Here is a 135,348-nt window from a genome sequence, read left to right on the forward strand (position 1 = left end):
CTGACTTTTGAGGAGCCATGCAGGATCACGTATCCCTCCATCCATGCACCTATCCTGTGACTGGGAGGATGGAATATGCTAACTGGCTAGTCTGGGTCATGGACTTACCCATGGCACACGCTGTTGATTAACTATTTACCCAGCAGTGTTTCCCAGCTGTCTTCTCCATTGCCTGAGTGTCTGAAAAAGCCAAACACACAGTTGCTCAGCTTCCCTTCTAGCTAGATGTGTCGATGTGATTGAGTTTGGCCAGTGAAGTGAAAAAAGGGGTTGATCTTCAGACTTCCAGGGAAGTTTTGAGAGTTTAGCAATGCTAAACTCTGGTATTGCTGCCTCGGCATGTATTTTATTTGGTCACATGAACTGTAGAGACCTTAAACTAACATTAGCTTCCTCATGCAAGTGCATACCCTAGGTAATAGACCACAGAGTCCTAGGTAAATGTCAATTTCTGATATGATTTTGCAGTTGTCTTTGTGGTTAAACAGTTTCTCCCATCTCCCAGAGCCTTGCCCCTGCACCCTCCCTCTTAGAAGGCCCCTGTGGAGCTCACCAAAACCCTGCTCTGTTTGGTCTGAATTGATTAAATCTGGCCTTAGCTTTGGATCCCCAAAGCACTTCACCCACAGACCGTCATAAATGCATGCGCCCAGCTCCTGCCTCTCTCTCTCTGCCTGACCCTTGCCTTGACTTCCCTGTATGATTCCTCAAGACATGCAGTACACTTCCTCTAGTACCTGTGAGTAACAAACCTCTCTATTTCAATTCTTTTGGGGTCTTATGTCAAATCCCAGCTCACCATCCAGCATCCTAGGGGTTTCTCCCCTGATTAAAAGGGAAACTAGTTTTCCTACACGTGTACTCTGTACCTACCCAATAGCTTCCTGCTCTGACACTCATGTGTGAGAATGAAAACACACTAGTCTGACGATGAGAAGGTGGAGACAATCTCAGAGATGCAGAACTAAGGTTGACATTGTTCAACCACTGCTCCAAACCAGAAACCTCCTACACCTATACAGTAAACATCTTTGTAGTTTAAAGTCCTTTATAATCGAGCAGTCCCTTACTGAGTAATATGGACTGAGACTGTAGAAGGGTGGTTCCCAAAGAAACTTCAGCTGTTATCAGAGGCAGGCAGGAGAGTAAATACTCAGCAGGTGAAAGGTGTCCCTTGCAGCTGGTTAGTCCCAGATCTAGGAACAAGTCTCAGGTTAGTCTGCCCTCAGAGTCCCCATGAAGTCAGAATTATTATATTCAATTTGCACATGAAGAAACTGAAGCTGAAGGAGATCAGGAGATTTTCTCATTGTCACTCAACTAGTTAGTGGCAAATCTGGTACTTCTACCCAGTTCCTTGGATGTTGTTGTTATTACTTCTTGCATGAAGTAGCACAAAGCAGGAAGAATAACTTACTACTTTGAAAGAGCATTAAACTCCCAAAGGATTTTGACAGGATGGAACAATGAGCCAAGTCTTAATAGAGTGTGAGAGAAAAAGACTTAGAAATATTAATTGACTGTAAAATCAACGTGAATCAATAGGGCAATGTGACAGCTAAAATAGTCAAGGTGAAGGACGGGTTAATTTTAAAAATAAAGCTGCCAGCTATTTCACTAGCAAAACATGGGTCTATTCAGAAATTGCCAAGAATCACAATCTGGAACAACCAAAAGATAGGGAAACCACAGGCAAGTCCAGAGAACAAGAGAGAGGAATGGCTCTTTTATACAGCAATGAGGGGAGTTAGGAGGGGCTGTTATGAACTAAGTATCCATTGGAGTAAACTGGAAGCTGGAAGTATAGTGGCTTTCCATTGGCCGAGCTGTGACTGTCTCTCATTGGCTGGGCTGTTGCCTGGGGAGGAAGAAATCCTCCTTCCTCCGGCTGGATTAGTAAAACAGGGTATAGACTTGTGAAGTCTATCTCTTCTTGTGGGATCTATAACTGATGAGTTTCCGGCTGTGAGCACGTCTTCCCCTGTCAGCCTTCTGACTCCATTCTAAAAGATGTTTCCATTTATTATTTTTCAGGTAGATGTTCAATTGTTATATTTTGTTTACCATATTAACTGTCTATAGCTGCATAACCAATTATCCTCAAAATGTAGCAGCTTAAAACAAATCTTTATTATCTTATAATTTCTGTGGGTCAGGAACTAAGGACTGGGTTGCTAGGTATTTCTGGCTCAGGGTCTCATGAAGTTGCAGCAAAACTTTGGCCAGGGCTGTGGTCATTTGAAGGCTTGAGGATCTGCTTCCAACATTGCTCACAAGACTGTTGGCAGAAGGCCTCAGTTTCTCACCACATGGGCCTCTTCATAGTGTTGGAGTCAATTCCACGTGAAAACCTGTTAAACCTCTAGGGCCTGCCTGGGCCTACTTAACCATAGTGACTCCATGTTGCCTAGGTAGACATTTTGTTGTTTAATAAATGCCTCAGCAGTTACTGATATCAGTTCCAGGTAACTGTCACTAAAACACACACCTAAAACAAGGCCAGACAGGTGGAAACATCCAATCAGCCAAAGCCACATATGTAGAGGTCCGCGGTTGTGCCCTATAAAACTAGCCTGTAAGACCAAGGGGTCGTCACCCTCTTCGGAGGAGACCCTGACCGGTCAGTCTGGTTCCTGATGCTTGGCATAGAATAAAGCTTTCATAACTTTCACTTTGTCTCAGCCTCGTTCCCCTGGCCAGTCAGTCTAACTTCTAATGCTTGGCATAGAATAAGGCTTTGCATAACTTTCACCCTGTCTCAGTCTCGTTCCCTTGATAACAGACCCAACAATAGGACTTTTGAGCTTTCTCATGACAGAAACTGGCTTTCCCTGAGTGAGAGAAAGAGCAACTGGGAAACTGTAGTGCCGTTTATGAGCTAGTCTCTGAAGTGGCATTCTGTCACTTCCGCTTATTTCCTATTGATCCAGCTAATACTCAAGAGGAGATTTGTACCTTTTGAAGACAGTGTCAAGGACTTTGTGGACATATTTAGACCACCCATCATTACCATTGGCAAGACCATACATGAAGCGTTTTACATGATTCTGGGCACCAAAACTTAAGATAAATATATAATTCTGTAGTTTTCTTATAGTACCTATCATGGTTGCAACATTTTTGTGTGAATATATAGCATTTATCTCTCCTCCTGGGTGGTAAGCTCCATTAGGACAGGGATGTAATTTGTTTTTCTCATCATCTTATTCTCAAGATCCAATTTACTGCTTGGCACAAGCAAGTGTGTAAGTAAATATTTGTTGAATGTTGAGAGAATTCACTGGACAAAGGTCCAGGAGACTTAATCTCCATGCCACATGAGAAATAGCTGGAGTAAGTTGAGACTTAGCCTGAGAAGAAAAGATGCACTGGGGAACATGAGAGCCTTCTTCAAACCTGCAAAATGGAAGGGGTTCATTATAGGCACCTCCAGGGAAGAAGTTGCCATTGACTGGTGGAAATTCCAATGTGGCAAATTTTACCTGACTATAAGGAACACCTTTGTAACAACTAGGAACATTTTATAATGGATATAGTGCTTAAGGGGGAGTAAATTGTTTGAGTTCCTGTTGAGAGATCACTTGTTGGGAATATTATGGAAATAATGAATACATTAGTTAGGATGTGGGATCAGATGACTTTTACGGAACTCTGAGATCATGTGATTCCACCATCTTAGATATATGCTATTTACCTTAGTTTACAATGTTAAAACAGGGGCGCCTGGGTGGCTCAGTGGGTTAAAGCCTCTGCCTTAGGCTCAGGTCATGATCTCAGGGTCCTGGAATCGAGCCCCGCATTGGGCTCTCTGCTCAGTAGGGAGCCTGCTTCCCTTCCTCTCTTTCTGCCTACTTGTGATCTCTGTCTGTCAAATGAATAAATAAAATCTTTTTTAAAAAATGTTAAAACAAACAGTTATCAGCCTGTCCCCTGTTGTAGGCCTTCGTTGCTTTGTTTATCCAGCATGTATTCGTATTTCTTTTTGAAAATATATCCTACCTTTGTTTTGAGGGACTGCTCCAACTGCCAACCTGGTGATTTTGGTGGGCACTGCTAATCAGAGTACTCTGCCTCTTCTCTCCAGCTAAAGTAGTCATGTGACCCTAACAGATCCATCAGTGTTCCCTGGGAGTTTTCTAATTGGAATTAAGGAAGCAAATTCTGTCATATCTGGTGTGGGGAGCATGTGAACCTGGGAGATGCTGGCAGAAGGTTTCCAGCTTCATGAATGAAGGGAACACAGAGAGAGAAAACAGATGTTGATAGAAATTGAGATGAACTTCAAGTTCCTGTGCCAAATGTTTTTGAGACTCCATGTTATCCCTGCTCTTTCCACGGCTTGGTTTCATGAGCCAATAGTCTCTATATTGCCCATAGAAGTTCAAATTGCACGTCTGTTACTTGTGATAAAAATCCTGACCTGCTGCCTCTCTTTTTCCTTGACTTTGGTATTTCTGTTATGGATACTTTCAGCTATCAAGCTGTAAAACCTCCAAGACTTCTTTCCCTTGCCTCTGCAAGTGCTGTCAGTACCGTGTCCTGCGAGTTCATACTTCACCTTGCCATGAACTAAATGTCTGAAAACACTGCTTTGAACAATTACTTGTCCCCAAACCTCCAGGGATATATACTTTAGTTAAATTCTGCTGAGACTGTGGAATGATAAAGTGAAAGTGTTCAAAGATGTCACCAAACTATTTTGCTGATTTTTTTCTCATATGTGGTTTCCTCTTCTTGAATGACCTTCTGCCTGCTGCCTGTAAGAATCTCACCCTTCGGGGCACCTGGGTGGCTCAGTGGGTTAAAGCCTCTGCCTCCGGCTCAGGTCATGATCCCAGGGTCCTGGGATCGAGCCCCATGTCAGGCCCTCTGCTCAGCAGGGAGCCTGCTTCCTCCTCTCTCTGCCTGCCTCTCTGCCTACTTGTGATCTCTGTCTGTCAAATAAATAAATAAAATCTTAAAAAAAAAAAAAAAGAATCTCACCCTTCCTTCCTTGTTGAGATTAAGTCCCACCTTCTTTATGAGGCTTTCCTGAGCATCCACCCACAAGTCAAAGTCTCCCCTCCCTTTGCAGTTGTGGAACGTTGTGGAACGTTGTTTCCTCCAGTCATTTGTCAATTATATACAAATCTTCTGGGGCACCTGGGTGGCTCAGTTGGTTAAGCATCTGCCTCAGGCTCAGGGCATGATCTTGAGGTCCTGGGATCAAGCCCTGTGTAGGCTCCCTGCTCAGCAGAGAGTCTCCTTGTCCCTCTCCCTCTGCCCCTCCCCCACTGTTCAAAGTCTCTCTCTCAAATGAACAAATAAAATCTTTTTAAAAAAATTATATTATTGTCTCTATTATTGTCTTTTGTCTTCATGCCCTATTTCTATTATTGTCTTTTGTTTTCATGCTCTATTTCTCTAATTACATTGAGAGCTTCAAACATGATGTGGTGTCTTATGTGTCCCCTGTACCACTCACAATTGTTCATACAGCACTAACTTGCTCACAATACGTTTATTCATTCATTTGGCAAATATTTCTTGCATATTTGCTAAGTGTCAGGAACTATTTTCAGCTCTGGGGATACAACTGTAAATAAAACAGATGGGAAAATTCTACCCTTGGCAAACTTATATTCTAGTAGAATAGAAATAAAATAAGTGAATATTATATTTAAAAATATAACTTTATTAAGCTATAATAAGTAATTGTTATAACATGCACATAAATATAATAAATAACTGAAGTATACTAAAGTATGTTAAATAGAGATAAGTGCTGTGGAGACAGAGCAGGGCTCAGGGTGGGTGTGGTGAGGAGTGATACAAGTACCCAGTAAATATGTACTGATTGATCTTCCCCCTCAGATATGTCTTTAAATTATTTTACTGACTTTGCAAGTTTATTTGATGAAGTTCAACCTCCTTTTCCATAGCACTTGTGGAATCAGTTCATTTTCACATATTTCCTCTATTCATTTAAAAATTATTTTTTTAGGGACACCTGGGTGGCTCAGTCTGTTAAACATCTGACTCTTGATTTCGGCTCGGGTCATAGTGTCAGGATTGTGAGATCAAGTCCCATATTGGGTTCTACACTCAGCTCGGAGTCTGCTTGAGATTCTCTCTCCCTCTCCCACCCCCTCTGCCCCACCCCACATGCTCTCTCTCTCTCTACATCTTTCTCTCAATAAATAAATTAAATTAAAATAGATAAATAAATAAAATATTTTTTAAAAACATTAAAAATTATTTTTTAAATCTATAATTAATCAGGTCATTGACATTTTATTAAATGTATCCTTAAAGATGCCCTCAAATCCCAAAGAACAAGGGTTGCAAACCCAAATGCTCCCAGGGCCTGGCTGGAGGGCAACTCGGGGTGGGAAGCCTTATTTTCTTGCCAGGCAGGATTCCAGGCCTCGTGTTGCCAGATTCTTCAAGTGAAACCAGAAGTCAGATGTTTTAATCTATCAACAAAACCTATTTTAAAATATATCACACAGGCCAAACCGGACAGCTCTTGTCTGAATCTGGTCTACAGGCTTCCTATCTGCAACTTTTGCCATAAAGAATTTGCCTATCTTCATCACTTCTACATTGCTCATTCCTGTTTTTTTGAGATACTTGCCTTAATCAAAAGATGAGATTTTATCAGTATTATTATGCATAAATCTGGCCTTAATCGCCTGTAGCTCATGTATGGACATACTGGCTCTAATAACCAAGCCAACTTGTGTTTTCTGTTAACTCGTTTCAAACCACTCCATCCAAGTTTCCTTTTCATGGAATTGAAGAGTCAGGAGGGAGATTGCCGGGTGGCGTTGGGGGTCGGGGTCAGGAGTGGGAGGGGCGTCTCTTTTGATACCTCACTCTTTGGTATCCTGATGGTCATGCAGGCAACACTGTCTGCAGCCCCCCTGCCCCCTGACCGTGGGTCTACCCTGAACTCATCTCTGGAACACTTGCAGCTCACAGGCAGTGATTTTGAGCTCACTCTTCTGAAGAATACAAAGTAAGTCCACTGTGAGTCAAAATCATAAAGACAAAAAATAGGATGGTGGTTTGCCAGGGCCTGGAGGAGCAAGGAGTGAGGCATGAGTGTGTAAGGAGGACAGGGTTTCGGTTTGGGGAAAAGGAAAAGTTCTAGAGCTGCATGGTAGTGATGGAGACACAGCAGCATGAATGTACAGAATGCCACAGAGCTGTCCACTCAAAAAAGGTTAAAAGGGTAAATTTTATGTTATGTGTGTTAGACCATAGTAAAAACAAATGGCTTTTATGGATCAACGGAATAGGCCCCTATCCATGTGATGCTAAAGTTGAGTAAGATTGGGACGCCTGGATGGCTCAGTTGGTTGAGTGGCTGCCTTCGGCTCAGGTCATGATCCCAGCGTCCTGAGATCGAGTCCCACATCGGGCTCCTTGCTCGGTGGGGAGCCTGCTTCTCCCTCTGTCTGCCTGCCACCCTGCCTGTGGTCTCTTGCTCTCTCTCTGACAAATAAATAAATAAAATCTTAAAAAAAAAAAGAAAGTTGAGTAATATTTAGTTTGATACTTTCTTATTTTTTTATGTTTTATTTTTTATGTTTTTTAATATTTGTTTTTATCTAAGGAAGTTTTGCCCTATTACAATGCCAGTACTCATAAAATAAAATAAATGAACACTCTCTTTCACATGCCCTGATGGTCTACAAATGATTGGCAAGCATTGAGATACTAGACCTGGGAAATGAGGCTGGTGGCAGTACCATGTTCCAGACACTTCCAAGCCAGGAAGACAAGAAAAGGGGAAGCATGGACTAGAGGAAGGAGGAAAGAAGAAAGAAGTGAAATGGCTAAGAATGGGCAATGCTAGGGGAATTAAGCCCAGACAGAGGAAGAAAGAGGCTTGTAAGAGTTATATTGGGTCAAGCTTGGGAGCAAAGGATGCAAAATAAAGGGACAGGACAAAGAAGCTGGACTTCTTATTAGAAAGACCAGACAAAGGACTGGGACTCACAGGAAGCAGGACAGCCTTGGAGAGATGCAAGTTGCAACCATGAAAACCAGACTACATAAAGTAAAGTGTGTCAGGCTGGACTTGTGAAGGAAGCCATGTAACTATAATTCTCTCCTGTGTACTTTAGGGTCAAGCCTCCCTTATTCTACAGGAAACTTGCTATGCACATGCTGGTAGAACATTATGAAAAGCTAGGGTACTAGAAAGATGTGTGGAGGCAAGGCAATAGGTTGAAATATCAATAGAATAAGACCCCTTAAAAGAATATACACCACAGGATATTATAGGGCTTATGTAAATGTAAGGTGTTTGTCAGGATTCTTGTAGGAAACAGATGGTAAACTAATCTGTCCTGTGGCTTAGCAGAATCAACAAGGGATTATCAATAGTTGAAAGCCACTACTACCCCTGGGCCTGAAGAGGCAAGGGAAGGAATGGTGTTAGTGGATACCAGGAGGAGATGGGCCGCTGGGCACCCTGTGGCCTTCAATAGAGGAGCGTACCCAGAGCCTGACAAAAAGGGAGCTGGGACAGGAAATACCTTGACTTCTCTCTCCTCTGATTTTCTTTCTTTCTTTTTCTATTTTTAAAATATTTTATTTATTTACTTATTTAGTTATTTATGATGACATTTCAGAAGCTACCACCACGATTCTTTTCCTTAGGTCTTTTTTCCACACTTGCATCTCCATTTCCCAGTGGCCACACTCTTACCCACCGGGAACCAGGATTTTCCTCCCTGTCCCCTCCAAATTTCCCCCTCCAAGAACCAGGAACAGTTCTTTTTCTTGGTCAAAACCTGGCAAGCAGGGCGCCTGGGTGGCTCAGTGGGTTAAGCCTCTGCCTTCGGCTCAGGTCATGATCCCAGGGTCCTGGGTTTGAGCCCCGCATCGGGCTCTCTGCTCAACGGGGAGCCTGCTTCCTCCTCTCTCTCTCTGCCTGCCCCTCTGCCTGCTTGTGATCTCTCTCTGTCAAATAAATAAATAAAATCTTTAAAAATAAAACAAAACAAAACAAACAAAACACGCAAGCATTTAATATCAAGTTTGGCCAGTAGGTGTCAGCATGTATCACAAAATCGGCGATTGTTAACCCATCTTTACATTTAAACTGACTCAAATTGTGTGAGACAAATTAGTTTCTTACTTTTTCAACGTTTAGAAAGCTGTAATTCCATTTTCTTTTTTGCTGGATATATGCACAGAGATTACATCTTAAACATTTTAAAATGTAGGGAAGAATTTGAGGATAGAAGCTGCCTCCTTGATGAAAAGATTAAGAAAATAGTTTTCGTATAAAATCATTCGGTCATTGATCCATAATGACTGTTTACTGCCACCTTACTTTGTATATTCAGCAAGAAAGAAGCCAAGAGCTGTAGGAAAGAATTCTGCATGTTATAGGAAACTGAAGTCCAAAATAATGTATTTTCGCCTACTGGTTCCCTTTTTGGTAGATGTTTGTCTTAATTTCGGTGTTTCCCCCACCTTAAACTTACATATTCTGCACAGCATACAAGCGTGCCCCCAACCCCGTTTTAAGAAAGTGGAGCATGTGGATGTACCAGACAGCTTAGTGTCATCTAACTGAAATCCACTGAGCACCTGTTTTCTGTTTCTTAGTGATCCCAAAGCTTCCTGGTCACACTCAGGTTTTAAAAAAGTCTAGCCTAGGGACGCCTGGGTGGGTCAGTCGGTTAAGCATCTGCCTTGGGCTCAGTCCTGATCCCTGGGTCCTAGGATCAAGCCTCACATCGGGCTCCTTGCTGAGCAGGGAGCCTGCTTCTCCCTCTCCCTCTGCCCCTTCCCCTGCTCCTTCTCTCTCTCTCTCAAATAAATAAATAAAATCTTAAAAAAAAAAATAAGTCTAGCATAGTCCAGTACAATGAGAAGCTTCAATTTCACATCCAACTCAATGTTCTTTCTTTCCTCCCCAGGGGGGATATGACTGAGCACACCCTCCCCCCACCACCGCACTGGGGAAGGAGACATGGTCTACTCCTACCCCTCCCCACCAGGATTGAAGAAGGTGGAGGAGGGATGAAAAAAACAAAAACCTTTGTAGGGAAAGCAGGATCTCTATACTGAATAGATGCTGAACATCTCATTAGCCAGAACTAAGCACATCTGGGTAGAGGGACAAGGGCGATGTAATCTTTATATTGAATGACGATGCACCCAAGGCAAGATGACCTCTTCTAACACAACCTTTTCTGACTACCATCCTCAGTCCCTTCAAGGCTGGGTCCCTCTCACCAGCAGCCAGCTGCCTACCCAGCGTACCCGTGAGAAGTCTTGAACTACTATTTTACATGGAGTCAGCTATCACAGAAAATGGAAATATCCTTGCTTAAAAAGACTTGACACTCTTCTAGGTAATCCTCCAACTCTGGGAATATTTCTGCTCTTGATTTAGGCTGTAAGAAATAATGACAAAATGGTAACAGAACCTGTTGAGTTCCTCTTTATCCTTTGGGTGTTCTTAACACCTATTTTCCTTAGCTTTAGGGGTTTTTCGACAATTCTAATACAACAATGAGAGTTCCATTCAATATCTCAGGACCCAAGGTTTTATATGTAAATATCAGATCTGGCAATAAAGAAAGACCAACTAAATGAGGCAAGCAAAGACTCTTTTATTGAGAGTTTGCTATACAGCCAGGGAGTCAGCCTCTGTCACTTTTATTCTGGCAGAGACCCAAAGGCAGGCAGAAGGGCAGGCTAGCTTTTCAGTGGGAAAGAAGGGAGGCTTAAGGTTTCTCTAATTGAAAGCTGTTAGCAAGAGGAAGCTGGAAGCCACCTAAACAAATGGAACATCCAATGTGATTGGTTAGGAATGCGTGTTTGAGTCTCTTTGATTGGTCCTTTTGGAAGTGTGGAGACAAATTAGGGAAACTGTTCATTATTATTATTATTATTTATAACTGTTTATTATTATTTATAGAAATTACTGTTTAGCTTCCTGGATTGTCACTAAAGATAGCAGTCTGGTTTCCTGTAAGTCTAACTTAGAGCAAGCAAGCTTCTTAGGCTGTTTATTGTAGAAATGGGGTTGGTTTCCTGGGCATGTTGCTATGGGTTCTGGGTCTGGGTTCCAGGTTGGGGTTTTTGTTTTGTTTTGTTTTGTTTTTTAAGTGGGCTTCATGCTGGCCTGGGCGTGGAGCCCAACTTGGGTCTTGAACTCACAACCCTGAGATCAAGACCTGAGATGAGATCTAGAGTCAGACGCTTAACTTACTGAGCCACCCAGGTGCCCCTCAAAGTTCTATTTTTATATACGGTCTGGCCATTGTTCACATATTCAGTCTCAGAAGCAAGCAATAAACTTGTCTTTATCAACTATGATAGTATCTCACATTTACATCATGTTTTATAAGTTACAAAGTACATTAATGTGTCTTTTTAAGACTAGTAAGTATAAAAATCCTGCAGGACTTTGTTATCTTATTGTAAAGCTGAGAAATAGACTCAGAAAAGTCAAAGGTCAAATGATTTCCCACTGTCACAAAACTGCTAAGGAGCCGAGGGGTGTGATGACCACGCATTCTGATTTTCCTAAGAAAATTTTGAAGTGGGAGAGTAAGATTCTTGTCTCACAGAGTCGAAGAATGATTCTTGTGGACAAAGGAGAGTGAGTAAAGCAATAGAGTTTTATGAAGCAAGGATACAGAAAAAGCTCTCAGAAGTGAGAGGAGGTCCCAACAGGGTTGCCAACATGGGCCTCCACTCACAGTCTTTTATTTAGAACTGACCTGGGAGCTTGTGGCCTTATCATTCTTGTGATGTCTTAGTTTGAGGAAGGGCCGGTGATCTCTCTTTAATGGCTTAATTCTTCTTTGGGGTCTGGTCATGTTATGCCCCAATAACGGGTCCGTGATTAAAGGAGCGAGACTGATACAAAGCGAAGGTCAAGCAAAGCTTTACTTCGCGCCAAGCATCAAGAATCTAACCGAACGTTCGGGGCCGCACCTCTTACAAGAGAGGGCGACCCTTCTCTGTTTCACAGTCTAGCTTTTAAGGGCAAAGGCCATGCGGTTGGGCCTGGCCACGCACAGGTGGCCAATGAGATTGTAACACACACAGGAAACTCCACAGTGATGCTAGGTGACCAATTGAATTATAATTTACCCTAGCAGACATTTGAACCAGCCTATTACACCTTGATTAGGATTGGCGCCAAAAGGGTTCCCAAAGGGCGGGGGCCCATGCTCCTTGGTAGCTAGGGAGACAGTATGCAACCCCCTACTGATCGGATGTCTCCACCTGGCCTGACCCATCTTTGTATCTGGGCATTGTTACCTGGAGCTGGTTTCCAGGACCCGCCTTTAAGTGAATCCCCTGGGGGAAGGGGAACAGGACAGTTCAAGGGCTTAACAACAAGGTTTTGTTTAACCTCAATGAAAGCCTCTTGACAAAATATAAACATAAAATAGGTCCTTACAGTCACAGTGTGACTGCCATTAAAAGACCCCACGGTCACATGCAGGGCAGGGTGGTCTGGTTTGTTCCCTTATCTCTGGTTTCACTGTGCCTCAGCGTTTCTGGGATTTCTGTGAGCCTGATCATGTAGGTCCCTACCTGTCTCCCTCCCCAGCCCCACCTTTCCCTTACTCAATGAGACCCTTCAGATGTGTATGGGTGGTCATACACTTGGAGGATGACTGCCAACATGTATCTGGAGGGGAGGAGGTGGATATAAAGGAATTTGTAAAGAATTTTTTTATATGTTAAAGTAGGCCTACAGGATCCTGGGGGTCAGGCTAAGATTGCCTTTTGCCCTTAGCAAAATGTCAATATCCAGGCAGTTGAGTCTTTAGGGGAATGTCATTCTGCCTGTTTCAAGGACTTACAGGTAGTAAGGAAATTTAATGATTTTTCTTCTTTGTTTCATCACATCAGTTTCTGTTCTTTTGTCCTAGTCTGCCATCCTGTTAAAATCCCTGTTACTGTGAAAAGTTCATTGGACAGTTAGGTGGTCAGGGCCGGAGTCCCCAACAAGAAAAGATGGCGTCAGGTCAACCACAATAAAACGGCACTAACATCCTGTTTTGCAGCCTAGACAGGACAACACTAGTGGTCTGCTTTGTGGCCTTTGCAGAAATGACTTCTGCAAAATGTCCTAAAATAAGGCAATTAACCACAGAGGATTTGTCACTATCACAGACAAGGGGCAGTTAAGACCTAAGCTCCCAGAGGTCAGCAAAAAAGACCATCAGCATGCTGACATTAACCTAATAGGTAGACAGAGATGTGACCAAAGCCCTGATTGGCACTACTCAGCACACCCTGATAGCTCAAGATGGTTCCACAAAAGTGCTGTAAAACCCCCTAAACTTAGAAACTCCAAGGCAACCCTCTCAGGCCCCCTGCCTCCCCAGGAGCCTTGTACTCTTGCTCAGTAAGCTTTGCCTTCCACTCTCCCTCCTGTCTACCTCTTCATTCTTTGAAGGGCGGGACCAAGAACTGTGGGCACTAAAGGCAGAGAAATCCTGCAACATTCCTATCAGACATGCCCTGGTTTGTACAATAAATCATCTAGTCATTTTATCCTACCCAGCTGCTTTGTTTACCCGGTTTTATTTGGCCCACTCCCCAGTCAGTATCCACCACCACCACCACCCCCGCCCACCTCCAGGCCTTTGCCAAGGTCTGCTGGCTCAGTGCACTCCAGTCCAGTGACTTCTTTAAGAGAAAGTTCTCCTTGAAATCTGTTCCATTGTTAACTGGTTGATGAGGGTCAGTCACAACAGGTTTCTGTTAAGTGATAATTAGCTAAATGAAACTAGAAATGTGAAAATAGGGCTTGACATTTAATAGCCTAATGTCCCTTCAGGAATCAGCAGTAACAGCTTCAATGTTTGTCATAAACACTACGGAGAGATGATATGCATTAGTGTCAATGTTTAACATCTCACCCAGGGCAATTTTTACCAAGCGAGGCCCCCGAACTATAAAAACTCACTGAATCCTCTAAAAAACAAAACAAACAAACAAACAAACAAAAAAACTGTGTAAATGAACCAGTTACAAACCCATTCAAAATTATTTCCCTTCAACAGTAGTTGGAGCAGAAAGTCAGTTATTTTCTGCAGTCAATTAATTCAGGCTTTCTGAATGTCTGATTGCCTTAAGCAACCCTACAGAGAGGCTTTTTGTTCTAGAACAAAAAGCTGTCTGCATAGTTTATGTTAATGAAAACCCGCAGGTGGTAAATGGCTGCTCCTCCGAATGAAGGCAAACGGCTACTTTGAGACTATTGAGATGCGATGGGGGACTAGATTTGAGAAAAAGGAAGCTGCTGCAAGAAATAAATTGGTCACTCCTGGTCCCTTTGTGAACCTTGGGATCTCGGGCTCAGCCACCCTCACAGCCCTCAGCCCACTCCCCCCACCCCCATTCTCCTCTCCGCTGTGATCCTTCAATTAATAAACTCCACTGGGAAGGAGGATCCTTTCAGCTGGTGTCAAACCACCCCCTCTCCCAAAACTTTCCATAAATCATTCAATGCAGGGATTCTTCACAGCAGGAAATGGACCTCTTGGAGCTCAGCTTTAATTTTACATTATTGTTAGAACTGCAAGAGACAATCTGATCCATGCTCCTAATTTCTGGCAAGGAAGATATTAAAGGTGGTAGGCCAGTTTTACTGGTGAGTCATCTGAGTCGCCTCGCGGGGAATAGAACCCCAGCCTCCCCAGGGCAGCCTCCATTCCCTGGCACCTTCTGTGCCACTAGCTTGAGGCTGAAAAAAGGCCATACCGAGCCTGCAGATAGCGTTATGTTCTGAAACGCCATTTGTATGTCACTTGTTTAGAACTTGGCACACATCTTCTCCTAGAAAACATACTTGTTTAAATGTTGACAAGGGGGGCACCTGGGTGGCTCCGTGGGTTAAGGCCTCTGCCTTCGGCTCAGGTCATGACCCCGGGGTCCTGGGATCAAGCCCCTCATCCAGCTCTCTGCTCAGCAGGGAGCCTGCTTCCTCCTCTTCTGCCTCTCTGCCTACTTGTGATCTCTGTCTATCAAATAAATAAATAAAAATCTTAAAAAATAATAATAAAAAAAAATAAATGTTGACAAGGTTCTCTGGCCAGTCTAAAACCCATTTTAAGCCCTATCACTGTTTCAATCTTTGAAACAGCCCAAGCTCCCCACCTCCCAAACTCAAGTGTTGGGCCTGATGTTTGTCCCTAAGGCTTTCTGAAAGCTAAGCCTTGAGTTTGTGGGGAACCCCATATGGGCCAGAGGGTAGGGAAGGAAAACAGGGCTGATGGAGGAGCAAGACTGGGGCATGTCTTGGAGGCTTGGGAGAAGACCAGTAGAGAAGTGGTCAGTTTGGGAGCTTTGACCACTGTGGTCAGGAGATGAGGAGAGTTGGAGTTTTCAGGGATGAGAACAGTCCAATAATGAGGCCATGGAAAGCCAGTGATGGGGGAGGAATGAAGGTTATTTTACAAGCTGTCCTTTCATAAAGTAGATCTTCTAATAAGTTATAAAATATCTATATGAAATTAGGGTACATTTGGGGGCATGGTTCTCTTGTATGACAAGAGAAATGAGAGTAAGTCCCAGCAAATACTCCCTTGGAGGGGTAAGTCCCTGGAGTGGTGCATCCTGGGAAAGCAGCCTCCTCACAAGACAGTTATGGATCCCCAGCATGGCCTGTTGTGGAAGTTCTGAGGCGACCGAGAAACTCAAGCGGCACTCGGAGAGCTGGGAGAACACAGCTTTATTATACCCGACGGAGTCAGCGGATCCTTCCCAAAGTCTGAGCACCCGGTCTTTGCTGGGACCATTATTTATAGGCAAACTAGGGCTTTTTCCTGGTTTCTCACAGCTGATTGGCTTGGGAGTCTCCCGGTAGTTCTTAAGGCTATGCGGAAGTGACTTGGTAAAGTGCCAAGTCATCCTTTGGGGGGAAGTGACTTGGTGGAGAAGTGCAAAGTCATCCTCAGTGGCTCCTCATCTCAGTGAGGTGGCCATTTTGGGCTTTCTGCCTCAGGCCCATGCCAGATCTCAGGCTTCCACCAAGCAGACTTGCCCTCAGGAGGTTCCTGGATATGTGAACTGAAAGTGCTAAGCCTCTGCCTTCTTGGGATCCCAAATGTGGAGCATCTTTGGCTAAGCTGGGCTCTGCCCCCAGGATTTCCCACAGTCTTGGTTGCAATCCAGAACGCATTGACATCATGACAGTAGGGGCCTGGCAGAGCATCTTGGACTTTGTAAGACCCATTTTCAGTGCTGATGCCCTCGGAAGCCATAGCCTGCTGGACTCACCAGACTTTGGTGGGTTTGAAAATGTAAATTTGGGGGCACCTGGGTGGCTCAGTGGGTTAAAGCCTCTGCCTTAGGCTCAGGTCATGATCCCAGGGTCCTGGAATCGAGCCCCGCATTGGGCTCTCTGCTCAGCGGGGAGCCTGCTTCCCTCTCTCTCTCTGCCTGCCTCTCTGCCTACTTGTGATCTCTCCCTGTCAAATAAATAAATAAAATCTTAAAAAGAAAGAAAATGTAAGTTTTATTATCATTCAAGAATAGTGAGACCAACAGGTCAGGAAACAATTGCCCATGAAAAGACAGTTACTCCTAGCTCCCAAGAGAAGGGAGGGTGCCACACCACAGTGAGGGATAGGGAGGCACAAGGGAACAACCAAGGTTGTTCAGTAGCAAAAGGAACTCAGGAAGAATGTGGGCAAATATGTTTATTGTAGTTTCTGTGGGAAGAAACAGGTGAGACGCTGTAAACAGGTTGAGGATTAGCTAGTTTGAATAATTTTGGTGGGCTCTGGGGTATAGGAGCTATCTCTAGTTGTCTGCTACCTGGCCCTGGGGTGATTAGGGTATGAGAACAGTGGCCTCAGAGAGAGGCTGATGGAGGAGGGGGTGGGGGTATGGGCTGTGTATTGGTTAGTTTGCACATGAAAGGAGAAATCTGAGAAAGTCTCCTATCTCTAGGCAAACCCTGGGAGAGAGTCTATCTATAGCTACCAAGGCCCCGAGTTGTCAAAGCACCAGAAATGAAGAAAATAAAAAGACATAATTAATGCAGTACTCCCTGATATAGCAGGAGTGTGGAAACTGGACTGATTTCCTCTTTGGCTGACGTGAGATGCCCCCTTCCTTACTCGATACTCACCCCCCATGGTTGTTGGACAATTCAGGGTAGGAGATACTGTGCTTCCTGCTAGTAAGGCAGATGGGGCCTCAAGCAAATAATTAGAAAACTGGCAGAGATGTGATCACGTTTGATCTCTGAATTTGTACAGTATTCCACAGTTATAATAACGAGGCTTCAGTTGATTAGGGTCTGTTGGGGAGAAGTTTTTCCCCCTCTATCCTTTGTGATATTTTGACTGGTCTAATGAACAACTTACAGGTTAACAGAAGAAAAATAAGTTTGGTTACATACATCTGTAGTGCCTATAAGACTATGAGACCCAAGGACAAGTCCAGCAATTGGGCTTTATATGCCATTTTGAACTAAGGAATGGGATAGGGGCCTGAGTCTTCACAGGGGAGGATAATTCATAGGACAAGAAGAACAGGTATTTGCTAATTAGATATTTGTCCTGCCATACAGATAGGCCATTCAGGTAAAAGTTATCTCTGCTAATAGTGTGGTTGCTCACTCTCTCTTTCTCTCTCTCTCTCTCTGAGCCAGGCCCCCTATCTAAATTCTTCTGGGCAGTTAAGGGAGAGGTAAAAGTCTTGTGGGGCGTCTGGGAGGCTCAGTAAGTTCAGTGTCCAGCTCTTGATTTCAGCTCAAGTCATGATCTCGGGGTCCTGGGATTGCTCTGTGTCTTCATCATTGTCATAGGGCTCCCCACTCAGCAGGGAATCTGCTTGTCTCTCTCTCCCTCTGCCACTCCCCCTACTTGCATGTGCTCATGCTTTCTCTCTTTCAAGTAAATAAATAAATCTTAAAAAAAAAAAAAAGAGTTTTTCTTGAGTCCGCTGGGTCTTTATTGTGTTCAGCTCAAAATAATCTACTTGTTCAAGGGACATATTTTGGGGTTACATATTCTGCTCCTCTTCAGCTCAAATATACAGAAAGAATTATAAAGCATTTCATTTCAAAACTTCTCTGCAACTTTTATTATTCTATGAAGATGAAAGAAAAAGGGAAATGGATGAATATTTAAATCAATTTAAAATGAATTAACCTGGGCAGACATATGGAATTTAGGATAATTCTTCAAATGCTGCAAACTTTCAGACAATTACATTTTGACGGGGATCAAACCCCTCAGTAAACATATGAAGGGTATCACGATAGGCTATCCTCAAATATGTCTCTGGTGTATTATTTTGTGTTAAAAGACCATTGAGAACCAGCAGGCACAAAAAGAGCTCTTTACCTCCCCCAACTACCTAAGAATAGAGTATAAATTTCTTCTTTTATAAAGGAAATTCACACTTATAAAGGAAATTTCCACGTAAAGATGTCTCCATATGAGGAAGAAAGCTACTCTCAGAGATAACATTTATGTTCCAAGAAGCTTTTATCAGTGTAACAGGACAACCCTTATTTGTCATAAATTTCTTCCCCTCCCCTTCCATAACCTGGCTGTCCTGACCAGAAGCCCTAGAACTCTTTTCCTTTGTCTGGCCTATCATGGTACATAAGTGTCAATCATCTGCTGCTTCCTTGAGCCATGTTTTTCTGAGTGTGTAATTAAAACTGTTTTTTCTCATGACTTTTATAATAGTTTGATTAATGGGCCCTAGACATTAAATCTAGGAGAGCAGAGGGGATAAGATTTTTCTCCTACATGTATGACCAAATACTGAGATATATTCTATCTCAGTACTGAGATATATTCTTATTCTATGCATGTTAGGCTATGAGATTATTCTTCAACCTAATTCTCATCTTCTTTCCTCAAAGAATTTCTGGGCAATGCCTCCTGAGATGCTGTCCGCAGTATCTGATTTATCATTGCATGAATGTCACATTATTGAGTGAATAGGGGTTAGGACAGAGGTTTCAAAAATGGAAAAGCTACAAGCCTTGTTCCCAAGGAGCTCGTGGACTAGGGATGAATGATTCTAAATGTCTTCTGGGTCATGGATCCCTGATCATCCCTGTAAAGGTCCATGGACTGCAGATTAAGAACTCTGGTTCATCAGGGAAGGCAGAAAGGTAAATTATACTAGAGAGTGTTTGATACCATAGAAGTCTGTATAACAATGGTTCTCAATCTTGGCTGCACGTAGAAACATCTAGAGCCCTTTTTAAAAACATCAGTGCCCTGGTCCTATACCCAAAGGCCATGATTTAGTTGGTCTGAGTTGCCACCTGGGTATCATGAGTATTAAAAAGGTAAATAAATGAAAAAAATATATTTTTAAAAGATTTTATTTATTTATTTGACAGAGAGATCACAAGTAGGCAGAGAGGCAGGCAGAGAGAGAGGGAAGCAGGCTCCCCACTGAGCAGAGAGCCCAACGCAGGGCTCCATCCCAGGACGCTGAGATGAGGACCTGAGCTGAAGGCAGAGGCTTAAACCACTGAACCACCCAGGCGCCCCAGTGAAAAAAAATCTTAAAAAAAAAAGAAAGAAAGAAAGTGCACCTGGTGGCTCAGTTGGTTAAGTGTCTGCCTTTGGCTCAGGTCGTGATCCCAGGGTTCTGGGATTGAGTCCCACTTCTGGGTCCCTGCTCAACAGGGAGTCTGCTTCTCCCTCTGCTCTTCCCAGCCACGTGTGTGCTCTTGTGCACGCTCTCTCTCTCTCTCTCAAAAATAAATAAATAAGTAAATCTTTTTAAAAAGAGTATTAAAAAGGCCCCTAGTCCCTGGGGGGATTCCAATTCCAAATACTGACAAGGTTCTGCAGAAGCATAGTGAGGGAGTGATTAGCTCTAGCTCTCCCCAGAGCTAAAGTAGCCCTCCTACCCATTCCCATTAGGACACAGAGACATGTAGCTGAATAGGCAAGAAGCAACACTCATCACAGGAAAACCCACCAAGAATCAAATGTGAAGGGAGAAACAAGGCTAGATCTTGGAGAACAGTTTGGGGCAGGTTGGGGAAGCAGTTCAGAACTTCATATCTGGATGGAGAGGGAGCATTAAAATGCTGTTTTCAGACAGCATTTGGGACATGCTCTTAGAATATGTTTGGTGATTGATGTTGTACCTGAGTTTTCATGTCCGAGAGAACACCAAGGAGCCGACACCGATGCAATCACATAAGGTTTTTTGTTTTGTTTTTTTTTTAAGATTTTATTTATTTATTTGACAGAGATCATGAGTAGGCAGAGAGGCAGGCAGAGAGAGAGGAGGAAGCAGGCTCCCTGCCGAGCAGAGAGCCCGATGCGGGGCTCGATCCCAGGACCCTGAGATTAGGACCTGAGCCGAAGGCAGAGGCTTTAACCCACTGAGCCACCCAGGCGCCCCTCACATGAGGGTTTATTTAACAAGCTTAAGCTTGGGCCCAAGTATAACCAACGCAGCGGAGTAAGTACTTGGACCCCGAGCTTAGTTAAGGCAGGGGTATTTATGGGTTCCTATTACTAAAGCAGGGTGGGAATTCCTGTTTACTAAAGCAGGGTGGGGCTTCTTAGAACTAAGGTAAAGTAGAGGAAAGTTCAGCCCTTGGGCACAGGGGTCTGAGATGGCTGCCAGAGCTAAGATGGCTGTACTTATGCTAAGGCTAAACCTGAGCTGGTATCACCTTAATTTTTCTTGGCCTCCACATTTCCCCCTCTCAGAGGAACCTAAGGAAGGACCCAGTCATGGGTCCAGGCTGGTCTGAACAACAAGGTCCGGTGGTTGGTATTGCTGTCTGAGTACCATGAGCTGAACTGTACTGATTCTGTCTTTGACAAAAGTAAGCGATGTTAGTGGGGTAAGTGAGAATTGCACAGTCTTAGCTTTAGGGGATTGTCCTTGTGGGGCTGACTTTTCCATTCTGGGACGAAGTCCTTGAGAACGGCGTGGCTGGCAAGACGTGGGTGTAGTGGACCCAAGGAGTAATCCCATCAACCTTGAGAGCGGGGGGGAGTGGTCAGGATCACGATGTAGGGTCCCTTCCATCGAGGCTCCAAGTTTTCCACTTGGCAACAGCGCATCCAAACCAGGTCCCTGGGTTGGTAAGGATGTGGTTCCAGCTCCGTCTCCGTCTCAGTGTGGGCAGTTAGGATCCCTGCGTGGGCTAGACAGACTGTAATGCCTGCAGTGACTGGAGCACAGACTGATCAGTCATCGTTAAGGAGGAGGGCCTGATACCCCGTCACTCCAGCGTTTGTCATCCACTGGTCTGGTGGAGTCCGGAGAAGGCCCTCGATAGCGTGAGTGGTGGTCAAGATGAGATTTTGAACCAAAGTCAATTTACTTGCATCCTTGACCAGGAAGGCTGTGGCAGCAATTATGTGGAGGCAAGGGGGAACCCAGCCACTACTGGATCTAGTTTCTTGCTAAGATAGGCTACTGGCCTTTGCCAAGGCCCCAGTCTGAGTCACAACTCCTTTGGCCACCCTTGTCTCTTTATCCACATAAGTGGGAGGGCTTGGTAACATCTGGGATGGCCAATGCTGGGGCACTCAGTAAGGCTGTTTGTAATTCCCTAAATGCTCCTTATATCTGGGGCTGATTGACTGCAAAAGCAAGATCGTCTAAATGAGCTATCGTGCAACTTCTCTGAAGTTTATCTCAAGTTGTCTAGCTTAGGCAAACAAACATTTAAAAATAATCAAATTTAGAATTTAACACCCATAAATGTGTGTTACTAAAACATAATTTTTCTCTCTAGAATAACCCTCATTTCCAGAGATAGTCAAATCAGGACTAATTTATTTGAAAAACAAGTCCAGTTTTAACAAACTTGGCCTAATTATTTACAGACGCTCAGCAAGAACAGTAAGTATGATCATACAGATCTTTTAGAATCTGCTTTGCTGGAACTTCTTATAAGGAATCTCTAGGTTGAACTTTTAGTAGCCTCTCCAGGCCAGAAGCCAAGCCACGTAGTTGCCATCAGACATGCCTGCAATACCTGTCGATTTGGGTGAATTCCTCTTCCTGAGGTCCTGCCCCTACCAGGAAGAGACATTCTTTACTCACCTGGTGAGGCTGCTGGGAACTCTGTAAGCAAGGTATCAGGCCAGCAGTTCCAAAGGGCTTTACGTCTCCAGGTTTTATAAAGTCAACCTTAGTTCCTTTAAGCTGTCCGGTCATATCTGAGTCTTTTCAAATATGACATTCCAGTTAAAGCCTTGGTAAAATAACCAGTGTTTCTAATGGTGTCCTGTTACAAGGAGAACAGATTCTTATTGAACTTATGCAAATGACTGATTGCCATGGAAGAAAGAAACTTGCTGAGACCTTTTGGTTTCAGAGGGTTCAGAGAGAAAAGTTGAATGCCTTGATTGGTTTACAAATGAATACTTTTACAGCTCTGTAAGTTATAGATAACTTAAAACAAAAGTTTCCCTAGTCTGGAAGAGCAAACATTACAGAACCAGTCATGTTTAAAATAAAACAAAACATTAAGAGACACAACATTACAATATTTTTAGTTCATTTAGTCCCATATTGCTAATTCTGGTTTATTCCGAATGCAGTTTTTACTTCTGGGAATTCTTACCCATTTCAGTTCCAGGATTTTAATGTATCAAAGACCTGTATTTGTCCTGAAAGTCTCCCATATGAATTTCCTTTAGGGCAGAATTCATCTTATAAAAGAATCAAAACAATTACAAATGACAAAAACTCAGAATAGATATGGTTAAATATCAAGTGATGACCCTTACCAAAACATTAAAACTTAAGGAAATGTATAGAACCTCTAGAGTAGTTACAGCATTTACCCAAATGTAACCCAAGGTTTATCATTGGTTTAGGAGTACTCCCTGAGTAACAGCATATCAAGGAAAAGCCATAATAAGTCACAGAGATCTCATTTACAATTTTGGGCGGGCAAAGAGAAAACCACTTACATTTTCTTAACAGCAGATCAATTAATCTAAGAAAACTTTGTCCTTTTGAACAGAGAGAATTTCAGTCTTATACCAATGTACCTTTAAAACCCATTCATTTCAATCTTAGTCCGTCCTGACCATCCTAAATTCCATTCCAAAGATTTCCCTTCACAAACCTTCTACAACTTTCCTTTGCATTCAAGTTTTGTCAAGTCATTTCCTTCCAAACAACTATCTCATAGGACAAAATTACCTTTTACCTTCAACAAAATGTACTCCCATTCCTTAAATCTTTCTTACATATCTTCTACTTTCCTACATACAGAGTTGCTTCCTTTATTTCCATCAGTCTTACAGTTAGCAGAATTTTGTACTCTTAGTAACACTTTTAGTTATTAACCTCTAGTCAGTTATTAATCAATTGTGAACGGTTATAACAGAATTCTTTAGATGCCAATTTATGAATCAGTTAAACACAAACCATGCTTACTAACAGATTTAAATACTCTTATTTTATTTGCTGTAAGAAGTCAAAAGCACAAATCTATGTTCAGTAATCAATGACTTAGCATTTTATCCTCTTTGGAAAAGACCTAGATGTCCAACAAATTTAATTCCATTTGACATCCAAGCAAAACTTTAAACTTTCAGGTTACCAAAGACTTTGAAAGCTATCTCAGCAATTACCCATTAAAACTTTGAGACAGACAATTAACCATCAGTTTAGTCATCTCTTTGTTAACAGACTTTAATACAAATAACACGAGCTTATTTGATCTTAAGTAAGCTTTGATTGAAGTTTCACATTTACTGCTGTTAACTCAAAAGACATGTTCATCCTAATTAACCCAACAAACGTAACTTAGTTCAAATACTGATTTATGTTCCACCTAGACCCACTCCACTTTGAATGTTTACCTGAGACACAGGTGGGAAGATCCCGAGTGGGGGTTGTTAGGTCCAAGGGGTGCTCTTCTTGCTCCTTGACAGTGAAGAACAGAACAAAGTGCCACCAGAGGGCAGAGAAAGGGTTCCCAGTTCTAGGGCTCATCAGCTCCAAGAGAGGAGCAGATGCCATGCTTTCCCGCCAGCAAGGGGGAGGGGCTAGGCAGTCCCAGTCCGGCCAGAGACGGCAAGGAACTTCCCCAAAACAAAGGTAGTTTCGGCAGCTACTTGGGAATATTCCTTAAAGTCTCTGTCTCAAGTTAGACTAACCCCAGCTGGCTCCAGTTATAGCCCTTAACACATGAAATGAGTGAGGGAGAAGCTCCACATCTATTAGGAGGAATGGAGAGATGAAAGTCAGAGTCCCCTTACTCTCTGCTTGCCTCATTTCTCCAAACACAACAACGCAACAGACAACAAAAAGACAGGACAAAGACAACCGCAGACCCAGCGGCCCTCCCGGGGCCATCCAGCATTAAAGGATGGCCATTCAGACATGCAGAAAGTCTGAAACTTTCCCTTTCGTACATCCGTGCTCAGGTTATGAGCTCTTTCCCTAACGTCCGAGAAGTGGTCAATCATCAGAGACAGAGGGGTCGTCTGCGTCTGTCCCATCATGTTCTCAGTCGACAACAAGACAAATACACTTACGACAATTAACAAGAATACACTCACAAAGACAAACAATCTGGCGCAGCTGTGAAGACAAAACTGGAAGGGAGTTAAGGGAGAATCCGGCCGTAATGGCAGCCGGCTCTCTTCACAGATGAGGACCTCATCCACCGACCGCAACAGCAGCCGAGCCTCCAGACACGGGCCCGACCACAACGATAGCCAAGCTTCCAGATGAGGACCTCGTCCTCCAGGCCTAACCGCAACAGCAGCTGAGCCTCCAGACGGGGGCAAAGGGACGTCTCCCAAGACCCCCCAGTCAACGGCCCCCTCTGGGTCGGAGTCCTGGGGTCTCTCAGATCTCGGTGGGACCTCCAAATGTTATACCTGAGTTTTCATGTTCGAGAGACCACCAAGGAGCCGACACCAATGCAATCACACGAGGGTTTATTTAACAAGCTTAAGCTTGGGCCCAGGTATACCCGACACAGCAGAGTAGGGACTTGGACCCCAAGCTTAGTTAAGGCAGGGGTATTTATGGGTTCCTGTTACTAAAGCAGGGTGGGGGTTTCTGGAACCAAAGCAGGGTGGGGCTTCCTGTTTATTAAAGCAGGTTGGGGGTCTCTGGAACTAAAGCAGGGTGGGGCTTCTTAGAACTAAAGTAAAGTAGGGGAAAGTTCAGCCCTTGGGCACAGGGGTCTGAGATGGCTGCCAGAGCTAAGATGGCTGTACTTATACTAAGGCTAAACCTGAGGTGAGATGGCCTTAATTTTTCTCAGCCTCCACATTGATAGTGGCTGAGTACCACTACATGTGCCTAAACCCTTCAAAAGCTTCTAGAAAAATGCTATCACTAACAGAAATTGTGTAGTAATAGCAAGTTTTAAGTTACTAAGAACATCCATCAGACATTTATCAGCACAGGAAACCCTGAAGACCAAGGCCTGGTAGGACCAGGCTGGAGGGAATTAACAGTGGGAATAATAATTCCATCAAAATATTTATTGAGGGCTCACTACACTTTACACATTATTTCACTTAATTTTCACAACCACCGATAGGAAGTACTTATGATGATCTCCTTTTAACAGATGGGGAAAGCACTCCTCTCAGGCCCCCTCCCTCTTCAGGAGCTTTGTACTATCGCTCAATAAACTTTACTATCACTCAATAAGTTTTGCTTTGCTGCCCAACAGAGTTCATCTTGTCTACCTCTTCATTCTTTGAAGTGGTGTGACCAAGAACCACTGGCACTGAAGGAATAGAAATCCTGTTGATAAGGAAAAAACTGTACTCTTAAGATGCTGACCAAACCAACAAGGGAATTCCATCCAGTTCCTTTCTCAAAGCCCTTCTGGGTTTTTCTTCCCTACCCCGTTTCCCACATGCGCCCAAAGTACCAAGTATGCGGAAGTAGAAGGGTATACATTGCCCTCCCTGCTTGTGCTCTGTGCTCAGACCTTTGGAGATCACTCTCCTCTGAGCCCACCAGTGTAAAATAAACCTCTGATCCTCCAGTCTCCGAGGGCTGCTTGGTTCTTCCATCAGGATCAGTCCAGGTTCTGTAACACTTAACAGTTATACTTTTACTCAGCTATTTCTACAAAAGCTTCCTGCAACTGTGTTTCATCTTCAGTGAGACTCATGGAAAGAACTCTTGAGTACAGGCTTCTGATAACCTTAAGATCCTAATACTGAACTAGGACACAGTTGGAAACACCGGTTATAATACCAAAGCTTTGGCTGCAACGTCATATTTGAGAGAGATATGCATAGACTCAGATATGTTTTAAGGAAATATGGTTGACTTTATGGAGTCAATAAAGGCCCTTGGAAATTTCAGTCTGTTACCCTGCTTACAGTTTCTAGTAGTCTTGTTATGTAACCTGGACTGGATCCCGGCAGAGGATCGGGAGTTTATTTAACATCACTGGGCTCAGAGGAGGTTGTTCTCCAAAGATCTGAGCCCTGAGCACAAACAGGGAGGGGAATTTATACCCTTCTACTTCCCCCTACTTGGTAATTCTGGCGCACGTGGGAAACGGGGTAGGAAAGAAGAACCCGGAAGGGCTTTAAGACAGGGACTGGCATTCCCTTGCTGGTCAGCCATCTTAAGATGGTCAGCCATCTTAAGAGTACAGTTTTTCCCTATCAGTCTTAGGAGAAATGTCTCTCATTTAACACCTGATTACTTGAACCATTGGCCTAAATTTGAGAACACACCTGCATCACTGCCTCCTGAAATGAGTTTAAATGAATTAACCTATTGCCAGGACTGAGAGACTGGTTCAACAAGAGGAAACTACATATCAACTCAACTTTCCATGTGGGAAGTTCCAAAGGAGGCAACTGTAGGGCCAAGGGCTGGTAGCTCCAAGGTGGGCCACCTAGAATGAAGACTATCTTGAGTTAAAAGCAATCAAAACCCAGCCGATTCAGGAAAAGCTCTTTACTCACCCTCAACTACTTAAATTTACATGGAAGGAAAGGAGAGCCGGTACTAGGAAGAAAGTTATTAACAGAGATTCCTCTTTATTTAACAAACTTATTTGCATAACAGAGCAACCTCTGTTTACCAAACACTCTCATCTTTCTGCTAATGGTCTTCCTCCCCTTGCTATCCCTAGACCCTACCCCTCTTCTTAGCTCAGGATGTCATATAAGCCTTATGTTGCCTGTCTTTGAAATTTCATGTCTGTGTGGATCCTTTGTAGGTAAATTTGATTTTCTACTGTTAATTGATCTCATGTAAATTTAATCCTTAGTTTGGCTAGAAGAATCTTGAATAGAGGAAAACTTCTTCCTCCCCAACAATGCTGTGAAACATATAAGCAGCAAATACCAAATTACCAAATTTCAAACCAGAATAGTAAACATGCTCTTCAATAAAAGAGTATAAAATCTACCACCAAAGGCATGGAAAAATTTAGTTCTCATTTTCTTTTTACTATTTATTTCCAAATCTATTTTTTTTAATGGAAAGGAATACAGAATGCAGATAATGTAAAACCCTAAATTATTTGACTGTTTAGTTTTCTAAGGCAATGGTCTCTAAAGTCTGCTGTGTGTCGACTACACAAGACAACCCACAGGGCTATCAGGTGAAACTATCACATGTCTATTTCTATTTTTACTTCATGTTTAAAAACGTCTGTGTACTACATAATGTACATTATATGTTACTATAGCAATACACTTATATATATGGAAGAAATGTTTGGAGAGTATTTTAAAGTCAGTTTACTCTGATTCAGTACATTTTGGTCGTATTTTGAGAATGCTGTGGGACAAACTTTCTTTTTCAAAAGAAATAAACTCAAACATACAACTAGATATAAAGTGTTAAATTATTGCATTTGAACTGGATACCTTTGCCATAGTCATCTCATATACCAAAAATTACCAGGGGCACCTGGCTAGCTCAGTTGGTGGAGCATGGGACTCTTGATCTCAGGGTCATAAGTTCAAGCCCCACATTTGGTGTGGAGCCTACTTTAAAAAAAAATATATCATGATAGAGTTCTATAAAAATGTTAAATTACTGTGTTTCCTAATTTTTGCAAATTGTGAAGATACTTATAGAGAATTTTAAAATGAAGTGAAAATAAAATAAAGGAAATTAAAAAAAAAAAGAAAACAGATGGGGAAATTGAGGCTCATACGTGTGAAAAACAAAATGCACTGGACCATTAAGGAGATAGTTTTATTCAGGCTATTGCACTAGGGAGAAGGTTCATTGACTAGGACTATCTCAGTGAAAGGGAAGGGGACTTGGGGTTTTATACAAGCAGGTAAACACAAGGGAATGAATCTAGGGGAGTTCTGGGAAGGGTGGTGGCAGGTTTTATCTTGGAATCTGGGAGGTCAGGGTCTTCCTTTGTGAGATTAGCTGTTCCTGGAATAGAAAAAAAAGGGTGAAGGGATTTTGAAGTACAAAAAGGTGGGGTACTTCTTAACTGTCAATGTGTTCTTGGGGCCCAAGTAAAATTCAGTATTGTCAAAAGGTTGAAACACATGTTCAAAGTCAATTAGCCAGTAAGTGGACCAGCTTGATTCAGACCCAGTCAAAATAATACAATCTGTTCTGGATTTGTGGCCAGAACATCAGTTTCTGCAAAAAGAGAGATTGAGTGCCCTTCAGCCAGGAAAAGCCAGGCCAGAGAAGACTCCAGTATGGTTCAGACCCAGTTATCCCACGAGCATGCATGGAATCAGAGTGGGTTCTAATTAAATAGCTGTAGGATCAGCCTTTGCAGAATCCAACAAACCAAGATCCAGGCTAAGAATCCCAGTGCGGCAACGTCCCAGGCTCCCTATAGGCAAGAACAACCAGGAACAGTCAAAGACACCAAGGTAGAAGCTGTCCCAGCAATCCTTCCACTTTTAATATCCCCTGGGCTTGCACAGACAGGTGGGCACATATGCAGGGAGTCAGAGAGAGACCTTTTCCACTTTCAATGGACTCTTCAGGTGATCCTAGCGGTTAACTTGGCAGAGCAACTAGCTGCTTCACATTAATTAGCCGTCATTCTCATGGACTCATTAAGCAAGTTCAAGGACCTTTATTGCTTTGTTGACTGAAGGGTAAAATCAGAATGAGTTTTTAACACTTGTGCAGTTTAATAATTAAAAGGCAGAGAGGTAGTTCTGTGCTTTCTAACTTGTGGAGCTTCATAAACTTTTCCTTAGGCTGCTAATGTGAATATCCTCTTTTATATTATTTATTTATTTATTTAAATATTTTATTTATTTATTTGAGAGAGAGAGAGAGACATTGAGATAATGAGCAGGAGGAGGGGCAGAGGGAGAAACAGATTCCCTGCAGAGCAGGGAGCCCTACATGGGACTCAATCCCAGGACCTTGGAATCATGATCTGAGCCAAAGGCAGATTCTTAAGGAAATGAGCCACCCAGGTGCCTGACTATCCTCTCATTTAATATATTGAGCACCCACAATGTGCTATCCACTGACATAGGCTATTAGTGAATAAAACAAATAAATATGCTTCCTCTTCTGAGGCTTACAAGCTAGTGAAGTAAAGAGATAATAAACATAGTAAATAAGTACATTATGGAGAATGAGAAAACATGACACTGCCTTTAGAAAAACAATAGAGCTAAACGTGAAGGGAACTTGGAAGTGCTTGGGTAGGGTTTGCATTTTAGATAGAGTGGTCAGTTGAGAAGTTGATATGTGGGTAAAGACCTAAAGGTGAGAGAATGAGCCTTGCAGATGTAAAAGGAAGACACTTTGGGCAGAGGTTGGTGCCAGTGCAAAGGCCCTGAGGTGACAGTGTGCCTGGTATGTTCAAGGAACAGCAAAAAGATCTGCCTGGAGCTGAAGAAGGAAAGCAGAACATGATAGAGAGGTTAGAGATATGATGGGGGCAGATGATATAGGCCTTAGGAGATTTTAGAAGGGCTTTTGCTTTTATTCTGAAGAAAATGGGAACCTGAACATTAGTTATCATCATATTACTTGCACTGTTGTTGTTCTTACTTGCCTACTCTTGGGGGAAGAGGCTTAGGTCCTTTTAGAATCACAGTGGATGCAGGACACCAACCAGAAAGAAGAATGCTAAAGTCTAGGTGTTAGTCCAGGGCATCAGTCAGAGAATTTGGGGTCAGAAACAAAGACATCAATGTGATACTGAAACTGAAGGGAAAAAACAAGAGGCCAGAATTGTAGGACTTGGTTCAACTAACTGCACCTCTGGGAAGCCTTCGCTGACTTGTCTCCCAGTGACAGCTGGGAACCCTTTCTTTGGTTTCCCATGGCCTCTAGGGCTTGTCCCATCATAGGATCAATCCATTGGATTGTATTTGTCTATCTGCCTGCCTGGGAATCTTCCCTCATAAACTGAGTTTTTAAGGTTAGGGATCCTGTCTTATTGATTATTTCTTTCCATAGTGTCAAATTCAGTTCTGTTATGGTAGCTATTCAGTGAATGATTCATCAATGAATGCTCATTGTCAATATTTGAATGCTCACTATGTGCTAGGTACCACCTATGCATTTTATATGCATTAACCCATTTCATTCTCCCAGTAATAGAAATAAAGGCTATTCCTATCCCATTCTACTGATAAGTCAATTGAGGTTCAGAGAAGTTAAGTAATTGTCCAAAGTTACTCAATAAGTGAAGAAGCCACAATTTCAACGTAGGCAATGGGTGTTCAGAGCTGTGCTATAAAGAGTTGTAATAAGATGGATGGGTGGATGGGTGGATGGATGGATGGATGGATGGATAGGACACGTCAGAACTATGATGCAAAGTTTGAATCCCAGAACTTAGCGAGGATGGAAGAGATACTAATATTAATAATATAATAGTGAACAGAAGCTCAGGAAGCTGTAATTATCTGTCTACAGTTGAAAGGAAAAAAGAGGAGGAACATGGAATGTAGAAAGGGCAAAAAAGGTAATAATCCACCTGGATTGCTACCAGATACACTAACATCCCTCACTTTGGACCCTTGGCTCTCTAGGAAGCTCACCCCCAGACTCTGAAAGTACCAGTCTTGATGGCCATCCCTGCTGAGATAGGAGACAAGGGCGGGAGGTTGTGCCCTGAATACTCAGAGGAGATGAGGGTTTTTTCCTTTCACTTTTTGCGTGTATGTGTGTGAGGTATAGTTTACGTACAGTGATATGCACCCATCTTAATGGTTACAGCTCAGTGGGTTTTGACAGATAAGGTGAAATTTTGAGTTGAGTCCTGGAAGAATGAACAGCAGGCTAAAGGTCAGGAGTACCTACCTGCAAAGTCAAGGAGAGCTAAAAGAGCATGAAGTCCCTTGGGGCAGCAATTTGCAAGAACAACATGCCTTTTGGGTATGACCAGTAGATAAGTGTGGAGGAAAGTCCACATATTTACAGTCAGAGATAGAAAACTAGTTTATAATGTGGAGTTTGGTTGCAGTTTGCGTGTAAAACCTTAACTCCCGATAGCAACACTTCTCTGTCTTTTGCTTTCTCTTTAGAGTTCTTTGATCCCTTCCATTTCCTCTTTACTTACGCACAGCACTATTCCATATCCAAACAGCCTCAGGTTTGCTGCTTACCTGTCACCAGTGCAGTCTACTGTGTTAACCCTTACGTATCATCCAATTTCTGACAGTATGGAGCTGTTTATTCTTGAGGTTGTAGATATGTACATCAGCTGTATACAGGATTGCTGTTCATAGGCTGTGGATAAGGACACCATTCAAGAGTTAGGAGAAGGGACAAACCATCTACAGTGTAAACACATCAGCCCCACATGGAGGAGACATCCCAAACACAGTGAGAACTGAGGAATCAATTGACTGTGATTCAGTTACTCAATACATGAGTGCTTTCTATCTGCCTGGCATGCTCCCCTTCCTTTCCATTTTGACTCAAATGACATCTTTTCTCCTTGATGTCTTTTCTGGCTATGCTATTTAAAAGCCCACTCCACCCCAGCCCCACCCATACACAGATGTCCTATGGACATTTCTCTACTTAGTTTTCTTCTTAGCACCCATCACAATCTACCAGAGTACTTATTTTACTTATTTATCTTATTTATTGTTTGTCTTCATCACTAAAACGCAAGTTCCAAGAAAGCAGATGTCTCTGTTTCCTGGTGTTTCTGCAGTAGGCAGGCACTTGTGGAATGAATGAATCACGCTAGCTTCTGCTAGGAACACAGACGCTCTGAACCAGAGGCACATTATCTGTGATAGGCATAGATATTCAGTGAATAACTCAAATAACATTAGAAGGAAATGGATGAAAAATGAATAGATGAAGGCAGAAAGTTCAAAATAACTAACAGAAGCTCAAATAGCCTACTTTAAGCTAGTCAATCATCTTATAAATTCGACAAACTTAACCAAATTCCCAAACATTTCTTTAAAAGGCACAGATAATGTACCTGCCTCCTTTTTAAAAGCAGGGCATAATTATAAATACTTAGACTTCAGAAGGGTAAAGGATTTACAGGTTCTATTTGCCTATTTTTAGAAAACTGTGCTCTTTGCAGATCTGAAGAAATGAACTTTTGTGGCATTCAAAACATAGGAGAATTAAACCCAGAGATGCAGATAACTAAAATTTTGAATATTATAATCTTACATATTGGGAAGTGGTGCACAGACTTCATTAACATGTGACAGCTTTTAACATTCTTCTTCCTGTTCTTTTATTCTCGACTGAACTCTGAATTCTTGGTGATTAATTGAATTTAATTCTTTTCCACCTAAATTTTGACAAATACTCCATTGGATATGCAGCTTGTGGCAAGTTTCATTTAGTGTTAAAATAAGTTTTTATTCATTAGAGAAGCTCAGTTGCATCTGTTTTTTTCAGAGATAAAATTTAAGTGAACTACATCCATCTGTCTAAAGGTTTTTTATACTAAAGGTTTTAAAATGAAAATGTAATGTTCATGAGTAATTATTACCTTTCAACTCTTGGATTTATGTTGGATATAGACTGACTTGCTGATTTTCCCTTAAATGTCAAATCAGAAAACCCTGTGCTACCACTGAAGAAAGACCCTGTGAATTCTCAACTTTTGTCTTTTTCTTCATTGACCTTGTCAGTGACTTTTGAAATGTAGTACAAGATTTGCAACAGAGTCCACAGGGATTCTGAGGAACAGTGCAGGCTATGGGCCCCTTCTAGCATTATAGCATTTATGCTTATGTTTCTGGTATGGATTAACAAATATTCACAACATTTATTTTTTATTTTTATTTTTTTAAAGATTTTATTTATTTATTTGACGGAAAGATCACAAGCAGGCAGAGAGAGAGAGGGGAGGAAGCAGGCTCCCTGCTGAGCAGGGAGCCCGATGCGGGGCTCCATCCCCATCCCGGGACCACGAGATCATGACCTGAGCCAAAGGCAGAGGCTTTAACCCACTGAGCCACCCAGGCACCCCTAATCACAACATTCAATGAAAAGAAAATGTAAGTTCAATCATTCATTCAACACCTATTTTATCCAGTATTTACTAAATGTTGGAATAATGTGAAGCAGGGATTGCAGCTGTGAACAAAACAGAGATAGACCTGGTCCCCATGGAATTTACATTCTAGTGAGGGCAAAGATAACAAACAGGAAAACAAGTAAATGAGCAACATAATTTTAAATATGAGTAGTACTCTAAAAAGAATAAAGCAGTGTGACGTGATGGAGGGCCAGAGCAGGGAGGGAGGGATTTTAGAATGGGTGCTTAGGAGTGGCCTCTCTGAAGAGGTGACTTGTGAACCAAGACTTGAATGACAAGAATAAAATTAGTCTAGAAAGATGTGCTGAGAAGATAACCGGTAACTCTTAGCATTCCATGGCTGGCAAACCACTGTCAGTTTTCCAATCTGGTTTTTATTCTTCCCCAACATGCACCTGCTGCTTTAGCCAAGTGTGTGCAGAGAGTGACAGCCCTCACCTCACCCCTCCACGGAGGTGACTTCTTTTTCATCAGACCCAGATCACCTTTCACAAACCCCATAGGTAGAGATGCCTCTTACCTATGAATCCTAGTGTTCCTTACGTGATAAAACAGAGATGGGGAGAGGAGAATTTTGTGGCACCGTTTGGCATCTGGGGAAACCATTCCCTCATCCCACCCACCATCATCCTGTGGGGAAGAGAATAAAGTTTTGTGTGATGAGGATTCTGCCAAAGGTATAAATATGAATGTGAGCTTTAAGAACTCAGTGTCCCGCCACTTGGGGCACCAGTCTGTGAACTCCCCGCAGATGAGCATTTGGAGCATTGACCCATTTGAGATCTGATCAAACGCCAAAGGAAGATTCCTCTTGCTTATTTCCAGGGGGGCATCTGGCAGCAGAAACTTGACACTGTGTGTTATATCTAGGAAGGGATGTTCCTGAACCTGCCACCCAGATTCTGATATCTAGGAGCATTCTAACAATAAGTGTCCCCCTGTCATGCTTCTCCTGCTTCTAAGATTTTTGAATTCTAGAATGCTCAAACCTGTCTAATCTGCCCACGTAAACACTGCCCACCATTCAAAGCCCTCTCTTCCCTAAGGCCCATTTTTTAGGCTTTTCTGAGGCCCTGCTGTGCTTAGCATATTACTCTCAGAGTCTCTGATTTAGTATATCAGTATTTTTAGAAAATAGTTCTTGGAGTACAGATCTATTACCTCATTGCTTAAGTTTATTCCTAAGTATTTTATTATTTTTGGTACAATTATAAATGGGATAGTTTTGTAAATTTCTCTTTCTGCTACTACATTGTTAGTGTACAGATATGCAACAGACTTCTGTGTATTAATTTCATATCCTGTGGTTTTACTGACTTCATGCTATCAGTTCTGGTAGCTTTTGGTAGAGTCTAGGGTTTTCAAAAAATAGTATCATGTCATCTGCAAATAGTGAACGTTTTACTTCTTCCTTACTAATGGGATGCCTTTTCTTTCTTTCTTTTTGTCTGACTGCTGTGGCTAGGACTTCTAATACTATGTTGAATAGATAAAATCGGTATCCTTATAAGCCACTTCTCCCAGAGATGATCAGCCTTATGCAAGAACTTACTTTCCATTTAAAGGAGATTTGAGGAAAGGGAAAGCAAGTAGACAAGTGGGAAAGAGATAGGGTTGATCCCCTCCTCTCTCCAGTTCTTTGGTGACCACAGAGAGAGGTGACCACAGAGAGAGACCTTCTCAATTTAGATGAAACTGGTCTTTCTAGTTCAATGTCACCATTCTCAGTGTAGACGGTTCTCAAACTCCAGGAGGCAGAGAATCACCTGGGTAGTTCGCTACAAATGAGGATTTCTAGGAATAAACCACAGAGATTCTTGTTCAGTTAATCAGGCGAGGCCTGGGAATCTGTATTTGTAACCAGCACCTCCAGGTCATTGAGATGTTGTTTACCTGTGGGCATTTTGAGAAACACTTTCATAATGGATAGTAGGGAACCATTGCCCACCTCTGACTTCTTCCTTGTGTGACAGGGCACTCTGTTTCAAGACAGGATCCTAACACTCTCATTCATTTAACACCTATTAACTTAAGCCGAATACCATACTAGGCATACAAGGGAGTAGAGCCATAAAAATATTTGGGACATACTTATACTAAAAAAATTATCCATTGTTTATCTGAAATTCGCATTTCACTGGGCAGAATTTTATTTGGCAATAAAATTGGCAGGGGTTAGGAACTGCTGTAGATTGGGACCCCTGGTAAGCAGACACTGAGATGGAGTTTAGTGTGCAGAACTTTTACTAGAAAGTGCCTTTGAGATCAACACACTCAGAAGGGGGAAAAGAAAGCTGTACTGGGTTGAGAAAGAAGGTGAACTGAGATGTAGGCCCAATGGCCTCAAACAAACCTACAGGCAACCAAAAGCATCCAAGTTGTCTCACATTGGGTTGAAATGGCTGGGACTTTCTACCCCTCCTTCCATCCATCATGGGGTGTAAGCTGTCCTAGGAAAGCTGTGGCCTTTGTTGCTGAAGCTGACCCTGAAGGAGCTGACAACTGAAGTTTCTTTGCTGACAACAGTCCTAGGAGCCAAAAAATCCTTCCCTGAAGGGTGACTTGGGATTCACCATCCCTGTGCTTGCTACAAACTCTGAGACCTAGCAATGATCCCAGTGGTTCCAGTCATTCAAATGTGGACATTAAAAATTAATGTGATCTTATTTTATACTTGAGAGATAGTAACACCTGGTTATAGTGGGTAAAAAAATTTTTTTTTGTTTGGCAAGAAGCCTCTGGCCTATTATTATATTATAGTCATATATTATCATTGGCTTTCTTGAGCTGGTTCATAGTATGACATAGTATGACTTTTAAACACCTACAGCCCAGAAATGGGTTTCTCAAAATTGAATGTGTGATTCATAGTGAAATCTTTCAAGGTTTAAGGAAGAGAACTGATGGAAAACTGGGATCAGTCGTTAATCATCGGGTAAAGAACCCCTCTAATTCCCATAACCCAAGTGAGGAGTAAAGCATGATCAGTTTATCCAACACTGTCTCAGGGTTACCTTGTGTCCCATTATCCATCCATCCATCCATCCATCCATCCATCCAACAAGTACTAATTGACTTTGTTCATAGAAGTAAGGGCTCTGATGCCTCACAGTGCAGAATGAAAAGCTCTTCTTGTTACTAAAGTGTTCAGGTTTTTAATTTTTTAAAAATATCTTCCAATGCCTCATTTGTTTTTTCCTTGAGATAGGCATCAAAGTCTCTTTTTCCTTTGCATAAATAATTTATTTTAAAAACACTGGTTCCTATAGCAACTTCAAAGGTTAACAGTGCATGTAGGCCACAGGAATCTTCAGAAAATTGTTTATGATAGAATCACCATGTCTTCCAGAAAAAGGAAGAAGAAAGAAAGAAAGAAAGAAAGAAAGAAAGAAAGAAAGAAAGAAAGCTGCTTAAAACATTTAAAAGCTGCTGAAAACTGTGAGCGAAACACACACATGGAATTTGCTGGTGGTGTAATGTGGGATTTTCTGCATTCTAGCAGCTTATTAGGAATGTAAGGGACAGAATTCCCTGAGATGGATAGGTACACACCATGCTAGGGGCTCTGGGGCTAGAGAAAAGGGATGGGCCCTAACAATAGTGACAATAGTATTTTTCTGCTGTAAAATTTCAAAGGGGCCTCTTGGAGTGCTGGAGTTCCTCATCTTTGTCAGATGTTAGGAAAATGCATAAGGTTTGGTACCATCTTTTTTATTTTATAGAGGAGGAATAAGAAGCTCAGAGAAAAATGATGCTTGGGAGATCAAAGGCCAAGAAGACTAGAAAGTAGGGGCGCCTGGGTGGCTCAGTGGGTTAAAGCCTCTGCCTTCGGCTCAGGTCATGATCTCAGGGTCCTGGGATCGAGCCCCGCAGGGCTCTCTGCTCAGCAGGGAGCTTGCTTCCTCCTCTCTCTCTGCCTGCCTCTCTGCCTGCTTGTGATCTCTGTCTGTCAAATAAATAAATAAAATATTAAAAAAAAAAAAAGACTAGAAAGTATAGAAAGAGGATAGGGTGGCTATGAAAATATACCACCTGTATTTTCTAATGTGAAGAGCAAAATTCCCTAGCTGGCCACAACCTCTGCCTTCCTAGATCTATTGCCTCCATTGTGTTGGGACCTGCTTCCCAGGGCTGCTCCCTCCAATGACTGAGCATGGCAGAGGGACTAAGGTGAGCCCATTCTATCAAGAGGACCCTGACTTTGGCTTGACTCCACATCAGCTTGCCCAAGACTCTTCCTTTCCAATCTTCATTCCTTTCCAGTTTTTAAAAGGAAGTAATTTATCTTCTCATTATTGAGTTAGAAGAATTCTTTATATATTCTGGATAAAATTCTTTGGTCCTATATATGTATGTGAATATTTTATCCCATCACATGACTTATCTATTTCTTTTTCAACGATGTATTTGAAAGAGCAGAAGTTTATAATTTTAATGAAGCCTGATTTATCAGTTTCCTTTTATATTTTGTGCTTTTTAGGCCCAATCTAAGAAATCTTTGCTTACCCCAGGGTCACAAATATTTTCTCCTATGTTTTCTTTTACAAGGTTTAGATTTTTAAATATTATATTTAGATTTATGATTCATCTTAAATTTTTATGCATGATATAAAGTAACAGTTGAGGTCTATTTTTTTCATACGGATTTTCAGTTGTTCTAGCTCCATTTATTGAAAAGACAATTCTTTCCCCATTGAATTACCTTGATACCTTTATAAAAAATCAATTAACCATATATGTGTGGGTCTATTTTAAGATCTTCTATTCTTCTCCACGTATCTATATGTCAAGTCTTATGCCAGTACCACTGTTTCTTTCCTTTTTTTGGAAGCAATTCCCCACCCCCAGTTTTATTTATTTATTTTTTTAAAGATCAACCTAAGTATACCTTTTTTTTTTGGTAAAGATTTTATTTATTTATTTGACAGAGAGAGCGATCACAAGTAGGCAGAGAGGCAGGCAGAGAGAGGGGGGGAAGCAGGCTCCCTGCTGAGCAGAGAGCCCAATGCGGGGCTCGATCCCAGGACCCTGAGATCATGATCTGAGCTGAAGGCAGAGGCTTTAACCCACTGAGCCAGCCAGGTGCTCCCCCCCGCCCCAGTTTTATTAAGAAATAATTGACATACATCACTGCATGAAGTTTAAGTATGCAGTATGATGGTTGATTTACATATATCATGAAATGATTACCACAGTAGGTTAGTTAACATCCATCATCTCATATAGATACAATAAAAAGAAAGGAAAAAGATTTCTTCCCCTGATGAGAACTCTTAGGTTCTACTTTCTTAACTGCTTTTCTACATATCATCTAGCAGTGCTGACTATAGCCATCGTGTTGTAGTGATATCTCTAGTACTTATTTATCTTATGACTGAAAGTTTGTATCTTTTGACAATCTTCCTTCAAACCCTCCTTTCCCTTTCCCTACCTCTGGCAACCACAAATCTGATCTCTTTTTCTATAAATTTGGTGGTTTTTTCAGATTCCAAATATAAGTGAGATCTTACAGTATTTATTTGTCTCTATCTGACTTATTTCACTTGGGGTAATGCTAAGTCCATCCATGTTGTCATAAATGATAGAATGTCCTCTTTTTTTAAAGCTACATAATATTCCATTGTATGGGCATATATACCACGACTTTATCCTATCATCCATCAGTGAACACTTAGGCTGTTTTCATGTCTTGTTTATCGTGAATAATGCTGGTATGAACATGGAGGTGCAGATATCTTTTCAAGTTAGTGTTTTTGTTTTCTTTGGATATATTCTGAGGAGTAAAATTGCTGGATCATATGGTAGTTCTCTCTCTCTCTCTCCATTATTATTATTATTATTATCATTATTAATTTTTGGAGGACCTCCGTACTGTTTTCCCAAACTGGCTGCACCAATTTACATTCCCATCAACAGTGCACAAGGGTTTCCTTTTCTTCACATCTATGCCAGCATGTGTTATCTCCTATCTTTTTGATGATGGCCATTCTAACAGATATGAGGTGATAGCCTATTGAATGCCACTCTTCTTGATTATGGCTCAAAATCAAGTATTGTAAGTCCTCCAGCTTTGTTCTTTTCTTTCAAAACTGTTTTGTCTTTTCTAGGTTTTTACATTTCTGTATGAGTTTTAAAAACAGCTTATGAAGTCCTACAGTAAAGTTTATGGAGATTTTGATTGGGATTGAGTCATATTTCAATTTGGGGAGAACTGATATCTTAACAATACTGAGTCTTGTGAAATAATAGGAAAAAAATATATATATATATATGTTTCTTTCCCTGGTTCCTGGCACAGAGGTCCTAAAGCCCTTGCAATTTCTTAAGTGTTGAGAGCACAAGTAGCATATTCTGCTATAACATTTAGTCTTTGATCTTGGTTTCTAACATAAATCCCCTAAATCTCTTGGGATTTCCTGGGTGGTAGAAATGGTTTTTTTTTGTTTTGTTTTGTTTTTTAAAGGTTTTATTTATTTATTTGAGGGAGAGCATTAGAGAGAGAGAAAGAGAGAGAGAGCATGAGCCAGAGGAGGAGCAGAGGGAGAGGGAGAAGCAGACTCCTAGCTGAGCATGGAGCCCAATGTGGCTTGATCCCAGAACTCCATGATCATAACCTGAGCTGAAGACAGACACTTAACTGCTTAACTGACCGAGCCACCCAAGTGCCCCAATAGGAATTTTTTTTGTGAGGTGACTCTTTGTGGGCTCCTGGATGGCTTCAGGATGCATGCTGGTCACCAGAAAGATGTAACCACAATTAGAATCTTTGAACTTTCAGCCCTGCCCACTATTCTTTGAGAAAGTGGGAGGAGCTAGAGATTAAATTAATGATCAATCATGTCTACACATTACAACCTCCATAAAAATCCCAAAAGTATAGGGTTTGGAGAGTTTCTGGGTTTGTGAACGCATCCATGTACTGAGAGGGTGGTACACTCCAACTCCACAGAGACAGGGGCTCCTACATGTGGGAAACTTCCAGACTTTGCCCCATGTATCTCTTTACCTGGGTGTTCCTCTGTGTCTTTGATCATATCTTTTGTTATATACTAAATATAGTAAGTGTTTCCCTTATATCTGTGACCTGTTCCAGCAAATTATCAGACCTGAGGAAGGAGTTACAGGAACCCTGACTTATAGCAGGTTGTTGGTCAGAAGTATAAGAGATAATCTGGTACTTAAATAGGCATCGGAAGTGGGGACAATCTTGTGGTACTGAGCTCTTAACTTGTGGATCTAATGCTAACTGCAGGTAGTACAGAACTGAGCTGAGCTATAGGACACTCAGCTGGTATTGGAGAGTTGGTGGGTGTAGGAACAGAGCCACACTTCTAATACCCAACACTGTCAGAAGAATTTAAGTATGAGAAGAAAGGAGAAACAAAGAGTTTTTCATAGACAAGTCTATAGTCCAGTCTGAGGAACACTGACATCTTAATAATGTTGAATCTTCTAGTACATGAACATGGTATATGGCTCCATTTTGGATTGTAGGTTTACTTATTTATTTATTTTAAAGATTTTATTTATTTATTTGACAGAGAAAGACACACAGAGAGAAGGAACACAAACAGGGGGAATGGGAGAGGGAGAAGCAGGCTTCCTGCCTCGCAGGGAGCCTGATGCAGGGCTGGATCCCAGCATCCTGGGATCATGACCTGAGCCAAAGGCAGATGCTTAATGACTGAGCCACCCAGGTGCCCCTGGATTGTAGGTTTAAATACACGTTTTATTCCAGTGTTTCATGTCTTCTTCAGGGGTTAGGATGATCTATATCCTTAATTTTTTGTCTTCCATTTCAACCACTTTCTCTCTGAATCTTTTTACTTCTTTCTTTATTTTATTTCATTTTCTTGTTTATCTTCCTGCCACTCCTCAATACTCTATTAAAACTTCATTTGAGCCTATTCTCCATTGGGTACTTGTAATGGAGCTTTCATTCCTAAGATGATTTTGTCTTTTCTTTCCTGACTTTGATCAATCTGTCTATCTATCTATCATCTATCACTTTGTCCATTTCTGTTCTTGGATTCTGAATTTCTGATTTAAGGTAATTTTTCATATTTTCAGGTGTTTATTTAAGAGTATTAATTCCATTTGGAATTTTGTGTTTTGTGGTTACTCTGTGGTTGATTTTTGGTAAAAATTTTCTTCAGCTGAGCTCTTTTTATCCTAACTGTTTTCTTCACCCTGGAGTAGCTTTGTGTGGATTTATGGGGCTTAATTTCTTGTCGTGGGATATAAAGTAATTTGCCATTGCTTGTTCAAGATCACCCTCTTCTGTCAATGTAGTGAAGTACAGTTCCTTTAAGGACTGGTATGATTTTTAAGCGTGGGGGTGGATGAGGTTTTTTTTTTTTTTTTTTTTTTTAATTCTTTTCATTATTTACCTATTCCAGTTTTAGAATATCCTATTGATTTTATTAATGTTACCTTATTTTTTCCTCTGAAGGTTTCAGACAGCTTCATTTCAAACTTCTTTTCAGATTCTTGTATCTCTGTCACCTCAGGATATAAATCTCTCTTTTGTGACTGCTTTTCATTGTGCTAAACGTGTTTTTAAACTTTTCCTGGAAATCTCATATTGTGTGGGAATTTTCTTCTATACCTGCCTTGTCTGTGAGGTAATTTCTTAGCTGCCTTAGCCTTGGTCTTATAGGTTGACCAGACTCAACCAATGTCATATATTTGTAGTTCAGCTCAGCACTCCCCATTTCTGGAGAGACAATTCTCTACAATTCACATGGTATAGACCAGAAGGGGACTCTGCTATGGACACTGGCCCTGGGCAAGTAGTGTGTTTCTGCAACAATTCTAGATGCATGGATGGAGCAATATCACCCACCATTCTTGGGTGGGAAGCCCAGCTCAGGTTCTTGTTACAGAAGGTGTATTCTGGCTTTTCCTAGGAGGTATTTAACCCCACTTCTGCCTGCCTGGCTCCAGTCCCATCTTCAGTTCCTGTGACTTAACACTTTCCTCATTGTTTATGTTTTACTCTCTGTTTTGAGCCACTGAGATTTTTCTCTTGTGTTTTGAGAGTAGTGTATAAATATATATCTTAATATATTATCTCATTCTTATGGATTTGGGGTACAGGAAAGAAGATTATGAGTATATTTACTTTGAGAACTTTATCCAGAGATTTTTATGCCTTTTAAAAAGTGATGATGACAATACGTATCAAAACAAACAAACAAACAAACAAAATCCTTTGATCCAGTAATTCTGCTTCTGGATATCTGACTTGAGGAGGTAATCCAAAAGGTAGGGGAAAGAAAGCAACATGGATAAAGATGTTCATAATTTTGGGGGGGTTATAAAAGTCTGGATATATTAAAAATATTTTTTGATGGGGCGCCTGGATGGCTCAGTGGGTTAAAGCCTCTGCCTTCAGCTCAGGTCATGATCTCAGGGTCCTGGGATTGAGCCTTGCATAGGGCTCTCTGCTCGGTGGGGAGCCTGCTTCCCCCTCTCTCTCTGCCTGCCTCTCTGCCTCCTTGTGATCTCTCTCTCTCTGTCAAATGAATAAATAAAATCTTTTAAAAATATATTTTTTGACAATAGGGAAATATTTTATAAATATACTCATTCAATGTAATATTGTTCAGGTACTAAAAATAATAATTTACAAAGAATGTGCATATAAAAATGCTTTTATAATGCACGAGAAAAAAATTGCCTTCAGACATTTTTCGCTGTTTTAAACAAGTGTGCTTTAAAAAAAAAGAAATCCCCCAAAAAAGCCCAAAAGACCAAAAAACAACAACAAAAAAAAAAAAAAGAAAGAAAAAAGAAAAGAAAGAAACCCAGGAAGATAGAAGAATGGAAAGAAACTACATCAAAATGATGAAAGTGGTTGTCTTTTGGTGATTTTTCCTTTTATTTTCTGTATTTCCAAAATTTTATGTTATACTTGTATATCATTTTTATAATAGAAAAAGACCTAAATAAGTATGTTGTCAAGAAGCTGAATCATAAAAGAATGAAATTTTAAATAGGAATGCTTTTGTGATTATAAAGAATGGATTGGCCACCTAACTGTTGATTACAAAACATGGTTCTGATGGCCACAAACAAGAGGAAGCTTTGTGGTGTGGGATTGTGGGTTGTGATCAGATCACTTTTCAGGAGCACCAGTTGGAGGTACAGAGTAAGAAGGCAGGGCTAGGAAGGGATGGCAGATGGCAAGAAGCTCTAGTTTGTAGGCAACTGGCCAGGATCCAGGATGAGCAACTAGGAGACTGCAGTAGGGGCAAGTTGGCAGAAGGCATAATGGGGAGCCAACATTTATTGAAGGGTTGCTGAGTTTGGGCCAGGTACTGTTTGGACCCTGAAGATAGAGACGAGCAAGACCAACACAATTCTTACCTTCATGAAACTTACAGTCTAGGGCAGGGATTGTCAAATTTTGCTTGTATAGTAAGCATTTTAGGTTTTATGGGGCCACGAAATCTCTGTCACAACTACTCAGCTCTGCTGCTGTAGCCCAAAAGCAACCACAGACAATAGTCAATGAACAGAGATGGCTGAGTTCCAATAAAACTTAATTTACAAAAACAGATGGTGGCTGAATTTGGACAATGGGTCATCATTTTGCCAACTCCGATCGAGGGGGAAGACAGGCAGTAAATGAATCAACATAAACACTAGATTGTGATCATTGTTAGGAAGGAATAAAAAGGGATGATGTGGTTATGAATTACTGTGGGCGGCCCACTTAATATTTTATCTTTCACTGAGTTGTGACATCCATACAGTAAAACACACAAATCCCCAAATAATACAGGATGCTTTTAGCACCTTAACCCAAATGATGTGTGAACCCATTTCTTTTCTTGTGTTTGGTTTTTTTCTGTAGTGGTGCTTGGTTAGGGCCAGAGCTAAGGAGGCATGAGTGAGAAAAATCCATCAGAGAACATCAGTACCACTGCTGAACCGTAGACATCGATCTGTTTTTATAAAACACTTCTTTGAAGTATTGCTGTTATGGAATTTATTGATATCTGCCACTTAATTGGTGGGCGCTTTAAGAGTTGTGCATTAATCATGGACAAAGACCTGAGAAAAGTTGGGGTGCCTGGGTGGCTCAGTGGGTTTAAGCCTCTGCCTTGGGTCATGATCCCAGGCCTGCATCAGGCTCTCTTCTCAGCAGGGAGCCTTCTTCCCCCTCTCTCTCTGCCTGCCTCTCTGCCTACTTCTGATGTCTGTCTGTCAAATAAATAAATAAAATCTTTAAAAAAAAAAAAAAAAGACCTGAGAAAAGTACCCGCAGGAAGCTCAGAGGTGGGGTCAACTGGTACAGGTATGGATCCCGCAGGAGCAACTGGCAGCTGCAAGAAAGCTTAGTGAGGTCAGTGTGAAGGCTCCAGGTGAGGCAGGAGGAGAGGTCGTCACACAGGTAGTCGCCAGGAAAAGACAGCCTGAGCTTGTAGGAATCAGAGAGGTTTGGTTTGATTGTGTGTGGCTTTGTTCTGATGGGATTGTTTGAAGACACTGAGTAGGGAATAGTTAGGGAAAGTTCTGTGATGGTGAGAGAGAGAGGAGCGAGCAGGAATGGAGTGTGTGTCAGGAATTAGAAAGGAATCATTCCGTGTTCAGATCCTCTCTCCTTCCCTCCCTTCCTTCTTTTTAGCCTTCCTTGCCTCTCTACTTTCTTTTTTAAACATACAGGGGATGAGAGAACAAGAAGACATTTAATTAGTGGGTTGCTACGGAACATAAACCTACTAAGACACTATTTGCTGCGTGCAAAATTAACGGGCATCCTGTATTTACATTTGGTGCTCGTGGGCATCCTGTACTTCCGGTGTTGGCTTTTCCACTTCAGCCTCGGGAAGGGAATCTCTGGGAAGACAGCTGCCACCAGGAGGCAGCCGGGTGCTGTGTGGACTCTAGATGCCCGCAGTCTCTGGGCTTCTGGGTAGCTCTGAGTGTGCACTCCTTTCTCCTCCAACCCTCCCCGTCCCCACCCCAACCCAACCACAACTTTCCACTGCTCACTCCTAATCTCGCTTTGTTAAAATAGCTAAACTCTAGAAACATTTAAAGCACTTTCTAAATGTAAAAGGAATCCATAATGTAACATGCATCCTGACTTCCTAGTTAATTGCAGTCACAAATTCTTTCTTCTTTTAAAAACCTGAATTTAGCTTAAAAGCTCCTGTCACTCACCATGTTGACCTGGGTGTCCCCTCCCCTCCCAGCCTTCCCTCATGCCCTCTAACTGCACTGGCTCTTTGCTCCCTCCTCTCCCCACCACTTCCTTCCTCGGCTTGTCACCATGGTTACATGGGGACCTGTTTCTGTGGTGCCCTCATCCATAGCTGGTTTCCGAGATAATTTCCCCAGTGAATTCCAGCTCCTCTCAGTTATCTCTGCCCTCATCTTCCTCCAATGAAGAAAAAAGTCTGGGAGAGAGAGAGGAAATCCCAGCTGCTCAGATATAAAAATTCTATCTGTAACCAGGAGATTTTCTTCTGTTTGTTTTCCTTTTTTAAGAAGGAAAAGCCACTCTTGTCCCCAGGCCTGTTACTCTGGTGTCACCCTAAATCCACATATAACATTTAATTAATTAAGTGCATTTGGACCTTGGGTCTGTAATAACACCCAGCAACTGCATTCTTCTTTAAATGCCTTCAATTATGGAAGTGGAAAGGTCCCTCCAGGACAGAAAAAGGCACTGAACCAAGATCACTGGCTGTCATGTGGGGGAGGCATCAATATAAGAAGGCATCAGCCTGGTCAGTCTGGGTCATAGCGAGAGCTTTTGGAGGACAGCCTCAAGCTGTGTAAAGAGATGGTAAAGCTAACGGTCCCTAGAAAAAGAAACTTTCCAAGAGCGATGGAGTGGAAATATCTCCAACAGTTTTCAAGCAGCAAAGATGATTCTAAAAAGCTTTAGGTGCAACAACATGGAAATGAAGATCAGAAATGAGAGAATTTTGATAAGTATTTTTGGCTTTTGATTTGCTTGGTTTTTGGTATGCTGAGATTCTGTGAGTTAGGTAATTTTCCACACTCCTTATGAGCTACAGGATAACCTACTCAAATTATGCAAATCATTGTTCAAAGGAAGAGGCAGAATTATGTTAGTGTCTTCCATAATTCTATTGGAACTATGATTCATAGGGTCTTCATTCTCAAAGAGGACTTGCACCAAATGAACACAGTCGAGCAACATTCCTTTTTTTCATGTCAGGAAAGGCTGTAACTCACAGAAACACTTCTTAGAATCCCCATGTCCTCGCCCACCCACTCCCCTTCCACAGCTGCTTCTGGGCCTCTCTCTTCTAAAACACATATTTGGACATCCTCCTTCAGTCTGATCTGTGAGTTTCTCTGTGTTATTCTCCTCCCAATTCTGCCTCACGAGAGACCCTAAAACAGGAGCCTGCTGGGAGGACCGTGAGAAAGGAAGAAACGGAAAAGAAAAAGGCAGAACCTTCTTTAGTTTCCAGGGCCAGGGGAAGGACTGGAAATACATTGACATCAACGTTTTTGCCTGGTTAGACTTACATTTTTTGATAACAAACCTAGCCACAATTTCCTTTAAGCATCTGAGCATCTGCCCCCACCCTCTGGGACAGTCATCTTATTAGCAGTAATTTTTAGTGGTATGCTGTCCTTGACCCTATCTCTGCATGTGGGTGTAAGGAGTCTTGCTAATTTTCAAGGGCAGTAAAATTGAGCTATACTCAGTCATCTCTGGCTTAACCGAAGAAAAACGGGGGAGGCAATGAAGCAGACCCTTTCTGAGCATATTGCCCATACCCACCACCCTCTGAGTGAGAACACTGACCTTCTGGAAAAGAAGATGGAAGGCAGGACATCTGTTGGGAAGATGAGAGCAAGGTGTTTATATTATCCCTCTTTAGAGTGGAGGCGGTGGACATTGGCGGCACAGACAATGTGATGGTAAATCTGTTGGGGCATATAGGGAAGCATGAGTGACTGTTTCAGGCTGAATTTAATGAATTGTTTCTATCTTGATGAAGACATTAGGAGTTTATGTTCTAGTCTTCAGCTTTGTGTGATCAAAATCGCTATTCTGACTGTCCCCTTGGGATGGCCAGGCTTTGGAAGATTAATCTTCCAGGAGGCTGGACTGTGGATTGATTTCAGGGAAGAATATCATCACTGGGAAGGAAATCTCTTTCCCCAAACTTCCGTTCCCACCTTAGCTGTACCCTTTTTAGGGACTACCCTTTGTGGTCCTGGTCTCCATAGGGTCACAGGGGCAACCTGCCTGAGTAGTCTGGTTCTGCTGCCCTCTGCTGGCCACAGTGGGCATATTCCTCTTGTTAACCACTGGGTCGTGTCCCTCTCCCCCAAGAGGCTGCAATTCTTATCCTCTAACACTTCTTCGGTGGCAATCCCTCTTATTATTAAGGAGATTCCAAACCCTCTCATAAAGGAGGCTGGCATGGAGCCAGCAGCTTCCACGTAGAGTTTATCTAACGTGCTGGGAGAATGATTCTGGCACCCATCTCAATGGATAATGGGTTATTTCTGGGAAGGGCCCTGAAATATGTCCAGGAAATGTCTGAGCTCATCAACTCCGCCCTGACTCATTCAGTCTGTTATCAGACGGTGATATCTCTTGACCTCATCCCTACATATTATGATAGTTTCTACTTGGGAGCCTCTAAAGAGGAAACACATAATAATAATTGTTATTGTTATGATTCATCCACTATAGCATCCTTGAAGCAGTAGCTGAGCATTGCAGAAATCTCAAATGTCAGCATCAAGTTGACCCTTTCAACTGAAATGTGAAGGGGAGAAGGTTGGAAAGATGCTGATAAAGGTGAAATTAAGTATCCTGAAGATAAGGGAGACTAGGTTGAGATAGCCCACTGTGCTGGGTCATCAGGGACCAGTAATACCTACCAAATTTTATTGTACATTGTAGACCTCCTCAGAGTCTTGCACTGGCCCCTCTGGGCCTTCCTAGCACACCAATGTAGGTTGGTAGTGCCGTGCTTGGGCTGTACTTCTAGGAGAATCCACCTACCATGTAACCTTTTTTCTTTGTCATGGAGGAGACTTTTAGCAGATGTGTGTATATATAAGTGGTCTGCACTTTGCCTCTATACCAGTGTAAATATTACAAATGTGGCCATCTGGCTCGGGTCATTGACAACGACACAGCATATTGGCCTCAGATTAGGAGGACAAGACAGTAAAATCTTCATCGAACTAACAGTGACATCTCCAAGGGCTTAGGCCCTTTTAATCTCTCTATTTTGGGGGAAACTTCCCTTGAAAGAAGTTATCAAAGTATGAAATTAAAATAATTTTTAAGGGTTGAGAACGTGGAGTGGATGGAATTGATTCAACTGGGTTCTGGGCCAGGCTATGGAGTAGGTCAATGAGCTAAAAGAGAAGGGTCATAGGCCCTGAGTGCCGGCAACATCGATGACGTGCTACAGTGCTCCTCTGAGGCAAGTTAGATCCCCAGAACCACATGCTCTACAGCAATTGCTGGGCAGCCTACACCAAGAAAGTTGACTACTAGAAGGCTTATGAGGATGGTTGCAAAGCGATTGACTTAAAGCCTGACTGGGGCAAGGGCTACTCACGAAAAGCAGCAACTTTTGAATTCTTACACTGATCTGAAGAAGCCAAGGGAACCTACAAAGAAGGTTTAAAACATGAAGCAAATAATGCTCAGTTCAAAGAGGGCTTACAGAATATGGAGGCCCAGTTGTGCAGAGAGGAATTTCATGAATCCTTTCAACATGTCCAGTCTGTACCAGAAGTCAGGGTGATCCCAGGACAAGGACGCTGCTCACTGATCCTACCTACCAGCAACTGATAGAGCAACTATGAAACAAGCCATCTGACCTGGGTGCCAATCTGTAAGATCCCGGATCATGACTACTCTCAGTGTCCTCCTGGGAGTCGATCTGGGCAGCACGGATGAGGAGGAAGGAGTTGCAACAGCCCCATCACCATCTCCTCCCAAAAAGGATACCCAGCCCGAGCCAGTGGAAGAAGATCCTGCACTGAAGAAGAAGCAGGCACTGAAAGAAAAAGAGTTGGGGAGTGAGGCCTACAAGACAGGACTTTGACACAGACTTGAAGCGCTGTGACAGAGCCAAGGACCTGGATCCCACCAGTATGACCCACACATGACCAGTCAAGCAACTGTGTACTTCGAGAAGGGTGACTACAGTAAATGCCAGGAGCTTTTTGAGAAAGCCATCAAGGTGGGGCGCGGAAACTGAGAAAACTGTCGACAGACTGCCAAAGCCTATGCTCAAATAGACAACTCCTACTTTAGACGAGAATGGGCAAGTTCAGGGTGGTATGGCCAGAGATGGCAACGCCTACTTCAAAGAAGAAAAGTGTGAAGATGCCATCTATTTCTTTTTTTTTTTTTTTTTTTTTTTTAAAGATTTTATTTATTTATTTGACAGACAGAGATCACAAGTAGGCAGAGAGGCAGGCAGAGAGAGAGAGGAGGGAGCAGGCTCCCTGCGGAGCAGAGAGCCCGATGTGGGGCTCGATCCCAGGACCTTGGGATCATGACCTGAGCCGAAGGCAGAGGCTTTAACCCACTGAGCCACCCAGGTGCCCCATGCCATCTATTTCTATAACAAATCTTTGGCAGAGCCCTGAACCCCGGATGTGCTGAAGAAATGCCAAAAGGGGGGCACCTGGGTGGCTCAGTGGGTTAAGCCTCTCTGCCTTTGGCCCAGGTCATGGTCTCAGGGTCCTGGGATTGAGTCCCGAATTGGGCTCTCTGCTCAACAGGGAACCAGCTTCCCCCTCTCTCTCTGCCTGCCTTTCTGCCTACTTGTGATGTCTCTCTCTCTGTCAAATAAATAAAATCTTTTAAAAAAAAAGTGCCAAAGGTGGAGAAAATTCTCAAGGACCAAGAGTGGCTGGCTCATGGAAACCCTGACCTGGCCTTGGAGGAGAAGAACAAAGGGAATAAATGTTTTCAGAAAGGTGACTCTCCCCAGGCCATGAAGTATTACACAGAAGCCATCAAACAGAACCCAAGAGATGCCAAATTGTACAGAAATCAAGCTGCCTGATACACCAAACTCCTGGAGTTTCGGCTGGTGCTCAAGGACTGTGAGGAATGCATCCATCTGGAACCAAACCTCTTCTGCTGCTTACACTCGGCAAACAGCTGCACTAGAGGACACGAAAGACTATACGAATGCCAGGGATATCGTTAAGTTAGAAAAACTTAAGGCCTTAGATCTGTACTCCAACAGTTAAGGAGGCAGACAGTTACCAACGCTCTATGATGGCCTAGCACAACCCACACGACCGCCTGCAGGTGCAGCAGATAATGAGTGACCCGGTCACGCGGCTTATCCTGGAACAGATGCAGAAGAACCCCTAGGCACTCAGTGAAAACCTCAACAATCCTGGAACAGCACTGAATATCCAGAAGCTGATGGAAGCCTGGGTCTGATCACATTGGGTCATGACTTGCTCATCATGTTCTTCCCTTTGCCCTCATGTGGAAAGAGGAGCTGGAGCTGTAGCAAGGAGCTCAGGGCAGAGGGGAGAGCAAGGTAAAGCGAACAACTTCTCTTTCTAGATTTACATAGATCTATGTGGAAGAGTCCCACTCACGTTACTCGTACTGCCCCTGCCTCGAGACCTCCCAGCACATGCATGTTCTCTTCTGCTGCCCTGGGGTTCCATGTTCCCCATCCTCAGCTGCTGTCTCCTCTGCTCTCCCATAGTTGGTTATTTTTTTATTTGAGGCAGTGGGCATGTATCGAGAGGGAAGGGTGTTCTCCCCGACCTCAGGTCCCAGCTGTCTTCACCTTAACTCCACGTACCCTTCTCCAATAAAATAAGCCAGTTGGGCGTGGTTATGAAAAGAGAAGAAAAGAAGGCAGTTTTTAAAGAATCAGAGAAAGAATTCCAATCAAAGCAGGAGTAGCAGTCATGCATACTTTGCCCTGGCTCTTTTTCCCTCTGATATTGTTACTTAGTAACGTCCCAGATAGTGGCTATTCCATCAATGAGTGTATCAATGCATGCACATTATGATGACTTGAAACAGTGCTCTTAGTAACATACATAAGAAATGTCTTTATTATTTTAAGCCAGTAAGATTTCAGTATTACCAAACTATTACCAAATAACCCAGTTTATCCAGACAGATAACAATCAGAGTTAAGTATATGAGTGTAAGTGAATCACTAGGGCTCTAGTTGCAGAGAGACTTGGTTTGAATCCTGGTTCTGCTGTGTGTTAGCGGCATGCCTTAGGTAGACGTCTCCACCTCTCTGAACTTCCATTTTTTCTTTAGAAAAAAATGATAATAATAGCATTGTTGCAGGGGTTGAATGACTAAGTACATATAAAATATTCAGTACATGTTCAGCACATGGTAAGTGCTCAATAAATGGTAGATATGATTATTTTTTTAAAAGATTTTACTCATTTATTTGTCAGAGATAGAGAGAGAGAGCCTGTGCATGCACAAGCAGGGGGAGCGGCAGGCAGAGGGAGAAGCAGGTTCCCTGCTGAGCAAGGAGCCCGATGCGGGACTGGATCCCAGGACTCCGAAATCATGGTTGGAGCCGAAGGTAGACGCTTAACTGACTGAGCCATCCAGGCGTCTCAATGGTAGCTATTATTATTGCTTTCAATCATTAGCAATATTTTAGCCTATTGATCATAAATAGGCCATGCAAAGGCAAGAGGAATGTGTGTGAGCCCATAGAGTTATTAAAGTAGATGGAATACTGCCTTTTCAGAGATATAAAAAGGGATAAGCTCTTCAAGCTTTGTGGTGAAAATATGTACACATATGACTATTTTGTGATGGGGAGGGGGTTATATTTGGTCTTTTAAAATAGTATCTCTGCTTGTTCACACTCCATTCACAGAACAAGCCCTCTTTACTAAAACTTAGAGAATTCTGTGCTAAAAATATTCCATTCCCATTTGGTGTAGTGAAATGTCATATCCATTAAACACCAACATACCAAATGCTGCTTGCAGAATATCAACCCAGCAAACCCAAGTCAACAGGAATTCATGATCAACAGCTTGTTCATACTGTACATCTTGACAGATTAGTTTGGAGAATTATCGAAGGCTTAATTGTTATCTTACAGCTATCTTAGAATTATAACTCATGTACTCCAATTAACTAATTTTTAAAGAGAAGAATTTGTGAGCCAGGGAGTGAAAGTGACTTCTCAAGGTCACAAAACTATAAAGGTGGTTGAATTGGGCCAAAAGCTCCAAATTTCCAAGCCATGTTTTCCTCCATTGTAACAGTTACAGATTTTTGACCTGATCTAGTTCTAATATAGAAAAAACTAAGACCAAGCGAAACTCAATGTCTTGTTTTAGGTGATCCTTAAAGCTAACATGTCTCAAAATTTGGCCAACTTTTGTAACCACAGGCTTGGTGCTCCTGACATGCCCCTGCTTGGTTCAACATGGTTATTCATTTATGTATATATGTATGTGTGTATGTATGTATGTGTGTATTTAAAGATTTTTATTTATTTATTTGAGAGAGAGAGAGTGAGACAGAGAATGAGAGGGGAGGTCAGAGTAGAAGCAGACTCCCCACTGAGCAGGGAGCCCGATGTGGGACTTGACTCTGGGACTCCAGGATCATGACCTGAGCCAAAGGCAGTCACTCAACCTACTGAGCCACCGGGTGCCCACAATGTGGTTATTTAGAGTAGAGGCCCAGCAAGTGGACTGGTGATGGGCTAGCAACATCACAATCACTTAAAGAATGTTTAAAAATAAAAACTCCTAGGTCCTGTTCTTTGAGGATTCAATTTCAGTGGCCCTGAGGTGGGGTCCCAGGAACCTGTGTAGACAGTTTGCTTTCTAGGGGTTTCTTGGGGGTGGGGGCTGCAAAACCTGTTCCAGGAACCATTATTAACAGAAGTCAGTGTTTTATGTTCTTCTCTTCTCTGCCAAGATTGATCTATGATAATTTCCAGCTAATGACTAGACACCTGTGGGAAAGCTAAGTCAGGAAAAGTCCTGGGCCAGGAAAGAGCCTCTAAGATTTTAATCTTCAAGCCAAGCTCAAGGTGATTAGAGCAAGGAGAAAGCTGTCCTTGCCAGATAAAGATTGATCTGAAGCCGAAACACATTCAGGAGAACAAAATGTGATCTAGGAATGCTTGCTCTTATTTCCCAGGGATGGGAGGCCACGGAATCAGAATTGGCAGTTTGACTTCACTTGGGAAAACATCATTTTGTAACAGAGGATATCAATTTAAATATTTTAAAACAGAATGTTTGAGAGAACACCATTTAAAGATGTATATAGAAATTGTAACAGTGAATCATCATGAATAATAGACAAAGATGGGAGATTGTATTTTGTCAAGTTTTGCAAAATAAGAGCTGGAGGGACTCTTTGAAACCTTTTAGTGAAGGGATTCTAGACACATCTAAGGGTGTGGCCTCTTCCCTAGTAGCTCCAGCTCTCTAAATGGAGATTCTCCACAGAGACCACACCTCCAGCTGACGACTTTTGTTGTTTTGCCTGTTCAGCATCCTTTCTTTCTTTTTAATAGCACTACAATTTCACTTTAGGGAAATACTCTTACCTCACTCTCATTGCACGTGGTTATCGCCCATGGGCTCCAGGGGTGGGCATATGACCCACGCTTGGCCAGTCAGACCCTTCTGTCCTTAGCCAGAACAATTGCTTTGGGGATGGGCACTGGGCCAGTGAGCATCAGCCCCCAACTTTTGCTAGAACTACTAGAAAAGGAGTACCGTCTTTCTGTTAGGCACAGCTGAACTGACAGGATGTCCTGCTGGAGCTGCTGATGGATATCTCTCCACCATGAAAGGAGAGACTGACTTAGTAGTCAATAATCGAGTCAGAGAAAAACAGATTGATGAAAATATCATCTGAGCATCTGGTCCAGGTATTTCTGAAGCTATGTATTTTTATATTTAAACTAGTTTAGTTGGGATTTCAGCAACTTACAACCAAAAGAATCCTAACCACCATGTTCCCTCAGGGATCAGAGCCTGGGTGGAGAAATGATTAATGATTAACTTGCTAAAGTCTCTAGCGTTAGTGAGTAGCCACAGTAAAATGCAAACCCGGGTCCACCTGAGTCAAAAACGTGTTGTTACTCATTATGTCCACTGCTCTAAAGAGAGAAATATTGTGGCCACCAACAGGATAGATCTACAGGCAAAAGGCAAGAAAACACTGGTCATGTTTCACTTCTCCTTTAGATCCCTATAGAACTTACCTTTCCCCCTTTGTTGTTTGTGCATGCTGCCTTTTAGAAATAAACCCCAGAGGTATGTAAATCCTTTAAGAGTAGGGACAACTTCTTGCTCATTTTGTTTTCTTCATACCATCTTCCAAGCACTTTAGCTATAGAAGATGTTCAAGAAAAGTTTTTGATACAATTGAGCTTGCTGTGTCCATTGGTGTAAAAACCAGTCAGCAGTCCTAGGATACTTAGAATACTCCAGGTTCTTGATTAGGGTGTCTATCCAGCAGTTTACAAAAGTACTAAATTTTTCTTTCTTAAGATTTATTTATTTATTTGAGAGAACGAGAGGGCTTGAGGGGCAGAGGGAGAGGAAGGGAAAATCTCAAGCAGACTTTGTGCTGAGCGCAGAGCCCAATGCTGGGCCCTATCTCACAACCCTGAGACCCTGACCTGAGCTGAAACCGAGGGTTGGACACTCAGTCGACTGTGCCACCCAGCTGCAGAAGAATTCAGAGTCCTGAATTTTTAGTATTTATTTTGTTTTTAAGCACTTCATAGCATGGCACCACTGATGGATACTATCCCAAATGAATCTTGACTTTGCTTCTTAACTGGCTATATATGACTGGGCAAATTACTTAGCTTTCTAAGCCTAAGCTTTCTCATTTGTAAAACAATGCTCTTATTACAGAATCATAGAGGATGGAATGATAATACAGTTAAAGCACTTAGTATAGTGCCTAACTCATAGTAAGTGCTTAAGAAGAGCCACTATTATTATAATGAAATTAAAATGTTAAAATATAAATTATAATATTAAATTAAAATATTAAAATTCCTAAAGTGTTTTTTTTAATTATTAAATATGTGTGGGTAGACAGGGTTAAGGGAATGAAGGACAAAAAACAGTTGTCCTGGGATCTGGCCCTGTTGGGAGGACTGGTTTCTGGGACACAGTTTTGCTGAGAATTATTGTTAAAAGCTTCAGCTAGGGAAGATGCTCCCTTTGGGGTATCTCTGAGTAGTGTTGACCATGGATGATGATCCCTCTTGGGAATAGAAATTTCAAAGGTTATAGACTTTCTGGAAGTGTTAGTATCCCACTTCCTGTTCTTTGGGTCTCCATGGATTAATTAAATTAGTTCTCACCCTTCATTTTTGTCGATCAAGTTTTAGGTATATTTGCCACATGTGTTTGAATAAGGATTTACTCAGGAAATAAATTGTGTCTCTTTTATTTCCAGACCACCCAGTTATACCTGGGAAGCAGGAGGGCTTGGTAAGTCTATTCTTTTGGGGTAACCCATGGCCAGGATTCTTTATGGGCTGGACATTGGCTATAGGGGAGGAGGCTGCTTCTCAGATACGTGAACAAGATGGGTGAAGCTGGTGAGCTTAAAGCTATTTCATTTCCACCAGCTTTATGGATTTTCTATAAAGTAGGACTATTCCAAGGGATAGATGGTGGGGCAGGATAAAAGAATTACAGACCCCTAAGGCAAAGTCCTGACCAGCAGGGATAGGTAGGCTGGTAGAAGAGATGAATAGGTCAACAACCAACCATAATACAAGGCTGAATAAATTATGAGCCTTCTTTATGGTAAAAGCCATGGGCTGAGAAAGCTGGAGAAAGGGGAAAGCTCATCTAGCTGGTTGGATGGGGACTAAGATGTCCAAAGGTAGAAGAGTAGGGAAAGGGAATTGTTGATGGTTGGGGTAGCCTGGGCACAGAAGCAAGCACATGCTCAGATGAACAATTTGGCAAATTGTGAGCATGAGGGGAGCGTGGGTGAAATGGATGATGGTGGAGTGGAAGGAGAAGTTGGCCAGATTTTGAGTTCCACTTTCAGGACTTTATAGGGCCACTTGAAGGTCTTCCTAGGCCTGGGTGGTCCTGGATGCCCCGTGCCCTTGATAGCAATCATGTTAAAATGCATCTACATCCCACATGAAGATCAACATGTAAGAACTGTGTTGAGTGGGTTGAGCCCTTACCGACTAGCAGTATACCTACAGATGTGGTCCTAGGACCAGTGCCAGGCCAGGAGGAGTTTGGAATCAGCTTGGCATAGAATGACTACAGGACTTGAGAGGAAACATTGAGAAACCTGCACAGTAATTTGGCATTGCCACGATAATGAAGCATATGGACATTTTTCTGGTAATTCATTTTTATTCTAATTTCAAAAAATATTGGTCCACAACACAATGGAAAGACATTGGCCAAAAATACATTGGAGATTTTTTTAAAAATTTCCATAGTTGAAGCTTTTTTTTAAACATTAGAAAACTTTTTAGAAGTAGAGCAGCTCTGATCTAGTTGAAGTAATGTAATATTACTTTTTTTTTTTTTTTAAAGATTTTATTTATTTATTTATTTGACAGACAGAGGTTACAAGTAGGCAGAGAGGCAGGCAGAGAGAGATGGAGAAGCAGGCTCCCCGCTGAGCAGAAAGCCCAATGTGGGGCTCGATCCCAGGACCCTGGGATCATGACCCGAGCCAAAAGCAGAGGCTTTAACCCACTGAGCCACCCAGGCGCCCCTGTAATATTACTTTTTAAAGAAATTTGAAGTGAGAGATGAGAGAGAAAAGGGAAGAGAAGAGAGTCCATGAACTTGAAGATAGATCAATAGAAATCACACAGTTTGACTAGCAGAGGAAAAGGAGATGGAAATATCTAGTACTCAGCATCATACCCACATTGAGGTAACTATGCCTAAACATTCTTAGGTGAAGATAATTGTGTGGCAAGTACAGAAATCCACTCAAACTAACGCAGAACAAAGCCAGACGTGTATGTGTGGTCATGGTGGGTCAGGGTTGTTTTAGAAGGCTCCAGAAGTACATCAAGGAACTCAGGGACAGGGAGTGCCATTGGATATAATGAGGGTTGAGCGGGAAATGGATAGCCCCTAGGGATCTCCCCCTCTCTTCTCTCTCTTTCCCTCTGTGGCAGATGCTGTGTTACACTGCCCAGATCCTCCTTCGGGAATAAAAAACTTACTTTCCCAGCTTCTGGGAGGACTCCCAGAAACAGCCTTTGCTGCCCTTGCTAGCCTGTGGGGATTGCTATGGCTAACACACAGCCTCACCTTGGGCCATACTTTCTTCCAGCCCACATCCAGTGACTAATCCCCATGAAGCTGGAAAGTTCTCGTGGGTCCCCTCGCTCCAACTTGGGATGCCTGAGGAGCATCTCAGCTCCCTACAGGGATGCTTTTATTGGAACTGCATCATAGCTCAGCTGCTCTCTGCCAAATTCTCCTTTCTTCTCCTCCCTTCCAGGTGGCATTTCAAGGGTACTACCTAATAAATGCGTGTACGTTAGCCTCACAGAATCTGGTTCTCAGGCAACCTTACTGGGGCCACCAGACCTCCCTCCTCCTTCCTTTTCTTCCCTTTTCTCTCTCTCCTTCCCTCTTTCTCTTTGCTCTTCCTCCCCTTCCCTCTCAGACTATGTAGTTTCTTACTTCCCCTTCTCTCTGACCTTCTACCTCATTCTCTTCTCACCTTTCAGACCAGCTTCCTCTGCTCTTACAGCTGCTCAGTCACTGTCCCTGTAGCATATGCCATTGGTTCCCACCCAGAGGCTCCTTACTGGGTTGAAGTACCCATCCTGCAGCTGCCATGGGTGTTGGTTTATAACAGCCTACATTTGCATACCTCTCTAGAGGATTGTCCTTAGCCAACGGGAGCCTTCATCACTGGAGATGTCTGAGAGGTTATGCCCCATATTCTTGGGTTGATTATTATCAGATGGGGGGGCGGGTATAAACATCTACCTCCTTGCCTTGAGGCAGGACACACTGTGTGGTACAATTCACACTCTGGAGTTCCCCGTGGAGTCAGTCTGAAGCTAATTTCTCCTGAAAGGACATCTCTGTGTAGCACCTTCCCCTGTCCTGGTCGCAGTCCCTTACAGGGGTACCAGGAGAGCACTCCCTCAATAAATCCCACCGCTTTGAGGGAACCTGATTTAAGGTAGTCACTTTACAAATCTGGTGCCTGTGGCTAAGTGACCCAGACTCTGCTGTCCTAACTAGAAATACCCAGGAGAAAGAACTGGATCAGTTCAGGCAGAGCCTAGCCCACTGGTCACTCCAGATCCAATCATCTGCGACTAGAGAGGAGGCAGAGTTTTACAGGGCAGAAGAAGGGTACAGGGAGAAAGGAGGGCAAGTGTCAGGGAGGACTGGCCAGTTCCTAAGAAAGTAGACCCACCACATGTCCTCCTCCTCAGGTTTTCTTGAATTTCTGTCAGTCTTCTCACTCCTCACCTCTTCCCCATCTACAGTCCCAGGTTCGGATTGGAGGCTGAGGTGTGGAAGGGTAGCACCATGTGATGAACATGGGTCTGGATTGAGTGTCCAGAGGCCTGGATTGTAGCCGCCTCCCTCTGCTCGCTTCACATCTCTGGCTCTCAGATTTCAGGTGAATTAGAGAGTTGGTTTGCTCATTTAAATAGTCAATGTTTCTGTGAAAACAAACAGAGAAGAATCTAAGCCTTTCATCTCTGCATCCCTGAATTCAGCAGAGGGCCTGGCACAGAGATAGAACACCGGCAGCATATTAACAGGAGAGATCCTTTACAAATGAAAGGGCCGTGAATTGCATTAAGGTAATAAATGTAGAACATGACCCTGAAGCGTGCAATATTCTGGGTGTGGAGCCGGCACACTCCATGAGTGCTGATTTGTGTCAGGTAGGTGTTAAGTACCTTGTGTGCATTTCCAATTACTGCTGCGGTGTAACAAATCACCCCAAAACTTAGATGCTTGAATTGACCGTTTTATGATGCTCATAGATTCTGTGGGTCGGGAATTTGGATCAGGCACCGTGGGGATGTCTTGTCATCCAGAGCCTCAGTGGGGGTAGATCCGACAGCTCAGGGCTGGAATTACCCGAGGCATCTTCACTCACAGGGCTGGTGCTTGATGTGGCTGTTAGATGGGACTTCAGCTGGGTGGGCTTCCCCACGATGGTGGCCTCAGCCTCGTGGGACTTTGTGGGTGGCCATTCAGGGTTCCAAAAGCAATTGTCCCAGTTCACAAGGTAGAAGCTTCATTGTTTTTATGATCTAGGCTCAATGTCAAACTGCATCATTCCCACCACATTCTATTGATTATAAGCCTGCCCACACTTAAAGACGACAGAATTGGGCACCACCTGTTGATGGGGTGGAAGCAAGGTTCTCATAGAACACATGGGATGGGAAATATTGTGGCCATATTTAGAAAATTCAATCCACCGAGTGCATATTATCTCATTTAATCCTTCCACTGTCCTTGGAGTAGGCATTAGTTTCCCTTTGCAGATAAAGAAACTGAGACTCAGATACAGCTTAAGTAACTTGCCTGTGGACAAAGTCAGTACATGGCAAGGCTGGATTTAAACCCAGTCTGTACAAAGCAGGTGTTCTTCAACAGCATATATGCTGCTTATAGAAAAAGGGGACTGAAAAAATAAGAAATTCAAAGGCCAGTTCTTCCTGTGTGCAAGATCAGCAGTGGGTAAGACTTCTTGTCCCCCATAACTTTATTGTCAGTTCACATCTTCCCATGTGGTAAAGAAATCTGGCTCCTGTGTATAACTTCCCAAGGCATTTCTTCTTGGAGACAGTGTAACTACTCTGTGTACCTTTGATGCCTCAGGTTTGCCAGATATGTGCTGGCAGAGGGGTTGATGTCTGCCCTCCTCCCCCTACCCATTCATTTGGCAAAGGAATGCAGGGAGCAATAAGCTGTAGGAAGCTCTGATTCACACAGAACCAATTCATGCCAGGCATATCTTCTCTGCCACGATCCCCTTTTGAAACCATATCTCCCCTTTAAGTTCAAACAAGGACCACTTCCTCCAGGAACTCAACTTTGATACTCCTGGGATCTTTATAATCAGAACGTTAAGATGATGACTGGCGCTTACAACTTACTCTGCAGGTTTCTCTGTCCTAACCCTCCAATTAGTCTAAGGCCCCAGAGGACAAGGGGCAATGCCCTGGGGCCATGCCCTATTTCTCCTGAATTCTGCTGCCCAACACCACAGGAACAATACCCCATTCTTAATAGGTACTCAATAAATAGGACTGACTAGAACAAAGGGACTTGTGAAGTTTATTATTACATTATAACAGGAGGACACACATGCGTCTTCGAATGCAATTTTTGAGAGCCTACCCTATAGGCACTGTGCTAGGTGCTAACAAACCATGTGACCCGGGAGTAGGAATTTGGAAAATCAAACATGAGCCTCCTGCACACTCTGCAGCATGTCAGTAACATCCAAACTGATGTCTAGAAGTGAAGTGTCCTTGATAAGATTAAGAGGCCTACATATGGGGTGAATTTGAGGCACGTACTCTAAGGTTACCTCAATCATCTCTCAGATGATTCTAGGGTCACACACTTAGAAAATCCTCAAATAGCATTTTTAAAATTTAAAGTCTTGACTTTCTCTTCGTCTCCAAGTTTTTTGAAGAATTTTTTTAGCCAGAGCTATCAGATAGGAGAAGGATGGGTCTCACAATTCTTTATTTCAAACCAGGCTACTTGTAATAAGCAAATTTCTCTACCTCGCTTTAAATTTGTCACCCTTTCACCACAAAATGTTCTTAAAAGCCGTGACCTTTGGAAACACCCTTGAATGTTCCCAATCCAAACAGCTGATAAACCTTTTCATCAATCTTGGGTAATGAATATCAGTGTTTCGTCTTCACTCCTTATTCACACCATAAGATCTTAATCTAAACATAACCCTATTGTATAAACTATTTCCTCAACATACGGTCACCGAGACTAAAACAACTGTAAATAATTACCTTTGGGATATGAAAGAAAATGTAAACATTTTATTTGGCAGTTTCTGAACACATGAATAAATAAATGGAAAAGTACATATTAATATTTCTTTTTGGAGTAACAGATACCATTAAACACTTATTTACACATCTTCACTGCAAAGAACAGTCACACAATTCAATTTTGTCTTATAAAAGGTCACTTCCCACACCACTGGACTGGACAGTTAAGGATGGAGATACTGGTAGTGCTTGGTTCTACAGTCTCAATGTTTGAAAGGCATTCATTTGCAAGTGTGATAAGAAGAGTCATCATGCATTGAGTTCATCCGGATCATGTACTGTAGAAAGTTTCTGCTGGCAGCCACAGAATTTGGTGTGTCATGCGCTTAAGTCAACTATGACATGTTTGTAAATCTGTGTATTTCCCTTAAAACTGGAAGCAAAAAGAAAATTACGCTTATTAATGGACACATGCGTGAATGATCTTGGTGCTTGAACATTTAATTCCTGAAATTTCACAAATTTGGCTTTCTCTGCATCCCAGTTATACACTTGCGTAAAGGAATAATCACTTCCAAGAATTGCATATTGGTAGTTATTTATCTGAAGAGGTTGGAACACCATGGATCCTCGTGATGGCATCCTTTGAATGTCCTGAAAGGAGGAACCTCCCCATTTCATTACTTTGGAATCACCAATGAATCTTGTCAAGCAAATGTACACGTCACCTTTCACCGAGAAGTGCTTGACAGCATAGACGTCCTCCATGTTAGGGATGTCCGTTTGGTTAGTGAACAATTGCGTTGCTTTGTTCCACTGATAGATTACAGGACGCTGGGAGCTACTAGACAGGATTAAATGAGGCGTTCTGAGTGTCTGAGGTGTTCTGGCTATTTCTAGATATTCCACATCAGTGTCCCTGTACCACGCATGTAAGGATTGATGGGAGTAGAATCCATTTCCATTCCATTTATAAATGGTAGTAAAACCAGCTTTTGAGCTGTCAGCAACAACAAAGTACCAGTTGTTTTCAATCTTGAATGTTTCAATGTCATTCGGTTTTCGGATTTTGAGAATTTCAATATCCTGGATTTTTATAAATTTATTTGCAAAACTGTCTCGCTTATAGATGTGAGAGCCGCCAAACAGCTGGGCCACAATAACATAGAGCTGAGTTTCAATGACTATAGGCTTGCACACTACAGTGGATGTGCCTAGGAAAAGACAAATGAGAGATTAGTTGGATGGCCATCCTCTTTTGCAGCATGTGAACATGCAACCTGAAGCCATACAACTTCCACCAAAATCAGCCTGGAATAAGGATTTCCTTGGCAAGGAAAGATAGGCAAGGCCAATCTCCAAGGCCCAATGGCAGCAGGACCCTGAGGTTCTGTGCCTTTGTGCCTCACGGGGCCTTGTTACCAACAACTGAGTTGTCAAGTCACATCCAACCTTCACTAGACACGGCTACTGCCCAAGTTTTCTCCTCTCACTACTTGCAGAAAGAAAGCATTGCTTTCCCTGACACATCATGAGTTAATTACAGTAATTCTAGTGAAAACTGCCACTTATTGAGCACCAGCTCTGTGCTTTGCCAAATCATCTCATTAAAAATTCCCAACAATCTGAAGAGATAAATATTATCCTTCCTTTTGCAGATGAGCAGACAGAAACTCAGACAGGTTCAGTGGTGCTAGGAGAAGGCAGAGTTGGGATTCAAACCCAAGTCTACCAGCATCTCTATGCTTTTAACCCAACCTGTAGGGAGGTGAGCTATTCTAGGGCTTCTGACTTGGGCTAGGATCCCACAAGTTCCTAGAACCACCCTACAAAGTCTTGAGCAGTGATGTGGGTAGCCCATGATTCTACCTGTAATTGGTTTGTTCCTAGTGTGAAAGTGTTCTTGCTCTAAAAATAATGCGATTTTCCCCTAGGAAAGGACAGAGATGCTATTTGTCATTTTCCTGAAGCTTTAGGCTATTGGTGGCAAGAGAGAAGACAAGGAAGAGAAATTTTTGAGAAAAATGAAAGAGGGTTTAGTCATAAGTGATACTCCTGAGAGTTATTTTGAGAAATTTCAGAGAACAATACGGATCAGTGTCTTTGCTCAGTATATCCTTTTAGTAAGAGTTTGGCATTTATCAGGAAATATAAAAATCATTTATCAGTAAATATTGACTAGAGGAAGCTTGGCTCTAGGAAATCCAAAGCAAGCAAGTCAAATCTGGGGCCCAAGCCTTTTCTAACTTTAGGAGCTCCAAAGCAGTAAGTTCTGCATCAGCTCTTTCTACTAATTGGTGAAATTATCCTATTTGTGACCCTTTTCAGAACTCAACTGGTCGTGTGACTTTGGGAAAATCACTTAACTTCTCTGGAATTCAGTTTTCTCTTCCTCCGTACAATGAGGGTTTGGCCTAGATCAGGAATGGCCACTAGACTTCAACCACGTATCAATATTGATCAACTGATTAGTTGGAAAACTGTGCTGAGAAGGATTCGTAGTCCTGTCTGCGCTCCATAAGCAAGAGCACCGTGATGGATTAGCGATGTCTTTCTGGGGTAAAGGAGGTCATAATGATTGCATATTGAGTATATATTTGTCATCTTAGATGAGATGATTCCTCTGAAAGTCTGCATATATGTGATTCATTTCTCCTTCAAGTATTCATCCTAAGATTCATCTAGAATAATTGATGGACTATACACAGGTAAGAAGAACCTGGTTTAAACTGCACAAAGCTGCTGCAGTCCATTGGAAAATTGAGGGCACTTTGGGAGAAAGGGAAGCATGACCTTCCTCCTTGAGAAAGAAGGAGGTTTCTGGGAGGACCTCAGTTTGGAGAAGATCTCTTCACCTGGGCACCTTAGTCTCAAGCAAGCCCCAGACCTGTCTTGATCCTGTAAGCAGTGGGGCTGACAGCCATCAACACAACTGAATTATAACCCTTCCCACCCAAGAAGTGTAATCTTTTACATGGAGGTTTGAATGCTCTCAGGAACAGATTTAAAGGTATTAGAAGCTAAAGCTGATGGAAACATTTTAGAGTGAGGCCCATATTCTAACTCATTTAAAAACCATTAAGTTGTTGAAATGAGAAGAAAAATTAAGAGGTCACATAAGTAAAAGTTTTCATGGAAGAAAAGTGGTTCCCAAGGTCAAATTAAATGCACAAAACACTGGAAAGAGGCTTCATCACTGCTAGACTTCTCAGGGCCTCTAATGCATAATTATTATGAATCTCCAAGAGGAGATATGGTTCACAGATTTATTGGACCAAAACCCCTTTTTGTGACAAGGAGTACATTAACATTTTGAGGGGGTCACGTTGTACAATAGAGCTTGTGACTCATTGATCTAAAATAACATCTTTATTTTATAGATAAGAAAAAGGGAAGGCCCAGTGAGGGTGAGTGGCTCACCCAGCTGGTTTGTGGCAGAACCTAGATTAAAACTCATGATTCCTAGTCCAATACTTTTCTTTTGAAGAAAAATAATCCACTTTTATTTAGCATTTACTATGCTACGTTCTATGCTGTTTCTTGAATATGTGATGACATTATGAATACATTATCTTCAACAACCCCATGAGTTAAGTATTATTATTTCCATTTACAAGTCAGGAAATCAAGGTTTAGTAAATCCCCAATCATTTAGTAAATGGTACAGATGGGGACTAAAGGACTCTAAGCGTGGCCAAGCAATCCCCATGCCAATTGTCTTTTTCTGTTGCCCTTGGTCCAACCTGCTTAACTTCCTATTCAAAATACAGTCAGGTTTTTCATACCTGTAATGTTGTCATAATTTCGGAAGGTCTTTTCTACGTGGTCCCATTCAAGGAAAATGCACTTTCCGGTAAAAGGCTGAGCAATGACTACATACTCGTCGTTCATATAAGAAAAAGTATCTATGGACAGTGACTGATAAGGCAGGTCTTGAGACTTTGCAAATTCTGCAAAAACAGGAAATGATGATGAATAACTGTGTGCTAATGCTTCATTCCTTGGCTAGATCTCAAACATCCTTAAGAGATACATTTATTTAAGAGAAATAGTAGAATGATAATTTTACTTTGCTTTTAAACCTACAAAGTTTTAATGCTTTATCATAAAAAATTAAAATTGGTCGTTCTGTTTTTAAAGATATTAAAAATATCAATTCCTGCACACACACAAAATGTAGCCCTTATTTTAGCTTTATGAGGTGGAATGATTTGGAATACATTGCCTGTAATGATGCAATCAAAATCCTTGGGCGAGAGACTATTGATTTTGCGCTTCTTGTATTCTGGGGGACCTTCACAGTAGATGTCTTCAACAGTTGCATTGGTGTGGTCCAACCATTCCACTAGCCACTTGAGTTTACAGTCACAGTTAAATGAATTCCCTCTCAGGTCCCTGAAAGACAAACTTCAGTTGATTTTGCTGTATGAGGGTCCTACCTACACAGGTATGACCTCTACCTCAGCAATTAACATATGCAGATTGCTTTTTCCTGGCTTTACATCATGGTCCATCATCTACCTTGAACGTGACTGACAACTCACTTTGAATTCAGAGATATCCCACAGTGAGTGCACTCTTGAATGCCACCCAGTCAATAGAACCTCATAAATTATTCCTTCTTGGATCAAAGGCAGCTCTGTTTAGAGCTGTGCTCTCCATAGAAATATAGTGTAATACATATGTAATTTAAAATTTTGTAGGAGCACCTGAGTGGCTCAGTCAGTTAAGCGTCTCCCTTCAGCTCAGGTCATGATCTCAGGGTCCTGGAATCAAGCAGAACTCTCTGTTCAGTGGGGAGTCTGCTTCTCCCTCTCCCTCTGCTCCCACTCATTCTCTCTCTCTCTCATTTAAATAAATAAATAAAAACTTTAAAATTTTTTTCTATATTTCTAAAAAAAGTAACAAGAAATAGGTGACAATTTTAATAATATATTAAAATAATTTGTCATTTATTTTTAAATAATATATTTTATTTAATATCTCACACAAATCATTTAGCTGTATAGCCAACAAATATTATTAATGAGGTATTTTATACTTTTAAAAAATATTAAATCTTTATTGTTGTTTTTAAGTTTATTTATTTGTCAGAGAAAGAAAGAGCACAGGTAGGGGGGCAGCAGGCAGAGGCAGAGACAGAGGGAGAAGCAGGCTCCCTGCTGAGCAGGGAGCCTGATGCAGGACTTGATTCCAGGACCCTGGGATCATGACCTGAGCCCAATGCAAACAGTCAACCAACTAAGCCACCCAGGCATCCCAAAAATCTTAAGTCTTTGGAGTCTAGTGTGTATTTTACACTTAGAGCATAACTCAGTTTGATGCTAAATTTTCATCAGAAGTATGCGATCTGTATTTAGATTTCATAAAAATTATACTCAGAAAAAAATAGTTTCACACATCCAAGTTGTTCCAAACATAATTAACTTTTGCAATAGCTGAACTGAGAATCAGTTTTTCAATTTAAATTTAGTTTTCTACTTAATTTTTTAGAAACTAAGTATAAATTTAAAGCTTTGTTCCTTAGTTACACTAGGAACACTGCTCGGTGACTACATGTGTGGCAACCATATTGGACAGAGCAGGTCTAGAGGACAGAATATAGTGCTTATTATATCATATTTAATTAAATCAAGCGAACTATTTGCTTTTGTTCTTTCTCACAGATGTAATTCATCCTGATCCCATTCCATGGTCTACAAATTCAATTTTAATAGGAAATGACTTTGACACACCAGAGTTAACTCAGACATCCAGCAGCTCATGTCTGTAATAAACTATACAGCACAGATCGTTTAAATTTCCACATATGATCCTAACTCACCAAATTTTATGTTTATTTGCATTGCTTCTGTTCAGAAATTCCAGCTCCTTCCTAAAACCCTTCTTGGTCACACAAAATTCCCAAGATAGGTATTGCCTAGTCTTCACACAGCACACAAATAATTTTTAAATGTTGAAACATTTAAAAATGTTTTTTGGGGATACATTCAAGAAAACCAAGAAATCCATGAAAAGACAAGCTATCAAGGATCCTTATACTTAGATAATTCTTGGTTTAGGCATATTAGAGTAGGCCCAAGAGGCTAAACCCATTACGGGATTTCCTTAGAGACTGAGCCAATTTCAAGTGGGTTCTTTGTTGTTGTTGTTTTGGTTTTTGCTCATGTGTGGTACTGGCTGACAGAAGGATGGGCCAGAGGACGATGTCCAAATAAGCCGTATCCCCAAGTCTGCCATGGTATATCATCTAACTTCCAAGACCTTCCCAGGACTGACTTTATCTCCCAAGAATATTCTGACCCCAAATAATGACTGGCAAGTTTTCTGGGTGATTGTAAACCAGAACGGCTAACTGTGATCTGTCTGAGACTTTTTGGAAGTGTCTTCCTTCTGGTACTCTCTTGCAAATAAACCATCATTCAGGACTTGGGGTACCAGGCATTGAGGAGGGGCTGGGGAAATACCACAAGGAACAAAGAAAGTTTTTCATTAGCTTACTGATTTGAAGTTAAATACTAGGTTTAGGAGAAAATACTTGACTCAGATCTTTTGTTATTGGAGAAAAGTTGTTTTGAACATATATTCTATAGAAAAGTACCTGAGTTGATAAAAAAAACTTTGTGTTTACATGTATTCTTTCATTTTTCCTATATCTACCTTATAACCATTTAAATACCCTTCTAATGTTTGGAAGGCACTTAATGAAGCTAAATTGCTTTTGAGAGAGTTAGGCATATATTACTTGCTTTGCTTACACCAAAATATACAAATTCCTTACAAAGATCTTTCACTCTGAGGCTTAAAAGTCAAAGTTTGAAAGCTCTTTTGTTTGAAAAAGGGTCAAAAATAATTAAGTTCATTCCCTTCCTGGGGCTTAAGCCAAATTCCTGGGGATTAAGCCTAGAGTTGTTGTTCAGTCTAAGGAGAGAAAAGGCAAACTTGCCTCCCTTCCCCCACTTCCTGCTCCATTTCTCTGTTGACTGACCAACCCATGGGTGTAACCTTTCATCTGTACTCGGTCAGTTTCCCAGACTCCTTTATGTTTTTCCTTTGTAGCCCCATTTCCTGGCCCTCATGAGAAAAAAGGCATCTTGAAATCTCACTTGGGGCCTCCTCTTCCCACCCCCTCAAAGTCCCTTATCAGCACTCCCACCCATAAGACACACACTTTGCCCCATGGAAAGTCTGGGCACTATATATTCAGAATATAGAATATATATTTTGAGTCTTTACTATAGAAGACTCAAACATTAGTTCAAGTACATTTAAAATTTAAGCAAATTTAAAATTTAAATTGTAAAATTATAATTTAATTTTAAAGCCAATTACAAATTCTAAAAATTAATACCAAGTTTCTTTGTTAACTATTGTAAATTAATTAATCAGTGATTTCTTAGGTCCTCTTACACATTTGTTAAAGAATCCAGGCCTTTGAAAATATCTTTTGGGAGTGTCTGGAGATTGTTGTTTGCGAGGCTCCTGGAAAAAAAAAGAGTGATGTAAACTGTAATCAAACTAAATAGATGCATTTTATGATAAAATTTAATTATGAATCCTTTTTATTCTTTCCTGACTACACTAAATTACTTGCAGTACCTTTTTTATTTCTTCTAAGATACTACTCAGATTCCCACTATTGTGTATTCAATACTTGGTCTCTTTGCTTCAGTGCTCACTCAGTATTTATGGCATTTTCTATGAATTATGGCAAAAAAGAAGCTAACAAACCAGTAACAAAGTGGTATTGGACATTGATCTTTTTATGTAGAATGGAATATGAGACTTATACTCTTAGACATTCAGTCTAGGGGATGTGTCCCAAATGATGACTAACTAAATGGGTGACAGTGCCCATTTCATCTCACACTCAGCCTGCCCCGCTCCTCTCTCTCTCCTTCTCACTTGCTCTAGACAGTGGCCAAACCCCCAGCTAATAGTGCCAATAGCTCTAGAGTTTGGGGACCTGTCTAACCTATCCCCCTGCCAGCACATCCTTTTTTCTTTCGAAAGCATATACTCCCTTTTTATATTTTTCTTTTCTTTTAGTTCCACTCATTTGACCTCAGAAAACAACTTTGTCACACATGTCCATCCATCCATCCATCCATCCATCCATCCATCCATCCATCTTCTTTAAACATTTCCTTTCCTTTTCTTCCAGTTCTTATCTTACTGCACAGGAACTGTTTTCTCTTTCTCTTTCTATTTGTTCTTTCATGAGTCACTAGAATAATTCTAATCAAAGCTAATGAGTAAGGAGTAGTCCTGATGGTATCAAGAAAAGGGAAAAGTGTCCATATTGCAGAAGTGTGGACATAACAAGGAGTAGGAAGGGTTGTAGACTCTGATAATTTTCTATTTTTAACCAGTAGTGTGTGTGTGTGTGTGTGTGTGTGTGTGTACCCATATCTGTTATATACTTTTCTTTTTTTTTTTTTTTTAAAGATTTTATTTATTTATTTATTTGACAGACAGAGATCACAAGTAGGCAGAGAGGCAGGCAGAGAGAGAGGGGAGGAAGCAGGATCCCTGCCGAGCAGAGATCCGATCCGGATGCGGGGCTCGATCCCAGAACTCTGGGATCATGACCTGAGCCAAAGGCAGAGGCTTTAACCCACTGAGCCACCCAGGCGCCCCTGTTATATACTTTTCTAATGAAACTTTTTCACACACAAAAAATAAAAACTAAACTGAAACAAAAAGAGCGTACATTGTTGGCCTCCAAAGTCCTTGAAAATTCTCTCAAATTCCATTTAAAAGACTCTCAAAACTCTTCTGTCTTCTACCTGCTCTAATTCATATGAGATTTCTCAATTGCAAACATTCAAGACTTTTAAAACCTATTTTTAAGTTAATTATGTTGTTTTCTTGAATTTTAGAAATTATGACTAGGTTGGAAACCTCTTTTCAATGACCCTTGGAACATAAGAATGGGAACTGAATCAGAATGTTCCAGTCTCAATGACCGTCTATTATGTAAAGAAGGGCACTGCTTTGGAGCCATTCTGAGCTTGGTTTGAATTCTGACGCCACCACTTCCTGGCTGTGTGACTTTAATTCTGAATCTTCTTCAGGACTCAATATTTTCATTTTTTTAGGGGGAGGTGATAATACCTCATGTCACAAGATAGTTAGGGAGAGTAGATAAGATAACTCCGGATGGTACCTGGCATCTGGTCTATTCTCAATAAAGGGTGGCAGGGAGGAAGGGGAGAGGAAAAGAAGAAGAGCTTGCCTAAGAAATAACATTTAGGAAACTGGCCATATGAAAGAAACACTCTGACTGCAGTGGTATTAGGATTAATAAGATGTTGCTAAAGAAGACTTTTCAAAGATTTTGTTTATTTATTTGACAGAGAGACACAGCGAGAGAGGGAACACAAGCAGAGGGAGTGGGAGAAACAGGCTTCCCCCCAAGCAGGGAGCCCGATGTGGGGCTTGATCCGGGAACCCTGAGATCACAACCTGAGCCAAAGGCATACGCTCAACTGACTAAGCCACCCAGGTGCCCCATTTTTTCCAAATGTATTTTTTAAAGATTTTATTTATTTATTTGAGATAGAGAGTGAGAGAGAACATGAGACAGGAGAAGGTCAGAAGGAGAAGCAGACTCCCTGTGGAGCTGGGAGCCTGATGCAGGACTCGATCCCAGGACTCTGGGATCATGACCTGAGCTGAAAGCAGTTGCTTAGCCAATTGAGCCACCCAGGCACCCTAAAGACTTTTCAAGAGAATGTCTCTATAATTCACCTTTCTGCCTAGTGGTTGAAAGAAGAGAACTCCTTGTGTCTTGGTCTAGTCCTGAATCACTCCCAAGTTATGTGTCCCAATTTATTTTCTAGCACGATGTGTCTTAAAGTTCTCAGGCGAACTTCTAAGTGGATGAAACCAGCTACAACTGGTTGTAAGACACAAGTTTGAAGGAGGCTGGGTCACAGGACAGCGGGCATGCAATGAAGAAACAGTCAATTCCTGAATTATTACTGCCAGCAGGGCTGCCCAGGAAGAGGCACCATGTTTGCAATGCTGCCCAAGGCAGTTCTTTTATTTTTATTATTTTTTGCAAGGTAGTTGTTTTTTGAACAATGAGCAAATTTGGGAGTTCTACTTCCTTCCCAGAGGATAGAGCTCTAGGCCTCACATACCCAACATGAAGGCCAACCACAGAAGCAGCTGCTAAGACACGGACTTGGAGCTACAAGACTTTTGGGGTGGAGAGACATCATGACAAGATGGGCGACTTTTAAGTCAACAAAATTGGGGGCTGGGGCTGATGAAGGCAGGCTGGCCTTCTTGGGCTGTAAAATGAGGCTTTATGCCTTTTGAGGGCTTCTTGTAACAGGGAGGCTCTCACTCTGGGGACCAGAGGGTGGCGGTGGCAGAGCACTACGAGGGGTGCCAGAGGCAGAAATGGTGGATGGATTTACCGCACTTAGTGTGACTTGTTTCCCTGTTCCATTGCCAAAATTCAGTGAAATCTGACTCACAGTGGACTGTTTCTGAAAAAGGTAGGGTGGAGCTTCACGCCTAGGTTTGATGAGAAGTAGGCAGGAGAAGTCTGCCTGGACTCATAAAAGAGGCAGAACCATGAGGAAGTAAGACCCAGAAAAGAGAGGAAGGCTTCCGAGGCCCAGGACGAGGAGTTGAGACAGCTTCCCAAAAGTCTTTGGCAGGCCTCGGTGACAGGGTTACATTTGCATAAGAAGAAAGCAGGTAGCAGGGACTGGAGCAGAGAATGTTTTAGGAAAACAATGCTGATAAAGCTGGGAATTACTCTGCAAAACAAATGTAAAGAGCCCTGATATAAATCACACTTCCACTGGGGGCCGATGGGTCAATAGTGAAGGATACATAGGGCACATAGGAGATCAGCAGAATCTGCAAAGTTAAGAAGAGAACGATGAAATGCCTCCACATGTTAATTAGCTGGCCAGTTAAGAATATTTACCAATTTACCAAGTGAAGAGAGTTGGAATTATTTTGAGACCCACTTCCACTGGGGAAAGATATTTCATCTAGCATTATCCGTAGAAGAGAATTGGAAACAACCTACATGTCCATTAATAAGGGATTGTGTAAATAAACGATGGTTTATACTTAACATGGAATGTTTTGCAGGAGATTTTAAAACATGAAGTAGATCTCTATGATTTGACACAGAATGATGCCTAAAAGAAAAAAAAAAGGTAAATTGGAGAGTAGGATATAGAGGGTAATCCCACCTGAGGGGGGAGAATGCATGTGTAACAATGCATAAAGAAAGGTCTGGAAGGAGAATCATTTTCTTACATTTGGTATATTTCACTTTTGCTATATAAACATCCAGATTGTGAGAGGTTTTATCATCAAGCATGTATTATTATTTTAAATTCAGAAGAAACAAAGAATAAAGTTGAGGTTTTAAACAGACGCCATTGCTTAGTATTTGTGTATGGAATGGTTCTGTCCAGTGAAGATTTAGTGATTCTAAATCAGTTATTTTACTTCACTCACAAAGTCCCAAAGTTACCGGGCTGGAGTGTGAGGGACTGTCAGGGTCAGCATGCAGGGGTCTGAGTGGTCCGATGATGTCTCATTTTTCTCACAAGATTCCCACATGGCATCAGGCCCTCATCGTCTGGGGAAATTAAAGACTGCAGTCAGTCCAGACTTGGAGCCATTCCTCTGGGTTCCTTGCCTCAGCTGAAACTCAGCTTCGAGGGGGGACTGGAGCTTCAAAAATCATCATGGGCATCTGAGGGCTTAAGGTGTGTTCTCTTAGGGGGTGGGGATGCGGGTGAGGGGACTCCTGAGGGCTCTGCGCCAGAGCTGCCAGGAAGGAAAAGTAGCAAGTCCCTGATGCTCCCTGAAGCCTGCTCAGCTTTGGTCGTTAGATGGTAAGAGTGAAGATCTGGTGCCTATGGGTTAAACAGCTGGAGAGACTGAGATAGCATTTCATGGGTTAGGGTTGGGGTTTTTAGGCTTGATGTTAGGATCGTTTGATTCTTCAGATTCCATCTCTGTATTGAGTCTTGCTACCGGAAGGCAAAATGGACAATCTAACGCATTCAATTTTTTTCACTTTCTCCTTTCCCTCCATTGTCCTCCCAGCTTCACAGAGTAACAGCTTCATGTCATTATTCCCTTTCCCCTAATAGATGCCCTGGTTGAAACATGTTCTGTGTCTTTTGTAAAACTGGCTGTCAGTCTCGTCCTTAGCATCACTGAGAGCAGTGTGGTGGTTTGGGGTCCGGCTTGGTCTCAAGTGGACAAGGGCTTCCATCTGAGCATCCTCATTCTCAGGAGTGTGCCTTTTCCCAACTTAATTTCACCTCTCTTGGTTTCTGTCTCTTTATCTGCAAAACTGAGTAAAGAATACCAATTTCCTTTATTGTGAAAATTAACAGACAACTGCTAGTATTTTTTATATACACACTACTGAAATGGATTCCAGGGAAAATTTTGGCATCTGCAGGTGAATATTTAAGCCTTATGTCAGATAATCAAGACTATAAAACTAATCTGTTTCTTTGTTATTGTCAAAACCAGTGATATTTAATGCCTAAGCACTTTTAAATGCTCAATTCAGGAGCTGAGATCATCTATTCTCTTTGCCTCTCTGAGTAGACAGAACTCTATGCCTTAGTATTTTTAAGTGTCCCATCATTTACTGATCAATATTATATATATTAGTGATATATATATCACTGGCACATATATATATATTTTCTAATATTTGTACACACACATATATATATACACATGCATACATATATACTAAATATGTAATAATGCTTACTATTTCTTCAAGAAAATTTGGAAAGTGTAGAAATTATTTTTTTAAAGGATGAAATAATAATCGTCCTGGAAGAAGTAATCACTATTAAGATTTTGTCATATTTTTCTCTCACTCATTACTACAGAGTTCATCTCATGAGGGATATTTATGTGGAAAGCAAGTGATTCCAGAGAGACATGCTACTGGTCCTGAAGGTCTAGAGACCTTCTTCTCTTCCCTATTTCTTTCTGGTCCAGAGTGAGATGGCTTGAAAGAGTGTGAGCCTGAATTGGTGTGGGGGACCTCCTCCTTCTTCGAAAGTCTGCTAGGTATGCAAGGGTCAAATCAGTGCTGGATTTTGAAACGAAATACAAGTATTGTTAGGAAGAAGACAAAGACAAATTAGAAGGCTGATGGAGAGAGAGGCAAGGAGTGGGACGTGGCCACCTGAGCTGTCAGGAAAAGTCATTCTGCGTGTGGTATGACTGAAGGGAATCCTGGCAAGCATCCAAGCCGACCCCTTGCCTGCCCATCCTCTCCAGGGCTCTTTGGATTGGGGAGCAGCCGGGGGTGGGAGTAGGGGAGGGATGTGGAGGGGGAGGTGGAAATGACATGGTCCAGGAATGACATATCAGGGTTTGAGCTCTGGCTGTTTTCTTTTCTCCAAAGTGAACGATCACTTGGTCAGAATCATCTACAAGTTCTATTCTAGCTCTTAAATCACATCTTTATGCTTTTCACCATGAAAGGCTATGGCTTCATCTTTAATAATTAGGAAATGATATGAGGAGAGTCAACACCCTAAGCCGTGCCATTTAGAGACAATGAATTTGACCAGAGGTTTTGGTAGGGAGTAGGAGTGCCCTGGAATGTTTGAGGCGGGAGCGGACAGACCGATCAGCAGGAGTGAAGAGGAGGCAAGGGAAGGTTTGAGGATGTATTTCATCCATGTTAATTTTTTCTAGGTTGATTCAGTAGCAAGTCCTGGAAGGATGCTCTTCTTACCACCAGATTCCTAGTACCTGGCACAAAGTAAGCCCTCAGTAGATACTTTGAAAGGAATGAATGAATGGGGCAGGCTGGAATGGAGGAGAGGAAGGGCAGCAATCTAGACAAAGAAGAGAGTGGAGGAGACTGCTTAGACCCCTTGTACCGAGACACTGAGTTAGGAAGAAAGTGCAAACCCTGTGAACTGCCCTTGCCACCCACCTGCCCCCGTCCCATGGACCTGCTGCTCACAACATGCCCTCCTGCCTCATCGCCTCCCCATGGCAACCATTCCAAAGCAATGTGGAGGCTCTTTAAAGTGTGCCTTCCACGAAGCATGAGAAACATTCTTTAAGACACAAGGAAACTGTCCAACTGAACACTAGCTGCCTTGAAACTAGCTGAGTGGGGTCAAGCATTCCCAATGGCAGACAGTCTGTCCTTCTCAGCAGAGGGGATGACCATTCCCTCCACTTTGGTGTCTTCCTGGTTTACCTGAGAAAACCTCTGATGATGACTGTGGAACCTACTGGAAAGTCTCCTCCCTGAGGCAGAGCAGACTGGCTCCAACAGCACGTTTGTTTCAGTGCCGCCGGGCTCTGCTGCTAAGAAAGCAGCGCCCACAGCCATCTGGGGTGCTCCCAGCCTCCCTGCCGTGCAGATTCCCAGCTGCAGTCGGTGTCTCACTGAATTTGCGGAGGTTCAAGTGCAGTTATTTTTAATTTCATACAGAATGTTTAAAGGGGATGAAAACACTGCAGCATTTGGAATCCTGATCCAGGACCCACAGAGGTTAGGCAGGCCATTTTAGTTGATTTTTCTGTAACGGTGTTTCCTGCCTACCAGGCTCTGTTCTAGGCGCTTTGCATAGATTTACTCATTTGATCTTAGGACAATCTTAGGAGCGAGGTACTCCTAAGCACCTTCTTCTCTCCTGTCTCCCTGTTTTTACAGATTATTGTTATCACTCCCATTTTACCCATAAGGAATTCAGAGGCCCAGTGAAGCTAAGTGACCTCCTGATATCTCACAGCTGTCAGGCTTGAAACCCAGGGGGCCTGGTGGCAGAGCTCACCCTCAGCCACTATCCTGCACTGTGTCTCTACCTGTATGTCATTGTGAAGGCTGAAATGAAGACATCCTGCCTGCCTGACTGGGGACACAAAGGCACCTTGAGTTTGGGGACTGCTATATGCACCTTTTGGGCCCCCCCACTTCTGAGCAACCAGCAGGGGCTCTGCAACACATCTAGATTGATGACAGTTTTCCCCAAATATTTTTAGACATGCATGCCAACAGTCCTGCCCCTACTGGGCCTTAGTCACAGTGACACATACGTGATACCAAAGGAAATCATTACCAAAAAGGCTCATGGGTATTAGCAGAAAGTAATACATAATGTTTAGAGACTTCTGTCATCATTGGCCATAAACTATTTTTAATGCATTTTCACCCTGTAATTTCAAAAGTAATACACAGCCAGCAGAAAAATTCAAACCTTGTTGATATATATAAACTATTCAAACATTAACGTTGAACACATATAACATAGGGACAGTAATTCAAAATAAAGTAATAAATAGAGGGTCCCAGGATTTGACTGGCATTGTAAGGACTGAAATGTAAGGAATTCTCCCTTTTCTGAAAGCTAGCTTGAGGGGAAGGGAGTATATATAGTAAGTTGTTTATAATTCTCTTTTTAGGAGTTAAGTCTCCTGAGATAGGTGTGTAAGAAAGCGAGATAAGTTTGTTGCTTCCTTAGGAACTAATTGCATCTGTATGAAGGCTCAGGTAGGCCCCTTGACGCAGCTTCAGTGTTAGGCCGGAGTGGGAACCAGGGGAATCTAAAGCTATAGGTCTCATTCCAATTATTTGTGCTTAGAGACTAAAATCGAGGCTAGGGCCCCTGTCTTCCAGATCTTCTTCTTCCCTAGTCATGTGTGCCCCTCAGACTATGTCCTGTGGAAGGATCCAGGCAGCTCAATCAAAATTTTCTGTCCCTGCTAGAACTGACTTGGTGGAGAGGGCATGAGACATCTAATTAAAGACCCCAGGAAACTTCTGCCTTTACCACTACTTGCTGGGGAGCAGCTTAAATGCAGGGTGCACCCCCATGTTCTCATCTGTCCACAGGGGCAGTCTACGCCCTCTTTTGTAAGGTCACCAGGAGACTATAATGAGGTCAAGAATATGATAGAGCTTTGTAAACTTCTTCTCCGGTATATGCAATTTAGAGGGTCAGATGATAACTCCTCGCTGATTCCTGTTTGCCTTTGATTGGGAAGAGCTGGTCTCAGGTGGAGGAAGGTGCTCTTTAAAGCCTAGAATCTTAAAAAAGAAACTAAATAGCTCAAACAAATGTCAGATTTATTTATAGGTGGTAAATAATGGAAAGCTGACTTGATGTGCTGAGCAGTCAGAGGGACATTTGGTTTTCAAATCCTCCCTACCCATCTCTCCTTGAAAGGAAGAAAGGAAAGGAGAAAAGAAAGAAGGAAGGAAGGAAGGGAGGGAGGAAGGGCATTTTGAAGAACAGCATAATTAATAAGGAGAACATAACTTGGGGACAAAGGCACTCAGTGAGAAAATATTTGTTTGTCTAATTGCTCCTGCCAGACGGAGCTCCCCCAGGTTGGAACTGGATCTTATTCATCTTTATGTGGCACTTCCTAGAGACTATTTAGGATGAACCATATGGCACTGCATTTTTGTAGATCAAAAACAGTCTAATACTGGCAATGCCATATGAGTCAACCTAAGTGTTAGATGAAGATGCGAGAGACGTAAGGGTCATATTCACTCAGTCAACTTTAACCTGTTTCCTCATAACACCTCCTTCCCACCTCTAGCACCTGGTCAGAGAGGTTGGGCTTCCCTTTCACTGTCTGGCCCTTAAGATTCATGCTTCTCTTTTTGAAGACTGACTTTGGTGTTCCCTTGAGCTTGATAATGTCTGGATGCTAAGCACATGTTATACCAGTGTCCCCTTCTTATAAGAGGCCTCATTAAGACCCAAATTTCAATTCCCATTTCATTTAATGGACCTAACAAACAAAACAGTCTCCAGTCAAAGGAAATAGATGTTCTTCATCAGGGTGTTGTGTAGATTTTTTTCCTTCTCCCTTTGCTCTCCATCTCCCCCCACTTTGCTTCCGTTTTCTTTTCCCCTTCTTTTCTCCCTTTCTCTATCTCTCCCTTCATTAACCCTTCCGTCCATCCTTTTCCCCTTCCTTCCATCCATTCTTGCTTCCTTCCTCCTTTCCTTCTGGGTCAGGTAGTCCTTTAGACTGGAGAGAAGATACGCTTGAGTGAACCAATGGGAACAGCAGACTTACATCACGAGTTCCCTGAGAGGACACGTGGATCTTACATACTTCCTTCAGCCCTTGAGGATGCTGAGTACCAGACAAAAGCTCTGTCGAGTAGGACTTATGTGAATTAAGCTGCTCTCAAGTTGAGGTCATGACTTCTATTTCTCCTTCCATATATTTGTATGTTTTTTATTATTTTCTAAACAATGGTGTTTGGCAGTGTTTGGCTCTGTGATAAAATGGCATTAACATGTATACCATACACAGCTATTTCTGTATCACATTACAGCATCGATGTGTAATGCAGCAAAGCAGACGTTTTTCATTATAATGCCTTTTTACAGAAGACTTGAAGGGTTAATGATTTATGTGTAATACATCTGGCCATCAGGGCCGCTTACTGTAAATCCAAACAACAGTTGAGACAAGGTTTGGTGAGAGGAAGTGTTAAGTCCCTATGGACACACCAGAATGTAGACCCCAAAGATAAGTATTTTTGTCTACCTTGTTCCCTGCTGCATCCTGGGGCTTAGAACAGAGCTGACAGTGAGGTGTTGTGAGGGAGCACGTTAAAGTTGACAGAATGGCATCGGGATCTCCTGCATCCTTGTCTTAACACTAGTGAGACACATATTAGGCACTTGAAAAATAGTCCTAAATGGATGAATAGCCATTGCAGTTCAACTATTGAATTGATGTTATAATCCTGTAACTATTCAGCTCAGTAGTCACATATCCCCTCTAGGTCTCTGTTTTCTCATTTCTAAAATAGGGATTATTGTACCTATCTGGCAGGATTGTTGGGAGGATTAAATGAAAATCCATGTAAAGCAAATTGACCGGCAAAATAGTAGGCACTTAATAAATGCTAGTGCCTTTTCTTTCCATGCCCTCTAGCCTCCTTCAAAATGGATGTGTGTGTGTGTGTGTGTGTGTGTGTGTGTGTGTGTAGGGGAGATGGGAGAGGCTCGAAGAAATAAATGATTTCGTTTATGTTTTCCAGGGCTTTCCAACCTCAACCCTATGCCATTTCAGACTGGATATTTCTTTGTTGTGGGGGCTGTCCTGTGTATTGCAGGGTGATTAGGAGCATTGGTGCCCTCTACCTGCCAGATGTCATGGCCCCAAGTTCTGACAACCAGATTGTCTCTAGATATTGATGAATGTTCCCTGGGAGGCAAAACTGTCTCCCGTGAAGAGCAACTCTTATAGCAATAGTCATCCATTGAATAATTAAGTATTCCATTTATAAACAAATTGTTCAGGTACTGTGTAGACATTGCTGGTGGTTATAGTATATGTTTAAATGTATATAAGGTCAGGGCTTACACAGAAAAAGAAAAACAGCACATATCAAATTAAGCTATACAGTCAAACCATAACTATCCGTGAAGTGAGTAATGATGTAGATAATAAAAAAGTTATTTCAGTCACACAACTTCCCTGCATTAGATTGTTTTTCCTAATTATCGTTAGATTAGGCTAATCATATTAATAGTGATCAGTTTCCTGGAACTGCACTGGCTGATGACAGAGAGATATGGCACATGCACATGGAGAGAAATCATTTGGGTTTCTTAAATTTTCATGGACTACCCATGAAGTGGGTGTTTGACCCACAGATTATCAAACTGCATTATCCATTAGTAAGCTTAAAAAGTAATAGCAACATTCATACTTACAGGTGAATTAAAGACTTTAGTCCCCGGAAAGTATGTCTTGATATGGACTTGATGTTGTTGTTTTCTATGAATCTGCAATAGGTTATAATATTTGTTGTCAGACAGCTGTAGGAAGCTGAGAGCACTTGTCCTGAATCATTATTTTAAAAAAAATTTTCTTTACTTACAAATACTCTAGATGTGGAAGACCAATAAAAGCATCATCACTGATCACATCAAAGGAGTTCGATGTGAATAATCTGCCCAGAAAAAGTACACAATGAAAATGGTTAACCTGACAGATTGTCAATCTTTGCTGCTGTTATCTCTTAGAGAAATGAGTGAGAGTTGTGTATGAAAAAGTGGACATCTGCCTTTTACAGTGTTATTTATTTAGGTAATCTTTGCAGCCTTTTTTTTTTTTTAAGATTTTATTTATTTATTTGACAGACAGAGATCACAAGTAGGCAGAGAGGCAGGCAGAGAGAGAGGAGAAAGCAGGCTCCCTGCTGAGCAGAGAGCCCGATGTGGGGCTCGATCCCAGGACCCTGGGATCATGACCTGAGCCGAAGGCAGAGGCTTTAACCCACTGAGCCACCCAGGCGCCCCTGCAGCCTTTTTTTTAATACCCTAAAATATCTCCTCATTAAATACTCATCGAGAGAGGCTTTATGGCCCACTTCTCACAGTGTGGATGTCACAGGCCTTGGATAACATTTTGAAATACAACTGGACAAGTATGACAGTCAAAGCAGCCAAAGCAACATTTTGCACATTAGCACAACAAAGACACTAACAGAATCTTTCCCTCTTGCTCAAGAAACTTTTAGAACATTCTGATCAGTTCATACAATGGTGCCTCAAGGTATTAAGCCTGGAAACCTTGGAAAAGTAGCTCCATCAAAGCCTAGTTGTGCTTTGATATCTAATAGTAGATAAGCCATTAACATTGGCTCAATGAACATCAACTAAACTTCTTAGAAAATAGGACAGGCTGAAGATGGGAAACAATGAAGCTTAAAAAAGGTATTAGATCCATTTTATTACTAACTAGTTGAAAAGAACAGTTTCACTTGGATACATTTATTTGCAATTTCAAAATAAAAAAAAATTGAAATTACTGATGAAAAGGAACATCAACCAGCGGTCCCAACATTCTGTTGAACAATTGGGAAGAGTTGTCAGTTTCTGAATGGGATATTTAAAAGAGGTGGTTGTAGGCCAAATAATACAAAGGGTGGGAGTTTTTTTGTTTGTTTTTGTTTGTTTTTTTAGAGTGAGTTTTAATTTATGAAATTCATTGGCTAAAGTGTTGATACAAGCTAAAAATAAGGTTTTAAATGTACTGATGACAATTTTATACCTCGGTTTAAGTGATGTTCAGTCTACATATTAAGGTTCTTGTGTGGGGGAACCTCTTATTCCACTTATAACTATTATCCAAAATGTGACCCTGGTCACAGACGAGACCAAATGTTTTACTTAATTTGACAATTCGTGCCTCATACCTACCATTTAACTGCACTATGTAAAGTCTAATATTCTCTGTTAGTAACCTTTTTGACTTACTTTTGAAGTCTAGGATTAAAAATAATTGCTACTAACCAGCTTGGTGACTTTGCCTCTCTGTGCCTGTTAACTAAGGAGATTAAAACTAAGGGACCTCACTTTCTGAACATTTATGAATAACTTATTTGACAGCTGGGATTGCTTTAGAACAGTCAGAGAAGAGGAAAGCAGTGGGTTAGAGATGAATTGAGCATGATCGATAATCTTTGAACGTAAAAGATGGGTACATGGAAGTGAATCTTACTATTATCTCTACCTTTATTATTTTTTTTAAAGATTTTATTTATTTATTTGACACAGAGAGAGAGAGATCACAAGTAGTCAGAGAAACAGGCAGAGGGGGAGGGGGAAGCAGGCTCCCCACTGAGCAGAAAGCCTGATGCAGGGCTCGATTCCAGGACCCTGAGATCATGACCCGAGCTGAAGGTAGAGGCTTAACCCACTGAGCCACCCAGGTGCTCCTTATCTCTACTTTTATATATGCTTGACATCTTCTATAAAAATGGGGGAAAACAGGAACCAAACAAATAAAACTAGATGATCTGTTCCATTTCTTCTTAAGCTATCAATCCTGGAGTGATGTTGGGTTTTCTATCCCTCCTCCATCATATGCAAATCATTCACTAGGCTCTGAAAAGTCAACACCAATGAATAATGATGCATATTAGATGCTTGTAATTATTAAAAGAAATTCAAAGGTTTATGATTTCAGTCCAACTTTGGCAATTGTTTCTTCTTATTTCATGGTTCTGGAAAGCAACAAGATTGCTCAGGTTTACTCCAAAGTAAGCTCACATCCAAAGCCTTCTTTAGGTTCCAGATTTTTGTTTCATTCTGTATAGGCATTATCAAGGATGGAGAGAATAGAATAAGGTAAAATAGATACAGAGCAATACCTCCCATGCTCACTGGTTTACAAACTGTCTCATGGTTGGACTAGCCACTTCAAAGCTGTATACTTCAAGTCGCCAGAAGAAATACTTTTCAGCACCAGCTCCCCTTATGTTGAAAGCAGATGCAAAACAGAGCGGGAAATGGGTATTAGTGGGCAGCACTTGCCCACACATGTCAGGGAAGTAAAACAGAGAATTTCCACTAGAATTTGTACCTGCTTGTTCATTGCTTATCCCTAGCACCTGTAACATTGTCTGCCCCATAGTGGACACTGAATAAATATTTGTTAAACAAAAAAGGAATTCACTTTACATTAAATTCTTGTCGATGCTACATTACTAGATTGAATGTTCCTTAGTGCAGGGATTTACCCTTATTTGCTTTTCTGTCCCCAGCCCTGATCACAGTTCCTGGTTAAATAATGCTTGTTGAACTAGATTTCAAGGATCAAAATCTCTGGCTAAAGCTGAAACTACATGCAAAAGTATGAATGAATCTCACAAACCTAAGTTGAGGGAAAGAAACCAGAACACAATAAAGTATATCATATGTGATTTCACTTATATAAATTAAAAAAAAACAGTAAAACTCATCTATACTGGCAGAAATCAACATAATGGTTACCCTCAGAGGTGGGTAGTCACTGGAAAGGAGCCCAAGGTGAGCCTTTCGGGTAAGGATAATGCTGAGTTTCTCGACCTGGATGCTGGTTACAAAGGTGTTCTTTATAAAAAAAACATGGTGGTGGGGAGGGAGGAATGAATAGGCAGAGGAATTTTAGGGCAGTGAAAACACTCTGTATGATACCATAATGATGGGCACATGTCATTATATATTTGTCCAAACCTGTAGAATGTACAACACCAAGAGTGAACCCTAATGTAAACCAGGGACTCTGGTGATGATGTAGGTTCATCAATTGTAACAAATGTCCTACTCTGGTGGCGGATTTGGTAATGGAGGAGACATGTGAGGGTAGGGGGTATACGGGGAATCTCTGTGCCTTCTCCCCAATTTTGCTGTGAACTTAAAGCTGCTCAAAAAAATAGTCTTAGGGGCGACTGGGTGACTCAGTGGTTAAACGTCTGCCTTTGGTTCAGGTCCTGATCCCAGGCTCCTGGGGTCGAGCCCTGCATTGGACTCCCAGCTAAGTAGGAAGCCTGCTTCTCCTTCTCCCACACCCCCTGCTTGTGTTCCTCCTTTCGTTGTCTCTTTCTATCAAATAAATAAATAAAATCTTTTTTAAAAAGTCTTAAAAAACCATCGAGATAAACCCTTAAGATATATGCACTTTTCATTGTGTATATTTCAATTAAAAAGTTTCTTAATAAAAACAAGAAAGATAATAAGGTAATAATGAATATCTTAGTCTTTTGATTCTATATTCAATTGTAGCTTTCTTTTTTTTTTTTTTAAGATTTTATTCGTTTATTTGAGAGAGAGAGAGTGAGAGAGCATGAGCAGGGGAAGGGCAGAGGGAAAGGGAGAAGCAGACTCCCTGCTGAGCAGAGAGCCCCAATGCAGTACTTGATCCCACAGCCCTGGGATCATGACCCGAGCCGAAGGCAAATGCTCAGCTGACTGAGCCACCCAGCATTCCTACTGCTTCCTAATTGTGAAGTTTTCTATGGACAAGGATTCCGTGGACAAAGATATATAAAATTTATATATACACAATAAATATAGTTGAGCAGGCTATCCATTTTATTGCCTTATCTATACTTAAAAAGACTAAAAATCATGTTCTATAAAGAGGGTAAAACTCTGATCCCTAATTTTTATGAATTTCTTGGAAATATGTTTGATTTCAATATTATGACTTGTTGTTATTGACCCAGATATTAAAGAATCCCACAGTTGCTGCTAAAAGGAAATTATGCCACCTGACACCATCTTCACATGCGACAGACCTGGAGAGGACCAAGGTGGCCATGTTTTATAGCACATGACCTATGTCCCTTCCCACAGATTATTAGGGCAAGAAGGGCTTGGGTCTTCATCCAGGGTAGCTGATTCTGAGGTGGGTCAGCCTCCCAAGGCCCAAATGTCCTGGCCCAAAAAGGCTAGTTGGGTTAACAATGAGTCCCCTTCTAGGGATTCGGAATCAGCATAGATGGAGCCAGCCAGCAGAAGAGCCGAAGGAGAAAGGATGCCTCAGGTTTAGTCAGCTCCATGGCATGTAAAGTGTGTGCAAGCCACACTCAGGAGAGGGCAGAATGTGGAAGAGGCCTCACAAAGAGAGGGAAATGTTGGAGCAGTGGGGATGCCTAGATCTGTGTTCAATCCCAAGCCACTGCTTCTCAATCTTGGTTGCAGTTGGGAATGACCTGAGAAACTTTAAAAATACTGATACCCAGTTTTGCCCGAGGGGTTCAAGTTAAATTCTACGTGTGGGCTGTAGCCTGGGCATTGGAATGTTCAAAAGCTCCCCAGGTGACTCCCCAGGTGCAGCCTGGGCTTTCCTTCTGGGTCAGTTTCCCTAGACCTGTCCCCCTCCTTTACCTGTGCCACCAAGAGAGCAGTCAGCTCTCCTTGCAGGAAGTCTTGTTGGAGTGGTGGCTCTGGACATGGAGGTGCTGTGGACTATCCTGTCCCCATAACTACATGTAGTAAGAGTCTGCAATAATATGACTCAGATTTGACAATCATCCTCACAATAGCATCATGGAAGGGTTGGTGGGGACCAGTGTACCATGTGAATGAACTTGGTACTCTGAGCCACAAATCAGAGATCTGGATCCCATAGACTTTCCAATCAGTCATCCTGTGGATTTGTCTGGAGATAGTGTAGAATATGCCCTTCACTCCTGGTCTTGTGGGAGCCTGTGAGGTCTCTGCCATTTCCTCTATTTTCGGCAAAGGAAAACACCAGGCATTTCCCTGTGGAGTTTTGGTGGAGTTGGACACAGGGATGTGCAATGAGCTATCTGTATCTCACCACCAAAGGTGATGCACTTACATCTCTTAGCACCCTCACAAATTCAGTAGGAAAAGGAACTACAGGAAGAATGGGGAGGACTTTTTCTCCCTCTGCAACCAAGGGAGTATGTTTCCTTATGAGACAGAGATTTAGGAAGACCATACAAACCAACTGTTAATTCTAGACAGGCAATAGCTCATTATTTAAAGAATGGTGTTGCCTTGATAATAGCTTATATTTCATAGACTCCTGCTGGATTATATTCTTTGGTCTTTGGAAAAACTCTGGAAAGTGGTAGAGGAGTTGCTAATATCTGTTTGACGGGAGGAAACTGAGGCTCAGAGGGCTGTTAAAAGCTTTGCTTAAGATCATGAGGCCCAAGACTCCTCGTCCGGTAGCTGCTCAGAATAGGGTCTTAATATCTCCGTTCTGGCAGATAATCATGACAACACTGCTCAGCTCGTAGATTTAAGAAATCTAGTTAAATAATAATCCCTTTTTAAAAGGAACTAATTAATCAATTTAAGTAGTCTCAAAGTGACATTAAGATCATTTAAACCCGTATTTTTCTTCAAGTAGAGATGTTAAAATTTTGGAATGCACTTCAGTGTATTCTGTTTATAAATACAATATCCTCATTGTAGAGATTCTGCAAAACACAGAAAGTTTAAAGGAAAAAATAAAGATTGCATAATCAAACTACCCAAAGATATTGATACACATATTCATGAATATATATGAGATATACACATATATATTTATAAAATTGGGATAATGATGTTATGTTCTTTTGCCCTTTTCACGTACTTATTTTATCATGGACAATTTCTCATGACAATAAATTTTCGATAGTATAATTTTAACAGATGAGTATGTTTTCTGTTATAGATGTAATTAAATTTTTTTCTTGTTGATTCCAATTTTTATTATTAATCACTACCATAACCATCCTCATATACAAATATTTTTGCCTGTTTTACCACATCAACATTTAGAATTATAATTTTTGTTTCTTTTTCTATGAAACCATGTCCTTTGATAATTTCTGTTGCTTTCTGAGCCCTTTTATATACTAAAAACATTACTTACTCTTTTCTTATCTTTATTTGATGCTAAGAGTTTTTCCCTATTGATTATGATTTGTCTTTTCATTCATGATTTTTAACAGGTAGATATTTTACATTTTTAACAAAATGTATCAGCTTCCCTTGTATATTCTTTGCTTTTATTCTTAAAATGTTCTTTCCCACATAAAGATCAATGAAATTTCACCTACGTCCACCCTCTTAAATTTTTGCTTTTAAACGTTTGGATCCTCAATCAATTTGGGACTTCCTTTTATGTATAATGTGAGGTGAAACACTGCCTTGATTCTTTCCCAAATACTTACTCAAATTTACTCAAAACCTTTTGTTGAATAATTGATGCTTTCCTCATTTATGAGTGTTTCTTCCTTCAAATGTCTGCTATTTTATTGGGTTTTTCCAAGAACCAAATCTTGGATTTATTTATTATTCCTACTGCTTCCCAATTTGTTATTGTATCTGATTGTTATTTATGTTCTCTTGATTTCCTCAAGATACTGAGTTTAGTGCTCAATTCATATATTTTTATTCTTTTTTATTTGAAAGGAAAACATTTAAAAATATGACTTTACTTCCGAGTAAGGCGTCCAGTAAGTCTTAAAAGGTAATAATCTTTTTTTTTTAAAGATTTTATTTATTTATTTGACAGAGAGAGAGATCACAAGTAGGCAGAGAGGCAGGCAGAAAGAGAGAGAGGGAAGCAGGCTCCCCGCTGAGCAGAGAGCCCGATGCGGGACTTGATCCCAGGACCCTGAGATCATGACCTGAGCCGAAGGCAGAGGCTTAACCCACTGAGCCACCAAGGCGCCCCAAAAGGTAATAATCTTTTAAAATTGCACATCTGATTTCTGCAAGTATTTAGAATAATATCCTTAAAATTCCCTGTCAATGATAAGATTTTTTTTAAAAAAGACTTCATGATTTTATTGTTAATATTTCACTGGGAACAGAAGATGATATCTCTGAAAAATATCTGTTCACCTTGAGTTCTAGTTGCTCCTTCTGGTGCCTATTATATCCAACTACCAAGATGGGTGGGTCACATCTCTTCGACAAGCAGTAAATTAACACCAAGGTTGTAAAGTTGTTAGGGGGTTCCTGGTTGCACTGAAAAGCTAGGACCAGAGCATTTAATTCAAAAGGAGAAAAAAGTGGGCAACAGGGTTAGTGTGGAGCTCAGAGTCCTAAGGGAAACCAAGGTGGTGACAGAGAAGTAAAGAAATGAGCAGATCAGAGAATGCAGATCTAGCTACAGGGGAAGAAGATCAAGTTTCAGGCTGCCGGATATCCAGCCAAGAAGCCAGAGATGGGAAGCCACCAGAGCAAAAGGACTGGGCAGGCACAGGTGTCCATGACAAGGCTGATGGGCTGCTGAATTGGTTTCTTGCCCAGGTTCCTCACTTTTCCAGGTTCCAGGGAAGAAGCACAGTGAAGAGCGAATCAGAAAGTCTGGGTCTTAATTCCTGTGAATTGGTCATAAATCCTCTGTGTGGCCTTAAGACTTATCTCTACGTTGTCAAAGGAGGAGCTAGGTGGTTTCTAGCTTGAAATATACAGGAGCCTATGCTTGCAGCACCATGGGCTTCATTCATGGAAGAGTAGGCACGAGCTCTGCATGGGGAGCAGGGAGTGGTGTGGAGGCAGGTCTGCAGTTAGCTGAATGACACGTGTAACCCTGCTGAGAAAACCTCCCTTGTCTCAAGTCAGACTGCTCACCCGGTCGTGTGCAAGAGCCCCCTGGTTCTACTGATACTTCTTCGAACTTCCTCTAGGTACTTGTGACATCTTCATGATCATCAGAATTGTCATTGACCCATGAGTGGCCTGCATGGTGTCAGTGTATGATCTTAAGCCAGAGCAAATTCTTCTGGCTACTCTTCCCTCAGTGAGGGCTACTCCGGAGGGAGAAGAAGAGGGAGCAGCCAGCACTTGGTTGTCACTTGGAGACGGCATTGATCAGATATAGAACAGAGATTCTGGTTTTTAAGCTTGTAACTGCCACTCATTACGTGCATGATACATGAAGTAGGTGAATCTGTTTCATCGTCTGTCAAGATAGGAATTATAATAACAAAAGGACTTCCTGGAAGATTCTAAGAATTACATGGGATAACATATGGGAGCATGTCTCCTATGCTTCTGCCAAAGAATATCTAAGCAAAGAGCATAGACATAAAACATTGGAGCTGGGAGACCCTTTAGATAGTTTGTTTTACTTCTAAGGGAAACCCAGAGCTAGTGAGATTGTCACCTGTCCCAGACAACTGTTATGGGTGTGGTCCTCGGAATGAGGCAGCCATGGGTAGTGTGTGCAAACACAGAAATGTACAAATCCAGGACCGTCTGTGATGTATACATGCATATATAGGCAAATGAGAGGTGAAGCCACCCAGGCCATAAGCTGCTGGGAGAGTTAGGGGCATAGCTGGAGGGATTTGACAACTTGTGTACAGCTTGCTGTGCTGAAATGATTCAGCCCCTTGAGATCCTAATATTCTCCTTTATCCAAAAGAATAGGGCTGGTTGAATGATAATTAATAATAGGCTGATGATTCACTTTAGTTAAATGCGCACATTCTAAGGGCATGTGCCATGTGAATAATTTACATTTGAATATTTAAAAATATACTTTTAAGACAGGAAAGCATTAAAACTGGAAGCATCACACGTGAGCACCTTATGTCATGGTGTTTTATTTTGGGGGGTTTTTTGGGTCTCTCATCCTTGAAAAAATTTTTCACTGAAATTCAGCTAATCCTTAAGTAGACCACCAGGTCTGCTTCATCCAGGTTGATGGGAAATAGCCCTCCTTTAGCTTCACATAAATCTGGTGGTGGGTGAGGGACATTCCAGAGAGATAGGTGGTTCAATTCCTCTTTTTACTGGTGAGGAAACCGAGGTCTGTAGAAGTTAAGGGATTTACCCAAGGTCACATACATCTTTTATCCAGCAGAGCCAGGATTAGAACGTAGGTTTTAGATTTGCAGGGATCCCCTTGGGAATATTCTTGACATGCCTACTAGCAAAGATCAAATCATGGATCTACTTCTTTGCTTTTATGGTCTATTACCTCTTTTTTTTTTTTTTTTAAGATTATTTATTTATTTATTTATTTCACAGACAGATCACAAGTAGGCAGAGAGGCAGGCAGAGAGAGAGGAGGAAGCAGGCTCCCCGCTGAGCAGAGAGCCTGATGCGGGGCTCGATCCCAGGACCCTGAGATCATGACCCTGAGCCAAAGGCAGAGGCTTAACCCACTGAGCCACCCAGGTGCCCCTGGTCTATTACCTCTTATCCCAGGACAGTCAAACTTTTCCTTTCTGGGAGTTGGCATAACTAGTCTAGGAATTGACATAACTAGTCAACAGCCCACCCCTCCTGATGTTGTTTATAAATTCAGCCTGTGTTGCCCTGGTCCTGAAGCACCAAGGATAAAGGACTTACATTTTATGGAAAGCCCATTCTGTGCCAATCCTCATCTTCAGCAGCTTGCCATCTATTAACTCATTTTAATCTTAAAGTGAACACTATAATTTAGGTTTTATATTCTCCTCTTAAAATATGAAGGAAACCGAGGTGAGAGAGGCAAAGTAATTTGAAGCTTGTAACTGGCAAAGCTCGGATTCTGTGCTCAAACTGGTGACGGTCATGGGTGAGGCCATGCTTTCTCTTTTTAGTCCCATCAGATCTGCCCAGTGTCTGCTGCAGATCTAGAACAGCCTTGCCTGGAAGTTCCCAGAGTCTATTCTAGAATACAAGGCCTTCATTGGGTTGAGAGGTTTTACATGAAGAGAAAAACAGGTAAGTCTGGGGAAAGTGAGTAAGTAAAGATCATTAGGGCTCTTAATCACACTAATCTTTTATCCTTAAATAACCGGAGACTCTTCAAAATGGAGTGAAATACACAGCTTCCCAATTTTATTGATCATGGGACCCTTATATCATTGAGCTTTATGTTTAATGAATATTCCATGAAACATACCCATGGAAATGCTGGATTAGCCATTTGGGAAATGGCTGTGAGGGAACCTGCTCCAAACAAAAATAGTGAGAGTGTAAATGTAAGCTCAGGGGCTTTTTCTTGTTAAATGTGCTGTGAGGGGTAATCTACTTCCTCAAAAAGGTGGAGCATCCCCTGGGAGGTCCCCAAAGCAGCTGTGTGTGCCAAGCTGCTTGACCAGCTGGACAGTGTGGGAGGCAGGCACGCTCCTGGATATCACACTCCATGAATCCACACTAATAAAACTGAGTTAACTCCTTATATGGAGATAGATGTTTTAGTGTATCCTTTAAGGTGGAGTTCTTTGCACTTGCCTAAGCACTGCTAGCAAGCCTTTCTAGAACAAGGTGAGGTATAAATAATTAAGTTAGTAAATACTATGAATACCAAAAGCATAGATTCCAATATCCTATGAGATGTGAAGAGAAGTGAAATGACATAAAATAATTCCAGAGGCTTTTCTAAGCCAAAGTGCATTGTGAGTAGCCAAGGTGGGGAGATAAAATGTACACTTTCCCAAATTTATTTGAGCACAGACCCGTTTCTTGCTGGACAACAGTTCCACAGGACACAAGTTTAGAAAATGTTGGTCTAAGGCATAACTTTAAAGTATGTAAGTCCTTTTTCTTTTGCTATTTTCTTCTCTCTTTCCTTTTTCCAAGCAAGGAGAACAGGGCTTCCACATACAAATGAGAATTAAATCCTAGGGAAACGAGTTGTTCTTGCCAGTAATGCTGCCGTTCTTTCAAAGGGCTTTTGAAACTCCTTCTCATTAATTGTCCTCAGGAATCAGGACACATTCCCCTGAATACCCCCATTAATAGCAAAGGTTGACCCTTTGAGAGGGGGTTGGATTTGGGGATGGAACTATGCGAAGTCAAGCCCAGTGATTCATGTTCAAGAGGAAGTAGATGCAAGTAGTTAAAAGTGAGGATGTGAGGTTAAGCTCCAGATGTGCCACTTAGGAGGGGTGTGACATAGAGAAGTTACCTAAAACCCTTTTATGACTCAGTGCTTCATCTGTGGAATGGAGGTAATCATATCCCCTCATGGGGTTATTGTGATGATGAAGTAAAGAAATGAGGTCAATAAAGTGCTTAGCCTCAGGCAATACAAAAATGACAAACACCCCCTAACAAAACTTTGCCTGGTTTTATTGTATGGCTTGTAAACTGGCAGTAAAGATAGTTCTCAAAGAAGGATCTAGAAATGTTTAGCCGTGGAAGCATAGCTGGGAGGAATCTAAGACCTCCCACAGGAATTCTCTAATGACTCCAGAATTGTTTGTACATATAAATTCTAGTCTATTTTTTTAAGGCTTATTGCTTTTTAATCACATTGTACACAGGCAAACACCTGCCATCTTGTCATGTAAATGGGACAACAATTTCTCTCTAGTCCCTGCCCATGGGAGAAATAATGAAATATTGTTTTATTATCAGTCACCATGGGGAGGTCTTGGTAAAATCCCAAGGGATCTACTTGGAAAATTGAGAACCACATAATTATTTTTAATGATGACTTTATAATAGCCAGTTCCATATTATGAGACTCTTTCATTTAATAATCTAATTTGCTGCTTTGTTAGAAATGATCCAATAAATTTTGTTCATTTCTTTAAGGAGACCACCTTCTATATTATATTAATTTACAGGAATTCTACTTGTAGAATGGAATACAATGCAATAGAATTTTTTTAAGACAGGAAGACACCTTAGTTAATTGAATAGATAGGTCTCAAAATGTCAACTTATGTTTTGTTTGTTTTTTAGCCTTTTAAAAAAAAATCTGCTTCCAGATTTTTGCCTTCCCCTGAAAATTAGGAAAATATGGCTCCATGCTCATGTACCATATTCTCATCAACAATGATCCTCTGGAGCTGAGGATCACGTCATTTTTAGGCAAGACATGTCTTCTCTGGTTTACCCTGGTCACTACCACCCACTATTGTCTTATACTCAACTGCTTCCTTTATTTACCCTATCACCCAATCCCCATTGGCATTTGAGTTTGAGAATCACAATTTTATCTATCTCTAGTATTTTATACATATAAAATCTGAGGCCCAGGGGTATTTTGTGACCAACCCAAGTTCAGAAAGCCCAATAGTGGCTGACCTGGGTTTGAAACTCATGTCTTCGAGTTCAGACCTCTTTCTTCCTACCATAGAACTACTCATCTGAAGACTGGATAGTGTTATTTTGAATAAAACCATGTTTTACAAAATTTGGTGCCAGTTTTTTTTCCATGAGGAAGAAGAGAGAGGATTCTGCTTCCTCTCAGTCCTCTAACCCCAGAAAGGCAAATAGTTCATATTTTCGGTGAGAGGTATTTGAGGGCAAGATTGCTTAGCAGGTTCTGATGGACACCTATGGGTAGAACAACAACATTTTGAATATAGGATCATAAGCAAACACAGCCCATACAATCAGATGCTAATCCAGTATTGTGGTTGGTCAAATTAAAGTGATTTTCAAAAACCATAATAAAAACTAACGTTTATTATTGAGTTACAGGAACTGTGCCAAGCACTTTCCATCTATTGTTTCATTTAATCCTCACTGCAATCCTGTGCAGTAGGTATAATGGTTATTCCCCATTTTGCAGATGCAAATCATGAGGTTTATAAACTTGCCCCAAATCATAGAACTACTAAGCAGCAGAGTGGAGATTGGACCCATGTTTATTTGACCACAAAACCTGTGCCCTTTGCTACTTGCCATATTGCCACCTCTCCAGGGTTAGCCATTTTGATATCACAGCTGTCACCATAAAGGCCCTGTAATCATTTTGTAGCCCATATCTCAACAGTTGGCAAAAGTCATCATCATCGCCAATCAACTGAATATCATTTTGAACAAAATGAGAAAGCCTATCAAGACTACCTTAGGATAAGAAAATTTAAAAAGAGACCACCTTGTGATACATTGAAACACAGGTGATTATAATTTACCTGTTTAGGGATCACTGCCAAATTGTATCTGCCATATCAGAGCAGGGAGGGAGAGAGAGCTGACTCTCATCTTCGTGTCCCTCACAAAGCCCAATGCTGTGCCTGTTGCACAGAAGAATCCCACGATGCATTTACTGAGATGGGAGGCGTTTGCTTTCATTTTGTTACTGCTTGCAACACTACAATGAATACATACTTTCAGCTAAGCAAGTATAAATAAGTCAGAAAGGAAATTACCTTTCTATTAGGGAACTTTTTTTTTCATCTTAATACTGCTTAACCAACATTTCACTTTGGAGGTCTCATCAGACTGAATAAAGGGAGGGTTTTACCCTTCACACACCTGTGATGCTACTCAACCTCCAGAATCACCAAAGAACCTGAGAAGCAAATATGATTTTTTTACATGCCAAAGGCCTAGAAGAAGTCCAAGTGGGACAGAAGAGACTCAGCAATGGGTCTAAGACAGGCTTTGGATGCTTTGCCTTTTAAATTCTGGTACACTAGAAATCTCTGTTGAAGAAGTTTAACATCATAACGCCATGTTTTTTTCCTTTTTCTTCTTTTTGGAAGTATAATTTATATGTATAACCAATACACATGACGCAGACGAGGGGATTGAGATAGCCCAGGAAAGGGGGTGAAGAGATTAGGGAAAAGGCAGCAAGAAAGTGAAGGGGCAGTTAAAAGGGGGGAGGTGTTCGCCAACAAACTGCCACTCTCTCTGGCCTCTCCTGGGGAAGAGAATGTGCCCGTGCCTCCCAGACTGCCCTCCACTATTTTGTTCTGGTCCCAAAGGCAAGGTAGTTTCCTCACTAGACTCTGCCTGACCCATTCAAATTTAGTCTGTATCCAGGCCTTCAGGAAGGAGGGTACAGGTCCTCCGGGAGCTGGAGCCTCAGACCTGGGGGCTCCCCAATGATGGCCTGTTGTGTTCTGTCTCACACTTTCTAGGTTAACTGGGTCCCTAAGACAGATTGGGGAGCTCCTCTTTGGCTTGAGGGAGTATCACCCAACCATTACTCTCTGTGTACAGGGTAGTCCTTGGTTCCTCGGGAAGGAGGCCGATTCCCAACGTAAAATGCCAGTACGCGGGAAGTAACTGAGCCTGTGAACAGCGCCTTCACTCTGAGGCTGAACAGAACCTCTTCACATTGTTTTGATTCCATTCACTTTCTAGACCTCCACACAATTAGTTCGCGTGAAATCTGATAGGGTACACTACACATAAAAAAGAATGTGACTATCTGCTGTTAGGAAAGCAAGACTCTTCAGTATAAAATCTGTGAAAATATGGATTGAATTCAACAAGTAGGACCTTGGCTATGGATAATCCTCCATGATGTCCAGAGACGTGGGACAGATAGAAGCACAGATAATTCTAGTAAATGACAGGAAGAACTGGAGATATCCAAAAAGTCTATAGAATTTGAGAGAACAGAGGTCAGGGAATTAGGTACTTCAGTTTGTTATGGATGGAGCTTGGGGAGTGTCTGTGTGCACGTGTGTGTGTGTGTGTGTATGCATGTATGGTATCAATATTATAAATGATGACCTTGCCCAAATAGGGCAAGGTCTATTAATTCTATTAATGCCAACTCAGGTGTTCAGATTTTCTCTCTTTCCGGGGAACCATTAAAAATGTCCAAGCAAAAAAAAAAAAAAAGTCCAAGCACAGGGTGACATGATGAGATCGGTGTTTCTGGAAGTAACACTAATGGAGACAGGTAGCAGGAGCACCCGATGCAGAAACTCCCACAGCACCCATGAACCCCTGATGGCAGCTTTAATTAGGGCCATGGCCTTGGGGTGAAGAGGAGGTGGCAGGTTCTCATCCTGTTTGAGAGAGGACTTGTCTGGTTGGAAGTGGACAGTGAAGGAGGAAGGCCAGTAACTCCTAAGTTCCTCACTTGAATAACTGAGAGGAAGAAATCCATTTTCGGAGAAGACATTGATTGCATAAGGTTGCTTTGCAGTCACAACTAAGTATTAAAAAGTTGAAAATCAGAGCCATGGGTCATGAGGCGTATTGTAGACAACACAACCTAGTTGCTGACTGAAATTGTTACTTCGTGGTCTATTGTGAGGGGCATCAGCTGGCCCCAGACAAAACCAGGCTCATCCATAACCAGCTAACAATTCCCCCAGAAGCCCCCTTAGCATTTAGGTCTGGCTTGAGTAGTCATTAAAGGGTGCTACATTTTTCTTATTCTTGTAATATAAGGAGGAATAGAAAAAGGGGCCAATCACTGCAAAGGTGGGATATGGTATTCTTTTTCCTGGACAGATAGTATTTTGAAAGACTAAATGATAAAACCTTAATAAGGATGGACATATTATTTATCTTGTTCATGGTATTTGCTTTTTCCTTTTTTAATTGTTTTACTTCTTAGGGCCTATGTACTTGTGTGCTGACTGTGGATTAATAAAAGAAATAGTGATTATTCTTTTTCCCCCAGAGGGATCAATTCTATTGCTTCAGATAGGACCACATCTCACTGGAATAAATAGAATTTTTTTTCTGACCACATTGAATTCTTATATACATGGATTTTTTTTTCTTTTTCTTTTTCTTTTTTTTTTTTTTGAGCACAATACTAAAGTCAACCCTGTAATTTGCTCCCTGCAAACAGAACTCTCGCAAGAGTTGGAGGGATTTGGTTAATTAAAAATTTTATAAACAAATGGCAATGTGGCCACATTTTATACTCTTCAGTTAGAATTTTACTTCTGAAATGAGCCTTTGTCATTGGGGATTTCAGTCTGTAGTTGAGAAGAACAGGGCTTTAATGTGTGAAAACACATTTCTGTGAATTCCATTTGCTACAAGCACTGTTCCCCACCACTAAATGCAAACCCAAGTGAATAATCATTCTCATTGGTTATGTCTCACAACTGACTCTATGGAAAACATGAATGAAATTGTGTTTGCTTGGGCAAAGTTTTGTTATTGTGGCTGTTTAAAACCAGAAATAAGATATTTTTTAAACATTTTGTTCAGTGTTTTTGATGAATTTTTATTAGATAATTCTATTCTTTCTCTCCTCTCTACAGAGTGTGGGTTTTTGTTGTTCTTGCCCTCCAAAACACGTTGTCAGCCACGGCCTAGCAGGATCTTTTCTCCCCAAACACTGTGTATAACTTAAAAGGGCACTGCATCTGTTTTCCTCAGTACCCCAGGCTGACATTTCCAAAAAGTAGTTCTCATCATGCTTCTGCAGAAGGTCTGAAAAAGCATTTGGGACCATAACAAAATTATCAGATTGTTAGCATGGATCATGGGAATGGGCCATTTCTTTTCCCTTTTCAACAACAGAGCAAGAAACCAACTGTCTTTGCACAACAATGAAGCAGCATCAAGTCTAAAGTTTATCCCTTCACAGGATAGGACAGGTCAATTTGGTAATCCATGGTCACAAAGGCTGTTAGAATTCATTGCAAAACACAAGCCACCGCTGCTGAGATCCAGGCCTTGTCTGATGGCCAAAGTCACACAAAGGCAAATTCAGGCCTCTTCCTCTTCGTGTTCCGGGAGAGACTGGCAGCCCACGTGGGGTTTTCAGGGCACCCGGTGGCCCTGCCCCACAGAAGAACTTTTCATCCGTGAACCATCTATTCCCATCAACATTATGATTATGGCACAATTCCCATTTGGAGCCTTACGATTTAGTTGCTCCTCAGTGAAAATGAGCTTATTAGACCCTCTTCTGAAGAGGAGGAGGAAGCAAAGAACATTGAGCAGGAAGAATAGGGAGCAAAATCTTTAGGAAACAAGGTGCCAGGATCAGAGACAAACTTTGACACCTGACACTTATGCATAAGCTCTGCCCAGGCACAAATCTGCATGTCGAGGTTAGCCAATGTGAGTTAAGTAAGGACATACAGGGCAAGAATTACTTGCCCTTTTGTTATTTCTGAAACCTGAACTGCTTTTAGAAATAAGGGCTGGAATGTTCCATAGGAACTCAGAGCATGGGACACAGGGGCATGGCACACACTCGGTGTGGGCTATTTAAAAACCAGTTCCTTGGCTTCCCTCTGTGATTCTAAATACGTGTAATCACATTACCCCGCAGCAGCCGGTAACTATTCCTATACCACTGTCCAGCATCTGCGCTTGGGAGGCTGGTCCCCTGGCAAAAAAAAAAAAAAAGTAGACATGTTCTAACTGATTGGGTTGCTCAGTCCAGGTTTTCTGTGTCACAGCTAATGTCTATTTAGTGTTGAAATATTAGAATGTGTTGACTGACGCTTCTCCTTGAATTTTAAGGACTCACCTACTTAACTATCCTAGGAGGGAAAGAAGTGCCTTAGCTCTGGAAAAGGATGCTTTTTAAATGAGCCATTTATTTATTTAACAAGTGGACAACATAAGCACAATTATCACTTTTTCAGATACAACCAATTCTTATGCTGCAGAAGGATCCTGCCATGGGAGACTTTGCCTCTCTATGTACTGAAGACTCTTTTTTGGATTTGTCTGATGTGCTAACTCTTCCCCTAATCATACCACTAGCCATCAATCAGATAAATCCTTTAAGAATATTCTGCTCAATTGCATATCACACCAAGACACTCGCTAGTAGAAAGACATTAGCCAACATAGTTACATAATGTCCAAACACCTGATCAGGTTTGTGAATTCAAAAAAATAGTCAAACCAGTTTTGGAATTTCATATAGATAAAACAACAGATTAACAGATTTAATTTATAGATTTTTTTTTTAGCTTTTTAGCTTTATGTAAAAATTAAAAATACTACCTTTCCTAAAATGTGTAACCATTTGTCATACCCGATGCCAAACATTTTATCTACTTAAATCTTATTTATCTCTGTATCTTTAAATGTATCAACACCTCCATTTTATAGATGAGGAGACTGAGGCTCAGAGAGATTTAGTCATTTGCACAAGATTCCTTGTCTAGTTTCTAGTGAGTGCTGGGGTTAGATTTACACAGGTCTCTCCAGTTTCAAATCATGCTATTTGTCTCTGTATATATAACCTCAAACAGCCAAAATGGCCAATTAAGGCAAAAAAAAAAAAAAAAAAGAACCCAAAAAACAAAAAACAAGCAAGCAAAAAACTTGTGTCCTGAATCATGCAGTTCAGATAACGAAAACTCAGTTGATCAACAATTGGCTAATTTCATCCTGGAACCATATCACTACAACTTCAATCTGTCGCCTGACACCTGAGTCTGGGGAGACCTCTTCACCCTCACATGGTCCAGCTCTAAAAACTAGCACTCCAATGGCCAAACATTACATATCAGAACAAATTATACACGTGATATTGTGCCGGTGGAGAAATCGAATTTCTTAGTCAAATATTGTTTTTTGACTATTTTGAGACATAGCCAGAATAGGTGGTTCCCTCGTGGCTAACTCAAAACATACAGCAAAGACTAATCCTTCGCACCACCCTATATTAATATTTTCTTTGCCTCCTTGTAAGGCGACTAGCTATAAGTGATGGGAGATTAGAAAACAATCTCACGAGAGTTAATATATTAAGGAGTTACCTAGAAAGAACCCGGATTTGTTTTTCCCCACATGGTAAATCATACAGAGTAGCAGCCCGCCCCAGATCCCCGGGAGACAACATCTTGAGCGCATATGTTATGCAGGGTTCTCTATCGACTAATTCAAAAACTACAGGGCAAAATAAGCAAAGTTCCCAAGTCAAAAATGAAAGTAAAATAGTGGCATGGAATTGGGAGCATTGTTGCAAACATTCCAACAACTTCATAAATAGCTGTTAGAGTAGACAGCATTACAGGTTAGCAAATTTACCATTGCAAAGAATCAACCTGCACTGCTTGTGTCCAGTCCCAAACAAACCCAGCTACCTCTGACTTTACTGATCGTCTTTTTCTTTCCAGAAATGCAATTACATTTGACAAAATTAATATTGAGATCGTTTTACTAGAGGGCTTATCCAAATATATGCTATATTAAAAATAGTCATGATATAAATATTTCTCACAAGAGCTGCAGCGATGGTGTGAATAAAAAACTCCCTTCTGAGATTTCAGTAAAACCAGATCTCACAAAGGATCTGAAAGAAAACAAACAAAAAACAAACAGACGTACACAAAGAGACACACACACACACAGAACAAACCTTATGTTAATCCAGTTTAGCAAAACAGTCACTATTTTGACACTATTTTATGAAGTACCATACTGTTCCTTCCCAGACGGAGCAGGAGAGATGAAATCGGCTACAGGTTTCTCATAATAATGTTCAGGGGTGGGGGATATCTAAGCATGTTCCATAGCAGCTTAATCAAAATCAAAATTTCTAAATGCAGCAAAATGTTAGCACTGTCAAATGGCCAAGCACGCAAGAGGAAATTCTCTCTCCATGCCCTCCTACCGATACATACAAAGCCCCAAATACATCGGCTGGAATTTTTAAATCGTAAATTAGATATCAAAATGCTTACGGGCCTTACAATGAGATAACATCAGGAGGAACGGTGCGTGGAATGGATCTGGCATTCTCACATAAAGCATTATCTTTGGTACAAGTACACACGGCAGGGCATTTTGGCTTCGCTGGTTTCTTCCCCTCAGTCAGCAAAAGCGCAGATAAGAGACATAGGAAATAAGCAATTCTTTTCAGGGGGATGCAGGCAGTTCCCATCCTTTGGCTTCTCTCTGATTCCATGCAGTCGAAAAAATATCCCCAAACATGAACAGGGCTTCTGGAATTCAGCTGGTGATTGTCTTGCTCTGAGACCAGGTCACACAGGAGTCCACCCGTTTCCTTTGCCTCTGTATCTCTGCTTTTCAAAACGGGGACCTGCAGCTGATTCGTGAGCTGCTCTTCGCTCCAGCAACGCACTGCTCGGGGAAGAGACCTGTGAGGTGCTGTGCGATGGGAGGGACCCAACTGCTGGAGGAGAGAGCCGACTTGCATCACCACGAGAACACTGAGCACAGACCAGCCTTCGAAGGCAAAGTGAAGTGATGTAACAGAAAATAAACAGCGTTTTGCTTGCACCGAGAGGCCCTTTAATTGTTACCAAAAATAGGACGGCTTTATGTCTTATTAGTGGGTGGGTGGGTGGGTGGGTGGGAGCAGTCATCTTGTATCAGATCTCGGCAGTCTCAGAAACCTCTGGGAATTTGCGGTGCATGTAGCAAAAGACCGAGTGAGAAAAACTCGCTTTGAAGCCAGCCCTGGCTGGAAAAATGAAGTTAAATGAAACTCTCTCTGTCTCCACAGCATTTGGCTTAAACCTTGGTATTGCTTGCTGATTCCACCTGACTGATACCATCGTTGAAAGACAAATAGGAACACACGGAGAATGTGACTTTCAGGGAATGAATGTGAGTAAACACTTTTCTGACACTTATCAACTCTGATGAATTCTTGCTTTTCATAATCCGCCCCCCACCCCCATGTGTCAGCCATCCCCTCCTTCCATGATGAGGGAGGAAATGAGGATGTAGACTGCCCCTGTGCATAATCCACCCTCCTCATTTCTCACACTCCCTTCGTAAGCTGTAGGACCAGAAGCCCTGAGGGAGCTCCCTGCCAGCAGGAGGCAGCCAACTTTGGCTTCTGAGGGCCCTGTAAAGGCCTGGTTTAGCCCAGGAGGCTCAGACAGGGCGGGGAAGGCACTGGATTAAGAGCCAGAGCCCTGGCTTTGAGGTCCCAGTTCTGCTACAAGCTAATTGGCCTTATCCCTGCATCTGTTCTCCTGTCTGTGAAATGGGGATGGTAGCATAGGTGTTCCATAAATATCATGAACGTTACATCAAAGTGGTAAACTATCTCACTGTCATATCTGATGGGAAGGAGAACATACCTTTGGAATAGGCAATTTATTTAAAGAAAAAAAACAGACCTTGACATTGGGGCAAGGTGGTATAGTCCAAGAGGGTGGGAAGACCCTTGGCTTGGAGGACAAGGAGGAAAATAGACCCTTGGTCCTCTTACCATGCTGAGGTCGGCCACTCTGGAGCTGGCCCAGCTGGCCAGGGGGTGTCAGTCTATAGTCCTTTCTCCTGCTCTGCTTCTTAGACTGAAAACAGTAAAAGGACTGTTTGAGCAAATGTGTGATTGTGACCACACTCGTCCTCCACGGGAACTTGATGCATTGGTGGTCTACCCTTTCCCTCCCATCACATGCCCCACACTCACTGCAGTCACTTGTTTAATTTCTCTGAGCTCTGGAGGTGGGGGGAGGGGGGCAGTGGCAGGCATGTTCACTCTTGTATTTGGTTACTGTCTGTTTACCCAGAAGACTGTAAGCTTCATAAGGGCAGAGACCCTGCAGTGACTCCAGTGCCTGGACAGCATTGTGTACACACTGGGCAAACAGTTCACCTTCTAGAGCAACCACAGAGTGTAGAAGCTATTCATGACCAGGACACGCTCATTCACGACCAGGACATGCTCATCCAGTGAAACTTCACATCCCGTCTCAGAGTTACAATAGAAGAATTCGATCTCATCAAGGGGGCCAGAGGACAATTCCCTGAAGAAGTAATGATTGAGCTGAGTTCCCAGGTAAGGGGGAATGAAAGAGAGAGCTGGAGCTTTCCAGGCAGGGCAAACAGACCCAAGGGCCCGGCCTCGACCCGGAGGATAGCAGACACCTCTGCAGTGTTTTGGGCAAGGAGTGATATAATCTGGTTTGTGCTTCAAAAGGACCAGTAGATTATGATCATTAGACCGATTTTGGGGGGCATATAAATGTGTTATATTTTTACAGAAAAGGAAAAAACCTCCATGCAAGAGAAGTATTGATTTTAGAGTAGATTCTACTAATGTTTCACTATCGAAGTCTCTATGGAGGGAGGGAATATATGGTAGTGTTTATAATAACTGTGACCCATGGGCAAGCCCCACTTGAAATGGTAAAAGTGTCACTTAAAAGTTGGCTGCAAGCCAGATTTCTATAAATTGGGTCTTGTTTCAAGTGCACACTGGAAACTTGTTCCATAAAATAATTATGTGATAAAAATTTCATAGAGGATTGTTTTTATTCTAACTACCCAACCCCTAACTTATCTGACTTGTAAATGATGCATTTTGTAACTATAAAATAAAGACCCCAAGAACCTTCAGGAACTTCAGAGTTCTCAGATCCAATCCCCAAAATGTTACAGGTGGGGAAACTGAGTTTCCAAGAGGTCATACAGATGGTGGGGAGCGGAGCAACCATTCTGTGTGAGGTGACATTCTCACAGAGATGTGGTGAAATGGATCAGTGTAGTTAAACAGGGTAAGTTGCTGCCTGTGTTTCACTTTCAAATGTATCAAATTATCAAGATTGCTTGATCAGCCCTTCCCTTTGCACTCTGTAGACACAGTCAGAGAAAGGATGAGCACTTTCATTTTTGACTGGACAAAGGCAGAAGGGCAAATGAATGAGGGAAAGAAATCATACCCATAACTTCACTTGGCAGCTGTATTTATCTGGTGGTTCAGTGTGTCAGTTCTAGTGGAAAAGGGACCATGGAGAGGGGAGGGGGGTCTCTAAGGACAAATTACAATGGGCATTCTGAAAAGACAGTAACTTTTTCTTTCTCTTTGGCATTTAAAGCCCAGACTTGAATTCCTTATTCAATTAAAACACCCACTAACCCACTAAGATCAGGCAAAATTGTAACCGTGTAATGTGGAATGCTGATGGCCTTTTAAGGGAAGAGAAACTGCCTGGTTCCCAAATTGGATCTGAGGAGGGGGTTAGGAAGAGCAGTTTGCCATATTGAAGTCTTGAGGGGTCTGGAGAGGGGGCTCTTGTTGCTGATGAGACTTCTCCTCCTCCAGGAAGCCCTGGTATGGCACAGAGAGGATATGGGAATTGGGAGGGTAGAAGCTAGGGGTTTCCACCAAGTCGGACACCTTTAGATACGGTTTGATAACCCACCTGTGGATTATGATGGGGACCCTTGGGAGAGTAGACTAGAAGGGATGAAAACAAAGCTGGAAGGATGCCCAAGGGGGCTGGGAGGCTTGGCTGTGGAAGGCTAGATGCACAGGCCCAGCTGTAGAGGAGGAACTGAGTGGATCTCAGGGTGGCTCTGCACATTGCCAGCAGTGTGACCACAGGCTAGAGTGTAAACTTTCTAAGCCATAGATTTCTCTTCTGTATCTTGAGATATTAGTAATACATATCACATGGAATTGTTGACAGAATTAAATAGATCTAAAGTGTTTATCGTGGGGTCTGATACATGAGGACGACTTGTTGCCATCATCGTCATCATTGCGGCAACAAGACTTGAACTCTGAGCATGTGACTCCCAAGACCTGGGAAGCCAAAGCTCTCAAATAAAAATGGGTTTATCTTAAGTCTGTATTCACTCTAGGAAGCAGGGACTTGTGGGGGGTGAGAGAATGCGGCCTTGCCAAGAGTCTATTTGCATAAAGCAACCAAGGATCCTCCTGGGAAAAGAACTCACCAGTCTGGGTGAGAGTAAGAACATCCAAGCCTCGTCCAAGGGCAAGGTCCAGAGCTGGAGAAAAAGAAGTTTGTTTTGGTGATGAACGCAGGACAGAGATTGATGTCAGCCTGCTGCCCTTGAACATGTGTAAGTTAGAAGGGGTAAGAAGAATCTACTTTCGGGTCCCTGGAACAGAGGGTGTTCTTTCTAGGTTAGTGGCCATCATGGCCTTGCACGTGGGTGCTGTGAGGAACTGTGCCCAGCGCTGTGGCACCAGAACTGCCATGGAGATACAACAGCGTCCCTGTCCAAGCCCGTGACTCATACGTCACCAAAGGCCCTGGGTTTTCCACCAGGAGCAGCTCAATATTAGTGGCCCAGCCACAATGACAGCCACACAGAGGAGCTGGCAATGATCCCAGCAGAGAGCCAGAGCACAAGAGAAGGGAGGTGAGGTCCTGGTGTGTGTTAGGGAACACATGTGCGAAGTTCTCCAGACATCCTCAGGAACGGGACAGGGGCTTTGTGGAGGGGCTGGAGTTTCTGGGAGAGCCGATGAAAGCAGAGGGAGAGAGGAACAGCCTGTGCTGGTTCTGATCCCAGCTCTCCCCTCAGGCTGGCTGTGGCCTAGGAAACACGCATTATGCAAGTAAACAAATCATTATTATGAGCCTCAAAAGCTCCAGCTTAGCCCTGCCTCCCTTTTACAAACACTCACACATGCAAATGGGTGTCAGTTCTTGTGTGTGCGTGTGTGTGCGCGCGCGCGTGCGCGCACACGCAAGATTGTGATGTAAAATGTTGCTTACAATCAGTCTAGGACCAAAAAAAGAGAAAGAAAAAGAAAACCCTTCATCAGAGGATGAGAAAGATCTTCACCCACCCTAGAAGTCTGTGAAATGGCTGAGAAATGTTGATCTCAATTCCAAAAGAATTCACTTACTGATTGAGGGCAGTAAGTAGACTAGTCAAAATATCATTTCTGTTATTTACTAGCTGTGTGATCTTGAGCAAGTTGCTTGGCTTCTCTGTGCCTCATTTTCTACATTGATAAAGTAGTAGTAATGCCATCTTTACATTGTTGATATTAGAATTAGTGATAATGCACGTGGAAGGCATGTCACAAAGAAGGCATTCTGCTACTGATAGTTCTGCCAGAAATTAGATGGGAAGTGGGCAAGGGCAGTGAGCAGAGGACCAGATTTTAAAGATTACTTAGAAGGAGTGTGTCACTGAGGATTCTTTGGTAGAAAGTGTCAGACATTGATTCTGCCAGTCTTAGCATAAAAGGCCCTCATTGCCATGGTGATAGAGTGACTCGCAGAATCCGAGGACGGGCTGTCTAAGCAGGTTTCAGAAAGGAGAAACTTGTGGGAGTTTGAGGATCTAGGCGGCAGGAGACAAGAGACAAGGTCCTCAGGTGAATCCACTCCAACCAGTTCTTGTCCCCATGTTCTGCCCCAGAGGAGAGAGCTGGGTGTGCTGAGCTGGAGACAGGTACCCACCCATCTGCTATGGGAACAGACACCTGGGCAGTAATCCCACCAAGTGTGGATGCAGTGGGAGGGGTGTGGCACCACAAAGGAAACTTTGGTCTTACTACCAAGAGCAGAGAGGAGGGCTGAGCAGGTAAAACCAAGGGACACTCACTAGGGGACGGTATGTGTGCTAGCATCCATTAGCCAATATTGTACCCCTTGGCCCCAACCTATCACTCCAACCAACCAACCATATCATTTTTAAGAGAATGACCAGAGGACAATTTAGACAAACAAATTTCTCAAAAGACAGCTAAACCCTTGTGTCCTGACTATGGAATTGGGGACTTTTTGACTCCTATGGTCCAACTTTGGCCAAGAGAGGAGTTAGAAGACAATAAGGATAAAGCTGACACTTAAAGAATGCGTATTTTGTGCCATCTGCTGTTCTAAGCCCCTTATGTAATTAATTCATTTACTCCTCATAACAATCTAATGGGCTAGAGATTTATTATTGTTGTTGCTGTTATTATTTCCTCTCCACTTACAGAAAAGAAAACTTAGGGCCAGGAGAAGAAGTAGTGTGCACAGGGTACTGTAGCTGGTGAGGATTGGCACTGGGATCTAACCCAGGTATCTGAGTCTGATGCCCACGGTGTTAGCCACTACAGGGCGCTGCCTCCCCAAAGGGTCAGTGGGATGCGGGATCCTCGGTGCTGCTTTGGAGGTCCATAGTGCCTCAGGGGGAAGTGCTGCTCTTGTACTACAATTCCCAGCATGCAACTGGGCTATCATCTTAACCCCTTCCTCACCAAAAGTTCCTGGTGATCTTGAGTAAAAAAATTTTTAAGGGCAAATGTGGCAAAACCTGGTCTCCTTAAACGATGACTGTGCAATTGAGGCATGAATGCAGCTATAAGTGGAAGTAGATAGAGGAGAAGGTAAAAATTCTAGTTTAAAATATCCTCTACATTTTTTTAGTGTTACCGAAATTACTGTGGGAAAGACGGTTTTTATTTTTATTTTTTTAAAAAGATTTTATTTATTTATTTGATAGACAGAGATCACAAGTAGGCAGAGAGCGAGAGGAGGAAGCAGGCTCCCTGCTGAGCAGAGAGGCGAAGGCAGAGGCTTTAACCCACTGAGCCACCCAGGCGTCCCAGGAAAGGTGGTTTTTAAACCGAGAAATGTTTACCGTGATATTATCACTAAGGGCATTGTAAAGCACCCATTCGCAAACTTTGTTGCACTTTGCAATCACTTGGAGAATTTCTAAAATACTTAATGCTGGGGTCACATCCCTAGAGATTCTGATTTAATTGGCCTGGAGTATGACCTGGACATTGAGACTTTTAATTCTAAATTGTAGAAAATTTCTAAAGTGCAGCAAAATTTTAGAGCCCTGTTTTGAAGAAGAGAAATATTCAGGTGGGGTCATAAAGGTAAAGCAAAATGTGACTAGCTCAGGGACCTTGTCAGGAAAACGACAGGGAGACAGAATAGACTATCAAGTGGTGGTTTTCAATCCTGGCTGCACGTTAAGATCACCAGGGAAATGTTTTTAAAAATTACCTTACCCCAGACCAACTGCAGTAGCATCTCTGAGGATGTATTCTGGTGAGAGAACTGAACCCCAGAACAGTAATTCTCGAAGTGTTCCCAGACCAGCTATCACCTGGGAACTTGGTAGAGCTAGAGATTCTTGGGCCCCATCCCTGACAAATGGAAAGAGAAATTCTGGGGGAGCGCCCAGCATTTTAAGTTTTCACAAAGCTTCCCAGTGGTTCTGATGCACCATCAAATTTTGATAACCACTGCCCTGGAATGGAGGCTCCATGGAGAAAAGAACTTGGTCTGATGTTTTCACCAATGATCCTAGCGAAGTGGTAGGCACAGAGAATGTGCTTTCCGTAGTCTATTCCATTAAGGGCCCTCAACGAACCAGGCCTCCCATTACTCATGCCCTTGTGCCCTCTCCCCTGGGAGCAGGACTGGCCCTCTTTAACCAACAAGATGGGCACAAGTGATATATTGCCAGTTCATGGCCAGAGTCTTAAGAACTTGTAGCTTCTGGGATGCCTGGGTGGCGCAGTGGGTTAAAGCCTCTGCCTTCAGCTCAGGTCATGATCTCAGGGTCCTGGGATCGAGCCCCACATCAGACTCTCTGCTCAGCAGGGGAGCCTGCTTCCCCGCCCCCCCCTGCCTACCTCTCTGCCTACTTGTGATCTCACTCTCTGTCAAATAAATAAATAAATAAATAAATAAATAAATAAACAACTTGCAGCTTCTGCTTTCATATTTTTAGAAGGCTTGATGTGCTTTATCAGTAGTCAAGCTGTTTGTGAAGAGGCCACATAAGAGTTAGAAATCCTGAGTCTCCATAGAGAGACACAGCCACCCCAGCATCCAGGCTGAGTTCAGCTCCAGCCAGGTGTACCAGATGAATGCAGCTGCAAGAGAGACCACTGGCAAGACCAACAGCAGGAACTCCCAGCTGAGCCCACACCAGATCAAAGAGCCGTGAGCAAATAAAATTATTTTAAGCCAGGATGTGTTGGTTGATTGGTTAATGTAGCAACAGGAAACATGAAACAATGCTCAATACATACCTGTCGAATTAATGGTGAAAATGGCTTTGGGGACATGGAGCTAGAACACAGTCTCTCTCCTTTGTCAAAGGAGGAAAAAGAGGAGTTAGATAGAAAGCAGGGACATACTCGCCAGTTGACAAAAAGAATGGCTGAGGGGGGGACTTTGACCAGATGCCATTAATACTGCGTTCTCAGCCCAGCAACAAAGGCCCACAGTGCCCAGCCAAGAGCAGAAGTGTCAGATAACTAACGCTTGCTACCACACACTGACTACTGATTATATGCCAGGCATATGGATAAAACATTTTTCCAATATTAATTCTCGGCAACAAATATTACATATTTAAAATATATAATTAACTATGGGATGCCTGGGTGTCTCAGTTGGTTGGGCAGCTGCCTTCGGCTCGGGTCATGATCCCAGTGTCCTGGGATTGAGTCCGACATTGGGCTTCTTGCTTGGCGGGGAGCCTGCTTCTCCCTCTGCCTCTGTCTGCCAGTGCTCACTCTCTCTCTCTCTCTCTCTCTCTGACAAATAAATAAATAAAATCTTTAAAAAAAATAAAATAAAATATATAATTAACTCATATAATATTCTATATAATTGTATTATATATATTTGAGTTATATATTAATTCTTCTCAACAGATTTGCATAAGCACTATTATTACCCCGTCTTACAGATAAGGAAACCGTGTGACAATGGTGTGTCAGAACCAAGGACAAGAGGGAGAGGGTCAGTGGGCTCGTAAGGTGCTTGGAACTGTTTACCTGCCCCTTTTGATTGCTCTTCATTCATTGGTTCAACGTGTACTTCTTCATACTCTGTTATGCATGAGGCATTGGGGAACGCAAGGACACATAAGTCTCTGTCTTCAGCCAATGGAATGAATACGGAGATTATAAGATGGTAGATAGCTCACTCTTCCTTCTTTGTTCTCGCTTTGCTTCTTGGGGATGCAGCAGTAGAATTGTGGATACAGATAGATCTGAGTTCAAATTCTGACATTGCCCCCTACAGGCTGGGGATCATGGTCAGTCACTTAGCCTCTGTCTCAATATCTTTGTGTGAAATCAGATTAATGTTGACTTCACAGGCTTTTGCCAACGGCTGGATGAAATCACGTCAATGAAAACGTTTTATCAACTCTAGTCTTTTACAAGTATGAGGGGTTCTTTTGCTGTTCTAGTTGTGTTTACTAAATTGAAATCAACCCTTCATCCCCAGCAAGCTCCTTTTTTTAAAAATTTTTTAAAGATTTCATTTATTTATTTGAGAGAGAGACAGAGAGAGTACATGCTGGGGGAGAGACAGAGGGAGACAGAGAAGCAGATTCCCTGCTGAACGGGGAGCTTGCTCTCAGGACCCTGAGATCATGACTTGAGCCAAAGTCAGAAGCTTAAACGCTGAACCGACTGAGCCAGCCAGGCACCCCTTCTCCAGCTGACTCTTCTCTCTGATTCTTTCCCCTTTGTAATTCCCTTTAAGAGGATAAAAGTAAAGGTAGCCAAGATTCGTTTTAATCTGGTATGGTACAACAGGCAGACATGGGAATGACTGTCATGAAGGAAGAAGTTGCTGTACCCGGCCCTGGAGTGTGAAACAGGAGGCAGGGCACGCCGTGCAGGAAGCCCACATGAGGAAGCACTAGGGACCTTCGGGAAGTCATTAAGGGAAAATGTAGACAAGAGACTTTCTTGTGCTAATTTGAATAATCACAGTGGGCTTTGGGACATGGGTGCTGCCCCCCATTATCGGGTATCTCCTTCTGGGATGATTAGGGCAGGTGGACATTGGCTCAGAGTAGGAGAGCCCAGTAGAGGCGATGGCTGGGGAGATGGACTCTGCCTTGATTGGTTCACATATGACAGATATTCTCACAGATGAGTCATTTACTATTTCTAGGAACTGGTTGACTCTGGCCGGCACAGTCCCTCCAGTGTCAGGAAGGCCCCAGATGTCAAACCATCAGAGTATAGAAAATGAGATGTGTTTGATGCACCCTTCCAAACACTCCTCACCCTTCCAAACAACTGGCTGGGATCTAAAACAACTAAGACCAGTGTGGAAGCCTGGGGAACCACCCCACTAAGAGTGGGCTAGGGTTAGGGTTAGGGGTCTGTAAGGAAGGGAGCAGGAGGGGCAGTGAATCCAGTGGGATTTTGGCTCTCGCACTCTTTACTGTACCAAGGTTCCAAGCCCATCACAGAGTGAAACCCAGGTGAATGGGATGAAACGCAGCAAGTTGTACTTCTTTAAAAAGCCTCCTTGAAGGCAGGATCTGCAATTAATGTATCTTTCTAGTCCCTGGATTGAAGAAGGTGATGATGGTGCCGCTGTTGCTGACAGATAACACTTAGCAGGTGCTTACAGTGTGCCGGGTGCTGGTGTGGGGGCTTGGGAGCCATTACCCCATTTAATCGTAACACAGTTTGGCTACTGTTGACTCCTGATTTATAAATGAGGAAACTGAGGCACAGAGGCCAGGCAGCTTGTCCAAGATAAGAGGTCCACCTGACTTGAAACAGAGACATCCACACTCTTCCTCACTCCACAGCGCTATCTCCTTGCTGCAGAGTGGTTTCCTGGAACAAAGGTAACCCCACCTTACTCACACAAGGACGGGCAGGAACTGCAGGTACGGAACCTCTGCGAGTGATGGGTTTTGGGCCCTTGTGCTGGTCTGGCCGTGTACCCAGGACTGATCCGTTGGAGAAGTGGTGGCACAGGGAAAGTTTGTCTCTGAGACGTGTTAGAAAGAGAAGGGGCCAAGATCTGGTTCTATCTGGGATGAGCTGTAGGACCTCGTGTATAGCTCTTGACATCGAGGCTTTGCTTTTCAAAGGAAGTGCTGGGGCTGGGTGAGATCTAAGGATTCTGTACATGTGAACGGCCTCTGCCAGGAGTCCTGCTGGAGAGAAGGTTATTGGAAAGGCGGGGAGAGTGTTGAGCAGGTTCTTGAATGTACAACAACAAGTTACTGGTAGCTCTTTGGGTGCCCTGAGGAGTTGTGCTAACATTGGCCTAGTTGCCTCCTGCTTCACCATGGCTGCAGCCACCGGACTGGAGATGCCAACATCCTGAAGCTCTTGGAACCTCTGCACACAACGAGCAATTGTCCTGCCCCGAAGCTCTTAGCGTTCCCGCTGAGAAGGAATAAAAGAAGTTCTCATAGTGGGAACATAAAAATCTTCCTTGTGTATTTTTCTGAACATTAATCAATAATCCATTAACCCAGGGAAGCTGAATGCTCTACACACAGAATCCAAAACAAACTGACAGATATCCTCTGGCAAGAACTGTGGAAGGGCTGCGTGGCCGTGGACAGGCACTTTGTTTCCTCAGGTCTCAGTTTCTTCATCTTTCTAACACTAACGTTCTAGAACTTCCAAACTTTTCTCCTCAGGCAGGAGAAATACCTTGTCAAAACAGAAGCTTGAAAAGACTTTGTTTTCTTCATTTTGTGTATAGTACGTGCACGTACCACAGTTAAACAAAATGCCTATGGCAGCGTTTATTTTATTTTTTTTTAAAGATTTTACTTATTTATTTGAGAGAGAGAGAATGAAAACAAGAGACGGAGCATGAGTGGAGGGGGAGTGGAGAGGGAGGGGGAAAAGCAGACTCCCCGTTGAGCAGGAAGCCTGATGTGGGGCTCGATCCTAGGATCCCAAGATCATGACCTGACTCAAAAGCAGACGCTTAACTGACTCAGCCACCCAGGCACCCCACACATGGTGAAGTTTAAATCAAAATACAAAAGCATACTTTACCGAGTATTTTGACTGTAGTTAACAATACCATACTGCATATTTGAAAGTCGCTGGGAGAGTATATCTTAAAAGTTCTCATCCCAAGGAAAAAAAAACTCTTGTGGCTATATATGGTGACAGGTGTAGATTACATAGATTAATTGTGGTGATCATTTTGCAAAACTATATACAAATGTCATTATGTTGTATGCAGGAAATTAATGTACTATTCTAGGTCAATTGTACCTTAATTTTTAAAAAGTGTACAGAAGCAAATGATCCAAGAATATTTTTAATAAAGTCTGATTTTAGCTATTTAACATTTTCTCTAGAAGTGTATTTGAATATTTCAGAGTGAAACACCAAAAATGCAGGGAAGTTCTCGGTAGACTGCCCTTCTTACCGGCTAGACTTGAATAGCAAATAAAAGAAGGTTGTTAGTGAATAAAGCAAGCATAATTCTCCGTCATGAGCAAGATGAATGAAATTGAGCCAGAAATGTGATTTGGGGTGGTTCTAAGGGAAAGCAATGCCTCTGAGAGGCGTTGCCCTAGGGAGGACTTGTTTATTGGAATATAAAGCTGAAAATATGATTATTCTCCTTTCTTCTTCACTCCCTCGGTAGTTATTAACAGTCATTTTTTTCCTTAAAGGAGACACTTCTTCACCATTTCAAGGAGACCATTAAGTGCTTTTTTGTTTGGTTGTTTTGGTTCAAGATTCTGAAATTGAAGGCGAAAAATGCAACTAGACTGTTCGTGCTTTGGAAATGTGAACATCATGAAGCTGGATTTCGAGCTTGTTGCTTTTGCCTTATCCCTTTAGAAAGGCCCTGTTTTGTTTTGTTTGGCTTTGTACTCTCGTTCTGGAAGAACTGAGAGCTTTCCATTGCTGCCCGTGACTTGTGGCCTGTACTACACTCATTAAGTTGCCGTAGGAATGATGATCCCAGAAGCTTGGAATTTAACCCCAGAACATGGCAAGGGAATGACGGAACTGGTTATGACCACAGGATTAGTGCCCTGCTGATCTGGAGCAGGGAGAAACATCGGCAGCAGGGGAGCCTCGGGCTTCTGCACCAGCCCCTCTCCTGGCCACACGCTTGGCACTGCCCAGACCGCTCCCAATGGTGGAGCCAGGGAGATGGAAAACCAGCACTTACTGGACCAATTGATCATCTTACCTGCCCTGCGTGCCAGGCATTATCATCCTCACCCTGCAGATGAGGAAACACAAGCTCCCAGAAGTTCAGTGACTTGCCCAAGGCCATTTAGTTTGGCTTCACACTGACTCCTGTCATCTTCTTCCAAGATGTTTATCATAGGATTCTTTAGTTTTGATGTATATGAAATTATGGGCAGTTCTAGAGTCCTTGTCCATGTGAGGCAAACACTGTGTAAGATGTCTGTAGAGTGTATGGCATTTGGGTCATGGAAATGAGTGAGGTTGATCCAGCCCTGGCTCTGGAGGCTCTCAGGGGAAGCCTGGGGGAGCCCTTGGGTCATCCCAATCTAGTAGGATGCAGTCTAGTGTGGTGGTTATGGCTCACCTCCTGGTGTTGACATTTACTGGCTGCATGACCTTGGGAAAATGTTTAAACTTCCTTATCCTCAGTTTTCTCACCTATAAAATGGAGATACTAGTACTCATCTCACAGGATCTTTATGAAGAGGAATAGAGATAACTATGTGCCTGCTTAACACACAGCAAGCTCTTATCATTTGGATCTGTCTCTCAGTTTCCAAGGTACCCTTATGAGAGCATCCCTCCTGAAGCTGTCAGAATGAGTGAGGGGAGGGGGCGCCTGGGTGCCTCAGTGGGTTAAGCAGCTGCCTTTGGCTCAGGTCATGATCCCAGGGTCTTGGGATGGAGCTGTGCGTTGGGCTCCCTGCTCAATGGAGAGCCTGCTTCCCCCTCTCCCTCTGCCTGCCACTCTGCCTACTTGTGCTCTCTGTCTGTCAAATCAATCAATCAATCAATCAATCTTAAAAAAAAAAAAAAAAAGAATGAGTGAGGGGAGAAATCATGCCTGGCCATGGGGGAGGACAGCCTGGAATGGCTGCCTTCCCGACCCAGGCTCTACCCTCAACCCCAGGCCTCTGTGATGGGTGCCCTCCATCTAGTCTGAGAGTAAATCAGAGGATCCTGAAGAAACACAGTCCAGTGATGGCCTTACTTCCTATCCCCACTCTAGAGAGCAGCCAGATTTCAGAGGGGCTCTCATATGATGTCATCAACTCTCTGAGACGATTGTTCAGGTTTTTCTAGGAAAACCCCACTTTCCCCTTTTGTCACTTTTCTTATTTATTTATTTATTTATTTGACAGTCAGAGATCACAAGTAGGCAGAGAGGCAGGCAGAGAGAGAGGGGGAAGCAGGCTCCCTGCTGAGCAGAGAGCCCGATGTGGGGCTGGATCCCAGAACCCTGGGATCATGACCTGAGCCAAAGGCAGAGGCTTTAACCCACTGAGCCACTCAGGTACCCCGGACATGGGCCCTCCTTAAGGGGACTGTTGATTATCTGATATTTTACTATAATCATGCCACTCAGATTAGAACTAAGTAAATGCTGGATTTTTTTTTTTTTAACTATGAACAACTGAATCTTATTCTTACTCAGCGTAATTATCTAAGTTCATTCATTCAACAAATGTGTGCTAAGTGTGATTTCTAGGTGAGGCACAGCCCAGCACTGGACGTTCAGTACAGGGCAAGACCCACAGAGTTCTGCCTTCGAGCATCACATAGTCTAGAGGAGGGGTCAAGAATTAAATAAGAGGAAGCACTTGGGGGGCAAAGGCAGTGTCAGGGGAGAGTCAGGTCAGTGAAGCTGTGATAATAGCACAGAGTCTCGACTGAGGTGTCAGGAAAGTTTAAACTAAACTCAGAGGGCTCCATTTCTGTTTTGGTCCATCCTGTCAGCCTCCCCAAGGTCCCCAGATTCCTTGTGGGTGTCAGGTGGCTCTCTACTGAGAGAGTTCCACTGTAGTGCATGTGTCCCTCTGCTCCCAAAGATCTGAGAAAACTCCTCAATCCTTGGCCTCTGAATCCTCCCCACAATGGCCAAGGCTTCTGAGAGATTGTTTCTAGGGTAAACCAGGGAACACAGACCATAATGTGAAACAAGAGAAAAATACGAGAGGAAAAGGTTTTCATGCCTCTGTTAGGAAAGGAAAATATTTCTCTTCTAATCTCTTAGATTTTCTACCTGAGCCCTGAAAAATAAACTGGCAAAAGGCAGATTAATAAGAGTTTTTAAAAAAAAAAAACACAGAATTTAATTATATACTTAGCACAGGACTTCACAAAGAAACATGACTTAAGGAGGTGTTAGAATTTGGGGCTCAGGTATCACCTTAACAAATGCTGACACTGTCTGGAAAAGAGGCTAGACAAAGGAAAATGGGTTTGGGGCTTCAGGGATGTGGATAAGTTATAAGAGGAAACAGATGGTAAATAAGAGTTGTTTAGGGGCACTTGGGTGGCTCAGTCAGTTAGGTGTCTGCCTTTGGCTCAGGTCATGATCCTGGGGTCCTGGAATCAAGCCCCTATATAGCTCAGCAGGGTGCCTACTTCTCCCTCTCCCTTCCTTGTGCATGCTCTCTCTGTCTGTCTGTCTCTCTCTCTTTGGCTTTCTACTCAAATAAATAAATAAATTTTTTTTTTTTTTAAAGAGGTTTAGTGAGATTTGTTATATAGATAAGAGTCCTCTTGGGTGGTAAGAATTGTCCCAGAACATTTCTTTCTCTGGTACTGGAGAGGTAGGCACATTCACAAGTGAAAATTTATATTACATTTACAAAGGGAAATGTGTCCCCTGCATTTAGACAGGAAGGGAAAGGGCAAAAAGATAATTCTTTTCAGCTCAAAACAAACCTTATTCTAAAGTGGTATATTTTGGGGTGACATACTCTGATCTCTTTCACTGGGCCCTGTGTGGGTATTAAGCACTGTGCTGAAAACTTTTCATATATATTTCCTTCCATCGTTTTATTCCTCATTACAACTCTGTGAGGCCAGTGTTCTTAGGCCCATTTTTCAGGTCAGGGAACTGAAACACCTTGCTCCTGAAAAGGGGTATTTGAAAATAATTAAGAACTGGGACCCTTGGTAGGAATAGTATGTCCTCCTCACCTGGGAATATGGGTCCCAGGAAGAGCTCCATCAGCATGAACTGAGTAGAGCAGAGAGGGAAGGTGTGAAGACAGGAGTAAGGGGAGGAGGGAAGCCCCTCAGTTGGTCTCTCCTAACTTATCAGGACCCATGCAGGCTCTCCTCCCACCAACCCCAGTCACAGTCCAGCTGCCTGCACCCTCCTCTCTTGTACCTGCCTGCTCCCAGGAATATGGGGGGCTTGGTGGCTGGTTTCCATCACTCTCTCTGGTCCCTAAAATCCTGATCCTTAGGCACTTGACAAAATACAAGGAATACTTTACAGTATTAGCCTTAAACATCAATGTTCAAAAAACAATAGTCTATTAGCAGCAGCAGAATTTGGTTCCCTCTACAGGCAGAGTAAACCTGAAGCAAAATGTAAAGTTGGTTTTCATCCTTTTTTGTATTCCTTTTCTCCTTCCCACCTGGCCATCAGGGCCCTTCAACCTGGGTTTGCTATTCTATCTCCCTGTCTCAGCTACTAGGAAATTATCTGATAGGATACGATGTATGAATGACACTAAGTGGTTCCTCTAAGGCCGTTTGTATCAAAATAGGGCACAGCTGCTTTAAGCTAGTGGATTTTAGACTGCATTTTTTGGACTGTGCATCGAATTCCCTAAACCTTTTCTCTCCCTGCCTCTCCTCCCCATAAATACACTTTGACCAGAACAACTCCACATGTTCACTAAGATTCAGGGTCCCACTGAATTTCATTTGAATGATCAGTTACTTAGGAGATGCACTGAGCCCAAAGAAATGAAGTTTTAAAAATGGCAGAGGCAATTGTGCTGTCAAGAACTCCGAAGCTACTAAACACATTAAGGGTCCCCATTCTGCTCTTTCCAGCTGTGCAATCTTGTGCACATCACTTGATTTCATGGAGCCGTGGGGCCCACACTTATACCCCGACCTTGTTGGAGAGTTGAGAGCAGTAAGAGAGATCCTGTAAAGGGACATGTATTTGTGAAAGGTTGCTGTGAACCATTTTTCAGGCATTGCCAGCATGCGATGGAGGAGAAGTTTGGGGGCCACGGGGGAACCCCTGAACTCCTCAAATTATACTGATTAAGTGGCCACCTAGTCACATGACTATTGATTTAACTCTTAGTGTAGGAACACTGGCTTCCTCATTAACTTAAACTCCTTGCATTTGTCAAAATTCCTTTTGCCGCCCATCTGGTTCTCCAGTGTCTAATCAAAATTTGGAAGTTTTGTGAAAACTCAGCAGGAACACTTTTTATGGAATGTTTTCTCCAGGGGAGCAGATTGTGCTGACCCTCTGGGTTAGTCCTCAAACGAATTCAGCTCTCGGCCCTGTAGCCCTCATGCGGAAAGGCAAGGAAAGCAGAGCTGAGCTGTGGGGAACAGTGCCAATTGGACTGCCTCATGCTTCTGACTCATTAGCATGTCAACAGAAGCATCTCCTCTCTCCCCATATTTTTTGCAAGGAAATGTTATTAGTGAAGCAAGGTCCAGGCAGAAGTATTGCACTGACATGTGATCAGGCTTAAAGACAAAGCAGAGATTGACATCCACATATGCCTTGGTCACTGGATCAAAAAGGAAAAAATAACATTAGAAAAAAATGGGAAAGGAAAGTCTAGGTTCCCAAAGCGCAAATATCACATAATAATAGATAACTATTACCTACTAAACCTTTGCTGTTCTTGACATTGTGCTTCTACAGAAATTAACTTGTTGAATCTATGATTGCTGTAAAGTCAGGGTAGGCTAACGGCCATCACAAAAATTCCCCAAATCTCAGTGACTTCATAGAGTAGAGGCTGACTGCTTACTCACAGCCCACCCTCCTCAGGACCTTGGAGTCCTCCACTGGACTCTGCCTCCCAGCAGCAGATGAGGGGAGAGGGAGAGAGTGCAGGCGGGGAGGTTCTGGAGCAAGGTTTTCTTCAGGTCTAGCCCTGGATGTGGTGTGTATCACTTCGGCCCGCATTCCATTGGTCTGAACTCAATCTCATTGTCCTTTACAGGAGAAAAAGGAGACAAGATTTGGGGGCTACACAGCATATGCCATAACAACCATAGCATCCTTTCTCAAAGATTTTTTGAGATTCCCTTGTTTAATAACTTTTGCTGTGTTGTGGTTGCAGGGACATCTACCACATTGTAGATTTGGGGACAGGGAATTAAAACCTACACCATTACCTCCATTTTGCACTGGACAGTAATGACCCCACAGTGTCACCTGTTGCTTCATTTCCCTATTCTGTGTTCCAGGCATCTAGAACCGTAAATAACCCTGTAAACTACCCTGTTCTCCAGGCCTTCTCACTCATTATTCCTTTAGCCCAGAGACGTCTACAATCACTGGTATGGGCCTAGACATTGGGAATTTTCTTTAAAGGATTTTATTGATGTATTTGAAAGAGAGACATGGCAAGAGAGAGGGAACACAAGAAGAGGGAAGGGGAGAGGGAGAAGCAGATTCCCAGCTGAGCACAGAGCCCAGCACCTGCACGATCCCAGGACTCTGGGATCATGATGTGAGCAGAAGGTAGACGCTTTACCGACTGAGCCACCCAGGCACCCTGGGAAATTTTTAAGCTCCTTAGGTGGATCTGTTTTATGGCCAGGAAAAAGAACCAATGAAAGGATTTGTTGAATGAATGTACTCTTTAACCAGACAAGATCGATAAGATTTTGAGGAGTCCACTCTCATGACCAGGATTATCTCTCTAATTATCCTAGGCTGACATGGTATCTTTTAAAGGGCTTTTAACACCTTTAATCTATTCCTCTCATAGAGCTAATAGTCCATGTTAGGTGATTGACTGGCCTGGGCCATGTTACCCTAGCGATTTGGAAGACTGGCTATTCCCAATGTGCTGTCACAGCTCTCTAGTCCTCCCTGAGTGCATAACCGCTCTATAGGACAATAAAGTGATGGCAGTGGGTTCTGGGTTTTGCCCCAAGTCTAAATGTGGTACACACAGCGCCTTTCAAGTTATCTCTGTATTCCAAAGGAATACCAAGGAGAAGGCCCAGGCTGCCCGTGGGCAGCTGCCTGCCACACAGCACCATCATGTACATAGGACTTGCAGATTTCAAGGCTCTCTACCAGATTGGCACCACTAAGATGAGTCACTAGAGGAAAACGATGACAGTGCAAATGGAAAACACTACTGTGAGTGCTGGGCCAGGGACGATGTCTTCATCAAGCCATCAGTTGTGACAGTGGGGGACTTCCCACAAGGAAGACTGTGGGTTCGATGAGATGTGATGCCCAAAGGGGGGCATCCCCCTGCCCCAGATCCTAACTCGTCCACTTCTTACCCCTCCCTTACCCTCTGCATGCCTATGGCCCTCCTCCCTGATCCCATTTCTATTTTATTCACCTTTTCCTTGCCATTGAGTTTCGAATGTTGTACATTGTATTTGTTAGAAGTCCAAGGAAAACAAAAAACTACTCCGTTGTTGGTGATACTTTCTGCTTTCCTGGGATACCTATCTGTTCTTCTCCTTATCATCCTTGAAGGCTCTACTCAAATGTTACCTTCTTGAACTCAAGCTCAGGGTTTCTAGGCTCTCTGAGAGAGGACAGTCAAGACAAGGGTTCTCAGCATGGGGTGAGGCTGATGCTGGACTTGCTGGTCTGGCCATGCAGGCAACCCTAGACATGCCTTAGGATAGGCTCTGTGTGTGTGAGTGTGTATAAACTGGTCAGTGACTAATGCTGGAAGCACTGATCTGTTTGGTGCAGAATCTCTTAGGATTGTCAATGGCTGTCTGTCTTGGTGCTGTAGCAATACCTAAAAAAACTAGAGGCTCCTTCTACACAACTTCATTTCTTTGGCACCAGTGTAAATCTGTACCAACAGTGGATGACAGAGCCCTTAGGTGGATGGACCAGACTTTCTGGCTTCTCCTTCTTGGAGGCCATATTAACTGATTAACAAAGAGCAGGTTGCTCTTGCTCTTACTGATGTGCCGGGCACCCTAGTAAGAAGAGCAGATAGACCCTTGATCAAGAACGAAACCTCAGAATCGTTATGTTTTTCTTTTATTGAAGTATAATTGATGTAAGACATTGTATTAGTTTCAGGGGCACAACATATTGACTCAATATTTGTACACATCGGGAAGCAAACACCACAGTAAGTCTAGCTCTGTCCGTTACTACACAGAATTAGGAATCTTTACTGTCTAAGTCCTAACACAAATGTGGCCTCATTCTGAACCAAAGGCAGAGGAAGCAAGACTACCAATTAAATTGTTGAAACAGAGACCTATAATCTGATACCTCATTTTCTTCCTCATATCTCTGATGTGCGGAGCTCCTTCAATGAATGTGCCCCGAGGGCTCCTGACAGGTTGGGCACTCCTGCCAGTGCTGGATGGTGCTGGGTCCGTGGCAGGAAACGGGGTGGGGAGGTCCATGCCTTCAAGGAGCTGCTGATCTGCAGCCGGAAGGTCTTGCTTCATTCTCAGAATTTCTCTTTTGCAGGTATCTGGCTGTGTTAGGGGGACTTTAAAAGCAGTGTTAACATTTCCCCCTGGAGAACAGAGCGGTAATAATCAGTATAGGAAGTATAGGAAGAAAGGAATGGTTGCTACTCTGGTACCCATGAACTGAAGGATAAATGTCTTGGTTTCATGTTTTCTCCGCGTGAGAAGCAGTTCGCTTCCCTGATTCCATACCGTTGAGGGTGACTTTTCCATTCTTCCCTCTTGGAAACATAATTTAATGGGAAACATCTATTGGTGGGCTGCAGGTACGAAGAATTCTAGGATAATGTATTTAATTTCCCCCTTGAAATCAAGTCACATTTATTAAGTGTTTTTTATATATAGGAGGCACGGAACAAGGTGCTTCACATACATTATCTCACTTAGTCTCCTGTAAGCCTCCCAATCGCCCCATGAGTGAGGCATCATTAGCCAGCTTTCACAGAGAAGATAAAAGAGGAAAGAGGAAATGGTAGCTCAGGGCTCTGAAAAGTGCTAATTCACTTCCAGGGGATGAATGCGCTTACTGTCTACTTTCTATTCGATGGATTTCAATAAGCATGTTTAATATTAATACCTGTCATGTATTTGCATAATCCTTTCAACTTTTCAAAGCACCATTATGTCTTCCAGATCTTATTTGATGCTCATGCTAGCTCTGCACTCTTAACAGTCTAGAACTCCTCGATGGCATCCTTTTCTAGCCTGAATGTCTGCAGAGAAACTTGCTTTTTAAGCCAATAGAAACCTTGCTTCCAGAAATCAAATCTACATCTCATCTGCTGGGTCTCCCTAGGATGGCGTAGTCGGCTGCTTAGCACAAGCCGCAGACATTGGCACTCATAGCGGGGCTGATTGCTATGGTTACATCTGCCCCCAACATTCTCAAAAACCCCAGATTTTAGAAATTTAAGTGCCTTTACTACCCTGCTTTTGTCCAGATCTTCCTGCTACTCATTTCACCCCAGTTAATGACAGCCAAAGAAAAAAGAAAGAAAGAAGAAGAAGGGAAAAGCACGTTTGTGGGCTTGTGCACTGAGGTGCATTTATTCTCAAAAAACAAACAAACCCCCCCCCAAAACCAGAAACCAACCTATATGAAGCAGGGAGGGGGTGATGAGAGATGAAACATAAAGCAGGTGCTTACTTAATTGCTGCAGCTGGTGTCAAGCGTTTGGCATAATTTTCCTCCTCGTTTTATTGGCACTGGTGTTCATTTAACTTTTAGCTGAAGCATCTGAAAGGAGTCTAGGAACCCACTCTGTTCTTGGTTTTACAGAAAAGCAAGCAAAACAGTTTTCTTAAAATATTGTAAGTAAATAACAATCCTAGGATTTTTTTGGGGGGGGGCTTCAAAACAACCTATTGATTATAGAAAGGGAAATTGGCTTGAATGCCATTTTCCATCTTTTATTTTGATTCTGCCCTAATTGCCATGGGTCAAATTTTTAATTTGTTACCAAAGACTTGATTCAACTTGTTCAGACTCATCTGTGTGATACGGATTTCAGAACTGTATGTGTGAGCTCAAAGCTTTCCAAGGTGTTTTCTTTGGAAAAGCAACTTGTTAGATTCTCCACTTGATGTGGCAACGTTCATTGTGCTGTTTGTCTTTTCTCCTTTACATGGTGAAGGGACAAGTCGCAAAAATGTTGGCTGCAAGTTACTTTATGCTCTGTCATTCCACAAATGTTTATAAGGCGTAAACAGGGGGCCAAAACCTTTTGAAGAATAAACAACGTGCCAAAAACAATACAAAGAATCCTGAGGTATGCAAAGATAAGGTCTTTTCCTTTCAGCAGATTGGGTCATGGAAAGAAAGGGAAACGAGTACCAGGAATAACATAACGTAGTTCCAAGGGAACTTACGGTAGTGTGCCAAAGAAAAGCACATGTAGACCCGTTACTTCTGATGGCAGATCTAGCTTAAAGGAAAAAATTCTTCTTTTTCCCCTTTCTTAAAGTAATTTGATTTAAAGAATGCTGTTCGATTACTGCATTTAAGATGATATTTGAATTTCTACACATTTACTATAACTTTTTAGAGATTTTATTTATTTATTTGACAGGGAGATAGATAGAGCCAGAGAGCACACGTGGTGGTGTTTGGGGAGTGGGGGTTGGGGGGGAAGCGGTATCAGAGGGAGAAGGAGAAGCAGGCTCCCTGTTGAGCAGAGAGCCCAATGCAGCCCATGACCTAGGCTGAAGGCAGATGCTTAACCACCTAAACCACCCAGGCCTTTCCCCCCAACACTTACCATAATTTTATTGCCTTCTATTGACTCCAATCTGTATATATATGATATATATTTGTATATTTTACATATTTTATAATAAGTATGTAATTACATCTTATAGAAATATGTTTATATTTTTTATATTTTATATATTCTCTCTATATAATTAATACTGAAAAAAATTTTTTTAATTTTGGAACTTTATCTCAGATTGCATTTCATGGAGGGGGAAAGATAGGTTGTAGTGCAGAGAGGCCTTTAAGAGACCTGGTCCTGGTCTTGTTTTCTCCTTCACCACTTGTGTTTAGGATCTGTGAGGCCTTAGCCCAGAACCTTGCCCCAACCTTAGCATAATGCCTCCCATTTTCTCAAAGGAGCCAAGGAAGCTGGAGGCATGAGGGAGGAGCAGAGATACTGGAAGTGGGACCGGAAGTACAGGACTGGAGGGGAGACATTCCAGAGCTCTGCTCTGTCAGCCTTCTCTTTAAATATCACAGTATTTGTAGAGGGCCACGAGGTCAGGAACACTTGCCATTTGTGGTGGGTATGATTCCTCTTAATTACCAGGGGGTATAGCCCTGGCTCTGAAAGATGGGGAGCATGGTCTAGCAAAAAATATCAGAAAGATCTACAGGGTGGCTAAAGTCTGTGCTGAGTTGTGTCCACAAAGCCTTGAAGACAAAAGAAATGTGTTCTAAAGGATGGATGGAAGGAAACTGGGGACGGTGTGGAGTGAGGGAAGAATGCCATGTCTCTCTGTGGTTCTTTACTAATGGCACAGCCAGCAATTCATCCGGGCCCTAGTTGACCACATGCCTAGAGATTGCTGCTGGTCCCCCAGCGATCCCCTCCCTTCACACGTGACTGTCCTTCCTCGGACACTCCACTCACCATGTTGCTTCCTAGGCCGTGATTTCTCATGAATCCCTGTTACCTCTCACATATCATCTCGACTTTTCAGCTGGGGGTTTATTTTAGCCCAGGAGGCATGGTAATAAAATAGGAGATCTAGCTTCTGCCTTGGTCTTTGCAGCTTTCAAGCTGTGTGACTCTGGGCATGTTCTTCAACTTCCCTTGCCTTCACTTACCTGATCTATAAAATGACTGGGGACTCCAAATGTAAATGGACTCCTAGAACTGTTCGTCCACCATGACCACCCTGGTCTTCCATTTGCCAGGGGTGCCCAGATTCTGATTTGCTGGTCCACACTCCCGATAGCATCTATACTCCCAAGCTGGTCTTGGGTCACAAGTTCAGGTTTTAAAAATGTCATCGCCCTAGCTTGTCAAGGCCATCTCCTGGTATTCTCTATGGCAATCTTCTACTCTAGACACATGGGTAGCCTCAAGGACTCTGGACAAACTCAAATGATTCCATCCTAGCTGCTCTGGCTCTGGACCACAGCAACTGCCAGGAAGCAGCTTCTGGTGCCTCACCACCCCGTGGCTGTCAACTCCCAGATTAAAGCCTGTCTTACCCAGAAGTCCTCGCTGACTAACACTTCCTACCAACGGCCAACTCTTGCTTCCACCGTGGCAAGTATAACAGCCATGTTCTTGGCTCCACTGGCCTTTGGCAATCTATTTTAAAATTCCAATCATCCTTCCAAAAGTGCTTAAAAAAAAAAAAAAACCCACGACTGTTATTATACCTATGTACAGTGTTGGAGGCTTCCCCCCCGCATTGTATCATAGATATTTTCTCTCGTTGTCTCAAAGTCTGCACAAGGTATAAATGAATGCCTTGGGGCTCTGTTAATGTATCCCCTCGTGTGGGGCAATTAGGTGTTTAGTTTTTCAATATTATACATACCTCAGTACATGTTGCTTTTGAATTATTTATTTATTTTTGTCACCTCAGATGTGTTGTTCTTGTAGGACAGAAATGTTCTTACCTGCTTATAGCATCTTGTGGTTTAGAAACCCCTGCACAGATCTTACTGACACCCTGGCACACATCCAGGACAGTTGTCCCAGCCTCCTTCTCTGCTCTTTCAGCCTCCCCATGTGCCCACACTCAGCAGATGGCCTGCCCAGGGCACCACATAGTTTGGTTTCAAAGATCCCTACCTCTTCAGCTCCTGCCTAATCCAGTGGTTCTCCAGCTTCAGGTACACTGGAATCACCTGGAGGGCTCGTTAAAGCAAAGATTGCCCCATCCTCCAGAGTTTCTGATGTAGTGGTCCGCGGTAGAGCAGGAAAATTGTGTTCCTAGCCAGTTCCTGATGGTACTCATGCTGCTGGGACAGGGTCCATACCTGGCGAACTCGGGCTGTAATTCTTCCCTCTGATGTCAGGGGAAATGGTTTAGCTTCTCTAACTCATACCCACCCAACTATCCATCCTCTGAAACTCCTTCTCATCTTCTCTGAGACTGGACTCCTATTCCCGTTTTCTTCCAGTGCCTCCTATATCTGTGCCATTGAAACTCTCCTTACCCGGTCCTTCAAGCTCCCTCGCGTCACTGCCCCTTCAATAGTCAGCTTCCTCTTAACAACATTACCCAGTTCTAATTACCAACCCCAATGGCTTTCCTTCTGCCGCACATTATTCTGAACTTAAATTTGATCTTTACTTGCTACTTCTACTTCTTATCCATGTATTTGCTTTCAAATTACCAGAAATTTCCCAAGCTACTCTCTTGAGACTATCTGAAAAATTGAAAATAACCCCTCTTCCCAAATCCCATGGCCTTTCTTTATTATGCAACAATAGCAATTGATATTCATTGACTTCCAACTGTGTTCCAGGCATTGTGCTATGCACTGAATATATAGTTTGTATATATAAATATAATCTCATTGTGAAGATTATCCTCATATCAACCCTATGGGGTAGATATTATTTTATAGATTTAAAAAACTAGGCTCTGAGAGGTTAAATAACTTGCCCCACAGCTTATGTGAAGGAACCAGAATCACACCCAGTTCTGATTCACATCCCATGTTTTACACATTACTCCAGAACATGCATCAGTATCTCTGAGCACCTATTAAAATGCCAATTCCTGGGCACCCAGGTGGCTCAGTTGATTAAGGGACTGCCTTCGGCTCAGGTCATGATTCCAGAGTCCTGGAATTGAGTCCTGCATTGGGCTCCTGGCGGGAACCTGCTTCTCCCTCTGACCCTCTCTCCTCTCATGCTGTATCTCACTTTCTCTCTCTCTCAAATAAATAAATAAAAATCTAAATTGTCAGTTCCTGCTTGAAGGACCAGATGTTCCAAACCAGGTGTGGCCGAGGCCTGGGAATCTGAATTCTTAATAATGCCCCAAGTGATTTTGATGTGAGTGTTCCCAGATTCACACACATTTTGAGAAACAGTCCCTCGGTATTAACATAATTGGCCACTTCCTTTCTTTAAACATTTCCTTCGGTTGCTATGATACAACATTTTTTTTTCTGGTTCTGTGGGCTCTCTGAGTCTGTTGTTCTCCATCTCCTTCTTCCTCTCCTGGCCGTATCAGTGGCCTCAGACTCTGTCCCCCGCCTTCTCTTCTCCCTGCTGTCTGTCCCCGTGCGCCCATCCACTTGCAGCACTCCAACTCAGGCAGATGGTCCCCAATCCAGCCATTCTGGTGCCAGCATCCTGGTGAGAGTCATGGAGCAGCGTGATACGATTTTGGAACAACGATGAACTATTGCCAGGCTCTGGACAGAATCGTGAGGCAGATGATACATTGATCTGGGTGCCCCATCGCCCCACACAACCCTTGGGTCTCTCCCTTTGCCTGTAAGAGACCTGTGCCTTGCAGCTTTGTCATCAAATCAGTTCAGCAAAAAGCTGATCATTGTACACAGTCACACTAATGTGTTCATTCTCATTTGTCCCTCATTTGCGTTTTTAAAGCCTTTTATCTTTTTGGGGGGTTCAACTGTTGTTCACAAGTTGAAGACATTTCAGGCTTCACTTAGCAGATGGGGGTAGTCAGAGGGAAACTGGGTCAGAAGAAGAAGGAGGACAAGCTGGTTTGGGAGCAACCCTTCTCTTCTCCTTTGCATTTTTTGAAGCTTAGACTCAAAGGCAACCAGTTCTGCCACTGGGAAGCCAGGACCTGGCCTTTGTTGCCTCCCAAGCGCTGGGGCAGGGATAAGCAGTAACTGTAGCTGCTGCGGACCAGTCCCTAGAAGCACAGAGGGTGAGGACAGACTGTAGAGTTGGCTGCTCTCTTGGCTTCCTGCCGCGCTCCACACTTGGAGTAGCTGGCTCTTCTTCATTTTCAAGTCTCTGCTGAAATGTTCTCTTCAGAGCAACCATCCTGACCACCCTACTTACCTAAACCCTTCTTGGGGATTCTCTGCGCTGACAGCAATTTGCCTTCATTGCATTTATCAGTTTGTAATTATTTTATTTGTCTATTTACTATTCTTCCTGCCCTATTTGGACAGGAAGGCTCCAGAGGACAGATATCAGTCAGCCCAATCCCCGCCGTGCTCAGAGCATAGTGCCGGCTCAGAATCCATAGTAAATATTCGTAGCAGAAATGGCTGGATGGCTGTACCTCCACCACACGGCACCCCATGAGCAGTGCTTGAGCTGAAATAACTGTCCCCAGGAGCCATCAGAGTGCTGACGGACTAGAGGCAACCTGAGAGCAGCTGGTGCCCCTCACTGGTGGGGGAGTAGTGCCGGGGGTGCTCTGAGAGTGGCGTCAGGAAAAATTATGAAAGACACTGAGATAGGCAGAAAAGGGTTACTAGGCTGGAACCCTATTGAGTTATTGGGACGTCCATCATCTTTGAGCTATTTTACAATTTGTTAGGTTGTACAAAACCGATAGCATACAAATGATTCTTACCAATAGAGATGCAAATGCGTTTTGTCAGGTGAAAGCGCAATTGATTATTGCCCTTGGATATTGACCAGTTTTACATCTATTTGTAAATTCCTGTTAGCTTTCCTGATTGCCTTTATGGGTGGGTTCTTTGGATTCTTCTTCGAACTGATGGTAAACTCCTGCTGGTTGTCTCATGAATTAGGTAGATAAAATCTCTGATATGTGTTTTTATATCTGTATATGTGTAGTCATGATTTTGGCTTTTAAAAATTATATTTTTAAATAAAAGGATACTATCAAGAAAACAATAAGATAGCATGTAGAATGGGAGGAAATATTTGTGAATCACATATCTGATAAGAAATGAATACTTGGAATCCATACAAAACCCAAACTCAACAACAGAAAAAAACAAAGAATGCAATTCAAAAATGGGCAAAGGACTCTGACAGACAGTTCTCCAAAGAAGATACAAAAATGTCCAATATGCACATGAAAAGATACTCAATATCATTAATCATAAAAGAAATCAAATCAAAACTACAATGAGCTACCACTTCACACATCCTAGGATGGCCCTAATAATAATAATGTAAAAAAAAATTTATTTGACAGAGAGAAAGAGCACAAGTGGGCAGAGCAGCAGGCAGAAGGAGAGGGAGAAGCAGGCTCCCTGCTGAGCAAAGCCTGATGTGGGGCTGGATCCCAGGACCCTGCTGGGATCATGACCTGAGCCGAAGGCAGCCGCTTAACCGACTGAGCCACCCAGGTGCCCCTTAATTTTCAAACATAACAAATATTGATGAGGATGTGGAGAAGGTAAGAATGTAAAATGGTAACTGCTATGGAGAACAGTTTAGTAGTTTCTCAAAAAGTTAACATAGAACTCCCATATGACCCAGTAATTCTACTTCTACATATATATCAAAGGAATCAAAAGCAGGGACTTGAATAGATGTTCATTCTGTCATTATACACAATAGCCAAAAGGTAGAAGCAACCCAAGTACCTTGTCAATGGATGAATGAATGAATGAACAAAATGTGATATATATGCAACAAATAGTATTCAGCCGTTAAAAGGATATAAATTGGGGCACATCAGCATGTAGGTGGACCTCTGGGCCATGGCCATGTCTGTTGGTGCAGGTACAAAAGAGCACCCAACCCCAGCCCTGCAGAGCCCCAGGAGTCTGAGAAGGCATAGACTCTGAGGAAGAGGGAAAACTGAGTGTGGTGTGGCGGAAGCCAAGACAGACTAGTGACCTTACTGCTGACGTCTTGTAACTCACTGTCCAGTGACTGGGGGCCACTTCAGCTGCTGTCTAATTCTTGTCATGTGAGGGCATCATCCAACAGAGTAATACTTTTGGTTATAAACAGAACCTTGTCAACAACACACCTCATTGTCAGAAATTGTGCTAAATAGTATAGGCTGAGTAAGGACACCGTCTAATAGAAAACAAATCAGGATGCAGTTAGAAGAGACTTTTATTCAAAGATATTTACAAGGGAGGAAAGGGACTATTGCAACAGGGGGAACCTACAAGTGTCTCAGGGGTCAGGGTACATAAAGGTTGTCTTCTGCGGAGAGGTGAGAGCAAGGCTGGAAAGAAGCGAGTATGGGGAAAATGGAATGAAACGGTGGCATGAGCAGATGGTAGATCAGAGAGGATTTTATGCTAAGGCCAGTCTGGTCTCAGGAGGGGCTTGGTGCTGGCTCAGGCTGTGGGTGGGTCAAAGTTCAGGGGCTTGGAAGATGGAAAGAAGCTTACCCAAAGTTTGGTTAATAAGCATTGTGTTCTAATTGATCAGCGGAATAAGCAGTTCAGCTCATCATTTATGAGGCAAAGAATGGGATTTGGAAGGTCTGTGTGTAGCTTTGTCACAGGTTAAACAGGGGTTATCTGAGTCTTATCTAAGACTTATGGGAAAGAATGGTTCTTTGCCGTAAGCTATTTTCCAGAACACAAAAATGAGGGGATTCCTTTGATTGTCCTTGTTTTCTAGGAATGAAGACCTCAGGTAAAATTCAACATTGTCAGCATGTTCTGGGATGTGAGTTCCATCCCCCCAGTCTGGGGGTCACTCTGCCTTTCTCAGCCAGCATAGATATTCCTGACCAGGAACTTAGGGACCACCCCTTGCTGTGGCCCAAGCTGTGACCTCTCCAAGCCCCCTTTCCTGAGTATTTATTTAACGCTTTAATTCCTTCTCCCTGACTTGCCAGGAGCCTGTCTTATCCCCAAGAGATTAAACCCAAAATAGCTTCGTAATCTATGTTTCCGAACCACTACCTCCAAAGAGGATAATGGACCACCCCTTGGAAATTGGCATCCTATGGGCTGAATGCGCCTCACAGAAGCGTTTTATTCCAAATGCTGTTTTTCTTTTATTTTTAAACTTGAATTAGATGCCAATATTAAAAATCAGCCTACTGAATCTGAAAATCTAGATTTCCAGCCTCTCTGGAAAAATGGACTGCTCGGGTAATTCTGGCCTACATTTCTATTGTAAGCCACCCTACAGCATTTAACAGAATTCCTGACAATAAAGTGTGTCATTGAAAAAGTTCTATTTATGGATCCAAATATGACTTTGGGTGCCGTTGCTCATGCTCATGGCATGGGCCTTCCATCTCCTGTTTACCACTGGTCCTCTGAGCCTATTCGGCCATTTACATTATTGTGTGTGTTGAAGTATTTCTATTTCCTACCACCAGTGATCACTTTCAGTACCGGAACAACTAGTCAAAGAGGTTTTACTTTCAAGAGATTATGTAATTAAGGCATCATTTAGGAAAATTGCTTGCTACTTATATATAATTGCCTGAGCACATAATAATGCTGAGATGTGTCCTTAGCCATGCCCCAGACCTATTTCACCAGACATTTTCCTTGACTATACCAGCATTCCCTCTACGTGGTCAGCGTGTGTTCATACACTGTGGAATCACGGGATTTGGTCAATTCCTCCTTGGTTTTTGGTTTTGCCTTATAAAGAGAGAGGCTGTTGGTGGTTACTGGTGAATGTGGGAGGCCTGGGAAGTCATACTGTCCTTTCCTTTGGATGCAAAGTCAGTGCAGTTTGTAGCATAGAGTTAAATCTGTGATTTAAGCATTTGGAACATAAACATAAAGTCCTCTCTCTCTTAAGCATTTCCAGTCTTCCTATTCTCAGGTCTAGAAGCCTCTCCCTGGCACTTCCACAGCCTTTTGGGTCTCTCCCTATCACTGCCCACAGCGATGTAATCTAATGACTTGTGTCTGTGTCTGTGCCCACTAGAGAGCTTGGGCCTTGATGGGGGAATTATGTATTTTCCATGATGATGGGCCCAGGCCTAGCCAGCCCTTGAGGCAGAATCCAGAGATATGACACCCATCAACCTTCATTAGTCTAGCGAATCTCTCTATTTTGCACGTGCCTGAGCAAGGCATGAAATCTTTAGACACACAGATATTATATGACAAAAAATAAGTGCATCAGTTTTCCGGTGACATTTAGTGCTCCTGGTGTCTGCTTCTCATCTCGTCTGATCTGGCGTCTCCCTATCTCTTAATCACAAGGCTCCTTACCCACGACTGCCTCAGAGAGGAATGTGATAGACATCCTGTCTCCATTCTCGCCTCCTGGGAGCAGGCCTAAAGAAGACAATCAATTCATTTGGTAATTGGTATCTTGCTGTCCCTCCACTTAACTTCCCAAAGTCCATCCAACCTCAGTGTTGGTGCTCTGGCAGTTTCCTTTGGGCGTTTACGCAAGTAAGTGCCTGACCTCTGACCAGCTTGCGAAAGATACCTATTGGGCTGTGTCTCTATTCACGGACAGAGCTCCACCATGGAGGCTGCAGGGCTGCCCTCTGCCAGACCCTGACTTGTAAACATTCGGGAAGCACAGGCTGACCTTGCCGAGGATTCTAGGCCTGGGGGCTTTCAGTCCTTCGGGTGCTGACTAAACACTTACAGAGCTTCCCCACCACCCCCTGGTTGCCCCCATCTCGGGGCCTAGGAAATTTGTCTTTGACTATGTAGCATTTGTATGCCATGATTTCCCAGGAAATCCCACCTCTCTATTGCCCAACCTATTCTGTCATGCCTGATACTGCTTTAATCACTGACACTTCCATTAACCCATTAGAGCCAAAATTTTTAAAAACTTCTAGGAATAGTTCGATTTTTTAAAAATGTGAATTTTTTATTGAAGTATAATATTCACACATAAAAGTACACAAACCAGGGGCACCTGGGTGGCTCAGTTGGTTAAGTATCCGACTTCTGATTTCAGCTCAGGTCATGATCTCAGGATCATGAGATTGAGCCCCACGTTGGGCTCCACAGGGAGTCTGCTTGCAATTCTCTGTCTCTCTTTCCCTCTGCCCCCCTCCCTGTCCTTTCTCTCTCTCTCTAAAATAAATAAATCCTTAAAAAAAAGTACACAAACCATAAGTACAAATGAACCACTCATGTACTGAATGCAAGGATCAAGAAACAGAATATTGCCATCTTCCCCAGAAGCCCTCCCCACCACTGCCTTGTACCCCCTTCTAGTTACTTGCTCTTCACCCATCAGGGAAACCATTTATCCTGACTCTATATAGATGGGATTGTAGTATGTGTATTCGTTTGCATATACAATGTTTCTTTTGCTCAGTATTATATTTATGAGATTCATCTCTGCTGTTGCATATAGTTGTGGTTTATTTGCTATTATTGCTCTATGGTCTTCCACTGTGTGAATAAGCTACAATTTACTCAACTATTCTAATGCTGATGGACATTTGGGTTGCTTCCAGTTTTTTATTTATAAATAGTGCTGTTATTTGTAACTAGTGTTTCATAGTTCAGGTCTATTAATGAACATATGTATAGTCTTATGTTGAAAACACACTGAAGAAAAATAAAAAAAATTAAAATAAAAAAATTTAAAAAGAAAAAAGAAAATACACTGAGGAATAGAATACATGAGACACAGGATATATTCATCAGTGCTAGATCCATCCTTTCCATTTAACCATTCTGGAGCATGTGTAATGTGGTTTGTTGTGTTCCTAATTTCCATTTCTCTGATAACTGCTAAAGATGAGCAGTTTGTTTTATATGTATTGGCCATGTGGATATCATTTTTTGGTGAACTGTTTGTTGGAGACTTTGGCTAAATTTTCTATTAGGTTTCCACCTTTTACTTAATGGCTTTTAAAGTTCTTCATATAATCTGATAATTTGTTAAATATGTATACTGCAATATTTTCCCTTACTTTGTGAATTAAGTTTTCATTGTTTAATAGCTTTCAGAATGAACAGAAGTTGTTAATTTGTTGTGTTTTTTTTCTTTTATGGTTAGCCCTTTGTGTGTCCTGTCTAGGAAGTTTTTTTTTTTAAAGATTTTATTTATTTATTTATTTATTTGACAGAGAGATGGAGAGAGCACAAGTAGGCAGAGGGGCAGGCAGAGGGAGAGGGAGAAACAGGCTCTCCACTGTGCAGGGAGCCCCATGTGGGGCTCGATCCCAAGACCTTGGGATCATGACCTGAGCCGAAGGCAGTCGCTTAACTGACTGAGCCACCCAGGCGCCCTAGGAAGATTTTTTATGCCCTAAGGAAGACATCATCAAATGTCATGAAGACGTTTTCCTGTTTTCTTTGAAACTGACTTTTGCGTATGGTATAAAGTAGGAATCAGTATTTTTTCCATATTATTTAATTGACCCAGAACTATTTATTGAAAAGTCCCCCCTTAAAACTATGTCATTAATCATGGGATTATATATGAGTGGATCTGTTTCTGGGCTATATTCAAGCAGCAGTTAATTTTTAAACTTATTCTCAAGAAAGAATGCTTGTAATCTGTTTCTTTCCTCAAGTAGCATTCATTACATACTCCTCATGAACTAGGCATCATGCTAAGCATTTTTGCTACATCATTTAATTTTAAACCTCATTAACTCCTGTAAGATAGCTACTAGTATAATCTCTGTTTTGTAGATGAAGAAATTAAGAGTCGGAGAATGAAAAATTTGCCCAAGATTTCCCACCTAGTAAGTGGAAGACAGTCTGACTGACTTTGATATGTGTCTCTTTACCATACTCTTTCCCAGAGCAGCTTTCTGAGCGGGCAAAAAGAGTATGTATGTTTACAGTGAAAGGTAATGCGGAGGAGTGAGACTAACTTCCCTCACCCCCACCACATACCTATCATAATATTTTGTTGCTTTATTTGAGTTATTATATGGCACATGGCACTGGTGTACATTTAAATTTTCACATTCATTGAAATAATACACTTTATAGATTAGGAACTATGGGTTTATGTCATTTGCTAGGTAGTTGGCATATGATAGAATATATATTTCCAACATGGGGCTTGAACTAACAACCCTGAAATTAAGAGTTTCATGTTCTACCGACTGAGCTAGCCAGGCGCCCCCACAGAACATATTGCTGTTATTATACTATAAATTCTTTATTACTTGTTAACCTTTGAGCATAAGGAGTGGCTTTTATATATTTGTAACCCTTATATATTTGTAACTCTGCCCAGAGCAAGCACTACAATTAATATTTGTGTTTTTATAGTTGTTGAGCTGATTACTAACTTGATATTTTCTGTTCAGGTAGGTTTTCTATCCTGTACAAATTATTTTTAGTTCAGATTGTGTGATGCATCCCTAACATATATTTCCTATTTTTTCCTCTTTTGATAATTGCTGCCTCAAAGGGAAAAATACAAATCTTTGGCTGAGTGATCTGGCACAACAAATCTGAAATTCTTAAAATGTTAGAACAAGAAGCTACTTTCCACACAATCAATGAGTTAAAAGAGAGGGAGAAATTGATGGATAGAGACACAGAGACAGACAAAAAACTGAGTCTTGTAGAGAGACAAGCACTCCTAGTTCTAGACCTTCACCAGGTCTGTGGTTTTAATTTCCGTGCTTTAATTTCTCACGTGCAAAATGGGGTTAATAACAGGGCTTATTTTTTTTTTTAACAGGGCTTATTTTTAAGAGTAAAATGAAGCAGTAGACAAAAACATACCAAGAATGGTAGAAAAATGCTATTAAATGTCAAATACTGGTAGAAAGTAAATTGAATATCAGGTACAGATGTATTTTATGCATTTTAGTGATAATAAAAGGACTAAATATAGACTTTAGATTTTTACTAAAAAAAAGGAACTGCTTGACAAAGTAATTCATTATAGTATAAGTATAATGTTAAATTGTGAGGCTTCCTATTACTTCAAATTTTTTGAGTAAATGTCTTTTTTGAAGCATAATCTGGGGCCCCTGGGTAGCTCAGTCAGTCTAGCATTGATTTCGATTTCAACTCAGGTCATCAACTCAGGATCCTGAGATCAAACCCTGCATCTGGCTCGGTGCCATGTGTGCAACCTGCTCAAGGCTCGCTCTCCTTCCTCCTCAGACCTTCCCTTGCCCGCTCAAAAAAAAAAAAAAAAAAAAAGGCATGATCTGACTGTATTTTGAAATAACTGAATTTACACTACTTTGACTTACAGATTTTTAAGATCACATTCACTGCATTGAGTAAAATAGGATTCTTCTATAATTTACTGTCAGAAATAGAAGGGGGCCTTGAATATCGTTATCTTCTGTTTAGCGCAGAAGATGTAAAATGATATGTATGTTAAGTGCCAAGGTTTTCTCTGAAATGGGCCCACTGTAAAAGTCAGTGGCGTGCCAGTTCAATTCACCAAATATTTAATTAGCGCTTCTGATTTCCAAGGAACTGTGTAGGGGGCTGAGGAGGCAGCAAGGATGAACAGCATCCTCTGAAGGCAGGCAAGACCTGAACCCAGTAACTAGTCTGCAAAGCAGAATGAGGCATCATAACATAGAAAAGGTACAACACAGGGAGAACCTAGTGGAGCTCAAATA

At 42.3% G+C, this 135,348-nt stretch overlaps 1 protein-coding gene and 1 pseudogene across 2 annotated transcripts; one reads left to right on the top strand and one right to left on the bottom strand.

Moving 5' to 3' along the window:
- The first annotated feature begins 6,872 nt into the window (after positions 1-6,872).
- LOC308354997 (stress-induced-phosphoprotein 1-like) lies at positions 6,873-50,879 on the top strand (annotated as a pseudogene). The gene is made up of 5 exons: positions 6,873-7,000; positions 47,320-47,359; positions 48,812-49,740; positions 50,021-50,098; positions 50,305-50,879. The product of its transcript is annotated as a stress-induced-phosphoprotein 1-like (transcript).
- Positions 50,880-61,474: 10,595 nt separating this feature from the next.
- Positions 61,475-100,452, bottom strand: LGI1 (leucine rich glioma inactivated 1). The gene is made up of 8 exons (XM_080823296.1): positions 100,046-100,452; positions 99,574-99,645; positions 80,354-80,425; positions 80,187-80,258; positions 68,857-68,928; positions 65,672-65,841; positions 65,232-65,396; positions 61,475-62,660 (listed from the first exon to the last, which is right to left on the bottom strand). The coding sequence occupies exons 1-8, from the start codon at positions 100,258-100,260 to the stop codon at positions 61,825-61,827; spliced, it is 1,674 nt and encodes a 557-aa protein (XP_080679422.1). The 5' UTR covers positions 100,261-100,452; the 3' UTR covers positions 61,475-61,824.
- Between the last annotated feature and the right edge of the window lie 34,896 nt (positions 100,453-135,348).

Source organism: Martes martes, assembly GCF_963455335.1.
Source record: "Martes martes genome assembly, chromosome: 14".
Taxonomy (NCBI): Eukaryota; Metazoa; Chordata; class Mammalia; order Carnivora; family Mustelidae; genus Martes; species Martes martes.

Coding starts and splice junctions, on each gene's coding strand:
- LGI1 (XM_080823296.1), bottom strand. CDS start 100,260: ATGGAATCAGAGAGAAGCCAAAGGATGGGAACTGCCTGCATCCCCCTG. Junction 99,646..100,045: donor CCTCCTGATGTTATCTCATT/GTAAGGCCCGTA, acceptor GTTTTCTTTCAG/ATCCTTTGTGAGATCTGGTT. Junction 65,397..65,671: donor TTTTGATTGCATCATTACAG/GCAATGTATTCC, acceptor CTGTTTTTGCAG/AATTTGCAAAGTCTCAAGAC.